General features: G+C 37.7%; 1 protein-coding gene across 6 annotated transcripts; it reads right to left on the reverse strand.

Moving 5' to 3' along the window:
• Positions 1-4,740: 4,740 nt before the first annotated feature.
• On the reverse strand, positions 4,741-72,846 carry SESN3 (sestrin 3). 6 transcript variants are annotated; one of them, XM_055283337.2, is made up of 10 exons: positions 72,745-72,846; positions 32,663-32,728; positions 30,625-30,822; positions 29,002-29,184; positions 24,469-24,705; positions 23,649-23,823; positions 17,936-18,054; positions 16,942-17,132; positions 14,722-14,866; positions 4,741-12,560 (listed from the first exon to the last, which is right to left on the reverse strand). In XM_055283337.2, the coding sequence occupies exons 3-10, from the start codon at positions 30,730-30,732 to the stop codon at positions 12,474-12,476; spliced, it is 1,245 nt and encodes a 414-aa protein (XP_055139312.1). In that variant the 5' UTR covers positions 30,733-30,822; positions 32,663-32,728; positions 72,745-72,846; the 3' UTR covers positions 4,741-12,473. The 6 variants fall into 6 exon arrangements, with proteins under 6 accessions (XP_055139312.1, XP_055139310.1, XP_055139313.1 ...); XM_055283335.2 differs by having other exon boundaries at positions 72,507-72,831; XM_055283338.2 differs by lacking the exon at positions 72,745-72,846 and adding an exon at positions 72,399-72,431.
• Positions 72,847-144,179: the final 71,333 nt, after the last annotated feature.

Here is a 144,179-nt window from a genome sequence, read left to right on the forward strand (position 1 = left end):
TAAGACTATCCAAGGCTATCCTTAATAGACTGTGATATAAGGAAGAAATTTTCCAATCTAGATTATCTATGGATAAAGCACTGGCCACCTCCAGCATTTACATTCTGTCAGTTATCTATTGCTACAACAATGCTGTACTGTGTAATATACAACCAGAAAACCTCAATGGTACACAACAGTAAATATCAAGTTTTGCTCATAAGTCAGTGGATTGACTGGGTGATTCTGCTGGTCTAACTGGGTTTGATGGGGGTACCTCCATGAGTTTCCAGTCAGTTCTAGGTAAGCTAGTTGACTTTACTGGTCTTGGATGGGTTTTTTCACGTGTGCTGAGCCTCAGCCAGAGCATCTGGGACAACTGAGCTTGCTCCAGGTGGCTCATTCTCCAGCAGACTAGCCCAGGCATGGCAGAATCCAGAAAGAGAGAAGCATGCAGTCTCTTAAAGCCTAGGTCTGCAGCGTGTACAATGTCACTTCTGCTGCATTCTATTGGCCAATTCAAGTCACAGGATGAGCCCAGATTCAAGAGTGCAGAAGTAGACTCTACCTCTTGATGAGAGAACTTGTAAAGTCACATTCCAAAATGTGTGAGTATAGATTTATGCAAACAATCAGCTACATCCACTGGGGCCAGTTATGTAAACAATCAGCTACATCTATTACCCAAGCTTTACCTGTTTACCTAACACTTAGTTACAAGGCATCAAGTTCTGAAGGTTATCATATTGCTCCCAGGCATCAAAAAAGTTTGTGTGCACATACCTGGGAAGGTAAGGCCTTGCATGTCAACAATTTGCTTTGAGTATCTTATACTTTATCAATGATGTACATCAAGGGGGATGTGCAATGTATTCAGGAAATTATTCAAGATATTCAGAAAATTCCCACATACTCAAAGAATGCCTTATGGTTACCTTGAAGATCCTGTTTTTATGCTGCCCTGAAATTCTAGACAGTCTCTGATTGCCAAGGAGATGCTGTTTTTTCAAAGTGGGACACATCACTGTGTTAAAAACTCATTGAAAATGGCTCCTTTTTAAATCTGCCTCAATCTGGCTTTCACTTCCTTTTCTAAGTGAAGAAATACAGATAGCTTAGCCTATAACCTTTAGACACTGCACTGTTTGACCAAACTATACTTTCCAAATTCATCTTGTAACGTGAAGTCCCACACATACGGCCTGAACACCACACTCTGGATTTTTGTTTCCTCTGTCTCTTTTACCTTCAACGTGATGTTCCTCAGTCTCTGCAAATCCAAATCTTAACAATCCTATGGTGTCTGCTTAAATATGGCCTTCTGCTTAAAAAACCCTTCACTGATAACCCCAAACAAAAGTGTGCTTGTTTCCTCTTTATGTTGCAAAGAGAGGGGAAAAATAGCAAGTAAATTCAGACAAATCTGAGAACAGTTCTACTGTTACTGGCCTAACACTTACTGTTAGACTTAGATATGGTGCTTAATTTTGCTAAGCCTATTTTTCTTAACTCTCTAAGATGGGGATAATATCCACCTCCAGGATGATTATAATAAAAATACTGTATTAAAAGTTCTAACATTTACAAGGTCCTTGATAAATGATGGCTTTTTTATGACCCCATGTACAAGCCATTATCTTCTTGTTTTCTATATTGTTTAATGCCCAGCCAATGCCTGTGTGACTGTTTTGCTCCCTGTGCTTCTCTCTTCTTAAGGACAAGGGTTATGTCTTCCTTATTGCTTTTCTCTGCATTTTACAGATGAGGAAACTGAGGAACCACAAGATTAAGTAACTTGTTCAAAGGCAGATAATTAGCAATACTGGAGTTGAGATTTGAATTTATTTTAGGAACTACTTTCTAAACCCCTACCCTGTGTGTACTGCCTTGTCTTAGCCTGGCTTCCCCCTGGAAATAAAGCCTGAGACCAAGGTTTATTTGCCACTGGGTTGAAGGAGGCGGGCAGGAGTGAAGGACAGGTGGGGTGAAATAGGAAAGGAGGGACAACTGATAGAGTTGGACTGGTGCTCGATCCCACCAAATCCTCTACATTTCAAAACTGTGGCTTGGGGAATGAAAGGAAGCACTGGTTATGGTTTAGCCAGAGTTAACTTCTTGCACTTTTGGTTGTGCATACTTAGCAGAAAGGCAGTACCCTCCGGCATCCTACCAAAAGCACTCAGGGAAGCCCCGAGGCAGGAGGCCAGAAGTAAGCAGTCCAGGACCACAAGAGCAGTATCTGTGAAAATTGGGCAAAAGTTTGCAGAGAATTGGTTGCCACCACACCAGCACTGAAGTTAGAGATGGGCTAGGTGACTGTGAAGGGGTGTACAAGAGGTGTGCACTACATGCCTCTTAGCAAGTAAAGGAGAGAGTCAATGTGTGCTGAAAAGTACTGTAACCAGGAGAGTTTTCCTGAATTTCACCTTGACGTGAGGATGATGGATTTGTTTATTTTAGGAGCATGCCTGTGTAGGAAGGAGTATTAAGAATTGTTGCCAAGGCCGGGTGCAGTGGCTTACGCCTGTAATCCCAGCACTTTGGGAGGCCAAGGCGAGCTAATCACTTGGGGTCAGAAGTTCGAGACCAGCCTGGCCAACATGGCCAAACTCTGTCTCCACTAAAAATACAAAAATTAGCTGGGTGTGGTGGCAGTGCCTATAGCCCCAGCTACTTGGGAGGCTGAGGTGGGAGAATCACTTGAACCCGCAAGGTGGAGGTCATAGAGAGCCAAGATCGGGCTACTGCACTCCAGTCTGGGCGACAGAGCAAGTCTCCATCTAAAAAAAAAAAAAAAATTCTTGCCTCAAATTCCTTTTTAAAGAGTTTTATGGGAAGGTTTTGGGCTCATTTGTGTTTTGAAACATGTCAAGTACGTGAGATTATGGGAGAAGAGACATTTTCTGAGATGTTGGTCTAAATCCACAGAAAGAGAAGCCTATATTAGAAAGTTACATGTATTAAAAACTATGACTTGAATTCATAATTCTTACCATACAGTAGAATGTTCCTAAAACAGAAATGCAACACAATTTTAAGTTTTCCTGAGTCTTCTTTAGGATCAGGCCCATTGTTCTCTTAGAATTTATAGCCTTTAAATTCACAGGTGCTGATTTTTATCTCTTGGTCTGTGAACCTTCCCCTCAGGGACCATCTTTTGAATCAAAAGTCCATTTAGGACCAGAGGGAAAAAAATCTATTTTTTAAAAGTAAAACTGTTGCAAGTAAGCCAGAAAGGAAAGTTATCTAACCTTGTCTGGAGCATGGATCATCCATTTACTTTTCAGTAAAATGTCATGCAGATAGCATGGTCATTTATATCATTCAACAAGAAACTTAAGCTGAATTAAGGTAGTGAAGTTCAGTAGAAAAAATGTCAGAAAGACCAGAATTTGAATCTCCACTGTGCCAATTCTAAAAACGGTACCAACTCTTAGACAAGTAAAGCTTTCTATGACTTAATTTCCTCATCTATAAAATGAAGATATCGTCATTGCAAAATTATTGTGAGGATTTGTTCTTCACAAAGTTGTGAGGATTACATGAAATTGTATACGTGAAAGAACAAAGTACACACATAAACATGAAGTATTATTTTACTTTAAAAAATGGCTCAAAGTTGTTAATAAATTCATGGGGAAACTAGTGTCAAAAGCCTGATTTTGAATTGGGGGAGAACTTATAGAAGGACTGGGTTGTTAGCTGAGTTTGGCCCAATGTACCCTGTCCTTTGTCTCCCCTGGGGCTGCATATTATTGAAAAAAAGATATTTTTTTTTTTTGAGAGACACGGTCTCACTATGTTGCCCAGGCTGGTCTTGAACTCCTAGGTGCAGATCCTCCTGCCTTGGCCTCTCAAAGTGCTAGGATTACAGGCATGAGCCACCACACCCATCCAAAAGATAGACTCTAATCAGCAAGCAGCTGGTTTCCACTGATCTCCCATTACAGCTAGACACATGGCACAAAGGAAGAAATCTTGTCTTTGGTATGAATTTTTACGTAATATGTGAATTTAAGATAAATGAAAAGTCAGGTCCTTCCTTAGAAAACTTGCACAAAAGACTGCACATCCCTTATAGCTTTCCAAAAGCCTATTTTACATTCCTACTTAGAAGTCTTATCACCACTTCACATTACACATATATCATCTTCCTCTCTCCATTAATTTTTTTCTACTTTATATCAAATAGTAACACTATTCTCTGGGCTTGTTTATCCATTCAAGCTCATTATTATGCTGTATATTTCAAATACATGAGTACACATCACCTAATTCTTAACCACCTCAAGAAGGTATTACTCCTGATAGAATGTAGTGCAGAAATCAAAGATTATAGAGATTAATTTACTTTCAAGGTCACAAAGCTAGTAGAATATGAAAAAAGCTAGGTTTTTTAATCCAGGCCTTTAATCCAGGCCTTTAATCCAACCTTACGTTCGATGCCTCTTTCCTCATTCTAATTACTGCTTTGGTTAACAAGAGACAATAATAAAGTTAATTTGCCTCTTGCTAAGATCACAATTGATATTTTAAAAGGTAACAATAACTATATATTTTGCACGACTTACACTATTGCAATATTCCACCAACAGAATATTGAGTGATAAGAAATATCACCAGGAAACTGGGTCAGGAAAAAAAATAGTGAAAATAATGACTCCTATAATTCTGATATCTTTAAGAATGCATGTCTTAATAATCAAGCAGAAATAAACCAAGCAAGAATGCTACTCCAATATAAACAAAGTAGGCAAATGATTGGTGTTCAGTTTTGCCAATTTTATTGAACCAATAAAATTCCTACTAATAACAATGAAATAAATTTCTGCAAGTATAAATGTGATACAGTTTAACAAAACCCATTGTTCTGTACCTATAAATATTTTCAAAATGTCATAAAAAGTGCAGTTATGAATTGTTAACATGTTAATACACAGTTCCTTTATTTCAAATGTGTTTGTCTTGACTCACTAACAGTTTCTTCTGCATCTGTCCAAATAATGTTACCCTCCCTCCAAAAAAAAAAAAGAGTCATTAAAGCACTAGATTACACATAAACTGATCCATTTAGGTCAGCTTTAGTCAGAACTGTAAAATCAGCAACATAAGAAAAACAAAACCTAGTAATACATACAAAAGCTTTCATGGATTCTAGAACCTTCTTAACTGCTGATTCATGTGGAGGGCATTAAGAGTTGAAAAGGCTTATATGGTTAACTACCTTAGACTATATCTACAGCAGGGTCTGGTTTGCCAGAACAAGTTTAAAGTGGCTGTTTATTAAGTTTGCTATTTTCAGAATTGAAACTATAAGACCGCCATTTGACACTGAAACTTGCGTGAATCCTAAATTGCATCAATTATCTATTTGATAAAAGCTTATTCTAATTTAAAACCTTATAGAGTAAGAGACTGATATATATAGCAGTCTTAAAGATCACGTCATCTGCCTTACATTAGTCCAGTCACGTGCTTCGTAAAAAAAAAAAAAAATTACAGTAACAAAGCACAGGACTACAAAGGCAAAACATCACAGCTTCTGATTACATTGAATAAAAAGTACCAAGAAACGCAAAAGATAATTCTGTATTAATACTGATGAATTAAAGAACTATAATAGACGTTTCACAGCATGCTACATATATCGCTCACAACTTATGGATAAATGTCTAAAGTTGAAAGTCAAGAAGTTGGCAATCTGATTTCATGTGCAATTCAGCTACAGTCTTAATATATACATTCATTATGTAGCTGTCCTGCAAAACCAGGATTTTTTAAAAAGAGTTTTCAAGTTCAACTTCTATTTCATAAGTTAAAAGATGCATCCAGTTCTTCCATGACCAGGAAAGTTATTTTCAGGCTTAATGGAGCTAATCCTAGTAGCAAGGCCATGTTCCAAGTGGACCTGACAGGGTTCTTTATAACCTTGCTGAGACTGTGTATGTGTATGTGCCTATACTAGTAGCACTGAGAAGATGCCAAACTGGCTGTGGTTTGCTTTCTATGTCTCTTATTTTGGGTTGAAAAGAGTAAATGTGAAGAGAAAGAAGAAGGGGAAACTGTATTTTCTCTCCAGAGAAGACTAAATAATGCAAAGGAAATATCTGCACTAGATATATAGTTTGGATCACTTTCCTTGGTGAACAAGGGTACCATTTAACTCTTTTACCTTACAGAACCAGCGAAATTCAGAAAGCAGAAGTCTCTCAACATTACAAAGGAAACTCCTTGGCCACCCAACTAATACATTTCTTTTTTCTACCTTTTAATCCTTCCTTATCAGACTTGGGGAGCCAGTTGAAAATGTGTAAAGATATTAATTTAAGAAAGAGATGTATAATAAGTTTTACTCTGTAAGTTTCATAATGTATGCACTTAACTAATCAGGATTTGTGAACAATATTTTAACACTATAGACCAGAGAGATTCTCTCTGATATTCTTTCGGTAGAAATTATACATTCATTTTTTTTAAGAGGTTAACTTGAGGGGTGCAAGAAAATAGACTGTTCTAGCAAAATTTACATAACAAAAATTCTATTCATCTTATTTAGACTTACCAATGTTTGATGTTGTCCTACGAACTGTAAAATTGGGTATTTGTTCTAAAGGCTATTTTGTGGTATGCCCTGCACTATTTCAAAGATTTCCACAAGCATTCAAAAGAATCAGATATTCATTCTCTGTTTCCCCCATATATATATATATATAAATATATTTTTCATTCTGTACTTCATGGTGGTACAGTCATAATTAGGTTAAAGCTAAAATGAATACTTCATGGCATATAATTTAATACAAACTGCCTCATTCAGTCTCCATTATTAAGTCTCATTTCTTAACTAGGACATCAATTCATTCCTGAGCCCTGAAAGGCATTTATTGGATACTACTATCAGGTTGAATTGTTCATGAATGGGATGGAAAACATCCAAATACTACAAGAAATAATAATCTATACTTTCAAATGGGATGGTTCATCAGGTCAGACAACTGTGTGCAGTGTCCCATGTTAGAAACCTGACATAATTTTACATTTATGAACAACCTCAAGTGCACCTAGCTGGAGAGGAAGAACTATTACATCTTCTTCCTCTTTGCATTTCCTCTTCCTTCTGGATATACCCAAAGTGCGGCTAGGAGAATAAAGACTACAAAGTCAATGCATTTTCCTTTCATCCCATGGAACATTTTTTTTCCTCCCGTAAGAACAGGATAGGAACAGAGGTTAGAGGCTTAGTCTAACCCAGGAAAGCCTGGTTAAACCCTTATGTACCCAATTTTGTGTTATCTATATTATAAATCAAATGGGCTTCTGTGATCCCATGGGACCATCTAAATACCCTTTGCCATATGTCATTCTATTAGAAATGTGTTTCAAGGCCCAAACACCACCAATAAAACAAATGCCTGGAACACCACCCTATTTGCATGCCACAAATGTCCCATTCCACTGAAGGGTTACAAGTCATTCTGGATTGCTGGAGAATTTTAACTTTATATTCAAATAGCTTGGACTAACAACAGTATTCATAACCTAATACAAATCCAAGTTAGGATGGCAATTCAATCACTTTAAAATCCTGTTATATGCTAAATTCTGAACGATAGAAATAGTTCAATTTCTGTATCATGTATAAATATAAAGTTTCCTACTTTGATAGAAGGCAAAAATCTTTTATGATTTATTTAAAATATGGAAGTTGTATTACTGAACAACAGTGAGTGAATCCATGAAAAGGTTGGATACTCTGAATTTATAGGCTCTTTGGGGATGAGGTAGAGGAGAGCAAGATATTTCGGCAGCTAGGAAAAGGGTAGAACAGAACAGGGTGACACAATTTACACTTGATACTGCATAACATCTGGTAGAGTGTCTAGGGCAAAGGTTAGCCAAAATATAGCTGGATGGTTGAGGGATTTAGAAGGAGTTGGGATGAATCCATAGTCTCAATGAATGGAGAAAAAGTAACTCAGGAAAGTAAATGCTGGTGACTTATCAGCGGGTGGCTGGTGATGTTTGGTTTGGATTGTGAAAGCTGCTTAGACCAAGATGGGCTGAGGGAAGGGGAGGAGAGTGAGCATGTAGAGGTTGAGGCACTTGGAGGAAGAAGCAGCAGGCAGGAAAGGGTGGACTGAATGCAGACAGGACCTCCCACATGGGAAATATTTTCTTTAGATTAGGTGTAGGATGCTGAAGGCAGCCACACTCTCAGCACTATGTTCCTCATATTCTTTGAAAACTCTTCTTCCTTCCTCATAGGGCTCTGCCTTGACATATACCTCTACCTCTCTTATCCATTTCACCCCAGCTATTTTTGTTCTAGGTCTCACCTGGGCAGATTCTAGGTCTGTTAACTAAGTCAAATTAGCACTGAAATAAGCTCCACATACAGTGCGCATATAAGTTCTGTTGACTGAGATAAATACATTCATGTTACAGTACTGCTTTGAAGAAAGACTATTTAATTTGATTCTCAGTCTCCAGAGGGATATAATAGGGAAACACAGTTTATGTTGACGGCCACCTAGAATAGGTTCTGATTACATAAATTAGGTAACTTAAAACTCAATCTGAGCAGAGGAGCCACGACTTTCAGTCTGCTGTTGAATTGTGCTGCTAAGCAACTGTGATATACTATTTACATAACATTATTGTTATGTACTGTTTACTCCATGTAAGACCATCTCTTTGCATAAAAGCAGTCCTATTAAAGAGAAGAATTTAAGGTCTTGCTTTCCAGAGAAATGATTTAGAATTGTCTTTAAAATACAACCTAAAACACCTTATTTTGCTAACACAGTGCAAATCATTTTTATAACATGCACTGAAATTTATTTTTTCCATGAGGAATTGTCCTTAGAGTTCAACAGAATCTTACCATCATATAGGCCTGCACCCTCCCTCCACTAAAAATGGTGAACTATTTTAAGTACAGATCTTTAATTGTTTGTTGATCATTTTATTTTGCTGTGGCATAGAAATCTAAGATTTTGGATTAAAAAAACTTTATAAGGGCGGAAAAGGAAAAAGTTGCTCTGGAATAATAATTAGCTTTTAGAAGCATTTAAAATCTTTAGGAGACATTGTAACAATTAAATAGGAGCTCTGGTTCAAATTTTATAGGATTCTTATATAAAACTTATATTGAGTTTTCTGTTATAAAAACAGCCCTGTGTTTCTCTGCCATTATTTGGGCTTACAACCATAATTAAAGGCCAAGGCTATGCCCCAGATTCCATGTTAGCCATCTTTTATTTTAAAAATACCCCAAATGGGACAAATTCATACGGGGACTGAGACAATGTACTTAGTTCAAAAAGGTGAAGGAGGTAATAAGCTGTCTCAAAAGCCTCTTTTCCCCTAATAGTCATATATCCACCTGAGGAAGCCTTGTCTGAAGAAGCCAGTGAGGCACCTGCCTGGCTACTCCCATAGTCAGGTGGGTTAAAGAACAGATTATTTTCAGGTGGGAGAGTATCTCAATATTTCTTAAGGTGATCTGAGAAATTATAAATTACCATTGAAGCTGGAAATCTTGAAATTCCAAAGTAAATAGACATTATTCAAGCATACACATCAGTGGACTATGAAGACTAATTTTAACATAATAAGCAAAGAATTAAAGAATTCACATTCACATGTGCTTTTCTCACGTACACTTGCACATTTAAGTTTGGCACAATGTGAGCGCAAGGTGTAGATCAGCATATTGCATAATCACATCACTATACCAATTGAACCAGATATCTCTTTTAAAAATATCACATTTTAATATAAAAAGCTATACTATAAATTACTAAATAGTAAATTCAATACTCTGAAAAAATATCACCCTGGAAAACCGCATCAGAATTTCAAGTTTGCATTGGATAAAGAAGTTAACAGCAAACTCGTTGTAAAATGGTATTCACAACCTGAAATGCTGTGCATGCTGCGTATTAGTAGGTGCTTTAGCACCTGCAGAAGTCAATTTTTCTAGGCTGGTTCACTGAGGTTCATAAATATATGGTTTTGTTTTTGTTTATAGTTCCAAGTCAACTTATTTTCCTGACTATTGATAAGATAGATCAATGCTGAGCTAAAAAGAAACTTTGCAAGGAAAGAGATCTATTAAAGGCACTAATATTTCCATAGCCTAAACTCCAACTACTTACATTTCCAGGGAAAAAAATAAACAAAAACTAAGTGGCCATTTTAGTTACTTAAACCTTGTTTCCCCTTTTGGTCTAAAGCTCATATGGTGTTCTGTGAGAATTTCTCCTCCTTTTCAATACATACAAATCATTTTTTATCCTGTTATACAGTTCACCTGCACAAAAATATAGGGCTATTAATTGAAAGCATCTAGTAAAAAAAAACAAATTCAAGAATAAATGACATCCTCAACTTGAAAGTTGTGAAGTTAGGTAAGTCAAATGGACATCTATGTTGCCATTTGTGTTTTGCCATTCTCCTAAATATTTTCTTTTATTACATATCTACATAATGTAATATTGAATGAAAGTTAACATATGGCATATGCAATAAAACAGACGAGATATGGCACAAGTTCTCTGAATAATCTCTTTAAATAAACCACCCTGTCTTTAAAAATATTAGTAATTTTTTCCTCACATGGAAGATTTCAAACAGGATCCTGGAATCCAAAAATGCAGAACTACCTTATGTTAATAAGTATACAGTCATAGTTGTTTTCCTATCTGGAACAAAATCTAAAAGAAAGCAACCCAATATATTGTACCAGAAGAGGATGATAAATGGAAGAGGAAAATGATTTAATGAAACACTAGTTCACGATTCTTTCACGAAAGAAAAGTTAAATTTTATATCACAAGTAAGTCTAAAATGAAGTATTTGCGGGAACTCTAACAGAAAATTTTATCTATATTATTTACTATGAAAAATGGATATGTTTTCAAAAATTAGCATGTATGTGTACAATTCAAGTCACCCTTAACTAACCAAAAAGTGTTTAAAAAGCAGTGCAGTTGTGTCCTACTGGATAGTTGTAAGCATCTCTTTAGGCACTTCACTGGTTCGTTGACATAATACAAATTAAAGCTATAAACACATAATGTTGTGCTCTCTGAAGATAGTCTAATCAAGCAACGTAAACCAATGCAAAAATGTGACTTTTTGGCCGCTTATTCCTCCCCTATGACTTAATAACTTTTTTAAACCAGTTGTCCAAGGAGATTTTTCTGGGGAAGGGAATGCTTTGGCATTATGAAAGGAACATTGTTCAATCCCAGTAAGGTAAAACTGAAAAAAGCCTGTGCAATAAAGAAATTTGAAAAAAATTTCTTTATGGCTCTGTTTAAAAGGACACTTTTGCAGTGATATGACAGGGGGAAAGTTTAGTTGAGTATTTTTTGAACATATTGCACTCTGTTTTTGTAGTTCAATCACATTAATGCATAGAAACACAATTTTTACCTTTGAATAATATACTGTCTAACCTATTATAAGAACAAAAGTCATGGAAAATAATTTCTAAAAGCCTAACAGGAAAAAGGCATATTAACCTTCCTTTGCTTAACGAAATATAGAAAAAAACTATGAGAAAGGAAAAATGTGCAAAGAAAATTTTTGGTCAGTCTTGTGTGGGTACAGGTTTATATGTGCCAACTAAATGAACTGTAAGCAGCACTGTGAGCACTGATTATTTAAGGTGACTGTGGATTACTGTCAGTGATAGGATTGTGTATAATTCCACTTATAATATATACATCTGATATGGAAAACTGAAACTTCCGTTTTAGAAGAGAAAGAAAATAGCTGAATTTGGCATTTCAGTAGCATGCTATAGAATTCATCATGATTAATTTCACATTAAATTATGGGCAATAGCTGTATCACATTTCATGTTATCGCCAATAGCAGTAAAACAACAATAAATGAACAAACAAACAAAAAACAGTGCCTGACAAATAATCTCCTGGGGACACAAATATGTGTCCAGTGAGCAGCTTGGTTCAACAACGCATGCTTTTTTCCTCCACCAGATTTAGGACACAACATTAAAATTTTAGAATGGCCAGAAAGGTCACTCTTTGCTGAATTCCAATATCTGAAAAACAATTGCTTGAGCAGATTGTAAGCACTTGTCCTTATTCTTAAAAAAAAAAAAGGGCAGGGTGGGGGGGAGAAAAAATACACATACACACAACCCAAAAGCACTTAAGTTAAGCATTAATAAGCCAGATTCATGATTTATGATCAGTATCTAAAACTCCAACTATAAACAATGCAAAGTAGTGCTCCTCAGTATTATTTTTGCAATTGTTAGTAATGTTAAGCATCAAGGAAAATAAAACACATCATTGCACATTACAGCCGCAAAAAACAAAAACAAAAACAAAAAACAAACGGCTAAACTTTGACACTAGAGAACTGAATAATTTTTGATGCTATATCACAAATAGCTTCGATGTTTATCTTATGTGAAAGGTCTTTACACATGTATGACATTTTCCTTGGGTGATACGTCAGGTCAAATGCCGAGTTATGGCACGAAGAGCATAAAGAAGTTCAGCTTGCATTCGTGCTTCCATTAAAAGTAGATTGACATGAACCTAGAAGTGAAAATGTTATCAGTTTAGTAACCATTACAAACACCTAAAAAATCTTATTAGACATTCGCAAAGGTTTTTTTATGTGTATATAAGCGATATACACACACACACCTAGGCATATTTATCCATGTTCATGATGCAACACTCAAACCTGTGTCTAATGGCTCTGCGAACAGTAAAAATAACCCATAAAATCTAAAAAATTCTGATAACTTTATTAAAGTTGTTATTTTTGTAAAGTCAATCTGTTGGGTTATAAAATAAAACTAATTTTTATAAATTATAATTTTCCTACAAATTATATTTCTTTCTAGTTATAAAATTTTACATGGCTAAGAATCAGCCCTCATTTTTTTTTAACAGTTTATGCTTATCCTGTGAAAAGCTTTAAAAAATTTTTCCCAGTATTTACTTAAAAGATACTAAAGTGAAAATCCAATGTTTAAAGTTTCTGATTATGTTTGATACTTGTTAGACATACATAACTTCCCTAGAGTCTTTCGGATAAAACTGTGAAGAACATTTCTTTTGGGGTTACATCTCAGCTGATAAGTTAAAATGGGTATCGATAAGTTTTCAAAATTTACTACAAAAATATGTTTTAATATTATATTCTTTTGATATATTTATACCAGTTGGATATGTGGTTGGATATATTCTCCTGAAGAGTAAAGAGAATTTCTAGATACAATCTAGAAAGGGAAGAAAATCTAGAGCAAACATATAAATATGGGATAAAGACCCATCAAGGGGAAATGCTGGGTGTAAAATGGGTATTTATTTGATGTGAGTGGCTCTAAGACTTCAAAAAATCTGTTAGATACTGAAGCCATAACATTCTCTGCTAAGATCATACAGTTTATTAGTGAATGTTTCCTAAAAAGATTTTCTTACTCTCAAGCTTTGAAACTGTTGTATAAAGGAGATTCTTGAACTCAAAGGTTAAAAGTCCTAGGACTTAAGGCCAGCTCTTATACTATGATGTTGATAAAGATCCTTAACATTTATTAGGTTTTCTAACTTAATGTTTCCTATATATTTCTTTCAAATAAATATTTTTATGTAACAGTATATTTGGCTCAAAGGTCCTGAATTATATTGTCAAAACACTAAATTACCAACTTTGGGTAAAAATCTATTGTCTTTTTTTTTTTTTTTGAGAAATGGAGTCTTGCTCTGTTGCCCAGGCTGGACTGCAGTGGAGTGATCTCAGCTCACTGCAACCTCCGCCTCCTGGGTTCAAGCGATTCTCCTGCCTCAGATTCCCAAGTAGGTGGGACTACAGGCATGTGCAACCATGCCCAGCTAATTTTTGTATTTTTTAGTAGAAATGGGGTTTCACTATATTTTGGCCTGGCTGGTTTTGAACTCCTGACCTCAGGTGATACCCCCACCTCGGCCTCCCAAAGTGCTAGGATTACAGGAGGGAGCCACTGCACCCAGCCACTATCTAGGTTTTTAAAATATTTTTTTAATTCAGATTTACTGAATAGTAACCCAATTTTGGTTATATGATTTTTTCAATATAGTGTATAAAAGTTTATCATAAGCCTTAGAAATACTAGATCTAAGTATTGATAACTTCAAAGCACATTTGGAAAACTGTCTACAGTTCTAACTATTAATAAAAATCAGACATACTGAAATGTTTTGTTAGGTGTAATTGTATTTTGGCCCAGAAGGCACATCCATTTTGAGATTCTTTAACCACTAGAGTTAACCTATTAAGACAACGGTTTCTGCTGGGCACAGTGGCTCCCACCTGTAATCCCAGCACTTTGGGAGGCCGAGGTGGGCAGATCACCTGAGGTCAGGAGTTTGAGACCAGTCTAACATGGTGAAACCCCACCTCTACTAAAAATACAAAAATTAGCCAGGCGTGGTGGTGGGCATCTGTAATCTCAGCTACTCGGGAGGGTGAGGCAGAAGAATCACTTGAACCTAGGAAGTGGAGGTTGCAGTGAGCCGAGATCACGCCACTGCACTCCAGCCTGGCAAACAAACAAACAAACAAACAAAAAAAACCCCAGATAGCTAGACGATGCCCCTTCCATGTCAATGGCAATAATTTATTAATACTTTCATGTGTCATTTTTCATAACCGTTACTTCTTGTACTGAAGAACTGTCTATGGTATAATGCTTAATACCGAAACACTTACCTTTTCTGAGTGTTTGAACTGCCGCCAGTAACTATCATACATGCGTTTTGTAGTTCTCTCAGGATAGCAGGTCACTGTCTTAATGTAAACCTTCAGGCTTCTTTCAAGTAATTGATTAACTTCTCCATAATCATAGTCATCATACCTACGAGCAATACAACAATAGCTTTATAATGACAAAATCAAAATATTTAATTTCCAAAGTTATACTAAGGACATTTATTGTCTAGTAATTAAATACTAAAAGCTCGTTAATTAATTGAATCAACAAATGTTTACTGAGTACCCATTACGTGCCATGAGTACTCAGTAGTAGTGATATACTAGTGAACAAAATAGACAAAAATCCTTGGTCTCATGGAGCTTAAATTTTGTTGAAGAAAAAAGGAAAAAAAATTAAAAAGATAAACACATTGTAGTCAGATGGTGATAACTGCCATGGAGAGGAAATGGAACTTGGTCTGGGAGGAGAGGAGTTGTTATTTTAAATAGGGTGGGCAGGAAGGCTTCTCTGAAAGCCTTGATATTTGAACAAATGCCAGATGGTGGTAAAGAAGCAAGTGTAAAGGACTTGAGGTAGGAGTCAAGTGTTTCAGGGAAGAGCAAGTAACCACTGAGTCCCATGCTGCCAAATAGTCAAATAAGATAACTGGGAACTGACCACTGGAAGTAGCTATACGGAGGTCACTAGCAACCTCGGTAAGAGCAGTTTTGTTGGTTGATACGGACAAAAGCCTGATACTGTGAATAGGTTCAAGAGAGAATGGGAGATAAGAAAATAGTGACAGTAAATATACACAATTTTGTCAGAGATTTGCTTCGCACGAAAGCAGAAAATGAAGCAGTAGCCAGACGGAAATGAAAGGTGAAACTGAAATTTTCTTTAAAGATGGGAGAAATTAAGTGTGTTTCAGTGCTGATGGGAAAGATCCAAAAAGGGAGTAAAGCTGATTATGCTGGAGACAGAAGGGAGCATTGCTAGAACTGAGATCTTTAGAAAATGAGAAATGGGATTTTGTGCATAAGTGTATAGGAACACAGACAGTAATGACAGCAGGGTAAATGGGCACAGATGCAGGCAGGTAGGTAAATGTGGTATTGGGAGCTTGTGGAATTTCTCTGTTATATTTTCAGTTAATTTTTAACCCACATAATGCTTAGTTTAATAAAAAGAGTATCTTGATGCATTTATGTAAGCTTTATTTTGTAGCATCCAACAGATGTATTCACTACATTTGTTGCCTTGTATCCAATACATATTTATTGCATTTAAATTGAGTTTTATTAGTGTTTATTTTTCTTAGGTAGGTAGATATGATATATATGTGTTTTAAAATGTATTGATTCTTTGATAACATTGTCTAGCATGGTAAATGGACAAATAGCTCAGTTATTACATACAACCATAATCTATTACATGGAATATTGTGTTATTAGTCGATTTATCAGTAAATTTTGGGGTTCTTTAGCTAAAATTATAGGAAATACTTTGCTTAACAGATTAAATTCTAATTATCATAAGGTCTTTCTGATATATATCTATATAGTCAAGTTGAATAATTTGTAACTGGAAACTTTTTCTGTCTGCTAATCTATTTCCATAAAAGCCTCAAAACCACAACTCAAAAAGGCACATTCTCCAAAAAGTGCTATCTTGATTAGACTATTCAATCTCATGTACTTACTGTCCTCTCAATGCTAATTTTCTAAATTTAGAGGTCATTAATTTGTATTGGCTGATATATTTAATTTCAGTGTTATCTGACCTTACGTAAGCTTATGAAGGCACAACCTAGTATAGTTTTGTTTATACCGTAATTACCATTCCTTAAAAAATAAGTTTTAAAAAGACCAAACTAACTAAACAAACCAGAATTTATTATAGTGATCTAAAGGGACACTACACCTGTTTTTTTAAAACTCACCTGTTCTTCCAGGAAGGATTCTCAAATTTGGTCTAATTCTATCCTATCGCCAATCATTACTGATGTTTTTTTCCCTCCTTAGTAAATTTTTACCACTATATTTATATGTGCATCAATGTTAAGATTCATAACAAAGAAAAATGCTTCTCCATAAAATGAAATTAATTTTTAAAATCAGAAGTCTACATGTAATATTTTCTTCCCAGAGTCATATACTCCCAAACAGGACAAAAATAAGACTCATGCTTGAATTTTCACTTGGAAATATAAAAAACTGTCTCTACAATAAACATACCTGATTCCAAACATACAGTGAACGTAGTTAAATAAAGCTCTGCGCAGCATGGTTGTGTCAACATCCTCATGGGTGGCCATAGTGTTATATGTGAGATTGTAGACCATCCGAAACTTTTCATCAAGAAGATGTCCAATATCAGAATAAAGTCTGTTCACCAGGGAGAACCCATGATTTTCCCAGGTATAGTCCTAAAAGAATAAAATGTATTTAATTGCAAAGTGGGCATTTTCCATCTAAATTCTATGTATTTATTAAATATAACTAATGAAGCAAGTAAGCGAGGCTATTTCTAATTTAGTTCTAGGTTTTCAGCTTTACTAAGGCTTTACCAATAACCCTTCACATCAGTTAGTAGATCAGAGTGTCTGGATGTTTCTTCATGGGGTGTGGGATTTGCCATGTTAGTGATGAACTCTGGTCATCTCCTACACTTGGGTACTACACACACTATCCTCTTATCTGGAAGGGCCCCAGGAGATCTTGGAATATTCCTATGTGTACAAACCTACCCAGTGACATGGACAGTTAGCAGATCATCTAAAATAACCATGAAGGAGTTTGTCATAATGCAATCTCATACTCTCTTTAGGAGTCATATCACTGCTGTGGCTATTTCCTAGGGGTGAATATTAGAGTAGCCCTTAAGCCCATGACTACTCGTATATGATTTTATTCCAAGAAAAAGTGATGTCACTTGTTTTCCTCTCTGTTCCCCCCACCCCAAAAAATGGTATAAACATTATGCAAATACCACGTAATAATAGAAGTAATGAATAAAGCAGACTGTTTCCTTTTGTCTTCTTAGGGAGAAAAATGTTGAAGTAATTATCCATCTATTGGGAACTCCAATTAGATTAGGCTGAAACTAGGTTAAATACAAAGATTTATAGATTCTATCAAAAATTCTTTAGTGCCAATTTTTAAAATTTCAACACTTAATGGTTAAAATGACAGTATTTTCTAGTTTCTCTGAATTAAAGACATATTATACCTGAGCTCGGAATGTTGGCAAATGCTCTTCTCCTCGTCTGGCAAAGTCTTCATACCCAAAACCAGGGTCTTCAATATATCGAGAGACATCAGATGTTATAATCATGTCATCCTCAAAATCTAAGGACAATAACGAACAATCTAGTGTTAAGGATACTGTACGTGGTTATGACAATAAAACGGAACTCCATTTTATTCCACTTTTTAGCTTTTCCATGGATTTCTAAAGTGAAAACATGGACTCTATGACTTAAATTTATATAAAATATCTACTGCTAAAGTTTTAAATATAATTTCATTACCAAGTACTGGCAATCTTACCATTTAACTACTTTTCCTAACTGTTAGTTTGACTAACTGAAATACCTAAACAGTAGTAGCAAAAGATCAATATGCTAGTTTTACTAATTTAGGAATGGAAGATAGCATAGGCCTGTAAGTATAAAGCTTAACCAATTTTTTTTTTTTTTTGAGACAGAGTCTCACTCTGTCGCCCAGGCTGGAGTGCAGTGGTGCGATCTTAGCTCACTGCAACCTCTGCCTCCTGGGTTCAAGCGATTCTTCTGCCTCAGCCTCCCAAGTAGCTGGGACTGCAGGTGTGTGCCACCATGCTCAGCTAATTTTTTGTATTTTTAATAGAGACAGGGTTTTGCCATATTGGCCAGGCTGGTCTCGAACTCCTGACCTCGTGATCCACCCACCTTGGCCTCCCAAAGTGCAGCTTAACCGTTTTTTTGGTTTTGTTTTTATCTCATCAGGGGATGAAGTGGGATGAGAGGAAGGAGAAGAGATGAAGGTGAAAGACCACTCTGAGTTTAAGATAAACCTTTTTAAAATTACATGGTGTTTCATCTGGATGTATTCACAGTAAAAATTAGTTCAACATAGTTTATTTTTAGCTTGCAAAAAAGCACATAGGGAGAAGGATCAGAAAGGACACTCAGTGGGGAGGAGAGCAGAGTTTTTGATGTCGTTATCATTATCTTAATACACTTGAGAGCTAAGTAGGGGGGCTCAGTTTGTGAACATTCACTGAGCTTTATGCCTAAGATATGTGCACTTTTCTATGCATATGAAAACAAAAAGTACACAACATATGGAGTAAACAATGTCCTAACGAGACTGTGACTAGAATATTACCAAAGTGGCATTCGGGAAGATAGCAAGGCAATGATAATATTTTAAGAAAACTGATTTCTGCATACTTGATGACATTAACAATTCACCACTGAAAAAGTTTAAATATCCAATGCATATTAATTTATGCAAAATAATTCTATCTCACTTTTTATTTTAGGTTGGTCTGTCTTTACTATTTTTTCTGATTTCAACCATTGAAAGTGAATGAACAAGCTTCATTTACTAGCTTCTAGTCTAGAAAATGAACATATATTTCTCAAAATAAAAGAACAAACTAGCTATTTCCCTGAAAGGAACAATATTTTTATTATAAGCATTTTAGTATTAAATGTCGTATTTCATAAACAATAAATCGTAAAACAGTATTATGGCATAATAAAAGACAAACTATAACTCTTAACTGAAAATTTTTGAGAGACTTAAAAAAACAGATGTAATTACTTTAATTCTTCCAAAAGAAAGACCTGGTAGTAATACTTCATTATCTTTAATCTTTGCTATTGCATGAACATTCTAACATTAAGTATTCTTTTCTCACAAGTTATCGGCTGTCTTTAGGTCACTGCTGTGGACTAACTGGGTGTTTGATAATGGCAGGAAAGAGTAAGTGCTCTGGTTACCCAATTTCAGATAAATCTTATTAAAATTCTTACCAAACTTCATTACATATAAAGAAAAGAGACAGTGTTTACTGAGTACTTACCATATACCAAGTACTATACTACACACTTACTATTTTTTGTTTCATTAATACAGGAAGAAATATCCATTTAAGAAATAAATTAACTGTATCTTACTAACACCATTGTCAGTACTGTGTCAGTAAGAAATACAATGTATAGATAAATTTAAGTATAAGATGATGTGAAAAACTTCTAAACATTAAATGCTTAAATTGATCTGAAGTTTTTAAGTGATTTTTCAGTCCTGTGAAGAGAATTTTCAGGTTTATTCCCAGCCTAATCCCATAACCACTTTATTTTCTCCTTGTCCTCCAGCACTCTATTCAGGTCAACGGAAATACTTTTAAAATGGCATTTTCAATGCATTATCTCTTAACATTTACAAACCAGCTTATGCTTTCCTTAATTCAGTTCATTACATAATAATATAAATGAAGCAAAAATTATAAAATGTAGTTGCAATCACTGAGGCTGCTATGAAAGGTAGTTTTATAGGTTGCAAAGTTTATGGGTTGCAAAGTAAAATAAAGCCAAAAACAGTAAGTAATAACTAAACTCTATAAAACAGTGTCTCTCTAGATGTGATTTTTCCTTTGACACTGCACAACCAAGTGGTTTCATTTGGCAAATATTGATACTGGAGTTGACTATTACATAGTTGGTTCTTTAGTTTTTGTTTTGCTCATATACATTTTCAAGTTGTATGACTTTTAGACATTTTAAAATAAACAGTAAAAAGAAGTAGTCAGCCAAATAAGAGAAGTGATCCTAGGAGAAATCTCTACGCATTAATTTTTAACTTAGAAGTCAATTAACACCTGTTTCCTAGACAATTTTTATTCACAGAAAGAAATGTACAAAGGTCCCTGAATCCACAAATACTTTTTTCCTAAATTTATCTTAAGAAGTTAAAATTAGCATTCTGATAATTAAATCTAAAACTCTAGTTTTAATTCTATCTAAACAAATATTTCAAAGTCTGTACTCAAAAGAAATAGTATTTTGTTCATTATCTGCATTATTCTGCCCCTAAGAAGTAGTTACTGACATAATACAGGAAACATTCTGTTGCAGTAATGGAATGCCTAACTGAAAAAACAAAAAACAGTAAAAGCTAGTTAACCCTGTTATCAAGCTACAGAATATGACCCCTGTAGAACACTTTAAACATTTTTCTTCAAAAGACTTGAAAAACTATTCTTAGAATCCTTACGTAGAATCTGGAATACTTTATAACGCTGGTCAAACCAAGACTTTTTTAATACCAAAAAAACCCCTTTTTATTTCTATTTTAAAACATGGTAAGTCTACACAAATGACTCAATTAGCTATTGTACTGAGTCTTTTTTCTATATTTTCTTTGTGCAGCCAGCAAATTTGGTACTGGCAATGATTAAGAGTGAAATATGTATTTATATATATGTGTGTATATATGTAAATATATATGTATGTGGAGGGGTATATGTACGTATACTGACATTATTTCCTTGAAATAGCCTCTTCTATTAAAATTAGAACATAATTTTTGGCTAAGGTCCAAGACTTGCTAGTCAAAATTCACTTTTGAAGGCTGTAGTCCCAGCTTAAAGTTCCAAGAAGGTAGAAACTGAAATCCAAAGTATATTTTTAATATTTCAAAAGACTTAAGAGAAATAAAACATTGATATTTTTCAAGCTTTAGTGATCTTAATGAAGCCCTTAAAATTAGTTTCTGAAAACACACAGATATTACTAACTTTAATATAAATGTTTACATTTTTAGACATTAGTTTACCTAGAAGGTTCATCATAGAGTCATTATTTTCCTTCACCCTCACCTGTTCCCTCTGGATGAATTTTATAATAAACTTTTAATTTCTGTTCCCAGTTATATGCTGATAACTTCTAAAATTTTACCTTGACCTTAAAGCCCTCTCCTGATTTCCCATCTCTTCTACCCTTTATATTCCAAGAGTGGTTTGCATACTAGCAGCACTGGCATTACTTGGAGGCTTGATAGAAATGTGGCCTCTCAGGCTCTACCCTAAACTGACTGATTCAACTTCTGCATCTCAACAAGATTCCCCAAGTGACTCATGAACACTGAAGTTTGAGAAGTGCTGTGCAAGACATTTCCAGACTGGTTGTTTTATAGACATCTCTACTCAAAATGTCCAAAATATGGTAGGTTACATATTTCTTAAGGTTAGCAAGATCCTTACAGTAGGGACTCTACCTACCTAGCCAGATTTCTCTTTACACTACCTTTTTCATGATGTACATCCTAATAACGCAGAACCACTTGTTCTTGAACCCAGCATCCTGTTTCCTTACCATCGTGCCTTTGCTTGGGCCTGAATGCTGTTTACCATGTCCTCCTGTGCCCCTCAGTCATTACCTGACTTCCTCACACTCAACTGGTTAAGATTTATCTTAGAGCCAACGGCTGCAGGCATTCTTCCTCTAGGTTCCTCTTCTGCCTACACCCTTTGCCTATCAAGACTGGGTTCAGTGCCCTCTTCTAGGCTCCTATCTTTCACATTCTGCTATGAGTTTCAATTATTTTTTTGCTACTAGAATGAGAGTGCCCTGAGAGCAGGAATCATGCCTTATTTAACCTTAAAACCTTAGTACCTAACACCATGCTGAAACTCTATCGGGTACTCAATAAGTGTTTGCAGAGTGAATATTAAACCAATAATCCAAATACTAGGTTTCTTTGTTTGGAATTTCCTGCTGACTAGAGGCTCTGATTTTAGTGACAGTAATCTTCAATGAATTAAATTAATTGAAAGGATTAAAATGGTTACTCAATTTGGTAGATAAAATTTTTCATAAAAAAGATCATCAGGAGAAATGATAAAAAGGGTTCTTGTTCTTCCTGGTAAAACTGAGAACTACTGATCAATGTTTTATGTTTAACATTAACAAGTTACGGCTGAAACAATTCTCAAAATTTATGAGACTGATGAGTTTTAAGACAGGCAGTAGTTTTGAAGGCCTCTTTTAGATCAACAGAACTCTATTTTTTAAAAATATGTTATGTGTGATCCCAGCTACTCAGCAGGCTGAGACAAGAGAACCGCTTGAACCTAGGAGACGGAGGTTGCAGTGAGCCAAGATCACGTCACTGAACTCCAGCCTGGGTGACAGAGCAAGACTCTGTCTCAAAAAAAAAAAAAAAAAAAAAAAAAATGTTATGCACATAGATTACTTTTAAAGAGTTCAAACTTTGTATTGAGTCTATGCTATTTTAATATCATTTACTATGTGGTGTTCAATATCTTTTTAGTTGTAACTGAAAAGTTTACTTCCTATTTCAGTCTCTTTGAGTATTAGAAAAACCATTTTCAAGACTACAGCAAAGAATCTCAGCTTTTAACACAGGATGAATTCCTCCAAATTCAATCTAAGAAAATGACCTAAATAATATATTTTTATAGAATTCCAAAGAAATGTAAATGCAAATGCAGTGTAATTTTAGAACTAATCTGGAAAAGCAGCAGTGTGAGAATAATCTTCCCACACACACCCCACCTACAAAAAAGGCAGTTTTTTAAAAATCTTATCTATTGAAACAATATTTCACTTATCATTTAAAAAAAATCACAAAAGTAGGATAAATTAAATATGCCTGTCTAACTTTATAAGCAACTGATCTGCTTTAAATAACATTTTATCCAGGATAGAGTATAAACTACAAAGCTGAAAGTTCTCTCGACGCAATCTGAAATACATTCAAGGATAAACCAGCCTGAGGGAAAGCAATAGCATGAGGGTAAGATAGAAGAGGAGAACTAAGTAAGAGAAAGATGGTAGCAGAATCATTTTTACATATCCATATGGAAAACACTGAAGTTGCCCTGTCAGGGTTCTAAGAACAACTAAAAGGCAAAAAGTGCAAAAAAACACCTGAATGAGGAAATGAATGAAAAGTATCTCCAGAGACCACAAAAAGACTTTCTTTCTTCTCCTTTTCAAAACGAGTGCTCATTTCTTCCTGAGATGCCTCTTCATCTTCCCTTTCTTCTTGAAGTCTTTTCATCCTTTCCATTAAGGCCTCTAGCTCACTTAGAGAATCCACAATCTGGAAACAGATAAGATAATGTTGGGTGCTATTCATACTAAAAGTGTTCCAGTAAATATCTCCATCTCCAAATGTCACCTTACTATGTACGGCGGAACAGGCACAGTTATGAAGTTCTTAAGTCAGTTTTTCACCAATTTCAAAGGAAATCATGACAGATTCCACCATTTTCAGAAGTATGATTTTTTTTCAGTTATAAATATAAAAGTTTATAAGTATATATGTGTGTATATAAAATCTACAATTCTAGCATTTGGTATATATTAAATATTATAGTTTAGTTTAAAAAATGAGGCAGCACAATTGTTTTACTTTTTGCTGTCATAAGATATGTTTTCCATTGGTTGTTACAGCATCTTACACATACAAGTATATTGTTTTGGGATCTACTGTCAAAAGGGTCTAACATTAAAAGCCTATGATCACTAGAATGCATCACTGTTTAGTCTTTATGATATTTGCTTTAAAAGCCTCTTTAAAATAAATCAGAACTTCAGGTACCAAATTTTTACAGTAATAAAAATTATGCAAACATATTTTAAGTATATAATATCCTATCTAATTGGAGAAAAATTCTCTCTAGATATTTTTAATATTAGAAGTTTAAAGCAAAAACAGTAAAGAAAAATAGCTAAGAAAACTAACCCCAAAGTTGCTGCCTGAAAGAGATGCATTCTCTATGTTGTTGTCATTAGCAAGATCACAAACGCAGAAATTGTTGACCGATATCAGCCTGAATCCATTGGAGATTTCTGGATCTCTCTCTGGATTGATACCACTACCAAAAACAAAGCTTGCCAAAGCATGATAATGTGCCAGGAGGACCACAGCATGTACCAGTTCAGGCAAAGACCAATTATTTTCTCCAGTTTTGACAAGTTTCTGAAATGAGAAAGCAAAGCAAATATAAAAATTCTAGAATGCTACAAAGCAATTTCAATGAAAATCTACCAATTTTCATATATCCACTTAGAGTAATAAAACTTAAAACTCTCTTTTAAAAGTGTTTCACATATTAAAGATATGATTTTGGCCAATGCGCCATTAAAACTATCATACTTAACAATATAATTACATTGTAGTGTCTTCTAAATCCCTTATTATACAATAAATCTTCTGCTTCCAAAGCATTTTTTATATAGTATGCTATTTTAATGAAATACTTTTAGAGAATCAAAGAACACTCGAGCTAGATAGGACTTTAAAGATCATCGAACAAAACCATTCATTTTAACTTGTATTGGAAACTTCATCTCACAAAATCACGAAAAACCCCAATTCAGCAAGTCAAGTTTCAGTTATCCTTTAGATACCTTCTAATGGAGAAAGACCCTGCAGCAGATGACAGAAATTGTAGAATACTACCTCGCATCTGAAGAAGAATTTAAAAAATTTCCAAGCACTTTTTCATATTCTGTATTTTACCTGACCCTCCAGCTAAATGATGGATCACAAATGAAGTCATTAAAAACAGTAATTCCTCCACTTTGTCCAAGAGTGAATTCCACCAATTAATCCATCAGGGATTCTTTCCCATCGGTGTTCATTTTCTCTCCCTTTCTCTCTATCTCTCACTGTGTGTGTGTGTGTGTGTGTGTGTGTGTGTGTGTGTGTGTGTGTGTGTGTGTGTGGTGTATGTGAGGGGGAATCTCATCCCTCTCCCTCCTTCCAAATCTAAAACTTTCATTTGGCTTACTTAATGGCTAAAACAAAACAAAAATAAAACTGCTTTCTTCTGCTTTACTACCCACTATTTAACTACACACCATATATAATTTAATATATTACCAAAAGCTCAGGGAAAAGAAAAGAAAATCAGTCAAATTCTATCATCCCATGGCCAGGAGAGATAGGAAAAGATCTGTTAAAGAACAAAATTATAGCTAGATAGAAGGAATAAATTCTAGTGTTCTATACCACTGTAGGATGACTATAGTTAACAATAACATACAGTTTCAAATAGCTAGAAGGAGGATATTGAACATTCCCAACACAAAGAAATAATAAATGTTTGAGATGATGGGTATCCTAATTAATCTGGTCATTGTACATTATATATTATCAAAATATCACTATGTACCCCATGGATATGTAGAATTATTTGTTAATTAAAAAATAAAATTTAAAAAGTGATCATAAGACAAAAACATCATTATTACCATCTGTAATAATGTAAATAAAGAGGGTCATTATTGAATAATAAAAGAACATACACCAGAAAAATATACTTGCTTTACATCTGTATGTACCAAACCTTGTAGCCACAAAATATACTAAATGGTTGCAATATTGACTGAAAAAAATTCTACCACTCTAACTTTTACATATTTTCTTTTATTTTTTATAAGCAATTATATAGTTATAACCACATATATGTATATTTTCAGATATATATCACATATATCTGACTTTCAAATTTGACATTTTGACATGTTCATTTTTCATGAGGCCACAGTGCCATATTAATTTTTAAGCAAGGCCTCTCCTGTATATCAATAGATGTATATAACTACTTCTCCTTTCCTATACCATTATTCATGTTCTAAATTTGTTTTGTTTATTTGCTTCTATAAATAGCATCTTCATACTATAATTTTGTTCTTATTTTAGAAACATTTCCTAATAGGATTTTTAGAACAAAGAGTATTAATATTTTTATGACTTTCGATAATACTGCCAAAGAGCTTTCCAAAAGGATTGTTAGAATTTACAATGCCTTCACCAATCTTTGCAGGATTATCATTAAACCTGAAAGGACAGCCAACACTCACCATCTCTAATTTCTTGCCTCACATTCATTTCTACTTTTAAAAATTCATTACAATCTGGTTTCATTTTCAAGCAAACTCCTGAAGCTACATTTACTAAGATTACACATGACCTTTCAAATGGCCAAATTTGACTATTTCTTTTTAGTCCTTATTTTATTTGATCTCTGCAGAATTTACATTGTTTACTTTCTCCCTTCTTGATGTTAATCTCTCTTGACTTCAACAATTCCACATTTTGGGAGGGAAGTACACTTGCTACCCTGAGAAAGATCTTTCTCTATTTCTGTATTCCATCCACAATCTTCCTTCCTTGTACAGTATCTCCCTGGATGGGCCATTCATTCCTTCAACCTGACCTTTGCTTATCTGTAAACAACTATCCAATTTTACTTTTAACTCACACTTTTTCTTGAGTTACAGACCTGTATTTCCTTTAGTAAGTGGACATCACTTTGTGGATGTCATTTTTAGTTGCTGTCAGCCTGTATATGCTCATGTCATGAAGAAGGACACCTTAATCACTCTCTTGTCCCACCCACTTTCTCCATCCTCACATCCTGCCAGTCACCAAAGTCCTACTTATTCTCATGCAGAATCATTACTAGAATCTTATCCTTCCTATGTATCTCCCATGGCTTTAAAAAAAAAAAAATCACCTCTCAGGTGTAGTACTATGACTGGTCTACTGCTTCCAGTCTGTACAATCTGTAATTTATCTTCTAAATCACCTAATATATTCATATTACAATTTGGCACAAAAACCTTTAATGATTCTTGATTCTCTATCATATTGATCTCCAAGCTCTTGTGATCAAATATACTTCCAAATGTAAAAATTGGGAATGGTCCAACCCCAGATATTATGTATATTTATTTGTAAATTTATACACATAAAATATATTTTATAAAGAATATTTATATATGTGTACTGTAATAAAAACATAAAATACACAAATACAAAAATTTAGAAGAATGAGATAAGAATATACACACATACACAAATATTCTGTTAATATTTTGGAAAATTTTCTTGTGTACCTCCTGAGTACCATAACATAACCCTGAAGACCATAACTTTCTGAGAATAAAATACAAATTATTTAATACAGTATTCACTGGGTCATACAATATGATCTCAATTCTTCCCAGTTCCCACCTTACATAAACATCACTACACTTCAATAATCTGAAACTGTTGGCTATTCTTCCAATATACCATAATATTAAATACTCTATTCTTTCTTTGAAATGCCCTGCTCTACTTGAAAACTCCCACTTACTCTTCAAGACCTAGCTCAAATGTTACCTCTTTCAGAAAATAAACTTTCTGGTCCCATTCTCTTTATTCATACATTCATACACTGTTGTGCTGTGATTATTGTCATTACTCTGTTCTTCTTCTCCCCTAGACTCCAAGCAAATCTATGGGCAGGGTCTTTATCTTTACCCACCAAAGTATCTGGCACAAAGTAATTAAGACATGACATTAAAAACAATGATTAATTCCCCTATCTAGCTAACATATTATCAAATCAGAACATAAATCTTAAGAGAGCATCGTGCTTCACAGTTTCCCAGATACATCATCAAAATCTGAGAGTATGCAGATTGATAAACGCTATGTTTGGTTGAAAGGGCAAATAACAAAAATGTAGTCTAACAAGAAGATCCAAAAACCAAGGACATTTCTATGCATTAGGAACAGAGATTTTAAATAACAAAGGTTTCCACTGATAATTTAGATGATAGGTCCCATCCATTGAATAGTTACCACGTGCCAAGCATAGTGCTAAGCATATTGAATAATGACCTCACCCTGTAGGCCTTTGATGGAAGTGCCTTCAGAAATACAAGTGCTCTTAGTCAATCAGGACAACTCTATTTCTCATCTAAGCTCTAGTTTTAAAAGGCATTTAAGCATTCACACACCAGCTGGCAAATCACTTTTTTATTTGCAAAATCATTTTTAAATGATTTTTAAAACATATTTTTAAAACTTACGAAATGTTAGAACTATAAAAAAGTTTAAAACTCATTTAATCTAGCTCCCTCATTCTGTAGAAGGGAGAATTGAGGCCCATAGAAGTTAATTTACTAAAAGGACACAAACTTGTAACAGAGTACAGACTAGATCCCAGGCATCCTATCATGCTAGTGTATTTTCTTTAGTCTATCTACTACTTAAAAATAGAAACCAAATTTTCTCATAGCGATTCACCAAAGTACTTGTAGAAGATAATGATTACTTAAAGAGGAGAAGTATTCATTTGTGCTTAAATTAAACCGACTTTCTAAACTTATCTTTTCTACACAGACACTATTACTTATGTTCCAAGTTCCTAATATACACATATTTAAAATCAAGTCCTAAGCAAATTCCTTTTTATTTCAAAGAAACATTCAGTACCTGAATGTGCTCTTTTGTGATCAGCCAAGGTCGATGTGCTAGCAGCTTATTAATTTCATTAAGATTTTTCAGTCTTTGTGGCACATATTCCAAACCATTCAACCACTCAGCAATACCTCCAGTCTTTAAAAATTCATCCACATGCATGTTTATTAAGTAAGAACACTGATGTCTAGCTGCAGCCTAAAGCACAAAGAAAAGAATTCATTGATAAAAGAATCACAGTAGAGTTTCTTTCCACTATTTCTAAACAAGTAATTCAGATGGAGCTAATGATTTTTATAGCCAGTACCTCTTTTCTTAAAGAATCCTTTTTCTAAAACATCCATCATAATGATGTAATAGATTCAATACATGAAGCTAATACTTGTATAAGCAAATAATTGCCACATGAAGCCAATTATTTCCTTGTCTGGAAGTTGGTATAGCTTAAGCCACAGCCCACTTTCTAGCTATGAATAGGAAATACAGGTCCATTTCAATATGACAAATATACCTATTACATTCTACTTAAAACATAATAAAATCTCATTAACTTATATTCTAACAACTCAGGATTCATCCTAATTTGATTACTTCTCTTATCCTCTTTAAGATAAGTGTGACTTCAGTCATATTTGTACACATCTTCCTACTCAGATGACATGGAAGCTCACTCACCCTTTTCTTCCTATGCAGTCAGAATCAGCCCTCAATTGACCTCTTTTTTCCTCAGGGCTGCTTCTCAGTAAAACAGTATTATTTTATTCTTTCTATTCTCTACATCTAATTTCTCCAATTTTACAAGCATTCTAAGTCTGCTTTCAGCCTTAGTGTCATCAAAACCTTAAGCTAAAATTACAGCCTCAGTGAAGTTCATCATTCAATAAAACACGGAATGTTGATTTTTGTTGTTGTTGTGTAAAAGTTCAGTGAGACTATAAAAAAGACAATCAAATCAAATGTGGTCAAACTTAATCTGCTAACTCCTGGCTAGTTATGCCAGCCCTGTCAGCCCAGTTTCTTCCCCAACTTCTCCAAATATGTAGCACTTTCATTATGTTCTTGTTCTTCTTTTTCTCCATTAAAGTCCAACACACACAAAACTTTATAATTCTCCTCCCCGACCTCTATTGCCTGTGAATAACTAGTTAACCAGTTTGTAATCAGAACTATACTTAGAAGTGTTACAATTCATTCAAGAATTATTCTCTCATTCAGATTCTCCATTAATGCTGACTGATACTTTCCTCTTACTTGGCCAAATTAGTGATATTCTTTATGTATAAAATTACTAAGAAAAATGTCACAAACAACTTGTGTTTGTATAAAAACAAGATATCAAGAGCAAAGAAAAATCTTGTGGGGTATTATTTTGCATGCTATAAGCATCTTTATTTGTAAGAGATTAAATATGAAAAATGATTTTACTGAAAATTAAATGAGAAACATTCAGTGCATTAAGTGGCTTAACATATTCCAAATGTACCCAAGACACTTGGTATCCAAAAGGCCATAGGCTTCTTCAGTTCTTATGTCCATAAATTATACTTAGCTCTATACACACACAAGGACACACACCTATTTTGGAAGGGAGAATAAGTGAGGAAGGTGTTATGTGAACATAGGAAAATAAGCACTCACCATTATTGCAATATAGTGCCTGTATGGTAGAGGAAGGGGACCATCCATGCGCAACATGTAAAACTGGCTCCTCAAGAAAGACTCCAGGTACTGAGTGTGTAAACTCATGACCTGTGTGATGTTGTCCAGACGACCGGATGTAGAGTATTCTTCCACGAGAAAGTTAGTACGTTCATCCACTGTGTTTGCTTGGGCAACCTGATAACCAAGAAACACAAAACAAAATGACCATTGATACATAAACACACCCTTGGTTTATATAAATTATGTCACTATTGAAGCAAATGAATATTCATTTGATATTAACAGACACTGAAATTATGCAGTTACTCATACTGGCAACGGAAATAAAAAAAGAAAGCACCATTCATTTTTGGCTCTGGTACCACAATTTATTAAACAACAAATGTTAAATTATCAAACATTATACACACAGCTATGAATGAAGAAAAGAAGCTTCCATCTGTTTTGCTAGGCATATTAGGTAGATTCTTCAGGGTCCATTTGCCTGGCCATTGTCACACCAATGTGTGGTAGCAGCATCTGATTACATACATTTACAATTTCATCTCATCAGCCTATGACGATAAACACATCATTTTTAGACTAATATTTTCAGTCTAATCCTTTGCTTGCTTTTGTGATTTAACATAAAAAAAGCTTTCTGAAGTCTTTTCAGGGACAAAGGCATATATAATAATTTGTAGAAAAGTGTTAATTGAAAAATTAATGAGGACACCAGAATACTGTCATTCCTATTTTGAGCCTAACAATAATAATTACTAAAAACAAGGCAAGTTATTAAAATGGACATTCTCCATCCTAGGAAATCAAAAGACTTTTCTCAAAAATAGATTATTTACATATAGCTTCATACACAATGACAGTTTGGGCATCACACCAAGAACTGGCTCTGAAGGTGTTAAGAGTTTATTAGCACCTTGTAAAAAGACTCAACCCTGTGGGAGTTAATGGACATGAGATGCATAATTCTAAGAGTGGTTCCTTGTTTATTTGTATTTCAGAATTGGAGTTCTAGACTTATTTTAGAGATAAGGAAACAGATTTAAGATTAAATTCAAGCTCATGCACTTTATTAATAGCAGTCTGGTCTAGAATCCAGATCCCCTAAAGACTAGACTAATGGTCTTTCCAAACATCCACACTGCTATTAAGAAACTGTTTACTCTTCAGAGCTGGCTTCGCAGTCTGAAAAATTAGTACACATTATACAAAGGCACTACTGACTTAGGGAAATTTAATCCCAAAGGAAACATAATGTTTGAAAAGTATAAATTGTGAGGAAATGTTAACTACGATGGTGTCACTCATTATGGAGCCAAGTATACTTTGATTTGCTCACTTCCCCACCATTTTGTCAACTACAGGGACCAAGATAGTTAAAAATATAATGGGATCCAGATGAACCACATATAATTAGAAATAGAATATTTGTTATTTTTGTTTTGCTTTCCCCAGCATAAGTTTCTTCTAACTGGATGCCTAAGATATATTAATAGATTCATATGATGCAATAGATCCTAAAAACCAGATTATCCTCAAATATATACTGTGAAAAATGACTATGCTTCAGGAAGTCTTTACATGTAGTAGGCAATTTAGAGCAGCCCCAAGCTATCTGAGGAAAACAGGCATAAGCAGGACAGCTTCACCAGTGCATGGTGCATCGTCCTCACCCAGATCAGCTATTGTCACTGAGCTCCCGAAATGTTACTGTCACTTTGGATTTGCACTTAGGTGGGAAGGTCACTAAAAAGGTGGTCTGATGATTAAAGAACTGTTGACTATGGCAATGATCTGGTATTATTCTATTTCTACTAGTCCCTTCTTTTAAGACAATAATCAGCGCTCTGTAAATATTTGTGAAGCTGAAAAGAAAGTATCTCCATGGTTTTCTGACATGTGAACAAGAAACTCAAGAGCAAAATTCATTCCTACTTTCATATTAGCAAGAGATATTCTTTGATACAGTTATTTTTAAATCTTACTTTTTATATTTTAAGACAGATAAACTTACTTCCTTCTCTGGAATAAAGGCACTTGGTCCTCTTGTCAAGGGTTGAGACACTCTGATTCTTTTATCCTATTTTTAAAAGAAAAGTTTTATGTATTAATGATGACTTTCTAAGAAATGTTAAATTTGTGCACATTTATTGCTAAGGTACTAAAATAAAGAGAATAAATAATTAAATTAAATTATGTGAGACCAGAATAAGTGTTGGGTCTCAGATCAAAGAAAACCCATAGGGCCACTGTATGGATAAGATAATGGGGCAAACACCTACCACAGTGCTAAGTGCAGCACAGCCTCCTCAAAATGTCATATCCCTTAGTCACAGTCTACACCATAAACTTTAAGCCCATATCTGACATGCCTGAAAACCATTAACCTCCATAATAAAATAGTGTTTTATAGTAGTATACTGTTAGACATCAATTTGAAAACTAAATAAAAGGTTAAATTCAAAGAGGATTACATAACAACCCTTCAAAGCAATTACCCAGTCTGCTTTTTTCCCCTAAAACAGCAATAAGCATATCTAATATGAAGTTTTGAAACTTTAAGAAAAATGTAAAAATTAGAGAAGGAGAGGTTAGTTCAATATAAAGAATGGGGAATATAGTAATTCTTATTGTTCCACTTGCTATTCTATTGGTGGTATTAATAAATGACAGATTGCCAATGGTATGTCTGAATGCTGATTTTTTTTAAGTTTTTAAAAATTTGTTAACTTTTTTAAATTGAAAAATATTTTAGTATCCTCATTTAAGTGCGATATAAGCCATAAAAATTCCAATCAGAGAATAGGGCCCTTCTTCTCACCCTCCCTTTCTCCCCCCATTACTAGGTAACCTGAGTCTTTTTTGGTCTTTACAATCAAACAGCCTATCAAACACAAAATAGTTATTTAAATCTCTTAAATCCTTTACTTCGTTAGGAACCAGTTACAAAACAAATTGGTGAAAGTAGGCAGTCAGGCATTTAACATGATTTTTTTGAGCGCCTAATCAGATACTGTGATAGACTTTGAGGATACAGGGTGAGGAAAACAGATATGCTCTCTGCCCTCATGAGCTTTGCACACAATCTTCATCAATTTTGGGAGTTTTATTGAAATAAATATATTAAACAATAATACTCTTAACCTGGTAAAGTTTCAGAAATAACTAGGCATCTAGGTTATATTTACAAAATGATGACAAAGGCCTCAATCTCCTGGTCAAGTACACTGGAGGACTGAATGTTAAGAGGATGAAGTCAGGATTCCAATATTGGTATTTCTTGTCTATGTCAACCAAATCTAGACTTACCCAGAAAGATAATTTAAAGGAAAATAACAGGTTTCTCCCTTTTGCTAGCCTCGATAAGATAGAAAAAAAAATTTCGAACACTCTCTGTATAACTCAATGAACTACAAGGTTAAAGTAAGCTATGATTGCACCACTGCACTCCAGCCCGGGTGACAGAGTGAGACCTCATCTCACAAAACCACCACAACAAAAAACTTAATGAAGTAGTATATGAAAAGCAATTTTCTGGACGACTATTCATTTCAAATGAACAAAGCAGCTGGAAAAACTGATTATGAGGAAAAATTATGATTATGAGGTTTGAGGAAAAAAATTTCAACAGGGAGATAAATCAAAATCTTTAAATAATAAAAAATACATAAAATTTAGAGAACATGTAGAGGGAGCAAAATATAAACTCTTTCACGTTAAGATGGACAATGGGATTTTGGAAACAAAAAATGATTTATTAAATTTGTTGATAAAAATCACAATTTGATACAGTTAGCAACTAAATTCACCTTTAAATGTTTGATATTATTACTTTAAATATTTTCCGAAACAGGAGAGATTTAAATCTGAAAAAACATTTTCATTATAAATGGAACTGAAAGGTACTGCACTTACATGAATATAACATCTCTTAGTGTTTAGCAATTGAAAAGAAGCAACTTGAACTCAATTTCATTTGTGTCAACACTGATTTCTTCATTTATTTAGCAAACATTAATTGAGCATCTACAATGTGTTAGGCAGTGAGGACACAAATAAGAACTAGATTGGCAGAATGCATACAACCAGCTATGGCATATGACATATAGCAGATGCATACAAAAAGTGATGAAAGAAGACATCATTTTAGCAATTATCATTTATTTAAGTCATTTGCCTACTGTTGAACATTTTAGTTATATACAGTTTTCACTATTATAAGTAATCCTGTGATGAACACCTTCATATAAAGAGACTTGGGACATATTTTGTTGTGTTTACGATAGTTTCTTTAGGAAGATTCCCAGAAGTGGACTTACTATGGTTTGGGTTATAAATATCTTTAAACTTCTTGTTGCTTACTGCCAATATGCTAACAAAAATGTCTTACCAATTTTATTTTCATCGGCTGAGAAAATGTCCACTTAACTCACTAATTTTAAAAGTAAAAAGCAGCATTCAAAAACGTGTTCGAAGCATTTTATTGTATGCTTATTTGTAGTAAAAAGCTCTTAAGCAGAGATGTGGATCAGATCTGTGTTTTTAATAGTGTTGAGGGTGATGTAGCCCCTGGGCCTGAGAGGGAAAAATCCCAGCTGGGAAGCTCTGGTAATAGTCCAGGAGAGATAAAATATGGCCTGACCTAAAATATTTGTTTATATACCGAACATAAAAGAAAACTAACACAATTTTTAAGTTTTAACATCATGTATTCTTCCTCAATTATATTTTTTAATGTTGCCATTTTTGAAATGATCAGCCTAGTTTCTGCTTCTGCATAAGGAGAATCTTTTCTGGCAAGGACTCTACTACTGTATTGTCTCAGTTGGCTGCTCTGTCTATTCATAGGAAGGTGAAATACAATTTTAAAAATGATCAAAGCAGTTCATAAATTCTACTCTAAACACATTTCATTCTGAAAATTTGTTTCCACCCACTTTTCTATCTCTGCATGCTTTTAAAGTCAGTAAGATCAAATACAAAAGAAATAGGATAGGACTATATCCAAAAGATTGATTTTTTTTTTAAGATAAGACCATAAGCTAGAGTTCTGGTCAAATTATAATGCCTTTCCTCCACCTTTCTTTCAAACCCCAAATGTCCAAGGACCAAGTTCCTACTTCACTCATACTAACTTTTCTAAAGTCCCTAGACCTACTTCCCCAACATGGTAAGCATCAGCCACATATGGCTAAATTTAAATGAATTAAAATTAAATAAAGTTAAAAAACACAGTTTCTCAGCCACATTAACCACATTTGAGGTGCTCAGCAGCCACATAGGACCACGTGTACTCTACAGGACAGTGCAGACATTTCCATCTTCCGCTGAAGACAGTTCTACTGGACAATGCTGCTCTGGACTCATTTGGTTTTGCTTTTTTAAAGTTGTATTTTCAGACATTTTTATAACTTTTTGAAATGTTAAATGACTGCTCTGCAGAGTTATTCATTTGATGGTCAAACCTACTCAATCCCAGAACCAAGCATTTTAGTGTAATTGCAGAAATTCTCTGAACCAATCAACCTATTTGTCCTTTTTGGGCAAATTAGGAAGACAAAAAACTATCAGCCAGTTCCAAGGACCCTTGTCTCAATTTCTGCTTACATTACAGTCCCCAGAAAAGTATCAAGGGCACACTCACTTTCCTTCCTTCTTTCTTTCTTGTGGTAATAAATAAATAAATAAATAAATAACACCCAAGGTTTACCCTTTTAAATTAAGTGTACAACCCCAGTATTGTTAACTATATGCACGCTGTTGTACAGAAGAGGTCTAGGACTTTTTCATCTTGCATAACTGAAATTTTATTCCCATTGAACAGCAACTCCCATTTCTCCCTACCCCTAGGTCTAGGAACCACCATTCTACCTTTTGCTTTTTATGTAAACACAGTCTTTAGATCACAGCTGAGATTCTCCCTATGTAATCCCCTGCTTTCTTACCTCTTTGCACAAGTCAAATCTATCTCCTTCTGGGCAACTCTCTCCTTTTTGGGCTTCCTTTTCTTTTCTTTTTTTTTTTTTTGAGACAGAGTTTCGCTCTTGTTGCCCAGGCTGCAGTGCAATGGCACAATCTCGGCTCACCGCAACCTCTACCTCCCGGGCTCAAGTGATTATCCTGCCTCAGCCTCCCGAGTTGCTGAGCTTCCATAACACTTTACCACCCAACCCAATAACTTCTTTGATCATTTACTTTTATGTTTCCTAGATGTTCTTTGCAACTCCTTCCTTACAAATATTGATTCTTTCAAGTCAGTGTTCTCTTCTATGGCTACCATATTCTTTACACAAAACAAAATTCTACTCAAATTCGTTATGGTGACTATATTGTAGGGAAGACAATGGAGCAGATGAATGATAAAATAAGGGCATATGATATGAAAATGAGCAACCCATGGAACTGCCTCCTGAATCTTTTTTATCTAGAGAACTCGCTAGCTCTTCTCTGCCCTCCAGTCTGGCTTTGGGTATTTCGTGACATAACGTGGATGCAACATTAGCACCTTAAAATCAACATGTTTAAGACGAATCTTCTATCTCAAACCAGCTGTTCCTCCTCACTTTCCTCTGTGGGTTATAAAATCACCATACATACCAGCAACTCTGGCTCAGATTCACAGTTATCTTTGACTCTTTATCCTAGGGGCCTGCATTCAAATGGTTGCTAAATCCTATAACTGTCTTTTACCAACTAAATCTTTAAGTCATCCTTTCCACACCCCCTACTCAGTTGTAAGATTTCTCTCATGCCAAGAAACCTTTTCCCCTCACAAGTGAGAATAATATCAATTCTAGACTGTAGCTTTCCCCATTATTGGGAAGCTTTGAGAATATACCACATAAAAATGTAAAACCCACAAAGCATAATATAAAATAAAATATTTTTATTTTTCTTCTGCTTATTTTCCTCAATGTCAAAAAAATGAACCCAAAACTAAAACAGCTATATTTTCTCAACAGATGCTACTTGATTAGAAAAATTCAAGGATTGCTCTATGCTATGAGTGAAAATATGCAGTGGCTGCACTAATTTTGAGGAATAATATTGCTATGTTTTTCTCTAAGTATTTAAGCTAAAGCTACTCTCTTATTTTTGGGAATAAATGAGTTTGATCAGTTAGTCAAAGATCTAGTGAATCTTATACAGTGGCTTTTAAATAATAAATCTTATTTCTTTCCATGAAAAACCAAAACAAGTCCTTGCATTTCTTTCACTTCACTAGTCACAAGTGCCTATTTAAATTTAAGCTGATTAACATTAAATAAAGTTAAGAATTTAGAGTTCAATTGCACTAGCTACATGTCAAGTGTTTAACAGCCACGTGTGGCTAGTGGATACCATTCAGGATAGTGCAAATCTAGGCTATTTCTACCATTGCCAAAAGTTCTATGTTATAGTGTTGCTTTGTAATATTGTTCAGCTGCTAGGATAATGCAAAGATATAAAATGGCTACAAAATCAGGAATAAACATAGCATAATAAACATGTACTAAAGTACTTTCATAGAAATAAAAGATTGATTTGAATGTTAAAACTGAAAAACCCAATAAAACCAACCAATTAATCTTAATAACAGAAAAGTTGAGAGATACCATTCTTCAGTCTTAATTTGATGACAACTTTGAAATCACTAACTAAAAAGAATGAAAGAAATTCTCTAAAATGTTTACTTGAGTTTTTAAAAAAGAATATAAAAGTACTTAAGAAATTTTAAACAGTAATAACTTTATCGTGATTTGTTTTCAGAATTAGCTATTTTTCATGAAATCCTATAATTTTAATCAAGAAAAAACTAGTTATAAAATAGGAACTCACACTTTCTATGTGTCACTTGTATGTGCTCTAAGAGATTATTTTGTAAGGTTTATAATCTCAAGAATGTTACCATTAGGAAAATTTATTTTTACAGATACCTCATTATAGCTGAAAAAAGTTACGCTTGAAATTCATCAGTTGAGATTATGCCTATTAAGTAATTATCTGCTGGAAAACAAAACACTGAAAGGATGAGGATGAATTATATTTAGAAAATCACTTATTTTGACACTTAACAGCTAAGCAATTTATTAGATCCCTTTAAAGGATATAAATTGATCCCAATAGAAAATTAAGATACTTGTATTTGGAAGTTAGAAACTCTTTAAATTGTGAGTCTTTAGGAGTAATCAGCAAATTACTTCCAAAAAGACTGGCTTCCAAAGAAAATTAATTGCTGCACTTTAAGCTATTAAATGCTTTAAAATAAATTATTAAAATTAATTTTCACTTATTTTTCAGTGTATTTTATTAAAAGTGGAAAAGCAAAATCATACATTTCCATCCACTAAAATGTAAATGTTGCTTATAATTTACCTCTGTAAGGGAGCAAAATGTGTAATTAATTTACATAGAAACACTTAAGGATCTTTTTTTAAGGAAAATCTGTTCAACATATAAAAAATTCTGGTAAAGTAAAATTTGACTCCATAGAGAACACTAACCCTACAATTTTTAAAGATATCCTTAGAAGATAATTTAATAATGCCAACATTCTTTAATACACTACAATGACAAAATGTCTTAAATGCAAAACACATGCCCCAAACAAAATTTTTAGGTACGAATGTAAGAAAGCCAATTGAAATGGTCTATACAAATGGTAAATTCAGTTTTTGATCCTCCTTTTATTGTTATAGATGTTCCATTTTGGCAGAAACACTGCAACAATGACAACGACAAAAAAGTAGGTATAAACAGGCAGCTCTATGCTACGAAATAATGCTGATGTAACCGTAGGTGAGAAAACAATGGGTTTTAAATGAATTATAACGGATTGGTACTTTTACAGTAAACTTAACTTTAAAGCCCAGTCACTAACTGGAACATAAATTCGGTTCTCACTATCTCTAAAAGAAAAATCCAAAAGATATTTTTAAAAAATGTGACTTCTATACCATATTAAAATATGTATTGATGTTCACCAGATTATAATAACTGAGATCCAAGATTATTCCATAAGAAAAGATCTAAAAGCAGAAAATGGCAATGGCACCAGGGGTAAGAATGTTTTAAATTACACCAGCATCTCTTCTCTTACTTGAAGCTAGAGTGGTTCAAGGAACCACTGAGGATCAGAAGCCCAGCAGATATTACCGGGGTGTCAGAAATTCACTGACACTCCAAAGAGCACTCAAAATTCTCCTTCATAATGGGGAACCTCATCTAATCCTAAGGGCCTGAGACTTTAACAGCGAACTCCTTTTAACTGAGCTATTAAAACCAAGGCTATCAAGTCCTTCCTGCAACAGTTTTACCTCTGGATAGAGTCATTTGAGGAACATAGGAAAGATCTTGTTACTAATAGTGTGAAATCTAGCCTTCTTCAACAACACATACGAAATTCGATTTTTAACTTGAACTCTCAAAACATTTCCACTCAAAAGTACTAGAGTTATCAACTGTATTATAGCAATTTCTTTACCTCCTCTCTCTCTACTGAATCATCAGTTCCTTGTAGGCCGGTCGGTCAGTACCTTGTTCATCTTTGACTACTTCAACCTTAGAATGGTGTACATGTGAGGTAAACTTCTGGTCTAGTTTTTACAGCTTTATGTAATAACGGTCATTTGCATAGCACTATGTTTTTCTATTTCACTTTTCCAAAAGAATGAGTTCTAAGAAATAATACGAGATATTATGATTAAGTAACTTTCATTTAAAAAAAAAAACTTGGTGTGCCATTTGGTAAGAACCATTACATAAATTTTACTTGTTTTACTAACTGTGAGCCCAAAGCTACACAAGCTCACCTAGTGAGTACTCTGGAAATGGCAGCCATGAGTACTGCTATTATTAGTGGAAACTGGCAGTAGTACTCATTGTAGTAGAAGCAGTTAGGTATTTAAAGATGAATGGATTCATTCCAGCACTGAAAGAATTAAAATGAATGAAGAATTAAAAATGTATATCCATATAGCAAAGGGCAGCTAATGAGTTTAATTTGCAGTGCAGTATAACTGAGTTTCCAAATAAGCTTTTGCTTGGCTAGTAACAAAATCGCTTAATTTTTACTCATCAGAACACGTAGTGAATTTGTTCAAAGTGCAAACAAGTTGTTATATTTATACACTGACTATGGAATGACAAGCTTCTAAAAACAAAAGGACCACTTCAAGGTAGCTCTAGAACCCTGTATGACCCCAGAATTATACAAATCTACAAAGGTAGAAATAATTAAGAACAAATGCTGTAGGACAGTCTTTAAGCTACACCATTAGCACTATACTACTAGTTAGTCCTTTAAACTGGAAATAAATCTAAAATCACATTCATGTCCAGTGTCACCCAGAGGCAAGTGACAAAGAATACACTTTTTCCACTTTCCATGTAATGCCACAGAGTGATGTAAATCAAAGCTACAGTTACCTGTAAATTTAAAAGGTAATTGGTAGTTTTAAAATGACTTGTCTTTTCTGTGCTGTGTGGAATTTAGATATATTTGAACCGGTGTATTCCTGAGGATCTGCCTTCCCTTTTTCTCTCTATTGAAATGCTATCCATACTTCCTTTAAGCCCTGTCTCAAATACCAACTCCTTTGGTCTTCCTTCTCTCCTGCCAACTCCTAAGCTTTCCTATGAAAGCTTTAAATTTATTTTTCTTAAGGTTCAGTTATATTGTTTCCCTCTCTTACAGCTATTAACATATATCATTATCTTATTGCTCCTTTCAGACTATAAGCTCCTTGAAGAGTATAATCAATTTCTAACACAATATCTGTAGTATTACAGCTCAGCAAAGTGAAAATAATAGATTCTCATATATTTTTTGAATTGAATTAAGGAGATAGGAGTCTGGCTGTAGGCTCTTTCATCCATTTCTCCTCCTTGAACAGAACAAGAACATCCTGTGGATTTAAGGAAATTAATGTTCTCTGTATTCTTATTAGAAATACCCATAAGTTAAACCAATATATAAAACACAGTCCTAAACATCAATCTACTTACTATCTTCCATGTGCCCTCTGGATGCCTATTTGTTTATTTTCTTAGTTATTAAAACAAATAGTATCTACAATTTCCCATAATTTGTACCACTTTCTTAAAAATCAGTAATATTCCATGCTGTGACACTAATCTTGGGCAACAAAGCCTCCTGTATAAGCTTTTAAGTGTTGAACACTTTTTATAGAGCTATAGAGCTACAAAATATAGCTGTTGAATATGCTAGTAAAATTTTGAGCTAAAGCACAAGAAAATGAGGAGAGAACTATAAATCTTAGTAGCTGAGATAATGCAAGTCCATAATAAGCACTTAACTCATTGCTTCCTTATTAACATAAAGCCAGCATGCTTTTCTACCACTAATTATAAGATCTGGTCCCAAAAAAGTATTAAGAAGGTCTTTCTATATGAATAATTTTTTAAAAGTTTCTGTATTGTGTAACAACAAAACTTCACCTTGAATTTTAGAAAGCTTTACCTATTAAAATAATGTCTCAATTAGATGAAAAGAAATTAAAATTGGAAGTTTTAGAAAGTAAAGTTCCCATTAGAGACAATTATAGTTATATAACATTCTAATATTACTCAGTAGATGGTTAATAGTTACTAGTACTTTTGGAGAAACAAAAATATGCTGTGAATGTAGTTATCTTGGTGTCTGAGGGAAAAGTGGAGTTTTAAATCAAGCTTCCATATTCAGCATCTACCAGCTTGACTACAGTATTATAAAATCAAAAGGCTTTAGGTTATTCCAATGGAACAGAATGACAGGATGGTTTTCAGATTTTTCAAAACACAATGATAAAATACAAGTCACTTGCTCAGCTTAGAGGAATCAGGGAAATATATTAAATGCATTTGATTTCTAGAGATTTACAAAACAAATTATAAGCATTTAGCCATATGGAAACCAGTACTTCTTTACGCACTGAGTCAGAAATAATAATAACTCATGTTCTCATTTAAACTGAGAAAGTACCTTTCACACAGCCTCCCAGGATCACAACTGTGTAAATTCAAGTATATTTGATTTTACTTTGAATTACATTAAACTTCAGTTTTAATAAAACTTAAAAGAACAGAAGTCTTTATTCCTAGTTTTAAAAGGAGCAGTCACATTTTCATTTTTACCTGGAATAGAATGAACAGATCTGATCTGTACAGTAAACGCACGAAGACATCATTTCTGCTTTATTTTGTCAATCCCCAAGTCTATAAGCAGAAAAGTACAAGATTGTGCTTTAAGATACACAGGTAAACTTAAAACCTACTGTAATCAGAATTAAAACCATTCCTATGCTCATTTAAGTAAACAGTTCACAAACGTCTTGATGTCAGGACCTCTTTATAGTCTTAAAAACTATTGACCCCTCTGCTTCTGGGCAAGGAGTGGTTTGCTCGTATGGACATCTGTGTCCATGTGAAGAGTAGCGGTCATGTGGCTCAGATTTGTGCTATCCAGCAGTATGTCTCCAAATCCCTGGTAGCCTATTGCCAGAAATATGTAAATGAGGCTTCCAAGAAGCAGATCAAAGACATCCTCATCCAGTACAACTGAATCCTGCTGATAGCTGACCCCCTTGCTGCAAATTCAAAAAGTTAGGAGGTACTGCAGTTATATAAGAATGTGTCCTTATATTTTAGAAATATATACTAAAGTATACAGCAGGTAGAAGAAAATGAGTTTTGAGATTTAATTATTTCAGCAGCAATAATAGCAACACAGGATTGATGAAGTTAAGAGTGACAAAATCTTCCCAATATTAAATTTGGTCATGGGTTTATGAAGCTTCATTACACTATTTTTTCTGCTTTTGCATTGCTTGAAATTTGTATAATTTTTTAAGTGACTAGCAAGGTACCTGAGATAAATAGGCATTTAAATAAATGACAATTATGACAACAAAGTTTTTATAATTTATAATACAAGTTAATGAAAAATAAATATTAATAAACCTTACTAAGATTGAAATTAAACACTGTAACTTTTAAAAAGAAGAATTATTAATTCATTTGACTATTTTCTTAAAACTCTGTTATGTACTGAATGTTCCTGTCTACCCCTCAAAATTCGTATGTTGAAATCCTAACCCCCAATGTGATTGTATTAGGAGGTGGGGCCTTTGGAAGGTAATTAGGTCATAAGAGTAGAATCTTCATGAATGGGATTAGTGCCCTTTATAAAAGAGACCCCAAGAGCTCCCTGGCCCTCTTCTGCCCTGTTGAGGACACAGTGCAGACAGCTGCCTATGAACTAGGAAGCAGACATTCATTAGACACAATTTGCTGGCACTCTGATCTGGGACTTCTCAGCTTGCGGAACCGTGAGAAATAAATATTCATTGTTTCTGCCACCCAATCTTTGGTTTTTGTTATAGCAGCCTGCATGGACTAAGACAAGCTCATTTTCTGGAAAGTCTTGAACTAAGTACTTGAAAATACAAAGATAAATGAAGCACAAGGGCTGACTTCAAGGAAATGCCTGGTAAATAAGTATGGATGCACAATTACAATGTATGTTAGGAGCTATAATGGGAGTAACCAAAACAGGAGAGCCTCACTCTGCCTGCAAGAGTATGGACTAAAACAGCCTTCCAGATGAGATTAATCTTGGGAAGGAGTAGAAATTTGTCGGGATACCTAGAAAAGGATAGTTAAGTCTATGTGGATACAACACCACCAGGAAAAAGAAATATAAAATACAAAGACATGACACATCGAGGGAACTATGTTGTTCTACATGATTCCTGAAACTTTTTCAGGGAATAAGGCTAGAGACATAGGCAAGAGTCACATCACGAATGTCAGAGTAAAGAGCTTTGATATTATATAAACAATGGGCAATAGTAAAATAATTATATTTGTCTTTTAAGAAAATATTTCTGACATCCATTAGAAAGTCGAGTGGGGTGGGGGAGGCTGGGGGAAATATGAGCTATTAGTAGGCTACTATATTATGTAGGAAAGAGACGATTTGGGTTAATTAAGCAGTATAGATTAAGGAAAAGGAATTATATTGACAGCTAGTTAGGAGACTAAATAGAATTGAGTGACTAATGGAATATCAGGGTAAAATAGTGAGAGAAGTCTAGGATTCCTCATAGAATTCTGAATTAGATGACTCGATGGATGAATAATGGTGACACCAACTGATATAAAAGAAATCCACACAATAAGGCAGCTTAGATTTAGGTTGATACTAGCAATCCAGGGATTATGCTTATAAGACAGTAATGTGGAAGGATATGGGTTTCAAGGAGATGAAAGCACTGTCAAGAATCAAGTGTTTCATTATTTTAATTTGCATTTAAAGACCCAAACTTTTATTATACATTACACTCTAATATTTAATAACAACTTTATACTAGGTTATCTCACCACCTGTTCACAAACTTCTCAGTGACTCTAATTTGCTTTCCATTTCTACTACTACTACCTCAGTTTAGCCTATCATTTTATCCTTAGCTTATTGAGGAGGTGGAGTTGGGGGAAGGACAGCAGAGGAAGAAAGGCAAGATCTCCAACGTTCTGGCCCCAACCTAACTTTTCAACTTTTGTTTTCCAAGTGTTCCCTTATATGAACACTTTACTTCACATAAGCCTCAACACAGTTCCTAAATTCTGTATATTTTGACTCATTCAAACCCACAGCGAGTTTTCCCGTCTTCCAGATTCCCATTTATATGATGCCTGGTATCATTTTGTGAAAGAGAAGATAAACCTCTTTTATATACCTTTTATATAAAAGTGTTTATCTTCTCTTTCACTAATTTAATTATAAAAGAAGTGTTCTATCTTAATGACTAATTCAAATCAGGTGCCCAATAAATGTTGCTTGATAACATACTATTTCTATATATTACTCAGCTTATTATACATTTAATGATATTAGAAACTATTTTTCTAATATCTAACAATAACCACCTTAAAAGGTTTTTTGGCATCCTGGATTTATGCCAGTACTAAAATACACACACACACACACACACACACACACACTCTTATAATTTAATAGAGTTACTTCACAACATCCAAAGTTTCTCAATTCCTGTTTTGGCAAGAAAATTCTCAGAGTGCAGTTTTTGATAGAAAGAAAAAGCTATAATTATGCTATAATTGAGATCTGTGAAAGTAATTATCTTCTAATAATCACAAAGACTTCCTTTAATTTGTCATTCTCCTGATATCTCCTCCCATTTTCCAGATTAGTTTGCATACAGATGCTATTCAGGCCCTTTTCTGTTCTTTATCTTTTTTTTTTTTTTTTTTTTTTTTTTTTTTTTTGAGATGGAGTCTGGCTCTGTCGCCCAGGCTGGAGTGCAGTGGTGCGATCTCGGCTCACTGCAAGCTCTGCCTCCCGGGTTCAGGCCATTCTCCTGCCTCAGCCTCCCGAGTAGCTGGGACTACAGGCGCCTGCCACCTCGCCCGGCTAATTTTTTGTATTTTTAGTAGAGACGGGGTTTCACTGAGTTAGCCAGGATGGTCTCGATCTCCCGACCTCATGATCCACCTGCCTCGGCCTCCCAAAGTGCTGGGATTACAGGCGTGAGCCACCGCGCCCAGCCTCTTTTTAAAGTAACTTAACTAAGGATAACAGGATTTGTTATCCTTAGCCTGTACTTAAGGTTTCAGTGTTAGTGTACTAAATCAGTAGTTTTTCAGTTAACTCAAAATAAACAGTCATTCATATCACCTAAACATTACTATTATTTTTTAGACGGAATCTTGCTCTGTTGCCCAGGCTGAAGTACAGTGGCATGATCTCAGCTCACTGTAACCTCCACCTCCCGGGTTCAAGCGTTTCTTCTGCCTCAGCCTCCTGAGTAGCTGGGACTACAGAGGCATTTTTTTGTATTTCTAGTAGAGACAGGGTTTCACCATCTTGGCCAGGCTAGTCTTGAACTCCTGACCTTGTGATCCACCTGCCTCAGCCTCCCAAAGTGTTGGGATTACAGGCATGAGCCACCACGCCCCGCCAACATTACTACTTTTTAAGCACTGAAAGGCCATCAGTAAACACCAGAGGCCTGCACTAGGCATTCTAAGTTTAAAACACTTTCAAATCAAAGAAATCAACCAACCAATCAGTATGTACCAACTAAATTCATTGTTAAGCAGCTCACGTAATAGCTCTTTTAAGAACAGAAAGTATAAAAACTGCCTAAACGGGTTTACAAACTACTTGGTAAAATTAGATATAGACACCCAAAGAGTAATAAACAAAGTAATATATAACTGAATGCTAGAGGTAAGGTGATAAAATGAAAAAGGTACTAAAACCTGAGTTATTTTCCCTTCTTAGCACTGAAAGGATCAGTGCTTTGTTCATCTTTCAAGGAATTAATTTTCACATTTAAAAAATGAGAGACATTCCATGAGGCCTTTTTGCATTAACATTCTATGGTTATACAGAATGCTGTGAAAGATTCTAAATGCTGGTAGAAAGTTTTCATAAAGAAAATGAGCTAAATGCTTTAAAATTACTTTCCCATTATTTTGCTAGTTTAAAAAATGTTTTCTTATTTTAAAAATAATTTTACTTAACCTATTAATAAACTGATACGTTCTGGATTTTTGGTAAAATGTTTTAAAACCAAGATTAGAAAAAGGTCTATTGTAGATATGTATCATATAATATAATATAATTTACATAATTTAATAGCAGAAGAACTGTAATTTTAAATATGTCTAAAATTCTCTTCAATGTTCTATACTATATGTTTTGTTTTGTTTTGTTTGTAGAGACTGGGTTTCATCATGTTGCCCAGGCTGGTCTCGAACTCAAGAGTTCAAGTGATCCGCCTGCCTGGGCCTCCCAAAGTGCTGGGATTATAGCCATGAGCCAACACGCCCAGCCAATTTATGTTCTTCATAAATGATCCAGTGAACAAAGCATACCATACTCTAAAATAATAATAATAATAATTATCTATTTATTGTCAGGATTTATGGTATTCAATGATTTTCTTCTTTCCTTAGTTTGTTAAAAAAAATGAATCAAGGTATTATGTTAAGGTATTTTATGTAAATGGTGAGAGTAGTCTTTTAAATAATCTTTATATGATTAATAACCTTTATAATCTAGTAGTATGAATAACTTTTGAAAGTCCTCACAAAATAACATATGGACTTGTCCTCACATATTTTTATTTTAAAAATATATTAAATAATTTTAGCTCCAGCATGAAGTATTACTGGGCCTGTATATATTAGTGAGGTTTAACTTTACGTAACTGTTTTGTAGAGAGTTCATATAATCATGACAGGACTTCAAATACAGCTGTTCCTTCCCAAGAATGTAATCTCCAAAAAATACATTTTTTTCTTCTAAAAGAAGAGCTGCATGATCATCAGTGTGCCAAATGTGTTTATAACACAGAGCATATGGGTTGGCTGGTAGGTAGTAATTCCTCACTTAAATGGCTACCACTGCCTTTCTTCACAGAATTGAAAAAAACTACTTTAAATTTCATATGGAACCAAGAAAAGCCCTCATATAGCCAAGACAATCCTAAGCAAAAAGAGCAAAGCTGGAGGCATCACGCTACCTGGCTTCAAACTATACAACAAGGCTACAGTAACCAAAACAGCATTGCACTGGTACTAAAACAGATATATAGACCAATGGAACAGAACAGAGGCCTCAGAAATAACGCCACACATCTACAATCACCTAATCTTTGACAAACCTGACAAAAACAAGCAATGAGGAAAGGATTCCCTATTTAATAAATGGCATTGGGAAAACTGGCTAGCCATATGCAGAAAACTGAAACTGGACCCCTTCCTTATACCTTATACAAAAATTAATTCAAGGTAGATTAAGGACTTAAACATAAGACATAAAACCATAAAAACCCTAGAAGAAAAGGTAGGCAATACCATTCAGGACATAGGCACGGGCAAAGACTTCATGACTAAAACACCAAAAGCAATGGCAACAAAAGCCAAAATAGACAAATGGGATCTAATTAAACTAAAGAGCTTCTGCACAGCAAAAGAAACGACCATCAGAGTGAACAGGCAATCTACAGAATGGGAGAAAATTTTTACAATCTATCCATCTGACAAAGGACTAATATCCAGAATCTACAAGGAACTTAAACAAATGTACAAGAAAAAAACAACCTCATCAAGAAGTGAGCAAAGGATATGAACAGACACTTCTCAAAAGAAGACATTTATGTGGTCAACAAACATACGAAAAAAAGGCTCATCATCACTGGTCATTACAGAAATGCAAATCAAAAACACAATGAGATACCACCTAACCCCAGTTAGAATGGCGATCCTTAAAAAGTCAGGAAACAACAGACGCTGGAAAGGATGTGGAGAAAATAGGAATGCTTTTACATTGTTGGTGGGAGTGTAAATTAGTTCAACTATTGTGGAAGACAGTGTGGCGATTCCTCAAGGATCTAGAACCAGAAATACCATTTGACCCAGCAATCCCATTACTGGATATATACCTAAAGGATTATAAATCATTCTACTCTAAAGACACATGCACATGTATGTTTACTGCAGCACTATTCACAATAGCAAAGACTTGGAAACAACCCAAATGCCTATCAATGATAGACTGGATAAATAAAATGTGGCACAGATACACCATGGAATACTATGCAGCCATAAAAAAGGATGTTTGGCCAGGCATGCTGGCTCACACCTGTAATCCCAGCACTTTGGGAGGCCGAGGCGGGTGGATCTCCTGAGGTTAGAAGTTTGAGACCAGCCTGGCTAACATGGTGAAACCCCGTCTCTACTAAAAATACAAAAATCGGCCAGGTGTGGTGGTGTGCACCTGTAGTCTCAGCTACTCAGGAGGCTGAGGCAGAAGAATCGCTTGATCCCAGGAGGTGAAAGTTGCAGTGAGCCAAGATCACACCATTGCACTCCAACCTGGGCAACAAGAGTGAAACTCCATCTCAAAAAAAAAAAACAAAAAAAAAAAAAGAAGGATGAGTTCATGCCCTTTGCAGGGACATGGATGAAGCTGGAAACCATCATTCTCAGCAAACTAACACAGAATCAGAAAACCAAATACCACATGTTCTTGCTCCTAAGTGGGAGTTGAACAATGAGAACACATGGACACAGGGAGGGGAACATCATACACCGGAGCCTGTTGCGGGGTAGGGGGTTAGGGGAGGGATAGCATTAGGAGAAATACCTAATGTAGACGACAGGTTGATGGGTGCACCAAACCACCATGGCACATATATACCTATGTAACAAACCTGCACGTTCTTCTTGCAAATGTGTCCCAGAACTTAAAGTATAATTAAAACATATATGTATATGGCACTCTACCTTGAAAAAGAAAATTGCTTATGAAGTGGTTACTGCAAGGCCTACAGCCTGTAAGTTATGAAGCAGCAGCAGAAGGATGATCTGAAATAAGACGGAACAATGTAACACCAGATATGAATGGATGGAGCTCATAACACACTGGTGAACTAAGGTGGAGGGTAGATGTTTGAAGTATGTATCCTAATACACAAAATTCACTGATATGCTCAAGTCATTCCCTAATACATCAATTAAAACAAATTTGCATTAAGTGTTATAGCAGAACCGTGAGCATTTTGCATTCTACCACTACATCACTTAAGCATAGCTCTTATTAAAACAGAAAGGAAGACTAAAGAAACTTATTATTCCAATATACTAGATTCAAGACTCTTTAATAAACAGTCTGTATTTTTAAAAAGTTAATTTGACAAAGTTCACAGGCAAGATAAAGGGAATGAGAAAAACCCAAACTTGGTAAATCTGCTTTTAATTAGGACATAGAGTTCATTATAAATAATACTCTATAAACATTCTTCTTCTTTATATCAAAGGTTTGGCCAGACTAAAAAAAAGGAAAAAACAAAAGCAGCTAGTTTACAATTACGCTTGCATTATGTGAAAAATTCAGAGAAAAAGATACCCAGCTTTATCAAGAGAAATGATAAGATGCTCTGACACAGTTATAGTGGAAAAGAATAATAAATATCCCAGATAATCATTAATTACTTCCTGGTGCATAGAAAAGTATGTGTTAAAACAATAATGACAAACCAAGTTTGCAAATTCTAAAGTTGTAATCAAGTAAACCAGCAAAATTTCTATTGACCAAAAAGTTTTTATACATTTTTAAGAAACATAGATAGTTAAAATTACTCACAGAAACACTGGTCTTTAGAAATGATGATCAGTAGACCATTCCCTCCAAACAGTAGCAAAATCCAAATTATCTTAATATTCATTCTGCTTTTAAGAGCTCTTAAAGAGGAAACCAAATCTCTTACCTCTCTCTATAAAGACTACGTCAATCAGCTCTCAATCAAGACATGCAAATGTATTTACCTGTATCAGAGTTTGTGGACAAATAAATGGAAATAGAATCATCAGGGGACTTGGATTAAAAACTTTGGCAATTAATAATAAAAATGTAAAGGTAGTTCATTTCTGAGTTAGAAATGGGGTAAAACATCACATTTCTATATGCTTTCCTTTTATTTCTGGACATCAAGAATTTCTATAATATCTGGGTTGAAGGAAAGCAAACATAGAAGAAAACAGTCGGGGGAATGGTTGTTAATAGTTTTAAACAAGTTACCTTGTGTACCTAATGATCTCATATATGAAATCAGGATAATAGCACATACCTCCCTCATAGGGTAAGTATGGTATAAGGCCTAAAATTGAGGTCCAATATTATATGATCCCTTGACATCTGGTAAAATTGGGAGGACCTTAAATGTTAATTGCAAGTTCCCCTCCCCTCCCCTCCCCACCTTGCTCATGGGCATAAGGTCCTCTGGTCAAACAGCTCACCTTCTCAAATGAACCAGGTGTAATTCCCACTTATTCCTAGGTGGCAGGTTTCAGTTCACTGCCAGTTCATGCAATTATGTAAACAAACCAATCATAGCTTCATGTAGAAACTTGGGGCATCTCACCCTCTTCATTCCAGAAAGCCTGTCTCTCACTGCCCCTGGTTGTTCATTCTGTTCCAGAATACAACTTCCAAGTGCACTGCATGGTGTACAGTGTCCTTTTCCCCTGGACTGTGAGTATATGTGACTAATAAACCACTGTTGATCTCATCTGTCCAGTGTTGGGTATTATATGTTCAGCCACCCCCATGACCCAAGAGTGGCAGTCCCTCCCACAGCAGTGGGTGAATAGAAGGCTATTAAAATAGGCAGTGAGAATATTATATGAATAAATATCTGTAAAGCTCTTAAGAGTGTGACATTATCTATACAACTATAAAAGGCTCACGCCTGTAATCCCAGCACTCTGGGAGGCCAAGACGGTTGGGTCACGAGGTCAGGAGTTTGAGACCAGCCTGGCCAATATGGTGAAACCCCATCTCTACTGGAAAAAAAAAAAAAAAAATTAGCTGGGCATGGTGGTGCACGCCTGTAGTCCCAGCTACTCAGGAGGCTGAGGCAGGAGAATCGCTTGAACCCGGGAGGCGGAGGTTGCAGTGAGCTGAGATCATGCCACTGCACTCCAGCTTGGGTGACAGAGCAAAACTCCATCTCAAAAAAAAAAAAAAGTAACTGCTGTTATTAGAATTATGCAATACTGAGTTCCTAAGTATAACACAACTAGACAACATGTTTAGAAATTGCCTTACAAGCTAAAGAAAAGATTTACACAATAGGCTGGGTTTAGAAAACTATCAACTGGCTCAAAGTAGGTCCTTAATTCGATATTTTGTTCAACAAATGACCCATCCTATTAGAAATGGAAAATAAAATTGGAAAGTAAAGCCACTTAAGTAAAAAACACCCATTTATAAAATAACTGGTTATAGATACTCTATAATGTTATCTATAACACATTTTGCATTTTTGAGAATTAAAATATATATTTTAAAAAATCATTAAAAATAGTCCAATGAAACCACATACCTAAGCCTTAAACATAAGAACAAGTATTTAATATTTAACTACACTTCTTTTCCATACAGTAATGTATTAAATTAATTGAAACATTATCCATGCTTTCACAAGTGAAGATACATAATAATCTATTAACCTCTACAAAAAGTCAAAAGGTATAGTTTTCCATTTTTAGCTATCTTTATAGTTATTTAGAAAACATCTTTCTCTCTAACCACACAGTAAGCTCTCTAAAACCTAGGACAGACCCCATACCTCTTTTTTAAGTCTTCCAAAATCCTAGTATACATATTAATTAAATAATCCTAAAATTACATTATTTTATAAAGTAGCTATCTTTTTCTATTTCAGTTCCTAATAGATAATATCTCTAGATTAACATACAGTGCTCAGATTATATATTTAAGTTCCTGAAATTTATACAGTTTTATTATCTACCATATGGTATAAAAGTAGAGCAATACAATTGCAGCTATCTCTTGAATTCATAATTAAGGAAAAGAACTAATATTCTGATGAAATATTAATAAGCACATCAGATTCCTAAAGAGAATGATTGATATGACAACATAAAGAAATATGCTATAGATAGGCACAGTACCTTCATTCATTTCCAGATTGTATTTATCTATGTCTATGCATCTGAGTCCTCATTAGCCTCCTACACACACATTATTATTCCCTTGGTGATTTACCCATAGCTACTTTGGATATCTATTAAACCTGTGAACATTTGTCTTTATCTCAATGCATCTTTAATTTGCCATCTCATTTGAATCTGCTCTCTGTACTATCCATCACTTAAATTATCTGTTCTTCTCTATTATTTCAAAACAGTAATAGCTTTTTAAATTTTTATAAAATATGTGTTTATTGTTAAAAACAAAGGACAATGAAGAGAAGTAGATGGTAAAAATAATCTCCTGTAACCCTACCACCCAGAAACTAATACTGTTAATTTTGGATTCCTTCCTTCTGTATTTATCTTTTTTTAAATGAAAACAAAAATCCTCATATTCCTAAAAAATATTTTAAAAAACTTGGTCTTTTCCAATCAATAACATATTATGGATGTCTGTCCACTTCCATACATAGATCAGTTGCCCAGTATTCCACTGTATTTATGTCACATAATTTGTTTAACCAATTCCCTCATTAACAGTAACCTCAGAGTATTAAGCATTTACTGATGATATTTTAAAGATGACAGCTGATTCAATTGAAAATGACCCCTATACTGAGATAAGATTTAGTCAAGGGGCAAACAACTATAGAAAGGAAAAAGACAAAGTAAGATTACCGATGACAATGTGGTCTTATTCTCTAGCTTCTAATATACAGCACTGTCACTGACCTTTACTGAAAGCTAGGTGAACAAGCAGCTAGAATCAAAGGGCTCTGCCTTTAAGTAAGTGTGGATGCAAAAAGGGAACAAGGGAGGCAGGCTGCCAGTGGAGTCTTTTAAATAGGATAAGTGATCTGTAGACCCCAAATCGTAGGATTTGGCTGAAAAAAAAACTGGCATAATTTGTTAAGCTTTTATTTTAATCTTGTTATTGCTTCCAGTGTTCCATGAGATAGTTCTGTTTAAATGTAATTATGAATGACCCATAATTTAGTCAGTATTTTTATTCTTTATGAGAGTAAAATTACAGCCAGAGCTAGGCAACTCTTTTTTTCTCAGGCACGGACCCAATCCTATATCTAAGCTTCTCAAGTTCTCTATCAATCTGAAGATAATAATTATCATTCATTAATTCAGAGAAGGAATTCGGTAACATTTCAAAATACTCAAATAAAAAGTCCTATGTAAAAAAGAAAAAAGAAAAAAAGATAAAGTTCTGCTACCTTAACCAGTCATGCAATAACTGACAGGAAATATTCTCATACCTTACTTTTGCCATATTGCTATTTTAGACCATGAAAATGCTTTTTAAATTTTCTTTTTTCATGAGATTCAAAGTCAAAAGCTGACTGTCCATTGCCATGGAGACAGTTCTATTTAAGGTACTATATTAGCCCTTTCCTCACAGAAGAATAGAAAAATGGTCACTAGAAAAGCATCACCTGGCCGGGCGCAGTGGTTCACGCTTGTAATCCCAGCACTTTGGGAGGCCGAGGTGGGCGGATCACGAGGTCAGGAGATCGAGAACACGGTGAAACTCCGTCTCTACTAAAAATACAAAAAATTAGCCGGGCGTGGTGGCGGGTGCCTGTAGTCCCAGCTACTCGGAGAGGCTGAGAATGGCGTGAACCCGGGAGGCGGAGCTTGCAGTGAGCCAAGATTGCGCCACTGCACTCCAGCCTGGGCGACAGAGCGAGACTCCGTCTCAAAAAAAAAAAAAAAAAAAAAGAAAAGCATCACCTACCATGGTTTAGAATTAAGTAATTACATATGCTTCTGGGGCAGCCCATGCATAAGGAACTTTGGAATTAAAGTGGGGTAATTTAATACGGCCCGCTATTCACATAAGTAACATCAATACAGGTTAAATTGTAGTACTAACTTAGAGGTAATAAGAGGAAAACACCCATTACCTCAAAATTAGATGCAACCAAAGAACAAAATAAAATTACTTATAGTTACTGTCCTAGACAGAACTGCAACTAACTGAAACAATCTTTGCTTTTCAAAGAGCAATCTTCTATTTACCTATGGTCCATATATAATATGCATGCCATGGATTTCTTTTGTTTTAATTTGTAGGCCTCCTGTCTCCAAATGGAGACTTTCTGACACTCCATTTTTAATTGAAGAGTAAGCTACTATACGTGAAAGAGAACATCCATAATTTATACATATATATGTATTTAATATTTTCCAAGAGATTCAAAAGAATTTTTAAAAAACAACATATCAATCCCAAATCTGTCATCAGGACAAATGTTATCATCTCTTCTTTGATTAAAAAAAGTTCTTTTCTTTATGAAAGCTTAAAATATCAATCTTCCTTGAAATAAAAATAATCTAAGATGGAAAGACCTACCAGAGTCTACCAATGTTAGTGCCAAAACGCTTATTTTTATTAAGCAAGCATGTCCAAGAGATATTTTCACTTGATTTCAGTCGTAAAAAAGCTTTCAAAACCCAATTCCTTTTTCCCCAAGCTAAATTTCAGAATGTAGCAACAATAAAATAAGACACATTTTTCTTACAGTGAGAGCATATTATATCTGAAGGTCTCAAATCTGCATTTTTTAAAATACGCAAAAGGAATCTTCCTGATTCTAGCACTGGCGCTGCCGATATCTATCTCAAACAACTGATAATGCATGTTGAAACTGAAGTGGATGTAAACAATTTTCATTTGTGGAAGCATTTGGTTAATAATACTAGACTGGTGGTACTAAATTCTTAGAGTATTAGAACCACCTGGAAGGCTTGTTACACTACAGATGGTTGGGTCCTATCCCCAGAATTTCAAAAGATTCAGCAGGTCTAGGGGTGGGGGGTGGGGTAGTAATCTAACAAACTCCCAGTTGATACTGATGCTGCTGGTTCTAGAACCACACTGCAGAACCATGGTCCTAGACATTAAACAAACTGATTCACCTAGGGAATTGTTATTCTTTGCTGGTTAATATTTCAACCTTTCTCAAAATGAAACATTTTAAATAAAACAATAGCTTCGGTCTGGGGGAGGGGAAGTAGGAACAGTCAATCATGGCAATTTGGGAAGGATATTAATTCAATGAAGACTGAGTTAATTCCTAAAAATTGTTATCTAGTTTGGTGAACTCCTGAATTACAATGACATTCAGGAAAATAAATACCTGACACGTAGTAAACAGTCTGTGTCCCCTATGAATTCAACTGGCCTTGACAAACAAATATCTATCATAAAATAATGAAGAGGAACTTAGTATGTGAATGTGAATTTTTCCTAGAAATAACTGTAAACCAATTATGTGTCATATGCTCTAGAAAAGGTATGTATCGTTTCTGTGAATCCAATCTAGCTTTTCCACTGATTTATGTCTTCATTTCAGAAATCCTTTATCTTAAATTGATTGATATACAATAGACAGCACACTGCATTTTAGTTTCTAAGTGCTCTACATCTTCTGTCAAATAGTTGATGATCCATAAACAATAAAATGTGTTAAGATGACTATAAAGGTAGAATAAAAAGAAATGGCCTTTTATAGTAACAATGGACTCCTCTTTGACAGTCAGGTAATGTATACCTATCACTGAAAAGGCAATGGACAGGTTAGGACTGCTAGAGGACATGTTACTTCATTTTTGTGACATCACGACACTTTTTATGAATGATAACACAGTAGTTTATTAAATGCAAAATTTACTAAATATACACTGTCACAATGAGTTCAAATTTTAGTAGCACTCTAAAATGAAAAATGAAATGCTTCAGCACATTGATGGCAACATCCTAGGTAATTTCTTATTCAGTGTTTTTAAAAATCCAATTGTTTCTATAAATAATCTATATCTAACTACAAATGGAGTTATCATTGAGGTACTTATTATCAATTCATTCCATTTTCCATTGTGACAAATATGTTCTCCACAACAGCTCTAATAAAAATCTAATAATTAGTAAAGGAAGTAAGATAAAATCACATAGATATTAGCAATAATTAGTAAAGGAGGCAAGATAAAAAAAAAAAAAACCACACAGATGTCTTGTAGTTTAAAAGTTTAACATCGATTAAGAGTAAAATACCGGCCAGGCACAGTGGCTCACACCTGTAATCCCAGCACTTTGGGAGGCTGAGGCAGGTGGATTAAAAGGTCAGGAGTTCGAGACCAGCCTGATCAATATGGTGAAACCCTGTCTCTACTAAAAATACAAAAACTAGCTGGGTGTGGTGGTGCGTGCCTGTACTCCCAGCTACTCAGGAGGCTGAGGCAGGAGAATTGCTTGAACCCTGGAGGAGGGGTTTGCAGTGAGCCATGATCATGCCACTGCACTCCAGCCTGGACAACAGAGCAAGATGCTGTCTCAAAAAAAAAAAAAAAAAAAAAAGTAAAACATTTTCCACTACTATGTGCCTATATATCATGTGAATTTGTTTTTTAAAACTACATGTGTTTAGTGATTACTTCACAAGATAAAAGACAGTAAGATAAGAAAGGTCACCCATATCAATGTATGCATTTTGTGCGTTTAATTCTCCCATATGTAATCATAAAACGGCACAACCGTAACAAGGGTTAGTCAGGTGACTCCCTGTCAAATCTAATTTGAAGCATACATTATTAAACTGCTTAACTGTCAGCCACTGTGGCTCATGCCAGTAATCCCAGCACTTTGGGAGGCCAAGGTGGGTGGATCACTTGAGGTCAGGAGTTCAAGACCAGCCTGGCCAACATGGTGAAACCCCCGTCTCTACTAAAAATACAAAAAGTAGCCGGGCATGGTGGTGGGCACCTGTAATCCCAGCTACTTGGGAGGCTGAGGCAGGAGAATTGCTTGAACCCGGGAGGTGGAGGTTGCAGTGAGCTGAGATGGCGTTGCTGCACTCCAGCCTGGGCGACAAGAGCCAGACTCCGTCTAAAAAAAAAAAAAAAAAGCTTCATTGTCAATCCTCATTTCAAAGGAAGAATTCTGACTGAATAGGGCTTGAATCTTGCACACTGCACTAGTTATGTCATGGCTTGATCTAGGTATTATCAGATCCCAACCATGGAACGCATCATATACTGATGCTTTCACAAATGTGCAACCTAGATAATGGTGCCATATTAATTACATTGATTAAATGCTCAGTGTGCAATTTTAAAAGCTTATCCTTATAAAAAGTATTCTGAATGACTTGATTTTCCATTTTTTAATTACTGACATCCACCACTTCTGCTCATCAGAGGGTTTGTTTCTGCTGAATAATCTTCCTCTCACAACACTCTCTAACACCAACACTCACATATTCCTGCATCAGGTACCACCTTTGTCCCCTCTGGAGTAAGTGTAGGTTCATTTATTACATGACACATTTCTTGAGCACCACTATGCTAATGTTGGTTGGGGAAGGTAGGTAGAGAATTAGGATTTTATGACAATAAGACAATTAGTTCAAAGCTTTACAATTACTTACTATAGAAGAACTACTGTGCTTATGTGTATGGCCTGTAAGCCCAAAATATTATTACCCAGCCCTTTACAGAAAGTTTACCAAATCCTGCTCTTGACTGTAGTGCCAACTGGGAGGCATAACCTTGAAGATCTCCATGAGACCCAGGCATATGTTGCAAGTCATCATGCTATGTAGGTGAAAACTCTCATGTTCTCATTCTAAGTTTGTTCAGTGCCTAACAGGTGAGAGCACTTAATGTTTTCTAAATAAATTAATTAATTAAAGATATTTATATAGTATTCAGTGATTTATAAATGTTAATAGCCTTAACATTTCTTGCCTAAGAATCTGAAGGCCAGTAAAAGGTAATAGCATTTGACATAGAATTCTGATAAGCATAAAATAGCAATCTGTATAATTTTACAAAAAAAACTGTTTCTACATTCCCATCTACCTACACATATTTTTACCCTCTTTTTTTTTTTGAGACAGAGTCTCGCTCTGTCGCCCAGGCTGGAGTGCAATGGCGCAATCTCAGCTCAGTGCAAGCTCCGCCTCCTGGGTTCACGCCATTCTCCTGACTTGGCCTCCCGAGTAGCTGGGACTACAGGCGCCCGCCAAGCCCGCTAATTTTTTGCATTTTGTTTAGTAGAGATGGGGTTCACCGTGTTGGCCAGGATGGTCTCGTTCTCCGTTCTCGTGATCCGCCCGCCTCGGCCTCCCAAAGTGCTGGGATTACAGGCGTGAGCCACCGCATCCGGCCATATTTACCCTCATTTTTAAGAGCACCAAATACTAAATAGGTTTCTTGTATAATCAAAAGAATACTTACTAGTTTATGCAAATTTTGAGTGTTCAATAATGCACTTTGCCTAAAGACTATTAGAAACTAGAGCTTTAGTTATTTTTAATAGCTACACAATTAATTATATAGGTCATACTCTATTAAAACAATAAAACTACAACACAAATAGGTATTCCACACCCCAACTGAGAATTCACTAATTTCAAGTAACCTACAAAACGGTTTTGATAAAATAATTTGAACATTACATGGAATTTAGTGCTAAGGTATCTTACTTTAGCTTAAATGCCATTTATTTTGTAGTTTTAAGTTTTTATTTACTGGAGCACATTTGCTGGACTGACTTATTTTACTTTACTAATTTACACCAAAAAATTAAGATATACATATTAAATGTCTAATTTTATATCAAAGAGGAACTTTCTGGGTAGGTAAAATATGATTTTTCATTTGTGTTGCCTTAAAGACAAAAATAAATAATAACAAACATGCCACCCAACTTAAAATTCACCATGCTGGGCCCAAACCTGGGTCAATACAAAGTGAACAAGGATAAGCCAGCTTGATATTGGCCATCAGTTGTCCCAACACCCTGCTTATTATTACCCAACTTTATCTCTTTCTTCAACTCCTACCTAAATATTGGATGGAACTTCATTAACACAGTTTTCCTATTAGACACTGCACAAGTGACAAGCACATCCTTGGAGTAAACATATTGAAAAAGTTTTTTTTTGCCAAAATCATTACCTTTTTAATGTTGAGTAAACAAGTTAGGAAAGACAGTTTCTAGTGAAGCAGTTACTTGAATTTCAGGATATATGTTCCTCTGGAAACAATGTTATACCCAGTGGTTAGGTTTCTAGGCTAATTAACAAATGCCTGAACATACCTGTAATATTAACAGTACTCTGGAACTTAACCACATATCTTACTGTGTTTCTATGGAAAACTCTCAGAATCAGAGTTCTAACTTAAATAGCAGAACCACATCTCGCCATAAATCCCTCTCCCCAGCACAAACCCTTTGTAAGACTGGAAACTCTTCTAGAGATGTAGATTCTGTAGACTATAGGGGATGTAGGTAGGGGAATGACAACAGTCCAAGGGTTTCTTTGCTTCCTTTAATCAAAATTTTTGTCTCAACATATAATGAAAGCCAAATGAGTGGTGGAAATGAGCATTCATGTTATTATTTATCTTCATAAATAATAGTTTTACTGAAAAAAATTTACCAAAAAGTGAGAATATTTCTTAGAGGTCCAATTCGCGAGACACATACTTAAAATGTTTCCAGATAATATCTTTTGTCACAGACACTAGAGCAGTATTAAATGATTCAATGTTATTGAACTAATTAAAATGACTGGTTGGCAGGAGGAGGAGGGCAAAGTATGCTGCTAAGTTAGGAAAAAAAATTCTGAGGTTAAGAAAGAATGGCCACACAATTAGGATTTACACAGATAAAAAAGATAACTATATAGGTTAAAACTATTCAATAAGAACTTTAATGTGCTTCTCAATAGATTTAATCTTGTGAAATGATTTTTTGCATTTCTAATGTAAAAATAAGATACAATACATATGAATTTGAAATCACTCCTATAAACTCTTGAATAATCACATCCTATTAAGTTTCATTAGTTTTACATTTTATAACAGACTTTTACACAAAGAAAAACATGAAATATAAGACAAGGCAGTGTTTATACCTGCATAATGAGCCAGGCTTTGGAGTTCAACCTGGTTGCAAATCCTAAGTCTGTCACTTACTGGTACTATAACCTTTAAGAAGTTAAGAATGCCCTGTGAGCCCTAGTTTCTTTATCCATAAACTGTGAATAATAATTCATCGCAGGTTAATTGTGATGCTTGAATGTGATAACATATGTAGAATTTAAATGCTTAGCACATAAGTAGTATTCAGTAGAAGCTGTTGTCATTATAGATATTATAAAATGTGTTTTGAAAGTAACAGTCACGGCCGGGCCGGGTGGCTCGTGCCTTTAATCCTAGCACTTTGGGAGGCCAAGGCAGGCAGATCACTTGAGGTCAGGACTTCGAAGCCAGCGTGCCCAACATGGTGAAACCCCGTCCCTACAAAAAATACAAAAAATTAGCCGGGCATGGTGGTGGGTGCCTGTAATCCCAGCTACTTAGGAGGCTGAGGCAGGAGAATCGCTTGAACCTGGGAGGCGGAGGTTTCAGTGAGCCAAGATAGCGCCACTGCACTCCAGCCTGGGTGACAGAGACTCCAAAAAAAAAAAAAAAAAAAAGGGAAGTAAGAGTCAGTCTCAGATAATTACAATGATCTTCTACAAAACCCAGCTTTAGTTACCCATGAGGTAAATGTGATCTTTCTAATATTCGGCATATATATTGATAACTGAAAAGACAAATTTAATTTCTTCAACTGACTAGTTCCATCTTTTCAGTATAGGAAGATGTAAAAATAAAATATGTATCTAGAAAGAAGAACATATCCTTCCACTACAAGTAGCTATTAATTAGCAGAGAATAAAAAGAAAATAAGTCTTACTAAAATACATATTTTATACTTGTTAAGAAGTCTCTGATGGTGCAAGAAATAATACGGCCCTAAATCAGCCATTTTAATTTTTGGTCATATTTATTCACATACAATACTTTCAATACATTCTTTGTAAAACATAAGGTTAAATGTCTGTCATACCTTATTAGAAGTTTTGGGCAGCATAATGCAAGATATTTCAACCAGCCTAAATAGGAATAAAATATCTCATAATATTCATGTGTCCCTCAAGGGGCAGTCAATATACTGGCCCATAGACCAATAAATGACTCACTTCTGCGTGGATCTAAAAAGTAAAGGCTAGTTATGGGGTAGTCTGGGCCTATGAACAATTCTATTTCACATTTACCAAGGGAGTGCCTGCTGGCCAAGGGGTTCACAGCTGGTTTGGGAGACTTTCAAAGTAAAGGGCTTGTGCAGAAGTGGAAGACTGAAAGGCTAAGCCAGAATTCTAGAGTCAAATTGGAACCCTAGGCTCACCTAGAATCTTGGAAGTTTGAAGGTATACCCTTAACTACTCAAAAACAGCTATCCCTTATAAAACACTAACAGATTCCAAGAAGTGGAGCATGTGTCAATTTAAAAGCAATGGCCACTTTACATTTCTGAGAAGGACCAGCAGCTAAGGCTGGTGTCTTGACCCTATCTCTTGGTGGGACATTCTTGCTCCCTATTAGAATTTCCTTCAAAAGTGATGATATTTAATTGAAACATTTTCATGGCCACAAGGATAATGAAATGTTTGAAAGCAAAAACAAAGAAACAAAGAAGTCCAGGTACCAATGCACTAAAAGATTATTTTCTCAAATAATCTTTGCTATTGCACTTCTGAAAGTGTTTCTTATAAAGAGAACAAAATAAAGCCATAGAAGAACAGACATATTTTGGAAAATGAGAAAAGTTTTCATATTACTGGCTATATTGTATTGTATCTAATATAAATATACTACTGATATTTTTAAAATAAATGCCTTTAAATCAAAATCCTATTTTGCTAACAATAAACTCTCCATTAACTAGATCCCAAATAAGAGGCAACCTAGTAGGAGAAAGGTTTATGTAATTGTTAATTATAATTCAGTATGCTAAGTGCAATAAATGCAGTGCAATTGAATATCATGGCAGTCCAGAGGATAGAAGGGGAAGGAAGAGTTCGAAGATTAGAAAAGGCTTTTTGGAAATGTCATCGGACTTTTGAAGAACAGTCTTTCTTCAGATTTTTGAAAGACAAATAGGAATTCTATATGGTAACTACAGGTTTAGATTGTATAGGATATATATTTTAAATTGTTTAAATCACACAGGTTTAAGGAAACTGTTATGGGGACACATGACTAAACGTTTTGACTTGGTATTTACTTTATATAGTGAATTCCACTTCCTCCCCACCATCTCTACTGCTGTCACAGTGATGTCTAAGGGACAAGTTAGATACAGCTAGTCACTTATAGGTCTCAGCGGATCTAATCAGACAGAGTAAATAGACCCTTATGCTTATGCCTTCAAGACCACACTGAATGCAGGTAGTTGCTGGCTGTCATAGCTTTTGTGTATAGTGTAACACAACCCCCCCACACCCACCCCCGCAAACCCACCACACATACATAATAGAAAGTCCACTATACCTTTGTGATTTAGGAACTCCCACATTCAGAGCTGTCCTATCTCCTGTTTACAGCAGTGGTTTTGTTTTCCTTTGTCTTAATCTTAACAATGCTTGTTATCAGTACCCTGCATTAATAGTTCTGTCTCTTCTCTCTCTTTTCTTGTTCCTTCTGCTGCTGCTTCTCCCACACTTCTCAGCTTTCAAGCCAAACAGGCTAACCTTGCTACTCAGGGTCTTTCTTTCCGTTGCAGCCAAGAACCAATCAATTAGGTATAATGGACATAATTTTTGGATTTGACCTTTCTTCAGCTGTTGCACAGTACTAAAGGAGAATATTCCTTCAAAGTGAAAGAACTTTGTTTTTTTCCCTCCTTGGTTTATATCAGAAAAAAGATGCTCATGAAAATTAGGGAAAGATCATTTCTAGTTAGCCAGTTACTGTGGTAGTAGAGAAGCTTCTAGGATGTCACTGAAAAGGTGGTAGGCAGCATTTGCAAATGATACACACACCAAACAGAGGTAGCTGAGTTGACTTTATCAATATTTTCTGTCAGTGGTATTAAGCTTTTTATTTTCCCCATAGAATTACACCATATACTGGCATCAGTAGTAACTCTGGCTCAGTAGTTCATAAATGTCTTGGTCCTGGAACCCCTTCACACTCTTAAAAATTATTGAGGACCCCAAAGAGCCTTTGTTTATGTGTGGGTTATAACTGCCCATATTTATTGTATTAGAAATTAAACCCGAGAAAACTTTGAAATGTTTAATTCATTTAAAATAGTAATAAAATCTATTACATATTAATATAAATCACATATTTTTAGGAATAATTGTATTTTCCAAAACATAAAAAGTGAGAAGAGTAACATTTACATTTTGAAAATCTCTTTAATGTCTATTTAATACAAGACAGCTGAATTTTCCCCAATCTGTTGTGATGTGTTTTGATTGAACTATGTGTGAAAAATCGAACCTGACATAGCTATATAGTTGGAAAAAGAAGATAAGTGTGAATATTTTTCTTTGATACCACACTAAAACTCAACAAGTATAGCTTCTTAAAGGTTAATTGCAGTGTGGTATCTGAAATCATATCCATGACCTCAACCGTTTATATCAGATTGAAATCCACTTGTACATTTTGCGGTTTAAATGGATTTCACCCATATATGATTTTGATAAACATTTCCTCAAAAATAAGCAAAATGATCCTGAAAACTAGAGGAAAACAACTGACAATAATCATTGTCAGTGATAAAAAGAATGGTCAGATCCAAAGATTACTTTGTCCATTATGCTGTAATTGGCTGCTCTTGGCTGAAAAGGAAAGAAAGACCCCAATTAATAATGTCTTTCTTTGTTGGTCATTTGAAAAATATTGGCTCAATGAGTTATGTAAATCTTTCAAATACTGACACATTTTATTATACATTATCAAAAAATTACATCCACTAATATCATACTTGATCTCAAGGGGACAGCCTTTAAGAACCAGGAAGCTTTAAGGCTACTGGTGACAGATACATATTTTCAAAAATTCTAATTTTTCCCTGAAAGCTTGAATTTTATCACTGGCAGCAAATAGTGTCAATTAGTTTCCTTGAGTTTTCAGGGTCATATTACTCATTTATAAGATAATGTTTATCAAATACCCAGGTCTGAGTAACCAAAGTTTGACAGGTGTTATTTCAAGTAAAAATGGGGTTACATGAAAAAACTGGCTAGTTCAGCTTGCAACTAAAACAATTGCACAAGTTTTCTCCTTGAGCCAACCAGTTTGCTATGCAATGGATGCACTTTACACACTTTCCATTTTGTCATACGGGTATTAAAAAGATGGACACAAAAAGGTCAAGCTTTAACAAAATTTAAATTTTCACTGCTTCTTCAAGGACATTAGTGATATTGAAATTTTTTCCCCATTGTTGAATGTGCAGTGGTAAAGAATACAGTGATAAATGTTTGGTGCTACTAACCTGATTAATACTAAGCGGCTAGCATAGTTTTACCCCCACTGCTTTTGCTCTCAGTGAAGAAGGCAAATAAAGTCTTTGTATAATTATGAACACAGTTTTGACCTCTCAGGCATTCTGAAAGGGTTTTGGACCCACAGGGATCCAAGGACCATACTTTGAGAACTGCTGCTTTATCTTATTAAGGAATTAGCCAAACAACTGTTAGAGAGATAAAAGTAACCAGCTTACTCTTCTCCTACTCCTTCAGTTAATCTACAATAGTATTTAAAGTGTGGCTAACTTCAATGTTTCCAACCAATATTACCTGGAGAATCTTTGGTATCTTTGGGCATTCCACAGATGCTGAAGCTGGGAGTAGGGATATTCCCTAACAGCCTCAATATTGCAGAGGACAATTAGAAACAGCTTATTACAAAGGCAGTATTAAGAATTAAATGGATTTCTTTGTTATTAGTTGTATGACTGAGACCAGGCCACTTAAATCTTCTCAGTTTGTGAGAATCAACTGAAATAATGTGAAAGCACCCTAAAAACTGCGAAGGTCAATATACACAAGTTATTATAATCCAAATCTTTCAAAGGAAGAAAATGAAAAGGCTGAAGAGATGGGGAGAAAAGGTGAAAAGACTTTTACTTCCATCTCTTCTCCTAAACTAAAATAATTAAAAATTTTTGCTTTACCCTAGATTTACCCACCCCCTTTTATTAAGCACAATTTTCCTTAACTCTTAGTCTTTTCAAACTAAATGCAATTCCCCTTATCTGCTGAAGTGTCAAGGAGGCAATTTAATTATTTGAGAATCAAAAGTCAATGCCTTGCTATTTAAGTGCAGAGGTGGGAAAGGGGCGGGGAATACAGATAGAAATATGGAAATCAAAAATTAGTAAAAAAAAAAAAAAGTCATTCTGACTAAAAGCATAATCTTTACCTCTCATTTACAGGCAATAATTAAACAGGACAGAAAAGTGAGTATTAACCAAATTACTCAGTATGTATTGAAATATATTCCCATAACACAGAAAGAACTAACATAGTCTGGGAAAATGGAAAAATATATAGACTTGTCCTTTTCTTTCTTACACGGTTTACAAAGTTCATTAGCACACATCTCTCTCCAACTATACAGCAATCTGTAAGGCAAGTAAAAATTACCAACATTTTACAGAGAAAACTCTGCTTCGAAATCAAAAGATCTGTTAAAGACCTAACTGCAACCGCATCTGTGACTTCCAGTATCACTACATTAGTGTTATGTTTTGTATTTATTTAGGGTGGGGAGTTGGGGGAAGCAGCAGAACACTTTTTACAAATTAAATCTTCTATTGAACCTGAACTATAAAGCATATAAATATACCAAGCAACTTTCAAGTATTTTAGTAATAAAGTAACAACTACTGATAACAATAAATTTGTGTTCTCACAAGTAAACATTTAACTTAAGTAAATATGGAAGGAATTCTTTTTAAAAAGCCAGTGCCTTCACAATCAATGACAATCTTTCTCATACATGACACAGTAACCAAAAAAAATGCAAATATCTGTACAAAGATAGCAGAACAAATTGTAATTCAAGACCTGCACAAGAATAATTTTGTAATGAAAGATAATGGTGTTAGACTCCAGTTATTAAAATTATGTATACATATTTGGGGGTACCTATATTTTTAAATTACAATTTTAAAATAAGTTAAAATATACTTAAAAATTTAATGCAACTCAAGCATTTTAAAACCCCAAAGAATCTTAAGAGTCCATATAAAGCAGTTTGAAAACCACTGCATAAAGGTTTGCCATCACGAATTAACTACTTGATCTCTGCTTAGGATATTTAAGATAATCAAGTTAAAAACTGCCTTTGACAATCAAAAATATGTAACACAAGAAAACTGATTAACCAAGGCATAATGTAACTAGTGGTCCACAGATAGAACCAAATACATTTTATTGGCTAAACCATATAAAGTTGCTATTACTTAACAATTTTGACTATAAAAATGAGGCTCATATAGTTCAATCTAGTATTTTTCTTTTTTCTTTTTTTTTGTCTTTTTTTGTGAGACAGAGTTTTGCTCTTGTTGCTCAGGCTGGAGTGCAGTGGTGCGACCTTGGCTCACCACAACCTCTGCCTCCCAGGTTCAAGTGATTCTCCTGCCTCAGCCTCCTGAGTAACTGGGACTACAGGCACACGGTATCACGCCCAGCTAATCTTTGTATTTTTAGTAGAGATGGAGTTTCACCATGTTGGCCAGGATGGTCTCGATCTTTTGACGTCGTGATCTGCCCACCTTGGCCTCCCAAAGTGCTGGGATTACAGGCGTAAGCCACCATGCCCGGTCCTCAATCTAGTATTTTTCATTTTGACAGTATCTTTGTTTATAAAAACAAAGATCAAAAAGCTGTCAAAATATATGATCATATAACAAAGTGAAAAGTGCAACAACAATACAAAGATATATCACTATAACTATCTTAACATTAAAAAAGTTTAAATGTTAGATCCTCTAAACTTAAGAGCACAAAACTATTCATTTAAGTAGCACTAACTGCTCAATACCCAAAGTACATTGTAATATGCCACTTTTTTTTTACTGGAAGATGAGTGGACTGATAATTACCTACCTTCCTCAATGCAGTTTGACACATGACTTTTCAAATTAAAGGATTATGTTCTTCTAGTTATCACTAGAATTTCTTCAAGTAAAAGATTAAACTTAAAAACTCGTTAACTTTACAAAATAAATAGAAGCATTTTCTCTTTTATTAAAAACTTTACTGAACTACCTCATTGACAATAGAGCAAGTTAGACTTAAGAGTTAGGGATTTCAGGATAGTTTTGATGGTTCATTTATTTATGGATATGGTTTACCTCTCCATTCTTTTTACTGACCTAAGGTTACCAAATTAGGTACATTCAATATTTTAATAAGTCTCTTTATTTTGGAGGATACTAAATCAAAACCGTAAATGGACTTCTAAGAATAAATGTAATTCTCATACAACATTCAATTCAATATTGGGTTAAACCAAATTATTTCATTTGAAGATGAATTCCATTCCTTGTGAAGTTCCCCTAAAATTCAACACACTGCAACAAATTAAGCCAGCTACTGAGAGAATAACACTTTCTGCCCCATATAAAGGTGACCCTTCTTCCATCATTATATAGAAATATAAAAACAAAAGTAATTCACACTGGATGAGCATGAGTTTCATTCTTCCATTATGAATTAGACTGAACAAACATTCAAAATGCTATGACTCACTTGGCTACATTACTGAACACTTTATTAAATGGAAAACAAGATAAATTCTAAGAATCACATTTTGAGAGTTATAGATGACTTTTAACTTAGAGTTATATCAACAAGAAAAACATGTGTTTATTAGAAATAAACTTTTCATTGTTATTTTAAGAATGATGAAACATTTAAAATGCTACATACTGATTCTCTTAAGAGCACTTCAAAGTGGCACTCTTTAAAAAGCTGCAAATGTTGCCAAGTCATGTTATAACTGGCTGGAAGAATCCTATTTCCATTAAGTTATTTCATGCCACTGCATGAATCAATATTAAATACCTTGGAGTTACTAAAAACTGGAATACTGGCAGAGATGTGCACAGCAATTATAAAATATGAAAATGTGAATACTCTTTTTCCACGTTTCTTTTAATAATGGCTAGAAATGAGGATGTTCTTTCTAGGTAAACAGAAATAGTTTCTTAAAAGCTAAAGGAAAGATGTAATATCTTAAATGCTAGCAAAGTGTCATGGATCCATAGCCATAGCTCTCTCAAAAGAAAAATGAAATACATTTTGAAGCCTAATATTACCTCCAAACATTTTATTAGCCTAACAAATTGCCAGAGCCATTAAAAAAATTTTTTTATCAAAGTCAATACGGTGCTCTTTTTCCTTATTCAATTAAAAAACATAACTTGGTGTCATTTTAATCAGGCTGCACTTTAATCAAACGTGTCTTAAACGACACAATTTTTCATGTCAGACATAACAAATTCAAAAATTAAGAAATAAATTTTTTTGAAAGCTAAGTTCAGATGACATCTGGCCCTGCAGTGAAAGAGTTAACATTCAACTAAGCTGATCTCCACTTCTGATCCATTACATTTCTCACAAGCTACCCTACAATGAGCTGAGCAAGTATCAACTGTAATTTGATCCTAGAGTTTATGGAAAAAAATAACTGCACATACTCAACATGCACATTTAATAAAAATCTGTTTCAAGAGAAACATCCAATAAACACAATTTAAGGCATATTTAACTGTTCAATTAACCTCAAATCTGCAATCCCTTTGCTCTCACGCTCTCAAATAAAATAGGAAGAAAAAAAAAAAAGCAGCAGCCCTACTGCAGGGAAAAGAGGCTTGAAAAACAACTTTGATTGGCACTTGGCCTGACCCACAGAGGAAGAAAAACAGTTTTTGGACAAAGAGCGCAAATATTTGAGCTTGCTTACTTATGTGCTTTTTTCTTTCTTCCTTTTTTTTAAAAAAAAATGTAGAAAGAACAATCCCAAAATGAACTGTATTTAGAGATGTTGACTAAAAACGGTACCATATTCATCTCCGCTTTCAGTCCCGATGCATTTGCACAGCTCAGCAATTTTAATTCATTTGTAGTGAACAAACAGAAGCATCTCACCTAACGTTTCCACTTAATAAAATGTAAAAATAGAGTTTGAATACGAATAAACTGATTATAATATTACTTTGGGGCAGACGTTAAAGTCTGATCAAAAACTCTAGAGACCTTTTTTTCATTCCCTTCCCCATTCTTCTCGCCCTTCCCTACGGGGCGATTAAGCCAAGTAAGCTAAACAATACTGGAGTAAACTTTCTATCAGTCACTCTAGGAAGCAGCAATAAACTGATGGTGCGCCTCATTTTTCTGGATCAACACGGGGGGAGGGGGGTGCTAAGGAGGAATAACCCACATCCACCTCAGTCTCCTCCTCCCCCAACCCCTGCCTCAGGAACTGGCCAGGTCGAATTGCATTTCCCATGGGCATAAAGTTCAAGATGCTTTACTGGTTCCTTTCGAGACTGAACTACAGACACAGGACGACCATCCAAACAATTTGAAAACGGGGGGCATTGAGCAAGTCACGCAAGGCAGAAGCAACCGAATAAACAAAAACAACACTCGCAAGAGTTGGCCACAGCAAAGAGGGGCCAGGTTCCTCGGGATCCGACCCAGCTGCTCTGATTTCACACCGACCTCCATCAACAGCTAAACTGCACAGGGAGGAGGATCGAACGGATCCCTCCCGCCCTCCGCCCAAGGAGCCGACCCGGGGTAGCAACGTAGGGAAATGAGCCGTAAAGGAGAGCAAAGGCACCAAATAAAAGGAACAAGGGAAGAAAAAATATCCCAACCCCTCCAGACTTGGGTCTGTCCCGGCGGAAATAAAAAGCTGCAGCAGTCCAAACCCTCAACGCCCTCAACCCACGCCCCCTTTCTCAGTCCCTGCGGAGGGACGGTGCCCGGGGATCCCTCTCAACCTCCCCCAGTGCGCGCCCCGGGACGAGCCGCCCGAGCCCCGGCCGGCAGGAAGCGACCCTAGCCGGCAGGACCCCGGGCCGAACCCGTACCTTCCGCAGCACTTTCCGGCAGTTGGTACAGAGCAGGTAGTTGGCGGCGGCCGACGGGCTGCTGCCGCCCCGGTTCATCGTGGCTGCGGGCGCCGAGGCGAGAGCGGGCGGAGGGCCGAGTCCGGGCTGTCACTGCGGCCACTGCAGGGCCGGTCCGTCCCCCCGCCGCCAGCCGCGATTCCGCCTCAGCCTCCTCAAGGCGGGATGTCGGGAGGAGAGGCGACTGCCCGAAAGCTAGCGGTACTGCCAGAGGCGACCACCGCGGCAGCTGCCCCAGCGACGGCGGAGACGGCGGCGGCTGCTTCTCACCGGCCCGTTGTTCCACCCACCCCCATCCTCCAGACCCCCGCCCCCGCCAGGCTAGGACGAGCAGCCGCCACCGCTGCCACCGCCACCGCCACCGCCGCCGCCGCCGCAGCGCCTCAGTGCAGCCCCGCCTCCGCCGCCCCACCACCTTCACCACCTCCAAGCTCCGGTACCGCCCCTCCCGCCAATCGGACAGCTCCGGCTACGCCCCCAGGGCTCTAGCCCGCAGCCAATGAGCAACGAGAGCCCGGCTGGGAGTCGCGCCGGCCAATCGCAGGGGCCGAGGAAGCCTTGAATCTCCGGGCAAGTTAAGTTTATCTCCGAGGCTCGGAACTGAAGGGATATGGCGGTTAGCTAAGTAGTAGGGTAGCAGGGAACAGTTTGCTCTCCTCTGCCAATAAGAGGACGAGGGTGTGTCATATGCAAATACACTGCCCTCCAAGCCCCACCCCCAAGATAAGCTACGCCCCCTTCTCTAGGTCCCTGCAAAAGTGGTGAGGAGAATGAGATAGTTGGGAGCTAGAGCTCGCTAGAGAGTCTAAGATTGAGCTAAATATTTCCTGATCTCTCGAGAAAGGGGGAGGGGAGTGGGAGTATTAAATGTTCCTTCCTTCAGGGCAGTAGTTAGGCTTTCTCTCCACCAAAATCTAACTTTAGCTGTAAAGAAGACTGCAGTTATGTAGCACTTTGTATCCAGGGATCTCAAAGAACTTTATGCATCATTTATTGTTAACCTTGTTTTGCAAAGACTTCAGTTACTTGAGGGTTGGGAGGCGGATAGGGGATAAATGTCTGAGTTATATATACATTTACGCAAGTAATCGAGTTTGAGGGGAGAGACACAAAACCTCTGGTTTAGCGGTTTCCTCCTGTTTCTGAAGCACCTTCTAGCAGTTATCTTAGAGATGTAAGTTTATTTACTTGTCCAGCACTAAAAGGCCAAAGGGGCTTGTTTTCTCACCCAAAAGACCTTCCTGAGGCAGCTGTTCGGATACATGCAGAGCACAGCGCCCTCCTCAGAAAGGAAGGTTCAGAGAACAAATTGCCGTTTAAAACTATTGGGACAAACCTGCCTCTTCTAAAGCTTAAAATGGTGAGTCAGGGTTTTAGCGTCCACGTTCTGCGGAGAGAAGGCAGACTTGACTGGGGAAAGCGCAGGCTGACCGAGTGTGGGGGGACAGAAGGGTAGGGGAGGCAGGTCTCCCGAAGGGGCTAGCAATGCGCGTCCGAGTCGAATGCGGGTTCCCGATGCTAGACGCCCGCAACCTGCTCCCGAGTGAGAACAAAGGCAGGCGCAGAGCGAGAACCTGATTGATGCCCGGTCCTCACTCGTGTCCTCCGGGCCCCAGAGATAACTTGCATCGCCTACTGGCAAGAAGCTCTGTGCTCACTGGAGCGCAGCTCCCCACCCGGCCATGGCCGTGGCCACAGGACTATGCATTATGACATCACCTGTTTTCGATTTTTAGAACCTAATCAGTATTCTCGGCCTCTCCTTTTTTAAAGGGCTCCAGCGTACCAGGATTTGTGAAGGCCTGCAGTTCGTAGAATGAAATCTATGTGGAGATGATTTAAAAGAACGGTTTCACTGGTTTGCATTTCTTTCTTTTCTTTTTAATTAAAAAAAAAAACCCTAGTTTCCTTAGGGATTCAGGGTGGTGTTATGCAAAATCGGAAAGGTACACTTGGAGGAGCTAGCAAGTTTAGCATATCAAAGCTATTAGACCAATTTGTGCGGTTAAAACTGCCAATCTCATTTCTCAACAGCTGTCTCTTTTCTGTCCCTTTTTAGAGACCAACACATATAAACCAAGTCTACGCAAGGAACAAAGGTAATGGAAATCTGCTAGTATCAGGTTTAAATAGATTAAAATAGAGTAGAAAACCCCAAAAGGGTCTAAGTTACGTAGTTAGGTAAAGGTGTTGATCCATTTAGCCAGTGTTAGCTAAAGGTCGCTTGATGCTGTGTAGACATATATAACTAAAGAGCAATGGTGTGGGGAAGGTGCTTAAGATTCAGTTAGAAGAAACTGTAAAAGCAAGTAAATTCGGAAAAGGAAGGAATTACCACATGCCCTTCGATGCAGAGAACCAAGAAATGCAGGGAGAAAGTCAGCAAGGCACAGTTTTTCTAAGAAACACATATGTGTCCCCATTTAGTGGTAAATTTCTTGGGCTATATTCCTGGCTGGTTCTGGCTTTTAAAGCAGATTTTATGTGAGTACATTTTAAAGGAAAGGAGAAATTGAAGGATGAAGTGAATTTTTGTGCAGATTGAATTTTCTCAAATAGTATTTTAAATTCATATTGTTTTCTAGCACATTCTTCTTATAACCTTTTCTTTTCTTTTTTTCACTTGACAGCTAAAATCCTTTTGAAATGAGTTCCTTTAAGTTCTTCAGTAACTAAATCCCCCAGAAAGGAAAGCCGAGAGAATCTAGCCCTATACAATAACACTCTCTAACAAAGATTGCTAAAGGAAGATTTTAGTAGATGAATATCTTCAATAATACATGGTCACATACATGTATCTGACCATATGATGGCTCTCTGCACCAAATTCCTCCAAACTATTATAATATGTATTGTCTGTAGTGCTATTTATTTGGCAGTTAATCATGTATTGCCTTGTGACATTTCTTATACTGAACCATTATGTATGTGTTTATGTTCTGCCCTCAACTACTCAATGCCAGTACCTTATTCTTAACACAGCAACCACCCTTTCTGGTCTGTTCTCACACCCTCATTCCCATCATAGTTGTTCTCCTCTCTCATGGAAATGTTCAGTTTCTAGACATCTCCTTTCTCTTCCATTCTTCACCTGACCTTCCTTCCTTTCTTGGCCAGCCTGAATACCATAAAGGGAATTTTATTTCAAACCCAGGATCACACTTAAGAGGAAAAGAAACAAAAGCCAGTTCTTTTTATTGCACATAGAACAAGGAGAAACTCCACCCCTTTTGTTGTCTGGTATGTTTAAAACAAGAAAGAAGTTTAGAAAAGTAGGATATGAGTGAAAATTACAACCAATGTTGAGAACTACTTTTTAATTTTTTATTATAAAATTAGGATGATACTTCATTAAACATTGTACATCATTTCAAAACTGTTATAATCATTTTGCTTGTTTTAAATTACTCTTTTAAAATGTAATTTTTTTAAGCAAGGAATCCATAAAAATCACACGGCTTGGATGTACCATAACTTACTTAATCCTTATGCTATTGTTTAATATGTGGGTTGTTTCTGATTTTTCATGATTGTAAATAACAAAATAAACTTCCTCATACTTAAGTTTCTGGTAGCATTTCTGATTCCTAGGCCTGGAATTTCTGAGTAAAAGGGTATACATATGTCTTAAGGCTCATGGTGCAACTTGCTAAAATATTTTGTGGAAAGATTTGAATAAGAACACAGGTGAGAGCAATCATTTGAAAGCTATCATTCTGCATAAGGCCCATCAGTATTCCACCTACCTCTACCTTAATCCCTTTCCCTTCTTCCTTCTGCCTGGTGAATATCTTCTGTTGAAACACTTCCTGAATCAAGCACTTGTCCAAGCATCCATAGTGCCCCTCTATACCTCTTCTTTACCAAAAAGCTCACTACGGAAATGATAGGTTTAACTCCTGTTTTCTCATTAGACTTCAAACCCCTTGAAGGCAGGGATAGAGTAACATTTACTTTGTATCCTTGGCTCCTAGCTCAACCGATAGGGAAGTGCTCAAAAAAATTTTGAAGAAAGTAATGAGTTTCACTCTTTATAAAAGCACCCCAATAAATGTGAATTGAATTGTTCAGAAAAATCCACTGCTTTGAAGCAGAGAGATTAGGTTCATGTTCTTACCTGTCACCAATCCTTCTCTGACATTGAACGTATTAACCATTATGGGTTGGGCATCATTCTCTCTTTTATAAAATGAAAAACCAGAGGTGTAGGAAGGGTTGAATGAAAATTTTTGTGTTTAGCACGTTTGATTGAAGTTACCCTGTTAATAATATGCTGTGACTTTTGACTTGAAATTGTTTACTTCTTTAAATATTCTCATTCTATTGACCAAAGAACTGAGTTTCTGTATAGTTTCAAAATAAGGAGTTAATTGAGAAAAATCAATTACCAAAGATTTGTTTAAAACTCCGTTTCTTGAGACAATAGGTCATTTTCTAACATTTTGCCTCTTCAGGCTTCTTTTTCTTTCTCAAGGGGACACCCAAAGCATTTGGATTGCTGGGAAAGTGCTGCATTATTTACACATTTGCAAATACTGTAATTTGTTTCTTGCACAAAGGAATTTACACTTCACACAATTGTAAATTGATTGCTCCCTCAGAGCTGTTAATTAGATTCCTGCTATTTTTTCCTAAGGCCCAAGACCAATACTACTCCAAAGGAGAAATAAGAGGATGTGTTCTCAAAAAGGCCACTACTTTAGTTCCCACCCCATTCCACCTCTTCAATCACTCACCTCCACTAAGATTATTCTTATCAAAGCTCGTTTTTCAAAAAACAGATATTCCACCAGGACCCAAATTCCTGTCAGCTTGCTCTTCTAACATTTCAGATCAGAGTTTTCTGTATTTAACCCCACTATAAAGCAGACTACAAAAGGCCTACAGATGTGAAGGGTGTGGTTTATTTGTTTGGCGTGCACAAAGTCAGCCAGCATGATGCTTTTTAAAAAATTTTTGAATTGCTTTCAAATATTCACAATTCAGGATTTTTTTTTTAAACCAAAAATGTAGATTTCCATTTTCTTTAGAAAAATTGTCAGATCTGGTTACACTGGGCTTATATTCCCACAGGGCAACCATCTGTCAAGCTCACTACCTGCTATTTGGTTTGGACATGCACTCTTCTGTTTACTAAGGTCCCTACCACTCCCTAGGGGTTATATTTTTGCCATTTTATTTACATTATCTTCTTGCCTTTTGTAGGGATTTGAATTTGCAACCTCTGTAAACCTTCTCCAGCATCTAAATTACTGATCTGTTAGTTATCACTGTTAACTTTATCAGAGAACATTAATTAAAAATAAATTTGTCATCTCTTTACTATAACAAAAGCTAAGGAAAGGGGTCACATGCAAGCAATATTGTGACGTATGATGATGTCAGGTACCCTGAAAAAAAAATATGTATATTGATATGGTTTGGCTGTGTCCCCACCCAAATCTCAACTTGAATTGTATCTCCCAGAATTCCCACATGTTGTGGTAGGGACCCAGGGGGAGGTAATTGAATCATGGGGGCTGGTCTTCCCCATGCTATTCTCGTGATAGTGAGTAAGTCTCATGAGATCTGATGGGTTTATCAGGGGTTTCCACTTTTGCTTTTTCCCCCTCTTTCTCTTGCCACCACCATGTAAGAAGTGCCTTTTGCCTCCCATTGTGTCCAGAATTGGTGGGTTCTTGGTCTCACTGACTTCAAGAATGAAGCCGCGGACCCTCGCGGTAAGTGTTACAGTTCTAAAGGTGGCATGTCCGGAGTTTGTTCCTTCTGATGTTCGGATGTGTTTGGAGTTTCTTCTTTCTGGTACGTTCGTGGTCTCGCTGGCTCAGGAGTGAAGCTGCAGACCTTCGCGGTGAGTGTTACAGCTCATAAAAGCTCGCAGTGAGTGTTACAGCTCATAAAAGCAGTGTGGATCCAAGGAGTGAGCAGTAGCAAGATTTATTGCAAAGAGAGAAAGAACAAAGCCTCCACTGTGTGGAAGGGGACCCAAGCGGGTTGCCACTGCTGGCTCAGGCAGCCTGCTTTTATTCTCTTATCTGGCCCCACCCACGTCCTGTTGATTGGTAGAGTCCAGTGGTCTGTTTTGACAGGGCACTGATTGGTGCGTTTACCATCCCTGAGCTAGACAGAAAAGTTCTCCATGTCCCCGTCAGATCAGTTAGATACAGAGTATCGACACAAAGGTTCTCCAAGGCCCCACCAGAGCAGGCAGACACAGAGTGTCGATTGGTGCATCCACAAACCTCGAGCTAGACACAGGGTGCTGATTGGTGTGTTTACAATCCCTGAGCTAGACATAAAGGTTCTCCACATCTCCACCAGACTCAGGAGCCCAGCTGGCTTCACCCAGTGGATCCTGCACCGGGGCTGCAGGTGGAGCTGCCCGCCAGTCCCGCGCCATGCGCTCGCACTCCTCAGCCCTTGGGTGGTCAATGGGACTGGGCGCCGTGGAGCAGGGGGCGGTGCTCGTCAGGGAGGCTCGGGCCGCACAGGAGCCCACGGAGGGAGTGGGAGGCTCAGGCATGGCGGGCTGCAGGTCCCGAGCCCTGCCCCGCGGGAAGGCAGCTAAGGTCCGGTGAGAAATCGAGCGCAGTGCCAGTGGGTTGGCACTGCTGGGGGACCCAGTACACCCTCCGCAGCTGCTGGCCTGGGTGCTAAGCCCCTCATTGCCCGGGGCGGCAGGGCCGGCCGGCTGCTCTGAGTAGGGGGGGGGGGCCCGCCAAGCCCACACCCACCCGGAACTCCAGCCAGCCCACAAGCGCCGCGCGCAGCCCCAGTTCCCGCTCGCGCCTCTCCCTCCACACCTCCCTGCAAGCTGAGGGAGCTGGCTTCTGCCTTGGCCAGTCCAGAAAGGGGCTCCCACAGTGCAGTGGTAGGCTGAATGGCTCCTCAAGTGCCGCCAAAATGGGAGCCCAGGCAGAGGAGGTGCTGAGAGCAAGCAAGGGCTGTGAGGACTGCCAGCATGCTGTCACCTCTCACCACCATGATTATGAGGCCTCCCCAGCCATGTGGAACTGTAAGTCCAATTAAACCTTTTTATTCCCAGTTTCAGGAATGTCTTTATCAGCAGTGTGAAAATGAACTTATATATATATATATATATATACACTGTATGTAGTATGTGTATATATCTCACAATGGGGAGGACAATTATCTAAGAAGGGACTACTATGTCCTTTATGCTGCTAATTCCACTTCTTATCCTCATTCTGCTCAAATCCCTATTCTAATTGTTGCTTTAGGATAAAGGAGCCACAGGGAATATTGCAATATTGGAAGAGCAAGGAAGCCAGGCCTGATGCATTGAGAGTGTTTTATTTGGTGGGCAGTATCACACAGAGGCTGGAAGCCCTGGTTCTGGAGTTAGACATAAATTTGAGTATTGACTTTGCCTCTTATTAAATGTATGACCTTGGGCAAATTACTAAATTTCTCTCTGCTTTCAATCTCCTCATCTGTAAGATGGAGTAATAATGCTACCTAACTCAAAGGGCAATTGTAAAGATGGACTGAAATAATGCATTATAGTGCTCAGCAAAGTGACTGAAACATTGTAAGCCCTAAATAAATGCTTACTGTGAGCTGACACAATATAAAGGATGTTATATTTTCCACATACTGTGTGACCTGGGTCTAGTTACTTAACTTTCCTGCATCTCAATGTTTGTCATCTGCAGAAATGAAGATATTAAGATTAGCTTTGTCATAGAGTTTTTTGAAGATTAAATGAATTCTATATAAAACACTTTAAAACAATGCCTAGCTTATAAGAAATGCCATGTAAGTTCTATTATTATATACTGTTGTTACGAGATTTTTTTTATTTGTCTTTTTTTTTTTCAGTGAAGATCTTTTATTTTGAGATACTTGTCTCAAAAGTAAGACAATATAGGGTAATAGAAACAGCACTGGACAGAAAGTCAAGAGACCTAGGGTGTAGTTCATTGAACTATATATGAACTATATGATATATGCAAGCTTGGAATCACAGCTTATCTATCACTTGGAATCACTTCCTTATCTATTAAATATGGAAGGGTGATTAAATTGGGTCCAAGCAGATCCAGGTTTTGTGGGGGCCAAAACTTATATGCTGTAGGAACCTTCTTTGAAAAAAGGAATGTAAAATTGTGGATGCAAAATTATAAATAGTTATGAAAATGAATACTTATTTAAAATCAGCAATAAAATCACAATAAATTTTTAAAAGATGAAAAATACTATAAAATCACAGAAGCCAGAAAAAAAAACAAATTTTTATTAACTGCTTGACACAACCCTGTATGACTTTTTCCCTACATCTTTGGGGCTGTATATTCCACTTTCTTTTTCATATGTTAATGACTTTTTTTTTTTTTTTGAGACAAGGTCTTGCTCTGTCACTCAGGCTGGAGTGCAGTGGTGTGACCTTGGCTCACAGCAACCTCTGTCTCCTAGGATCAAGCAATTTTCCTGCCTCAGCCTCCAGAGTAGCTAAGACTACAGGTGCATGCCACCACACCTGGGTAATTTTCGTATTTTTTTAGTAGAGACAAGATTTCGCCATGTTGGCCAGGCTGGTCTTGAACTCCTGAACTCAGGTGATCCACCCACCTTGGCATCCCGAAGTGCTGGATTACAGGCATGAGCCACCATGTCTGTCCTGTTAATGATTTTTGTAATACTATCTTTTTTAGAGGGAATGGGAAGATAATTCAATCTTTCCCCTAGCACACATTCCCAGTTCTGAGTGTCCTAGGACACGTGTGTCATGAAATAGCCTGTGACCTTACATCTTTGTGATATTATGGCTGGCAAATTGGGCCAGTGGGCAGTGGGAGTATTCCTAGAATGTATTCTTTTATTGAGACCACTGGAAATAACAACTGTACACTGAAATGACTGTGAGCCCCATAAATTTAACTCATAAACTCAAGCTAAAGGTATGTCCATCTCAACTTCCCCTTAGCCAGATCAACAAAGATACCCACAGCTTCTCCAATGCCTCCAGCATGAGGGAGATTGTGAAGGATGGAAATTGGAATACAAAGAAACTGTGGTTTTTACCAATGGTGGTTGTAATAGCTTACTTTTGAAATGTATTTAAAAGTATGACCACGTGGGTAAATTGCTTGGACCTCTCTCAGGACCTCAGAAGGGGCCAATGCTAGTGATGGACCCTAAAGTTCAAACATTTTTAAATTCACGATTAATCAATGTCTGAGTAGAGAATTTCAAAGTCCTCTTTAAACTCTATAATTTTGTGATTTGTTTTGTCTCAGTATATTTCAATGAGAATCTAGTGGAAACAGCATATAGGAGAAGCAGGAGAATTTCTTCAAGTAGGTGGGGAAAAAGTAAAAGAAGCTCTATTCTCAGATATCACTAGAGTTGTATTGGTTTTTGTTTGTTCTCTGAGGGATATTTTGTTGTTATTAGTCACAGTCTTCTTGATATTCCAGATCCACTGTCCCAAATATTCAACCCTTCTTTCAGAAATGAGGAAATTAAGACAGAAATATTATATATATATATATAATATTACTTTAAAATATACTGGCTGTCTGGGTGTTAAAAATGAGAATAGATTAATAAAATAGAAAAAGTCACACAAGCATAAGGCAGTTTGGGAGTAGGATATAGTTAATGGGAGTAAAGAGGAGTTATAATTTGTTGACTTAGAAGTCTTAGATAATGTAGTATTCTACTGTAAGGAATTTACAGGAAATCAACACAGGACTGAGGTGAGATTGAAGGGGACCTCTGAAGAGAATAATTTATACTTCTAGTTTCATATCTTCTGGATGTGACTATGGCACATCTAGACTTTGAGCATCTCTAGGGACAAGACCGATTCATCTGAATATTTCTAGTACTTGGAATCTAAGAGGTGCTCAAAAGAAACTCACTGGATGACATGATTAGATATATTAGAGTTTGTTAGCTAGAAATCAAGTGAACAGATTATTTTAACCAAAATTTCCCAATGTCTTAAAATTATAAATATATTTTTATACAAAGGTAAAATTTGCCTTATGAGCAAGAAGACACATTCACAAAGTGTATGTGAATGATAGCAACAAAGACAGCAATTTCAAAGATGAAATGTCTTGAGATGATGCATTCTGACATGAACTGCAAGCTTGGAATCACAGCAGCAACTTTTGAGATTCTGGAAGGCTGCAAAATTGGAAAATTATGCTTTGAAATATATGCTGTCCAGATAATCCTTTATTTAGTCATTTATTTATGGAACTCTTACCAAGTAATAAGTCCTGGTGATAAAAGAAACAAAGGACAGGCTTATAATCTAATAGTGAGACTGAAGTATAATCTCTGCATTGTTACAGAAGATAAATAGAAAATGGAGAATAGAATGTAAAAAGGGTTATCAGCAGAGTCTGGAAAGATCTTTTGAGCATTTATGCCTATAACTGGATACATCTCAGTGGTAGTGTTGAAGACATATGAGAACTCTTGCTGTGTTTCAATGCAATGTACAATGTCAACAGGAAGACAGGATTAACCCCTATAAATACCAGAGAACAATACAAAACAGTGTATGATGAAATCACCTCCTAATTCCATGTTCGTCAATTCACTCATTCATGCATTCAAGCACTCCATGTTTGTGGAGTGCTTACTATGTGCCAGCCACTTGACTAGTCTTGGAGATAGAGTGATGAGCATAAGAGTCAGAATTTATAACCTAGCAGAGAAGATGGACTTTAAACAAATAATCCCAGTGTGTAATGAGTGTTATAGTAGGGAAAAACATAGGAAGGGAACACAAAGCAGGGTGATCAAACCTGGTCTAGGTCTCCCCTGGTCTAGGCCTTCCCCGAGGAAGTGAAATGTTAACCCAAGAAGTGGGCTGCCTCCTGGTTTCCAACAGTAACTCCCAGAGACTCCACCTAGTAGGTCCTTTCCCAGTGTTTCAGTTCCCCATTTTAATACAGTTCATGCTCCAATTGCAAAACTCCTATGAATCCTGACTTTTTACATTGCAGTAGACAAACTTTCATGAGGGGTACAAATCTTTCTTTCTTTTCTGAGGGGCACTATCCCTATTAAAAATTCACCAAAGTTTTAATCTATTTTTCCGAATTAAATAATATCACTTTATTATCTAACATTTAGCATTTCACACTTAGCCCCCACCCTGTTGATTTCCATTGGTGTATATGCAAGTGATATGTGTGCACCATTTCTAACAAGTACATCGATATTATCTGTCTTAAGACAGTAAAGTACTTGAAGATAACCATCATATTTCTAATCCGTATTCTGTAATCCCCATAACCTTCATGGTAGTGATGATAATCATCATAGATATAGTAATAGAAGCAACCACTATCATTTACTGAGTACTTAGTATGTGGCAATAATTATTCAATAACCTACATACATTATTTTGCCTAATACTTATACAACACCTATGAAGTAGCTATTATTACCTCCATTTAAATGTGATTTATAGGGACTGAAAGTTTGGTCAGGGTCACACAAGGTAGAGCTCTGATTTGAACCCAGATCTGCTTGATGCCACCAGCATTTACAGTGTTATAAAATCATGCTTTGGCATTATTCAGTTAGTCATTTTTATAAATATTCTTTGAACTAATGATCTGTGTTAGGTTACCAAACTATAAGGTCCGCTAGATTAAATCTCTCATACATTTACCAAATACAGGTCACTGGACACCTATTGAAATAAATGCTATGATAATAGCCAAAGACATATCCATTATTCTCTATTTTAGTATTTTATTACCCACTGGCATATTACGTGAAAAATATTTGGGTGATCTTTGGATAAGAAAACTACCTTTGTTGGCACCCAAGTCAAAATTCCAAATGTTCTGAGATTTAAGTCTGAAGATTCCTAGGCACTTGGCTAGTCACAAAGATAAAGTGATGGACATGCTGAAGATAAAGTTGATAAAATTAACAATTAAGGGTAGAGGAAGGAGGTGCTGTTGGTACTTTCACATGCTATATCAAGGCAAGTACAGGTCTATTGCAGTAAGCTGGGATTAGATTCTCTAGAAATAAGATGAATAAACTGGTTTCCACATAACCTGCCAGCAAATTCAAGATGTTCATATCAACCTATCCTATCCACAGCCTTCTCTAAGTAAATCTTTCTGCTGGTGGCCTTATTCTAAATAATCATGCTCTGTACTATGTGAGTCAACCGAGGAATAGACACTTGACTCAAAGACAGTCATTCTGTAACCTAGCCATCCATCTGTATGGACTAGCTCAAAATGATAATCTGAGCCAATCAGATTCCTTTCTTGGAAATTTGGCATCAGGAAACTATGATACTAAGCCAGTTGGCAGCAAAGTCAGATTGTAAGAGGATGTCATGAACCATATGCAAACTAAAACGAAGAAGGAACAGAACGGATAGGAAGTAAAGGGTGAGGAAGCTGGGAGGGGTAGGAGGAGGGGGCAAAGCACAGAAAGAAAGCAAAGAAGCTAAGACACTGGTATTAGAGTTCTTTAAATCCTGGTGTGTTTCCACTTCCAGCCCTTGTGTATCTTTGTAATAATTTCCTTCACTGATCTAATCTCCTCCCACTGCTGATTTTGTGAGGTAACTTAATTCTGTTTCTTTCATCCAAAAGAGACTGACAGAAATAATCTTCCTTCATTTCCACGTCAAGCACTTATACATATGAAATATTACCCTTAGTTCTCATTAATAAATGGATGTGAAAGTCAGGACATTCCAAAAGAAAGAACTAGAACTCACTGGGCCAGAAAACCCCCATTTCAGCTTTTACACAGAAAAATTCTTACAGTCTATGTTTCACTAAGAATGTCTGCTGTGCAAAAACCTCAAAGTTTTTAGAACGTTTTTTTGTTCCAAGTTAGAGGACGGCAATCAGTAATCTATTACCCAAAGTGCTTCTCCTCTCCAGGTTTCATGTTAAAGTGATTCTAATATGTGTGTGCTATCAACTGCCTACACAGAAAACTGAGAGACAAAGGTTTTCTCCCTTTCCACACATTATCCTTCATTCAGACTTAATGCCTGCAGGTCCGGTTTAATGATTTCCCAGAGTTTATGAACGAAAAAGAAAAACAAAGCAATAAAAACAAAAATCAAAGTTAAATTTCCTCAAAAGTTTTCAAGAAGGAAGTAGTCAGGACAAAAACAAAGGGAATGAGGGCACTTTGTCTCAGGATACAAATTAAAGATCACTGTGGTGGCCTCTGTGGGGTGGTTATAAAGGGGACCAGGTGTATACTAGGAAGTCATTTAGTTTTGGAAATGTAAATATGTGTAAATGTTTTAATTTTACTCAACTTGCCAGAGGTAGAATATCCCTGGACAACTAACTGATACGTTTTTTTAAGGCCAATCGCTAGCTTTAGAGGAGCCTCATCTAATCACAGTAGAGCTGGACTGTTCTGGTTTTCCATTCCTTTGCATCGTGTTCCTCATCTCTGTGGAAGGCACTGCTCCTTCCTTTCCTTTCTAAATCAATCTTTCTCTCTCTCTCTCTCTTGCTCGCTCTCTCCCCACCTTGTTTATCCTGGACTCATGCTGAGCTCAGCAACCCTTGAACTAATTTTCTATCTGATATGTGAAATAGTTCTTAGGTTTCACTAAACATTTGGAAAATAAACGATGTACTTTGCTCTGCCATCTTTCAGGTATGGTGAAGAAAATAAAATGGCCTCCCTGGGCAGTACTAGATGGGTTGTGGTTGTGCTGGCCTTGCTCTTGATGAGATAGCACTACTGTTATTTCTGTATATACCAGACCTGTCACTTTGCATTTTCTATTTCTCAGTGAAGACATGAACATCTAGACATTCCACATGTCTATGGGGAACTAGAGTGTCCAGGAATGGAAGCAAATGGAAACATTCTCATTATGCAAGTGTAACTTTAGCTGTGACCTAAAATGTATTTCCTAAGACTTCTATAAGGGTGAAATTGAAAATTTTATGTTTTTTTTTTTTTTACCTCAATATTGTATAATCTAGTCACTGTCCAAAAACTCCTCAAACTTCATTTTTCATTACTTCATAGGGTTTTTTGGTGAGGATTAAATTAAAAGACATATGTAAAGCACTGAGAACAGTGTCTCCCCTATCATGAGTACTCAGTAAATGTTAGCTATGTGTGTTATTTTTAAAAGATTTCATACAAAAATATATTTTTAAACAGCAATCGAAATTTACTTGAATTTTAGTGTTTTGGGTTCCCTAGTACCATTTACCAAGACAGTTTGTTTTGATTTAAAAGGGCCTCAAGTGCTTGATAACATTCAGGGTTTATCATTAAACATCTTTATTGCACTTGTGTTTGCAAAGTACATTTTTGTCTTCTGTTAGCTAGTCTATCCAGTCAGATTCTAAGAGAACTCAGTGTCAGTGATACTGTTGAATAATGAAGAAGCTAAGGTCATGGAGAAATTAAATGACACGAATGTATTCTTCATTCTAACCTCTCCTTAGATGAAGAAAGATGATTTCTAAAATTTGGCTTTACATGTGTATGCAGATGAGTGTATGTGTACACACACAAACACACACACATGTATATGTACCCTTATGTGTCCTGCTCCCAACAAATTGTCTTTTTTCTAAGCTAAAGATCATTCTTTAAGTTTTTAACTGAAAAATTACAGTTTGCCAGTTAATGAAAAGGAAATATTGTTCCTATTTAGGAGCTGGAACTCTAAGATCGAGTGCTTTGGAATACTTCTAGAGCTTTGTCTACTAGCCATAGGTAATGATTCCTACTTTCACTCTTCAGGAAGCAACTACCTTTTGTGATATGAACAAAATATAGAAGATAATATGTCCAATGTATTCTGTATGACTCAAGGAAGAACCCAAACATAAATAGGTCTGGTTTTTATAAATATGGGGCCGGGCTGAGAGGGTCCCCTTGGTGGTAAATGGGTAAGAGTATTTAAGTGTGTACCAAGCACCACAGTTCTTCTAAAAGGTCTTCTTTGCCTTTTATGATTGCCTTCTGTCTGTAGAAGCCTCTTTCTTTGTAAGTCTGGTTTAGTCATCAGGCAAAATGCCTTATTTATTTCTGGTTATTTACAAAACCAAAGACCCTATAGGATATTTATACTGTTGTCTATGAAAGCAGTCACCGGGAGAAGAGATAAGCAATTCCTCTGCTAAAAAATATTGCGGCCTATGAATTATGAGTGCACATGAAAAAGTCCCTGCTTTACCAGGTCATAAGTAAATGATTTTGTTCTCTTGAGCTAATGATGCAACTCATTTAGGTTGATTTCACCTTCCTCAGATGTCATAAACCTAATTTCCATCTTTCACCTATAGTGCTTAGCTCATTGTGCAGTGGCATCTCAGGTAAGAGGGGCTGGAGCAAAGTCTGAGTTCAGTCCTCCTAAGAACATTGGGAAGAATTTCTCCCCTTTTTCAAAGAACCAGAGGGTATATTTAGCCAAACAAGAATAAGTTTCTAGATATGGAGGGTAACCAAGTAGGGTAACATTTTTCTGAGTGGAAAAAGCAAAGAGAAGGTGGATGCCTTCATGTGTTGGTATCATAGTTTCCATAGCCCTGGTGCTTCCCATAGTAGCTTTGAAATGAAGACCAGCAGTCCGTTCCCCTAGATGAGGCAACAACCCAGGGTGAGTAGAGGCTGGAGCCACACCCTACCAGCTCTGAGCCAGCTCAGCTTTTTGTTCTCTTTGCCTTTTGTCTTCAGGGCTCCAGCAACATCATTTAACCCCATTCAGGAATGAGATCAGGTGAATTCCTTAGAGCCTATGAATCACCACTGGTGATGCAAAGTTAGAAGAGCTAACATGTCACTGGGATCCATGGGCTCTGAGGAATAACCAGTTTCAACAATGTTACATGATTTCAAGGCGTTTTCATGTCTCTTGCTTTTGGCCCTGTCACGTACATCTGATATACTTCCAATTTTTCATGTCCCAGTCTCCTATCCCTTTTATTAATCTGCTTCTTTTCACATCATCTGCCCTACTTCCTGCGACCTTCTAACTATAGCAAACTGCTAAACCCTAGAACCTTTGCTCTATTGTTAAAATTCTCCTCAAAAGTCACCCAAATTATCCTGGTAGCAAAGTAGAAGAGCTTAAAAATATTTTTGCAGTGAAAAGTCTAGAGATGACTTACCTAAATATGTCCTATTTGCTACCTGTAGTTCATGCTCCTGCCAGGGGGAAGTTATGGGATTTTGCCTAGACATACTTTGGTCATTCTGTGTTTCGTGCTGCCCATGATGAATCAGGCATTGTTTAAGCAAATGAAAGCAAGTGTCCTTGTGGAGTGGTAATGGAGACATTGGTGGCGTTCACATGGCTGAAAATTTGCAGCTTATCTCTGGCCCCATCCATGAACTGAATTCTAACCCCAGAGTGTTCTTCTGAAAGAAAGACCATTTTCATTGCTAGACTGTAAGCTCCATGAGGGCACACACTGTGTCTGGATTCTGTTCATTTATGTATTCCAGGTGACATAGAATGAAGCTTCTCCCATTGTAGGTGTTCAATAAGTCTTTGTTAATTTAAATTCCTACCTGATGAAGTTATTACTCTAGCACAGCACAAGGTTCTTTTCCATTAAATACCACAATATCAACTGGATATGGCAGGGCAGAGTTTAATGTGCGAATTTAAAAACACAGAAATGAAAAGATTGTTATATCCATCATGGACCTTGGAAAAAAACATGAATTTCTGAGGGCTGTAAATGTATCTCAGAGAACAGGATTAGGAACAAAGTAGAAATAAGTAAAATTTAAGGAAGATCTCAAACATGAAGGGTAGTGGATAAAGAAAATGCATTTAATTTTTGATTATAGAAATGCAAAATTGATAAAGAGTTCTCAGCTTAACTGAAATACCAAGTATTTTCTCAGGACCTTAGTACCATTACTCCTAAATAAAATAAAATAAATAAAATATGGAATTTAGACTAGATAAGATCCCTTCCAAATTTGAAAAGGAGATTATGATTACAAATGATCAAAAATATATAAAATATAAATTAAACTGAGGACCTTATTCTTTCTTTTGGGAATGGGTCTTGGCCTAGAACAAAGGATCTTAACCTAAAATCTATCACTGTACTGCTTTGGATCTTTGAATTTCCTAAAACTGTGCAAAAAATTTGTATGTATATATATATATATATATATTTTCCTGAGGAGCAAGAATCTACAGTTTTCATCAAATTCCCAAAGTGAACCCCACAAACCTTATAAACCACTAGAGTATAATATTTTAGGTTGTCTCTTTATAGGATTTGGCTGAACACTTTCAGTGCGTCAGGCATCATGCTAACATTTATATGTATTAGCTTATTTAACCCTAACTATACCACTGCTTTTCTGAGAAGTAAGTTAACATTTTCAAATTCATACAGCTGATACATGGTGGTGCTGGGATACCAACTCAGGCTGAATAAAAATGCCCTGCCTTTTTATTACATAGAATTATCTTCCTTTTGAGTAGACGGAAGATTTGCCAACAACCAGAGCCTTTTCAGTCTTAGCCATCATTTTCCATTTAAATCATCCTTTATGTAGTAACGACCTCCTAAGGATCCTAAAGTCTTACTACATTCAAGCAGCATTCCTCTATGGAACAAGCCTTCTAAAGCACAGAGGCAACCCTCTCCAGACTGTTCCCTTCAGTTTTTTCATTGTAAAACTAGCCTGCAGTAAGCATAATTTTGTGTTAACTGTCTATTCTAGACTCCAGTCTGGACACATGGCACAAATGGACAACCCATACATTTGGGGAGACTCCAAAAAATCCATCTCAAGCACTGAATGGTCCTGGCCCTGTTTCAAAATTTTACTAACCTTCCACAAATTGTGATTCCAGACGCGTTTATACCTTGGTCCCCAGGATAATGGAAGGCACAAAAGAGGCAGAAATTAAAATGTCAGTCCATCTAGGTACACAATGTGGGCCAGCAATGATAGTGGAACCTATTGCCTCCTAGGTCACCTGAGGGTAGTATATCTGTGCTTTCTGTGAAAGGGTTGACAAAGTAATCCAGAGCAGTTTTCTTGATGTTCCTTAACTCACTGTAAATACAGTGTGTTACTTAACAATAGCAACTAAGATTTAACAAGCAACAGGAAGCATTTTTAAAAACAAGTGAAAAGCTGAGGTCAGAATTCCAGTGAACTTTCTAATTCAGCTACCACTGCCGTTATTCAGAAGCAAAATAACTTGAAATATACAATGGAAGCTGGAGAGGCAAGTAAGGTAAAGCTTTGCTATTCTCTGCCCAAGAGGAGAGTGGGGATCATCCAAACCTTTTCATTAACTTCAAATTCTGAAGGTTGAGTCATATGCCATGTCACTGCAGATGGAAAAAAGAACATCCACAGCAAAGGTGACACCTGAGAGGTCATACAGCCTGTTAGAAAAGCTGAAAGCATCAATCTGAGAAAAATAAGTGAAATTCAAGACTCACGTCAGAACTATGGATGACATAAGGGATTGAGGGTTGTGGGATTCGAGACATTGCCAGTCTTCTCACTTTTCTCCCTTTTTATTCTTTACAACCCAACCACTGATAGAAGCCACTTGTTTGACCTGAACTAATCTGTTATGTTTTCTGTGCCTCTGAAGGTACTGGTTTCAGTGTCTGCTGTGTTACAGTAGTGCCTTTGCTGAGTTTGAAACTGGATACGCCAAGCAAGTAGATGCCTTTTCTTCAGACATGCCAGGGAAAAACTTAAATTACTTTAGCAAAAATAACCTTTCTGCCATCTTCATCAAGTTAACACAGAAAACATATTTAGTCATGAAGGAGCTTGATTAAACTGTTTCACTTTATCATTTTACATCTTGATACAGCAATTTTTTTTTTTTTTGCTTGGCTGCCTTCTGCACAAGATTATATGCTTCATGAGGACGCTTTTTCTCATCATTATATCGTAATACAATAATGTTTTAGAAGAAAATAAATAAAGCCCATGCAGAAAAGTCGTCTGATCTATGTTACAAGAATAGTGAATTCTTATCAGGTTAATATGAGTTGCATTACTCAAGAGTTTTTAATAACCAGTGGTTGTAAACTGAATTTATATCATGTATCATGTGTAAATGTAATATTGAATATAGTTGTAAGTTTCAGGATAGGAATTAGTGTTCAGGCTGCAGTTAGTAATTGCTACTTTTGCCATCCTTTGGGTAACTCTTAGCCAGCTTGGGTCTGCGAAATTGCCCCCTTCTTTGCATTCAGCCCTGTCCTTGTTCTAGGAGTCTCCTCCCTCAACATGCAGTGGGTCTAGCATTGGTATGTGATTCTCTGTTCCTCCAGGGAACAGCCCTCCCTGCAGTCATGAGGCTTTGTTCATCCATACTCCCAGCTGTCCTTTCTTTGCTTTGGGGAGAAATGTGCTGGACCTGTTGGGCCCCTACACTGAAGCTACACAGGGAAAGTTGGGAGAGGGAGAGAGAGAAAGAGAGAGAGGGGGAGGTTAAAAAGACAAGCAGCGGTGAAGCAGATTAAACAGGTGGAAAGTATGTGTGCATGTGCATGTGTGTGAGTGTGAGAGGCTGGGGAGGAGTGTTCCATGAAAAGAGACTGGCACTTGTTCAGACTGAAAGGAACTGAAAGAGTGGGAGCAGTATGTGAGCCAGGAAGAGAGCAGTGGGAAGTGGGGCTTTAGGTCAAATGGGGAAGAGGTCCTGCCTTCTAAATCATGCAAAAGATTTTGACTTTTATCTTAAGAAGAAAATGGGAGGAGAAAGCTTAGAGCACTGTCAGAAAGACTGTACATGAGGGGAGAACTGAAACAGGCTTCTCTGGTGGTTCTGACCACAGCCTATTCATTAGTGGAGCCTATTCCTTTGGGCATTCTTAGTTTTGACTCCGTTTCAGAAATATATATTGAGCACATACTCTGTTTTAGGCCCTATGCTAGACAAGGGAGAGAGATTAAAATATTTAAGATGTGACTCCTGCCCTTAAGGATATGTCAGTTTAGTAATGACATTTTGTTTCATTAAAGAAGCTAATAGTCCAACCAAGAACTTCCAGCTAATCATTCTGTGTCTTCTCACAAGGAGTGCTTCTGAACCAGTTTTTTCACCTCCTGTTCTTATACATTTGATTTTTTTTTAATACAAATTTTTACATTTTTCTTGGTTTCAGGCCATCCTCCCTGCCTGCTATATCTTTTTGAATCTTGCTACTAGCTCTCTCTTCCAACTTTATGCTACATGCAGATCTGATGAACATGTCTTCTTTTTGTTAACTCAAGATTTTACTTAAAAAATTGGTCCAGCACTTTGGGAGGCCAAAGCCGGCGGATCACTTGAGGTCAGGAGTTCGAGACCAGCCTGCCCAATATGGTGAAACCCCTGTCTCTACTAAAAACACAAAAATTAGCCAGGCGTGGTGGTGCATGCCTTTAATCCCAGCTACTCGGGAGGCAGAGGCAGGAGAATCACTCGAACCCAGGAGGCAGAGGTTACAGTGAGCCAAGATTGTGCCACTGCACTCCAGCCTGGGCCATAAAGTGAGACTGTCTCCAAAAAAAAAAAAAAATTGGTGACAGGTCTCAGAGGGTCCTTAAGCCATTTAGCATGGCACAAGTAGAGATTTCTTTCCAGATGGTTCTTAATTGATTGGTCAGTACATGTAGGGTACCATACAGTGTTTTTTCCTGGGAAGCCTCTCCCTGTTTTATAGCTAGAAATAAGTGCCCTATTTATGGGCACCCACAGCACCTGTGAATACCTATGCCACACTACTTGTGACATTACATTTTAATTTTGTTATACATCTATCAGTATGGGGCTGTCATTTTATTCATCACCATAGTCTGAAAATTGAGCACGGTGTATTTGTATTACATGTGATGGACACTCAATAAACATTGTTCGGTGACCTAACCTGCATGATTTTTTATGGACTTTATTTTATTTATTTATTTATGTATTTATTTATTTTTTGAGACAGAGTATCACTCTGTTGCCAGGCTGGAGTGCAGTGGCGTGGTCTTGGCTCACGGCAATCTCTGCCTTCTGGGTTCAAGCAATTCTCCTGCCTCAGCCTCCTGAGTAGCTGGGATCACAGGTGCCCGCCACCACGCCGGGCTAATTTTTTGTATTTTTAATAGAGACAGGGTTTCACCGTGTTAGCCAGGATGGTTTCAATCTCCTGACCTCATGATCCGCCTGCCTTGGCTTCCCAAAGTGCTGGGATTACAGGTGTGAGCCACTGTGCCCGGCTTTGCATGGACTTTCAAAACAGCCAGGCTATTTGATAAATTTTGAGGGTTGAAATATAAAATTTAGCCCTCCTGGCAGTTCCCAGTTTAGCTCTATGTGGTTAAGAACTGGGTCCCACATTCATGCCTTGGTGCTGGCTCCACAGAATCATACACTTTGGTCTCTGGAGCACTTCCTGATATGTCATAGGAGTTTTTAGTGTCTTCAGATTATCTCAGAGATTTTACAAATAATGCAGGAGAAAAGAGATGTGTAACCCCCTTATCACTGACCTCCAATTTCATGGGCAGGACATGTAGAAAGAGCCTGCAATTTGACAACAGAACTCTGGTGAACAGGTATACTAAACATAATAAATCTAATAAAAACTACAGCTTAATTTGAGAAAGCTCATTGAAAGAGAAATACAAATTCTTCTTTTTGATGTAAACCATCTTGAGATATTTATAGTTTTTCGTTCTGTCCCCATGTGTTTTGCCTTTATCTTTGATTACCTAAAATAAACTATGAGGACCACAGATTCTCATTTTTGATATTTGCTTTCATTAATTCCTCTCCATCTATTTTTTTTTCTTAATGTATCTGAGTTTCTATCAGTTTGGCAAAAATACTTGGCAACATTTACTGGGATTTTTGAACACCCCACATGCACTTCTGTGTTAGGGATTTCACAGGTATTATCCTATTTAATCCTCTTCTATAAGAGGCAGGTATGTTACTGTGCTTGATTTATTTAAAAAAAAAAAGGAAAGAAATAGACAGCGGGAGGTTAAATCATCCCTACTCTTACCTTCGTTTCCATCTCTCCCTGTAGTCTGCTGGTGTGTTGCAGAGCTGAGGTTTGAATAGGACCTGATTCCAGAGCCTGAACTCTTAACCACACACACCATTTTGCAAAGGGCTCAAAGTCACAGAATGTCATACTGGAAGTATCCTTAGAGATCATCTAGCTTAGAACATAATGTCTAGCTGTGAACCTAATTTGCTCTTACTTTCTGGGCAAAATGAATCTCCCAAAGAGAAAAACAGGCAGGGGAAATGGATGAAGTGGGAGTGGGCTGGGTGGGTTGATTCCAAGTTCCAGACTCCCAGCAGAGACTTTCATGTCTGGAATTTTGTTTTTTGTTTGTTTGTTTGTTTGTTTTTGACTCAGAGTCTTGCTCTGTCACCCAGGCTGCAGTGCAGTGGCACCATCTCGGCTCACCGCAACCTCCACCTCCCGAGTTCAAGCAATTCTCGAGCCTCAGTCTGCTGAGTAGCTGGGATTACAGGCTCCTGCCACACGCCTGGCTAATTTCTTTATATTTTTAATAGAGACAGGGTTTCATCATGTTGGCCAGGCTGGTCTTGAATTCCTGACCTCAAGTGATCCACCTGCCTTGGCCTCCCAAAGTGCTAGGATTCCAGGTGTGAGTCATTGTGCCTGTCTGGGGTTTTGGAATTGGATGGTGCATACATTTTTTTTTTAGCCTACATTAATGTCTTTCTTTATCATTAAAATGTTCGTTTAATAATCATGTGAGGTTGGGGTCTAATTTCAGTTTCAACTGCCACTAACTATGAGACCATAAGATTTTGTTGTTGTTTTTGCTCAGCATCTACTGTGCCATATTTTAAGGCACACATTTCAGGCAAAACAGACAGCAGGAACAAAGATGTGGTAGGTCCACTGAACAGGGAGGCAGAGAGCTGGATGTGGGAACTGCCCATCACTCTGGGGAGTCTATGAGACAACAATTCTGTTTTTCAGCACAACAAATTGTTTGTTACCTTCAAATAACACAGAAAGACAAAAATCAGTAAGTTTGTATTTCCACAGGCAGTGAAAATGTGAAGATCTGAGTGGTGTAAAATGAAGTCACTTTCAGAGAGAACATTTTGCTGAAATTTAGAGTGAGCTACATGTGCCTAAGTCATACACAGGAAGTAGGAGACCTGGGGGTCAAGGGGACAAAAAGCCCCACAGTGAAAAAAGGCAATTACTGGGAAAATGAGAGAAGAATGCAAAGTATACGGAATCAGCTATGTATGTTGTGAAATATAAGTCACCACACTGTGTGTTTTGGGGCTGCAGTCACAAAGATCAAGATAGAAAATACAAATATTCACCTCCATGTCTGAGTAATCTTTGCCCCCCATTCTTTCATTCCTTTCCTCCAACATTTTAGTCTCCTAAGCCTTTTTTGAAGGATTCTTTGTCTCATTTAAAAATAAAGATGGGTAAGGGAGTATTGTTTTCACCTGAGCAAACCAGATGTGGCAGGCTCCGTGAAGTATATCCATGTTTTCCTGCTCTGCTTATGTAAAAATAACTTAGGGAAGCTGAAATATTTTGTATGTGTATTAAAAGTTAAAGAGAAGAAGGGTTTGGAGCAATGAATGAGATGAAAGACAAAGCTGTGCCAGGAAAGATGAAAGCCAAGCAAAGGGTGGTTAATCATCCCAGCCAGAGATAAACAAGAGAAATCCAGTGTCTCCTGAGAGCTAAGGAGCCCCGCTATCCACCATGGAAATGTCTCTGACATCTAAGTTACCGAGCTGGTTACTAAGCCTGCTATTTCTGATCTGTCAAAATCATTCCATTAAAACTTAAAATAAGCCTGCAACTGGATAATCTTATCCCTTACAGAAGCCTTATGTAATAAATGCAAATATGCATCTGAATTATTAGGCTTCTATTTTTTTTCCCTCAAAGCTGCACTTAATCAGTAAAAGCTTGTGAAAGCCTAAAGATTTCTAAAATAAATGTGTATCTAACAGCATCTCTAACGTTGTCTTGAGAGCTACCAAGAGGTTTAGAAGAAAAGGCTTCGTGTGGAAAACAAGAATTGCTGGGTTCTGGCACTGGTTTAGCTACTTAATTTGCACTGGTTCTTGCACATCACTTAGCCTCCCAAGGTTGAAAGATTCTATGTCTAAGTGAAAAGAGTTCAGAAACTAGAATTAAAAACCATGGGTTTGAGTCCCAGCTTCATTGTGTGCAAGCTTTGTGGCTGGCAACGGATTTAATATTTAGGGGTTTGTTTTCTTTTCTATAGAGTGGGGAAAGTAATAGTACATCATTCATAGGACTGCTGTGAAGAACATATGAGACATTGTATATAAAAAAGTTCTTTGCACACTGTAAAGGGCAACAGACAAGTTGGCCTTTGCCATTACTTCCCCAGTTTACCTAAGGCTTACAGAATGCTGGGAAAATAAATGAGCGGTAATAAGGCATTTTGTACAGGAAGTCCTAAATATTACTTCGCAATTCTTTGTAGCAAGTGAAGACATAGTTTAATACTGATGATAAAGGCAAATGAACTAATCAGAAGGCCAGCTCCATCTAGGAGATGTGTAAGACATCTTCCATCTACAGTCGAAGGCAAACGATAAGGTTTTTTGCTTTTTCTCTTGTATTCTAGAGGCTGTTGGGGGTTGGGTGGCTTGGAACAGAAAGTGCCTCACAATAGCATTTGCTAAATTACGGCATGGGGGTTGGGAGGGCACTATAATTTAAGAGGCATAAGATGACTGAAGTGATCACACAAAAAAGGTATCTTCCAATTCCATTTGAGCTACAATCTGATTTCGCTGTTGAGTACAATGTTCCCTTCACAAGAATCAGAAGTCAGCATCAGGGCTGTGCTGCATAAGTTTTCCACCCAGCAACAGGATGATGTCAGCAGCCAGGGAGAACGACCAATCAGCAGGCAGAATGAATCAGAGCGTGCTGGGATTTTGCTCAACTGTCTCTTAGCAAAGCAAGCTGTGCTCTGAAGTGCAGGGGTTATTTGCACTTCCTCTGCACTTGAAGCTGAGGCTGAATGGCTCTTTAGCTGAAAAGGTACCAAGGAGTGTGCAAGCAGTTAAGATGATTTGCATCCAAGCAGCCAGTCTGATAAGTCATGAGTCATATTTGTTTTCCTGAAAGTATTTTTTTTTGCAATAAAAAAATTCAGCATTAATAAAGATTCTAAAGTCTTGATTTATATGTTGTGTCTTATAATTGCTTGAAACTTGTTTTGTTTCATGCACTGTGATGCTGGGCAGCTCTTGGCACGTGAGCTACAAGTAAAGTTCAATACTGCCTCCTAGAGAGTTTGAACTTGCCTCTGATGTTTCAAGTCTTCTCTCTAATGACAAGCAGCCTGGAAATCAACAGCTGTTTCATTTCTGGGGCACAAGCGCTAATTCTCCAATTACACTAAAATGTGTTTTGCGTGGGCCTTTAAAAATAAGCCTAAGCTGGAAGGATATGATGTGACTTGTAGACATTGTCTCATGGGTGGGAGTGGAGAGGGCTTTGTAGCATTTCTGAAAACATGAAGTTATTTCCCAATATTTTGCCAGTTTTTCTGATCTTAGTAGGCAGTGACAGCAGTATTGGAAAAGGGTGCAATCGAACGGTTAAACCTACCTACTTGGCATTACCTATGACATATCCCAGGTCGATTAGACCTCCCAGGCAGGTTCCTCGCTGGCATTATCTGAGGACAATTTCTATGCTATCTAAGGCCAGAAAGCAGTTTTTCCTGTGAGTGGTGAAAACACATCTTTCCAAAAGAAAATATATATCTAAGAGAGGGAGTGATTTTTCATCTTGTCTTCTTTCAGAGTCCTTGGTAGGTCTCAGAAAGCACCATGTACTGCAATTTATTAGCCCAGACCTGCGGCAACCTATCCTTCTACAGTTTGCTTCTTGGCTGAATGCCTCGTTTTCCTCATTACTGAAATGAAAAAGGGTTTACAAAGCTAGCTAATTTGAGCTAATTAGGGACGGGCTATTCTGAAATATTAAGAAGGCTGGATTTGAGAATATTCCCTTAAAGAAAAGCCGACATTACATTCAAAGGTTGGTAATATGCTGGAGGAGAGAGCACAGCCTCCAGAGTTTAGGCTTCCCAGCGTTTGAATCCCAGCTCCATCAATTACCAGCTCTGTACTTCCAGCCACCTCTCCATTCCACAGGTGCAAACTGGGGCAATGCTTAGCTCCAAGGACGGTTGTGAAGATAAACAGTCTCTCACCACCAAGCACAGGCAAAACACATAGTAGCTACTCAATAATTCATAGACCCTCCACCCCCTTTAAACTGGAAATAAACAACTTGTTGGATGATAGAAATCCCAGAGGGACCTGCTTTCACAAATGCTGTAGGATTTGTAATTAGCATGTAAAAAGACTGCTTCCAGCCCTTGAAAGCATGTTGTCCTTTAAAGGCTCTTAGGCAGACTCAAGAAGCCTTGTTTGCCCTCTAGCATTAATTTGCTTAGCAAATTCTCACTGCTAGGGCAAAATTAAATTTCAGTTTAGGCTCTGTTTGATTGACCACAAACTCTAAATGAAGGTGGCTTTAGTGTGATCTAACTTTCACTTGTTTGGGAGCCTTGAGATTAATGCAATGGGCCTTCAAGTGATTCTATAAGGCCCTGGCACTCTTTACAAGAAAGACATAAATGTGAAGTATCTGAAGCAATGCTGTTATCACCATTCCCTTTCCTTAGCTTAACATCCCTCAAGGGGTGCTTCTGGTGCCCAGAGAAGTTTAGAAAAGCTTTTGACAGAGCAGAGCAGACTAGGAGTCTGTACAGAGGTGAAAGCCCTGGGAAGGTATGAGGTTATAGCAGCTGTAGAACCCAGAGGCTTCTGGAGGAAGTCGGGTAGGGGATGTATTTCCTGGGTGACGGCAAATCAGCTATTTTGGACTCTTTGGTTCCTCATTAGTCAGAAATCAAGAAGACTACAGAAATGGTAACATTCTGCTATTGCTACTGGTCCTTTCTCCTGAGAAATGCATTTGCTGACTAAGACATAACTTCGTAGATTCGCTGTCCACTCACAGCTTAGTTTACTGCAACACAGAGAAGGTCTCTTTCTTCCCGGTGTGCAGAAAGATAAACTGACAGCCTGTGGGTAAGCTCAGGGACTTGCGAAAGATCACGTTAGGACATCAGGATGGAGATACTGAATGCGGAAACAATGAAACCAGAAGTTGAGATCTCCAGACAGTATCTCCATTATTCCAATCACTTCAAGTCCAAATGGAGAAGTTTAAAATGAGCACTTTTAACCAAGAGTGCAAGACCTGCCTGGTTTTGAGTAATTGGATCTCTATATATGGGCTCTAAGAGATCTTTACCTATATTTAGGCAAAGGGAAGCCAATTCGTTCCAAGAGAGTGTCCTTTTTCTTTTTTGACAGAACAATTTGATGTGGTATCATGGGTTAAATAAATTTCTTACTTGGAAGGATCACATTATTTGGGAATAGGTTCACTGCAGATATAATTAGTTAAGATGAGGTATATAGGAGTAGGGTGGGCTCCTTATCCAACATGACAGATGTTCTTATAAGATGACAGTGTGAAGGCAGGTGCACATAGGAAGAAAGTCGCGTGACACAGAGGATTAGACTGGTACATCTACAAGCCAAGAAACACCGAAGGTTGTTGGCAAACTGCCAGAAGCCAGGAAGAGGCAAGGCAGGATTCCCTAGAGGTTTCAGAGGGAGCTTGGCCCTGCTGATACCTTGATTTTGGAGTTCTCCAGAAGTAGGAGACAATAAATTTCTATTATTTTAAGCCACCCAATTTGTAGTACTTTGTTACAGCAGCCCTAGCAAACTAATATATATGGCAATAACCAAAATGACCAAACTGGGAAAAGCTGCCAGCTATGTGTGATTTTGAGCAAATAACTTGACCCCTCTGGAAGAAAGTTTTCTTACTTGTGAAATAGGAGCAGAGTAGATGACTTAAAAGGACTCTAAACTCCTTTGAGAGTATGTAGTATCTCCCAGTATTTTGATCTACCCCTTGACTCCTATCCATCTCTCTGTTTCTACTTGCCTATATCTTAGTTCAGGGCCCAGTTATTTCTTGCCTGGAAAACTGTAAAACTTTTCTTGCTTTCATTCTCTCACTGTACAAAATAAGTGCCTGTGGAATCTTTGTAGACAGAGATCTGATAATATAATTCCCCTACACACCCCCTGTACAGCTGATGTGCTTACAGAATCCTGTTGAAACTCTTTAGCTTGACACCTGGCTCTTCACATCTGGACCAACATCTCTCTTCAGGTTTGTCTCCCACGAACTCCCTCCCAGTTCCTCTCATGTCCACATTTGATGCGTTCTAGCCATACTAAAATATTAAGTCATCAACTTCTCTTTTCTTTTTTTTTTTTTTTTGAGATGGAGTCTCGCTCTGTCACCCAGGCTGGAGTGCAGTGGCGCGGTCTCTGCTCACTGCAAGCTCCACCTCCTGGTTTCACTCCATTCTCCTGCCTCGGCCTACAGCTGGGACTACAGGCGCCTGCCACTACGCCCGGCTAATTTTTTTTTTTTTTTTTTGTATTTTTAGTAGAGATAGGGTTTCTCCGTGTTAGCCAGGATGGTCTCCATCTCCTGACCTCATGATCCTCCCACCTCAGCCTCCCAAAGTGCTGGGATTACAGCCGCGAGCCACCACACCCAGCCTATGAACTTCTCTTTTCTTAAATCCTGCACCCACTTGCTCTCTAGGGACTTCCCACCTGCCCTTTTATTCTCCACAAAACAAGGAGCAATTTGAGGAAAGAAACTGTGTTTCTTTCACTGTTTTTGTTTTTGTTTTGAAACAGGGTCTCCTCTGTCACCCGGGCTGGAATGCAGTGGCACAGTCACAACTCACTGCAGCCTCGATTTTCCAGGCTTAGGCGATCCTCCCACTTCAGCTTCCCAAGTAGCTGGGACTTGGGCATACACCACCACGTACATCACTATGCCCAGCTAATTTTTGTATTTTTTGTAGAGACTGAGTTTTGCCATGTTGCCCAGGTTAGTCTCGAACTGGGCTCAAGTGATCTACTCACCTTGGTCTCCCAATGTGCTGGTATTACAGGCATGAGCCACTGTGCTTGGCCTGCTTTTGGTTTTTTGAGACAGTCTTGCTCTGTTGTCCAGGATGGAGTGCAGTGGCATGAACATGGCTCACTGCAACCTCAACTTCCTGGGCTCCAGTGATCCTCTTGCCTCAGCCTCCCGTGTAGCTGGGATTACAGGTATGGGCCACCACACCCGGCTAATTTTTTGGTTTCTGTTTTTTGTAGAAATGGTGTCTCACCTTGGTGTCCAGGTTGGTCTTGAACTCCTGGGCTCAAATGATCCTCCCACCTCAGCCTCTCAAAGAGCTGGGATTACAGGCATGAGCTACTACTACACCTGACCTCAATTCACTGTTTTTTTTTCTATTACCTAGTACTTTCCTTAGCATATAGTAAAAACTTGGTAAGTATGAGTTGAAGAAAGGAATCATTTATTCTTCAAGATCCATTTCAAAGATTTTTTTAAAAATAAGAATACCCGAGTTAGGTGTTCCCTCCTAGATCCCACTGCATTCTGTCACAATTTTCTTAAATCAGTACTCCCATCTGTGAATCTTGCCAGATCAATGCATGGTGCTTTGCCCTAAGCTAAATAAATGTGGTGTGGATACACAAATAAATAATAAACAAGTTCTAACTATTATAAATGTTTGTATGTACTGTTGTTTACTGTGAAAATCTTCAACTCATCTGAGGTGAGCGAAAAAGTTTAACCCCTACTCAACCAACTTGACTTGTTCAATCAGACTGTGGCCATAGTTGTTTAGTTCAGTTGGTCAGAGTGTGTGCAGAAGGTTGGTTTCCTCAGTTCTGCTCTTATTTGGGGTTAGTTAGCTGGGAACTAACTAGATGGTACTGGGAAACTCTGAAGGGCAAGGCCTGCCTTTCCATTTGAATAGGGATGGAGTGAAAGAGTGCAGAGGGTTCAGCACAAACTCAGCAGGGTGGTCAGCGGCTCAGCCTGAGGGCAGTGGCCAGGAGCTGGGTGGTGACTGGAAATGGGCTCCTCGCAATGTGGATCTCTGCTTTGGTAACCCCTCTTTCTCTTCCTCCATGGATAAGTTTGGCCAAACAATGCCCCAGGTGGGTGGGGAAGAAGTGAAGCCTCCTGGGGAATGATGCACACACTTCTCACCAGCAGATCTTCAATGCAAATTGGTCCCAGTGTGAGGCTGACCTTCTGGGCTTAGTCTTACACACAGATCAGAACCATCATTTGAATTATAAGGATAATGACTATGTATTGGACACTTACTATGCGCCAAGTTCTCTCTCTCTCTGTCTCTGACTTATGTCAAGGTCAAGTTAAATCTGCAAGTCAACCAACTGCAACATGGGAATTGAGATAGAAAATTGTTGGGTGATGTGCCCAAGGTCACACAGCTGGTGAGTGGCAAATACAAGAATGTAACTCAAGTCTGTTTGACTCAACAGATCTTCTTGACCAATAAACATGCTTTCCAAGTCCATTGTATTCCATCAGATTCATCAGTTGATTAATCAACTAAACAATATTTATTTAATACCTGCTATATGCCAGATACAGTTAAGGTTCTGGGGATAATGTGGCAAACAAGACAGATAAAGTCCCTGCCCTCATGGAGCTTACATTCTAGAGAAGGGAAATAGACGATAAAAATATAAGCAAACAAATAATTTTAGTGAATACTAAGTGCTATGAAGAACATAAAATATGGCAAAGGATAGAAAGTGTAATTGGCAGTTTCTGAAATGGTCCCCAACAATCTTTGCCTTCTTGTATTCATGCCCTTTTATAATGACTTGATGTGTATGGACTTAGTGACTCACTTCTAATGAATAGAATATGGCAAAGATGAAAGGATGCTATTTCTAAGAACAGGTTACAAAGAGACTTTGTATTTTGAAACACTTTTTGCATATAGGATTCAGTGAGATGCACATGTTACATTCAGTAACATTATTACATTATTTTAAGTTACATTAAATAACAATTTGCCGTCCAGAAAAACCTGAGTCTTTTAAAATATTTTGTAGAAAGAACTTTTCTAACTATTGATATGCCTGCTAAACTTCCTTGAGCTGAGGCCAACAACAGATTTTATGCCTTCTACCCAATTTGGTTTAATGTCCCCGCCCAGGTCATTCTAAGCTCTCAATGCAGACAGTGAGCCCATTTTGATGTTCTCCAATAACCCAGATTTCTGAGAGCTGGAAGTATTAAAAGTCTGACCTTGACTTTTATGGGTATTAAAAGGCAACATTAAGGCTTTCTGCGGGTATTTTTGATATGCATTTTCTCAAGCTATAAAGAAATATGGAATGGGATTTTTTTCAATTAGACTAGGCCCTGAACAAGAGTTTAAAAATTAAACATTTATGAATAATAAATATACAAAAAAAGGTATAACCTCACAAGAAGTAAAAGAAATATAAAGGCAATGATGAGATACAATTTTTCACCTTTCAAATTGGGGACTATAATGCTTAATGCATATAGGATTTAGCGAGATGCAAAATCTTAGGCAGCTCATGTAGCATAAATTACTGGAACAACTTTTCAAGTGAAGTAGTTACTCATACGTGTCAAGATTCTTAACCATATTCATCCCTTTTGACCCAGTGACACCACAGTGTCCTTAGCCCCTCAACTGCAGCTGGTGCTTTATAGATATTTAGTATATATTTATGGAATTAATTAAATCAGATATAAACCTAACAAAGCTTAAGAAAGTAATATTCAGTTATGAAAGTGTTCAGGGACATTTATTGAAACATTTAACAAGAAAAGTGGAAACCAGAATGCCTAAAATAGAGGTTTTATTAAATATATTATAGGATGTTCATTTGATGGAATATTTTTCTGCCCTTAAAATGAGGACTAAAAAAAAATTTTTTTTTTTTTTGAGATGGAGTCTCACTCTGTTGCCCAGGCTGGAGTGCAGTGGTGCGATCTCCACTCACTGCAAGCTCCACCTCCCAGTTTCACGCCATTCTCCTGCCTCAGCGTCTCGAGTAGCTGGGACTACAGCTGTCCACTACCATGCTCAGCTAATTTTTTGTACAGACGGGTTTCACCGTGTTAGCCAGGATGGTCTCAATCTCCTGACCTCATGATCTGCCCACTTCGGCCTCCCAAAGTGCTGGGTTTACGGGTGTGAGCCACTGACCCTGGCCAAAAATTTTCAATAAGATGTGACAACATGGACAAAGATCAATATATTAAACTGGGTATATCATGGTCCCCAATATGTGCATAGAGAAGGCAAATACATAGCTATACATATAAAAAAAATTTTTATGAGGAAACTCTCCAAAAATGTAAGTAGCACTCACTTAAGTGATTTTGTTGTCTTTTTTATACTATACTGTGTATGACATTTTTCTACAATGATCTTGATTTACATTCAATATTACAAAAATAGCAATATATACATTTTAACAATAATTTAAAAAATCTAAGCCTATAAAATTCAGACCATTAAAACTATGAATCATACATTGAGCCAAAAGTTTACAGTAAAACACACACACACAAACACACACACACACACAGACATACATACACATGCACTTTTGGTTTTCTTCAAATGTTAGAATCATGATAGTTTTTCTCCTTTTATTGATTTTTAAACCAGATGAGTCAATTTGTGTACACACAGGAGGAGGCCATGTGGAACAGTGGTGAATAACACATTTTCAAGGACAAGGCTTTGTTAGATTAAACCTGGGCTCTGACAATTACTTGCTGAGTGATCCTTGGCAAATTATTTAACCTCTTGGTGTCTCAGCTTTTTCAGCTGTAAAATGGGAATATTAATAGTATCTATCTTATAGGATAATTGTGCATATTAAATGAGAATAGTACATGTGAAGCACTTAGAACCATGCCCGGCACATGGTGAGTGCAACCTGTGTCTTCCCTTGTCTTGTATGATTTCTAAGCAAGCAGAGCTCTGTTTACTGTCCAAGGTTTGAAATCCAAACCCTCTACCCACCCACCTTGAACCAAGAGGAGATGCTTGACAGTAAGCCTTCTGAATTATTTAGATATCCATGTGTGCATGATTTATAGAAGAAATGACAATAATGATGAAGTGGAAGGATTTAGATGAACTGAACCTTAAATAGCATAGTCTTTTAAAGCAAGCATTTTGAAATATGCCTTATTATGGGCACTAGGAATTCTCTTGCCTTTAAATTGTCCAAAATAATATCATGCTCTCAGTTCACAGAGGGGTTCTCTCAACCTAAATGGAGAAGCAGAAAAAGTACAGAAGTCTTGGTGCCTATGAAATAGAAGTATCTTTCTTTGAACACTGAGTGGACATTTGAGAGGTCTAGATCATATTCTTCCTCCTCCTCCCGGAAGTCTCCTTTGTCCCGCTCAATTGCAAGACCCAATTCCTCACTTTTCTGAAGTCCTTCAGCCCTTTTTCTAGTGCTTCTTGATGACTGTTCCCACTTCAGTCTTGTATTATGATTATTGTGTGCGTGTGTCAATATAGATTTCACATTTTATTCTTCCTGATATCTCCTAACTACACCTAGCATAGGAAAACCTCAGTAGTAGAACTTCAATTTTTTATTAAATTGCATAATAAAAATGTAGATATTTAGAACTGGGGAAGATTTTTCTAGATGACATTTCAGAGGTGAAGATCTAAAAGTACAGTGAAAACTGCAATTTGCAGTCAAAGGGATCTAAGGTTTTAGCCACTCACAGGCTGTGAGACCTTGGGACGCTTTCTAACATTTTTGACGTTGTCTTTATTTTTAAGAATGAGGATAAAAATATCTGTCTCACAGAACTGATAATAGGGTAGAAAGAGATAATTGACTCGAGTGGTTGTCACTTGATGACACTAGTGAAAAACCTTGTTCAAGGCCACATTGCCTGGTGGCTGCTAAAGCCACTGCACTATACTTTCTTAGTTTCTTTGGGATCAGGTTTGAGGTTTTGCCTAAATACTGTGGCTGTGATATGAGGATTTCTTCTAGGAGGAGAGGAAGTGGCATTTGTTGATGGTTTGCTGTATGCCAACAGCTTTACCTGTAGCTTTTGAAGCTACTCTTGGTGGCATAGCCTATGGAAATGGGTGAAAAAATCAAATGTGCTGACATAACCTTCTCATGCTTCAGTATTCTTGAGTGCTTTCTGAAGCTCGTGCTCACTTTACTCCCTTTCATTCAGAACTCAACAACCAAGATATCTGGAGATAGCAGATCAGATCCTGGACAGAAAACCTCTGGGAAATTAGAGGAGCATTCACCTGTTTGGGATAATTGGAACTTCTGGTGCCTTGAAACTCCTTTCATTAGGAAGCTCTCAGACAAGAGGGCTAAATGGACTTACAGCCTTCCTGTGAATATTGCGGGAGATACTTCAAGTGGCACTTTAATGTCCCTTGTGTGCTACTGTACCACTGCCAACTCCTGGCAAGGACAGTAACTCAGGACCTGCCACTGGCCTATCAATGTTTTTTTAAAATTATGGACAACTCCTATTTCCAAATAACAAGACTTTTCAAATGAGGATAATAAGGGTGCACTCCAGACCTAATCTGACTCTTTTGATCTATGTTTTACGAAAAAGTGCAAACCAATCGAGCAAATTTGCTTTCCAGAGGAAAGAAACTTTCGTGAGGACCTACTGTGTGCTGACACCGTTGGGCACTCCATTGTTATCCCGTTTTTTCTTCACAACAGTCAGGTGTCAACATTATGCTCATTTTACAGATGAAAAAATGTTAACGCAGTTTACTTATTTGCATCATGCCACGCATAAATATCAAGTACTGGAGCTAGGAATCAAACTCTTTTTTTTTTTTTTTAACTGCAAGGTCAATATTCTTTTGGCCACACTATACATTTCATTTTAAATTATTTTCAGCCAGGTGCGATGGGTCATGCCTGTAATCCCAGTACTTTGGGAGGCTGAGATGGTGGATTACTTGAGCCCAGGAGTTCCAGACCAGCCTGAGCAACACGGCAAAACCCTGTCTCTACAAAAACAAAAAAAAAAAACAAAAGAACAAAAAAATAGCTGGGATGATGGCAGTCATCTGTGGTGCCAGCTAGTTGGGAGGCTGAGGTGGGAGGATCAGTTGAGCATGAGAGGTCCAGGCTGCAGTGAGCCATTAATAACTAATAATTAATAATTATATTATTAACCGAGACAGGGTCTTGCTCTGTCACCCAGGCTGGAGTGTGGTGGTATGATAATAATAATAATAACAAATTATTTCCAGAGTGATGTTAAAAAAGAAATCATTTATGTATTCATTTTATTTAACAAACACCTATTGAGTGAGGAGTGTGTCGCAGAGATAGTGGAGATAGAATTCCAAGACAGTTTTTCCTTTCAGGAAGCTCATTCTGCAGAGCCTTCCCTATTTTAAGGACTGTGTGACTTTGCCTCGAAGGTCAACTGATTCTATTCAAATCTGGTTTCCCCAGGGGTGACCTTGAACAAAATCACAGCCGTCACCAGAGCCATCATATATTGAAATTGTTAGTTTTTAGAAGATGATTTACGAGTTAGTTATTGGTTGGGTATGTGGAATATAGAAATGTTGTCAGTGGTTGGATCTATTAGGTGTGTGGGGTGTGGCAATCCCTTCAAGAAGTCGGGCTGTCACTGCGTGTGACATGGCAAAACCCAAATTAATGATGACTACTCTCCTAACCTACACTCTCTGGACGAAGGAACTGCTGGCAACACAGTTTTCTAAATGTAGAAATTGAATTTGTTAAAATTTATGAAGAAAATGTTTTCAGCTAATAATGTATATCAGAAGCGGTGTGTAAAGTTGTGGCAATGAAGGCTGGTACAGGGAAACTATGCCGAGGGGAAAACCAATGCACACTGTGGGTCAGGCTGTTTCCTCTGTTGGCACTGAGGCTCTTGTCCCAAAGTCTACGGTGGTATGACACAGTTGTTGATCGCTAGCGTCTTTGGAGTTAGGTAGAGTGGGATTCAAATCTCAGCCTTCTCATTCACTTGCACTCTCATGCTTGGATATGTTATTTAGCCTGCAAGAGCTGTTGTCTCCTCAACTGTAATAATAGCTCCTACTTCTTACCTTGGTTGTAAGGATCAAATGAAATGATACCTGTTAAAGTGGCTAGCTCTCAGCAAATAGTAAACAACATATAGAGCCAGGTGCAGTGGTTCATGCCTGTATTCCCAGCACTGTAATCCCTGGAAGCTGAGGAGGGTGGATGACTTAAGTCCAGGGGTTCGAGACCAGCCTGGGTAACATGGTGAAACCTCATCTTTAAAAAAAAAAAAATTAGCCAAGCATGGCAGCGTGCACCTGTAGTCCCAGCTACTCAGAAGGCTGAGGTGGGAGGATCACTGGAGCCTGGGAAGTGAGGATTGCAGTGAGCCAAGGTTTTGCCACTGTACTCCAGCCTGGGTGACAGAGTGAGACCCTGTCTCAAAAAACAAACAAAAAAAGATAATTATTAGTTGATGGGAAAAATCAGCATAGGAATAACAAAGATGTTAAATATTTGCAATACTTTCTTGTTTCGTAGTAACATCAGTTTTTTTCTTTTTAACATCCTGCATGTCTACTATTAGAACCATTTTGCAATTAACTCACATAGAATGTGAGCTCCCCAGGGACAGGAACTTTATCTAATCATCTGTATGTCTCCTGCTTCTACAAACGTGCTTGGTCCACAGTGGGCAGGTAGTCAATATATATGTTGAATGAATGAATTCATTCAATCAGTCACTCAAACTTTCGTATCCACTGCGAAGTTCTGTAAGTGTTGTGGGAGACCCACAGGGGAATAACAGATGTCTCTCTTTAGTATATTATCCTGAATTAGGGAAGAGAAATGTGTAAATAGAAAATGACACTCCAAAATGACAATTTGAATAAGATAAGGACTCTAAGATGAGACTTTGGAGGAGAAAGAGGGATATGGGAAAGCAGAAGAAAAGCTGCAAGGAGGTATTTGAATTGAGCTAAAATAGATAAGAAGAATATTGACAAGTAGAGATGATGTGAGTAGGGAGGGAGGGTAGGGAATGGAGCTGGTATTCCTGGAAGTAAATATTATGAGCAAAAGTATAGAAGCAGGAAGGAGCCAGGTATGTTTGGAGACAAGGAGAAGTACCATTTTACTAATAAACAGAATACTGAAGGGAACTTAAGGACAAGGACTGTGTTTCCAGAACACTTTGTACAGAGCCCAGAACCTCATCCAAGGTTCAGTAAATTAGCTATGAGTCACTGAAATGGAGTGCTCTTGAAATGAGCATCCAGAAGCCCAGGGAGAAGATTGCTTAGCCACAGAAAAGAAAGGTCTCCGGCATGGGGATCGCTACAGACAAAAGATGAAGCATGGGACTGATTATCACGTTGCTTCCAAACCCACCCACCAGTAGTGTCTGGGAGGATTTCACCACATTCTAGGAAATTAGGACTTTGGAACCCTGGGTTTATTGGCTTGAGACCCGCCTGTCTCTGCATTTTGACTCTAAATAAAAAGTATTGGCACTTCCATTACAGAATTCATTTGTTTATAAGAGCGTGCAGTTCTAAAGAACATCTGTATAACACAGAGCTGTGTCTAGCAGGTGACATTCAGCCTCTTAATCTTGGTAGTTAGAGCATAGAACAAAATACAGTCTAAATTTTGCAAAGAATACTCAACTGAACTGCAGTGGAGAAACTTTGGATTGTCTTCAAGTGTCTAAGATTTCTATATGACAAGATCAACCCCCACATGATTTCCTCCTGCCTGGGTTAGTGGGAACAATAATAACAGCAAACTTTTATTGAACACAAACAATGTGCCAGACACTGTGCATTATCTCATTTAACTTTCCCAACACCAATGAGGTGGCTTCCCACTATTGTATAATTGAGAAAATAAGGTTCTGTGAGATTAGACTGCTTAAGAAGTAAAACACAGCTTATACTCAAAACCAGTTTTATTTGATGAGCTATTTGCGTTGCATTGCAATCACAGAGATTTGAAAAAATTAAATAAGATTGTATGTGTTAGGTACAAAGAACTGAGGGACAACGCAAAACTTCCTTAAATTGGGGCTGATTTAATGGGATGGAACAGGGAGGCTCAGTATGCATAAAGGGTAGAAGTCAAAGGTCAGCAAATGAAGTAGAGATAACTACAAAATAACAAGTTCCTTCTTTTTCTTGTAAGGCAAAAATAGCTTCCCACCCTCATTGTCAGATAGGGGTGGGTGGCATATTTCAGACGGGGTTTATAGTCTCTTTAGTAAAGGGCAGATATTTTCAATAAAATCCACAAGGTGCATTGGCTCCATGGCCCATGCCACAAGGACAAGTCTACCAGGCCTCCCTATGCCTGTGATGCAGCCATACTTGAATCCTGGGCATCCACCTTGAGCAGGCCTCTATTGTCATTCTAATTAATCATTCAGCCTGGGGATTCACACTTCCCAGACACAAGCCAAGTGATATAGTTTGGGTATTTGTCTCTGCTCAAATCTCATGTTGAATTGTAATCCCCAATACTGGAGATGGGTCCTGGTGGGAGATGTTTGACTCATGGGGGTGGATCCCTCATGGCTTGGTACTGTCTTTGTGATGATGAGTTCTCGTGAGATCTGGTCATTTAAAAGTGTGTGGCACACCACCATCTCCCACCCTCTTTCTCTCTTTCTCTCTCTGTCTCCTGCTGTTGGTTTCACCATGTGATGCGCTTGCTCCCAACTTCACCTTCCACGGTGATTGAAAACTCCCTGAGGCTTCACCAGACACTGAGCAGATGACAGCATCATGCTTCCCACAAAGCCTGCAGAACTGTGAGCCAATTAAACTTCTTTTCTTTATAAATTACCCAGTCTCAAGTATTTCTTTATAGCAATGCAAGAATGGCCTAACACACCAAGTTGCCAGACGCTTGCATGACATAAGGAGCTTATGCTTCTCCTGTCACACCCAGCATGGTGCACTTCATGGAGTCAGCTCTGTCTACCAGCCCGGATCTACAGCCACCTCTGGAATGCAGGGAAAAGAAGGGAGGTGGTCACGTGGATCTTGAGGCTTCCAGGCAACAGGCAATCAAGAAGGAAACTGAGAAGGCAAAATAGAGTTAGCAGTTGTAAGATTTCCAATTTGGAATTAAGTCAGCAGAGTGGAGTAGAATAGAGGCAAAACCCTCTACTCTAACAAAGAGAAATGTTTTCGTACTGTTTTATGTGTTGATATTGAAATTTAAACTCCCTTAAACTGTTCTGAGTGCTGGTGGCTTTAGTTCTGTCAATCCCAGGCTCTTATAGTATGGATTTTAGATTTCTGTTACCATTTGGCTTGAAGTTTGGAGTGGGATAGAAGCAGAAACGGCCCCAGACAATTAAAGTGAATTGTGAAGGTGGAAGGGAAATGGCTCAAAATGCAGACCCTGCTCAGCAATATTTGTGTTTGGGGCAAGAGCAAACAAAGCCAAACGGAAACCAGAACTTTGAGTAATCTGCCAGCTGAGAGATGCCTCAGTAGGATAAACAATTGGCTAAGTATTCAGACTCCGAGGTGCATCCAGGAATGGCAATCTGTTCATCATTCTCCTGTCTAAATGGCTTCCCTTTGCTCTTAGAAGAGAAATGAATATCTTTAACGCGACACAAGGCCCTGCACAATCTGGACCCTGTCCTCTCCATCACTGGGCTGAAGCCACATTGGTTTTCTCTCAGCTTCTGGGACATGACGGCACCATGCTTCATGTTGTACCCATCCTCAAGTTTGCACATGGTTTTCTCTCTTCCTGCATGTTTATTGTTCTCCTCTCCTCACCCCACCAAAAAAGAAAACAAAACAAAACAAAATCATCTCCGTTCCTCCCTGAAAAAAGGATGTTAGCAATGTTGAGTGCAGGCACCATGTTGTTCTTGTTCGTACTCTGTCTCCACACCTAGAATAGTACCTGGCTTGTAGTCAGTGCTCAATCAATATTTGTTGAATGAATGAATGGAGCCAGATTGTTTCAAACAGTCACAGTTTCATTGTATAACATGGTTGGACAATTGCTTAATCTGTTGGACAAACTGTATAAACACAAAGGCTGGTTACATAGCATACTTCTACAATACATTGCAAACTAGATGTCAATCAATCGATGACTTGTACCTATAGAATGCCAAGTGCCATGCTTGGTGCTGTCAACTTGACAGTTGAACAGTTCTCTGAGTTCAAATTCTCCAAAGGAAAGCCTTAATGGTGTAGGGGTTGGGGAAGACAGTCTAATGAAAGTGCCCTATGCCTTTCCCACACAAGGGAGATATAGAGAGGAACTGAAATGACAGTAGTATAGTTTCAAATTCAGGCAGCGAACCAGCTCACAGGGATGGAATATCTTGGATTCAACATTCATTCAGTAGCTAAGTATTGAGAGTTTACTAGATTCTCTGTATAAGAGTATCAAAGAAGACTGACAAACCTGGTGGAACTGGGAGTCTGATCTGCAGAACAATCTGGGCTGGTGCTATAATAAGTAATTGATTTCTGGCTTCAATGGGTCCTCAGTGCTGCTAGCTTCAGTGCAGTGTAGCCTTTTCCTTGTTTTTGCTCCGTGTCCTCTTCAATTTCCTCAGTGACCTTTCCAATTCATCATCATTTTCATTTGACCCTCTACCTTGACTCCATTCTACTCATATTTAACACATGACCTCAAGTCCTACTTCAAGAAATGTGAGGTCATCAGACATGAAATGCCTCAATTTTCTCCCTGTAAGTGTATATTTAGCCTCATCTCTACCCATCTTTATTTCTTCTGCTCTGTTTTAGAGATTGAATAGTCTTTCTCTCATTCCAGTGTTCTTTAAAATTGTAAGCCTTAATTGGTTAGTGGAGCATGAAATCAACTTAGTGGGTTGTGACTAGCATGCTTTAATGAAATAAAATAGAACAGAAAAGGAAATGTCAGCGTACAAAATATGTAGTAAGGGAAAATATTATCTTTGTAAACTTGTCTTTATGTATATGAAGATGTGTATATCTTTGTGAATATACTGGGTATTTAGTGAGATATATTCCTTACAGTGGGATACAGCCAAAATTATTAAGAGCACCATTCTACTTAAGGTCATTCTCCCCACCTATCACGTTTCAACAGAATTCTCTTTGATTATCTTCTATCTTCTTTACATATTTGATATATTACTTTCTAGTGATTCTTTTCATTCATCTTATAATGCTCTCTAATTTCTTTCTGCTTAAATCTGTCCTCTCTCAACTTAGATTTTCTTCAACTCCTGTTCTTGGTCAAGAAGTGCAATCTAAGCAATAGCTTTTCTTCCTTCCTTCTGTGACCCCCATGCCATTAAAATTGCTTCTTAAGAGGTTACAAATGCTCTTCACATTGCTCAATGGAATGCGTATTATTTTAGCCCTATATTAGTTGTATTTTTGTGTTTCCTTGTCATTGTTGGCCATCTGCTTGAAATTTTCAACATTTTGGATTTCTTTCCTGGTTCTTCTTCTACCACTCTGATCATTTCTCTGCTGCCCCTTCATGAATTCTTTATCTTTTTCCTGCTCCTTAAGCCTGGGTGCTCCCCAGGGTCTCAGTCTTACCCTCTGATCTTTTCCCTTGATCTGTTTCTCTGGCTTCATCTTTTCTTCATCAGTTGATGACTCCTAAATCTATATCCCCATCCCTTAACTCTTCCTTGAGCTTTGATTTTTTTATAATATCAAAATGCCTGCTAGATTTATTTAATTATCCCACAACACATCTCAAACTGAGCTCATCCTTGTCTCCAAATACACAGTACCTATATTTCTTTGACCAGGCTGTTACCTGCATCTAAAATGCCCTTCCATGCCTTTATTCACCTGGCTAACCCTCATGTGTCTTTAAAATTCATCTCAGCTATCTCCTCTTTAAGGAAGCCAAGATGTGCTAAAAGTTCCACATTATCTGTGAGTCTCTTTAAACATTTACCATATTGTGTCAATGTGGTTTGTTTTCCTGTCTTTCTCGTTAGACTGTAAGCATCTTAAGGGCTGAGAAATTTAAACAATTTTTGTGCTCCTAGTGCTGAACATAAGTGTCCAGCATATTATAAGTACTCAATAAATATTTCTTAAAACCATTGTCATAGTGGAGAACCAGAAACCATCCTGTGAATTCATATTCCACAAACAGGCCTTCAGATAATTTTGAATTAGCTTACTCCAGGAGGATCTACAGTCTGATGTGCCCTATTGGTTTGCTTCCTTAGATTTACTGTATAATTGTTCTGCTTAATTGCGTTGTGCTGTGTAGACCTGGATATAGATACAAGGAGGAAACTTGATATCAAAAGTCAGGACTCAATTAGCTGTTAACTAAAACTAATGACTTAGAGAATAGACATGACATGTCTTATCTAAGTTACTGAATATCCCAAAGGAAAATAATCAAGATATGGTCAGATTTGTTTAAAACCTCATTAAAGAAACTCTTTAAAATTGTATCACACCCATTACTGGATTTAATTACACTCTCAAATTATTGCCAAGACTGGTTTATTTTGTTTTCTATGGCAGGTCTGTAATAGAGTTGTAGTATGTCTGTCTAACCTTATAAGTAAAATGCTACTGTGTATTTGCTGTAGCATTAAGCTGAAAGGTCACTCAGAGATTCTTTTTGGTGGTCTCCCCTACTTCCTTCACTATCTTTGTATGTTTGATGCTCAGCTGTCATGCTCTTATTCCATTGTTAAAATCTAGGGAATTGAGAAATTGATTTTGGGAGCTAGGTTCAGAAACATTTTTTCTATCAGCTTCTTAGAGGTCGGGTTTCTTTGGGGTGGGGAGAATGCAGCTTAGTCTATGTAATTATTACCATAAACTGCTTAACAAATACTTGAATTAATGAGAGCATGCTCTGCTGATTTCATTAGTTCTAATAATGCTCATAGTGAATAGTGATTTAATTTTCTCCCTCATGAGTTGATATGTAGGATCAGAGGGCCAGTGATATATTGAAAATGCCATTGTATTGTGATTTGAATTTATAATAATTTAGACTTCTCATCATGCCTCTGCAGCCTCATCACGATTATACATGAGCTCAAAAATAAAAGAGAAGCCCCTATAGTTGTAGTTCACTCTTCTTTTTTTTTTTTTGATGGAGTCTTGCTCTGTCACCCAGGCTGAAGTTCAGTGGCACAACCTCAACTCACTGCAACCTCCGCCTCCCGGGTTCATGCCATTCTCCTGCCTCAGCTTCCTGAGTAGCTGAGACTACAGGTGCCTGCCACCATGCCTGGCTAATGTTTTATATTTTTAGTAGAGACAGGGTTTCACCATGTTAGCCAGGATGGTCTCAATCTCCTGACCTCATGATCCACCCGCCTTGGCCTCCCAAAGTGCTGAGATTATAGACAATGAGCCACCACACTTGGCCAGTTCACTCTTTAAAACTATAAATATTTCCACATGTTAGACTAGCACTGCGTGGGTTACCAAGAGTTTTATACTATATTTAATTCTCAAAACAACCCTCTTAATCACTCCTGATTTATAAATGACTAAACGAAGACTCAGAGAGGATAGAGTGGCTTGTCCAAAGTCACACAATTAGCGTCAGAGCCAACATACTGTTTGAAAGGCAGGGATTATTCAACAAAAGGCTTTTAAAATTTCCATTTAATCTAGTTCAGTGAAATACTAGCTTTATGGTAATGTATTTTGAACACCTAAATCTATCAACAGCTATTATCCAAGAATAATTATTTCTTTCTTATTTCTGGTTATTGCAAAACATTTATTGAAGTGGACTTCTTAAATGCTCATCATCACTGGCCATCAGAGAAATGCAAATCAAAAGAGATACCATCTCACACTAGTTAGAATGGTGATCATTAAAAAGTCAGGAAACAACAGGTCCTGGAGAGGATGTGGAGAAATAGGAACACTTTTACACTGTTGGTGGGACTGTAAACTAGTTCAACCATTGTGGAAGACAGTGTGGCAATTCCTCAAGGATCTAGAACTAGAAATACCATTTGACCCAGCCATTCCATTACTGGGTATATACCCAAAGGACTATAAATCATGCTTCTATAAAGACACATGCACATGTATGTTTATTGCGGCACTGTTCACAATAGCAAAGACTTGGAAGCAACTCAAATGTCCATCAGTGATAGACTGGATTAAGAAAATGTGGCACATATACACCATGGAATACTATGCAGCCATAAAAAAGGATGATTTCGTGTCCTTTGTAGGGACATGGATGAAGCTGGAAACCATCATTCTAAGCAAACTATTGCAAGGACAGAAAACCAAACACCACATGTTCTCACTCATAGGTGGGAACTGAACAATGAGAACACTTGGACACAGGGTGGGGAACATCACACACCAGGGCCTGTCATGGGGTGGAGGGAGGGGGGAGGGATAGCATTAGGAGATATACCTAATGTAAATGACACGTTAATGTGTGCAGCACACCAACATGGCACATGTATACATATGTAACAAACCTGTACATTGTGCACATGTACCCTAGAACTTAAAGTATAATTAAAAAAAAAAGAAAAAAAAAAAGAAGTGGACTTCTTCTAATGCTTATTTCCTGACTTTCTCCGTAGTTAGTGATGATGTAGAAATGTTCTTAATTTTATCTTTCAGAAATTTATTTATGTTCACTTCATCCAAATCCATTAATTTAATGATTAAAAAAAATCTCCATCCATTTGGTCCTCACTGGGCCCGTTATGGAATCAGACTGTTAAAGCTAGAAGATGCAAGAGACCATTGATATGGTTAGGATTTCTGTCCCCGCCCAAATCTCATCTTGAATTGTAATCCCTATAATTTTCATGTGTCAAGGGAGAGACCAGGTGGAGATAACTGAATGGTGGTGGCAGTTTCCCGCATGCTATTCTAGTGATAGTGAGTGAGTTCTCATGAGCTCTGATAGTTTTATAAGGGGCTCTTCCTCCTTTGCTTGGCACTTCTCCTTCCTGCTGCCTTGTGAAGAAGGTGCCTTCCTTCTTCTCCTGCCATGATTCTAAGTTTCCTGAGACCTCCCCAGCCATGCTGAACTGTGAGTCAATTAAACCTCTTTCCTTTATAAATTACCCAGTGTCGGTCAATTCTTTATAGCAGTATGAAAATGGACTAATACAACCATACAATTGCAGGTATGGCAGGTCATATTGTTTATATTTTCTTCTCACTCTAGTTCATTTCTATAGCATTGCTTTAACAAGGATTGTGAGGCTGTGTTGAGCTCAGTGGGAGCAAGAGCTATAATTGATTAACCATGCCAGCCATTGCTAATCACAGAGCTCATTATTGTTCTGTGGTCATCCTTGATTCTTCTTCCTTTTGCTATTTATCTCCAATCTGTCTCAAAGTCCAATCAGTTAAATTTCTGAACTATATCCCGACTCTGATTAATTTTCACAATTTCTATATCTGTTAGGATATGCTAGGTTATTCTGTGGGAACAAATCCCCACATCTCTGTAGTTTAAAAGACAAATGTTTCCTTCTCACTCATGTCCATTGCATATCAAGACGAAGCTCTGCTCCACTTCTTTCTCACTCCAGGCCCCTCACTGGAAAGGCTCCATGATCTGGAATGTCCCCATTGACAGTTGCAGGAGTAAGTAAGCACAGGAAAATCTCTCCTAGCAATCAGGTCCTTTAGTCTGGAAGTGATACGCATCATTTCTGCCCCCAAACTATTGGCCAGAACCAGCTACATGGCACCACTTAACTGTAAAGGGAATAAAAAAGAATTCTTTGATGTGCCTGGAAGGTGAGGAAAACAGACCTAGGTGAATGTTACATTTCCAGTTCACTACCATCTCTCACCTGGATTTCTAAAACATCTTAACTAGTTTTTCTGCTTCTACTCTGGCCTCCCTGAAGTACATTCTCCATAGGGCAACTAGAAAATTCATTGAAAGTATGAATCAAAACATCTCTCTCCATCTAGTCACTTGATACATAAGAATTCTCCTTTGCAGGAGGAAACTTCTATTGTGTCCACAGTATCTTCTGTGTTGCCATGTATTCCTATGATGCCCATTTTCTTTTTTTATATATATATATGCATATATATATTTTTTGATCTCTTTTTAATTTTATTTTATTATGATTATGCTTTAAGTTCTAGGGTACATGTGCACAAAGTGCAGGTTTGTTACATATGTATACATGTGCCATGTTGGTGTGCTGCACCCATTAACTCGTCATTTAGCATTAGGTATATCTCCTAATGCTATCCCTCCTCTCTCCCCCCACTCCACAACAGTCCCCGGAGGGTGATGTTCCCCTTCCTGTGTCCATGATGCCCATTTTCTTAAATCTTTCTTTTTGAATGAGGAATGGGTCAGAGCATCTTCACACAGAACCAGATGGAAGTAGAAAAGAGGGAATCCTTATAGAGGGTGGCCTTCTACACTGTTGTGAAGATGTGTCAGCTATTGTGTGGAGTCCTTCATATGAGTGAGGATTGTGGCCATGCTTTCATTACCCAGACCACATTCCCCGTGCTAGCTCTGCTAGTTCAGATTGGTATGAGAATATAAGGGAAGTAAGGAGTGGCTTGTTTTCTCTCCATACAGTGCAAGGGCAAAATAAGTGATGAAGAAACACAAGCACGCACTGCTTTCTTCTTTCTTATCTCATCTCTTGCCTCTAGTAACTAAAAAATTATCTGAATCTTCCAGTGCTTTGTGATGGAAAGCAATCCTCCAAAATCCGTCAGTATCTTACTTGATAATTGAGGCAGTATCTTACTTCATCCATATTACTTCTCATATTATTCGGATTAAAATGAGCCTTATGGGCACAGCTAGCTATACCAAGAGGGAAATATTAGCAGCATAGAGAGGAAAATAAGCTATACTCTAAAATCTGGCCTCTCCGTGATGTTTTCTCTCTTTCAGTACTATTATTCTCTATTCTCTGATCCCAGACTTCGGACTTTGTTTGCTTCAACTTACAGTACTTGCTCTACCCTTCCTGCACTGGATGATTCATTCGGACCTGACTTCTGACTATTGTAAATTTATATTGTCTGTCCAACCTTTTCAGTCTTGAATACTTCTCCAGAGTCACTACTCAGACTTTTTCTTCTATATAATTTCATTTCACTTCATCCATTCTATTTTCCTTGAGCGTGTATGTGTCCTCAACATGCTTTCAATAATAATACCAGTACATTTTATGTATGCAGGTCTTAACATGACATACATTTCTGGAGAGAACACTATGTTCCATTATATCACCATACCCCAGACAGAAATATTCTGAGAAATATAATTTACTTAATTCCAAAAAGGTATTACAGTGGTTCTGAGGTTCTTCACCACAGAACTTTAATTTCATAAATGTGAATTCACATAAATACAGACCTGGAAGAAACCCTAGGGATTCTCCAGCTTTATTCTCTCAATGTACAATTTTGAAGAAACTGAAGCCAAGAAATAATAAGCCAAATGTCCAATATTACAAAGTTAACTTGTATTGTGCTAGAAGCCAGGCCCCTAGGCCCAGGGCACTGGTGTGTCCACTTTGTGATGTTGTCTTTGGGTTTCACATTATCATCATTACTCAAGATGTTGATATCCAAATGTTCATTTTTTACAGTGCAAATATGTGTTTGGAAATCTTTGGTTCGGGAGATTTAGCTTTAGAGCATGGAGTTGTTCAAAATAAGAAAAGAGTATATCCCTGTGCAGAAGGTAGTTATAAATTTTATCTTTTATATATTGGAGATCACCTTGCAATTCTCCTTTTTATATTAGAGATCTATCTGAAATCTCCTTTTTTTGTATTTTATTTTGTGATGCAAAGTCTATTGTTGCCAAATGGAAATCAAATCGAGATAGGGCCTGACAATATGGAGCATTGCTTTGATAAAAACAAATAATACCAGTGATAGAAAAAATATAGAAATTCATAATCTAACATATGTTTCTTTCTATTAATTCCATTGAAAGAACCAGAGGCATCTATGAGCCACAATCTCACTATAATTTCCCATTCTATAAGCATTATGTTTGTTTTTTATCATTCTAACCCACATTTGGTCTCTGATACATCTACCTACAATTTCTCCTTGCTTACTCAGGCTAGGCAAGAAATTTTAAAAGTATTTACATGTTCAAAATCTCCTTTATGAAAATACAATATATTTCCAAAAGACACAGGCCATGGAAGCAAAAGCAGTCCAAGTATCCCAAGTAGAAAACTAGTATCTGAATTGTCCATTTCTCTTGATATTAAATTCTTTTAGATTTTAATTAAACATATTATTTATTCCAAATTCCATTTTAATCTTGTCTATGAGGCTGCAAAGGCTACCCTGGAAAGCTGATCCCTCTTCACATATACATGATTCTACCATATTCTTGACTAGTGCATTCAGACAAAGCTAGTAAGAGACAGGAGTCAAAACAGGTTTCCATCAGTGGCTCATTGCTCTCAGTGAGAGTGAAAGCTGTGGATTCGAACAAGATAACAATTCCAAAGTCTGAAGCATGGGGAAGGAATCTGAAATGCTTGTGTCTGATGAAGATGTGCTATGTGGCCTTGGGGAATATCACTCAACGTCTAGATGTCTTCATCAATCAACAGAAAAGGTCGACAGATATCCGCTTCCCCACAGTGCTGAGAATTTACTTAAAGGTCTGATGGCAGTGAAAAGTACTGAAAGACTCCCTAATACATGAACTCCTAAGTCAGACTTTCACCAGAATGTGAAGGGAGAGAGCCAGTTTGGGAAAGGTGAGACTACTTGATTACCTTGAATTTTAGGGATGGGGCAGTTGTGATTAATTGCATATTCTGGTTAACTGAGGATCAGCCATAAAACCTCTTTTACTTCTCTTATTGTCATTCAAAATGTTTCTGAGATATATAAATGGACTTTTGCGCTAATGAAGAATAACATGAGGAATTGAGATTCTGGAGTTATGAAGACTGATGTTTAGATCCTACCTTGATCATGTAGAATGTATTAAGCAATTGATTTAGCCTCTGTGAGCTTGAGTAAATCCAGGGTGATAATTGTCATGCAAATTGGTTATGAAGGTTAGAGTAAATTAAATTTCCAACTGAATATAAAGTCTTAAAAATGGCACATGGCACATAATAGATAATAGATAAATCCAAGTGTCTTACGTTGGGTTCTCAAGACACAGAGCCTGAGACAGGGATTTTTATGTGAGCGATTTATTGAGAGAGTGCTCTCAGGAAAACTTGTCACGGAGGGAATGAGAGAAGCAGAATGAGGAGGGACCAAATAAAGATGTGCACTCTCTTTGATCCCTTGAGGAACTCTAGATGGTGAATGACGTTGCAAAACTTTCCCACACTTGAGAGGTACTGTCGGCGAGTGGTGTGGAGGCAACATTTTGGAGCCCTTTATCAACCAGTCGTTGGCTACTGGCCACCTCTGGAGATAATGTGCAACCTCCCATGCCTTTCTGGGAAAGATGTTTCCAGCCACTGACGGCAATTCTCCAGAGTAGTGGGCAGCTGTGAGCTGTTAGCAGACAACCCCTATAGCAGCTGGGTGACGAGGCATTGGTCTGGTGAAGAATATGGGCAGGGCAGAGTCTTCTATACTAAAGACAGCTGGATGCTTAATGAGGACAGAGGCTATAGCTCATGTGTTTTTATATTTCCTACTCATTCGTCATTCAGTCATTCATTCAGCAATTATTTATTGTGTGCCACTTCTATTCCAGTCATTCTTTAGGCACACGGGCTACATCACTGGATGAAACAAAGATCACTTCCACATGGAGCTCACATTTCAGTAGGTTCAGTAGGAGAGAAATCATAAGCAAATAGGTATATAAATAATTACATATCATATTATATAATGATAAGTACTATGGTAAATGGATAAAAGGATTGTGTTTTCATCACTAAAAATGTGCACCATCTCAATACTTGATTCCTAAACTCTGGTCTCCCTGTGGAGTACTGTAGATGTTTGCTGTGTAGAATAACGTAGGCGTGGATTTTTATTTTATTTTATAGTGGAAGAAGTCTTAGAGATTAAGTTCAAGGTTTGCTTGAATTTGCACTGATCTCACTATATTCTTTAATTTGTTTTTTGCCTATAGGTTTGATAGGATCTAATTTCTCGATTTGTTTTTATTTCCTCCAAAATTGGAGTTTTGACACTTTTCAATTCATTATGCTTTCTGGCATTTTGAATTCATTCATTTATTCACTAATTTTGTAAAGGGAATTTAGTGTCTACTACATGCAAAACACCGATAAAGTTTGTAAAGGGTAAGGCAAAAATCTCTGCCCCTAGGAGCTTATAATATACTAGGAAAGGTAAGTTGGGTATACTAATAGCTCTACTATAAGGAAGAAAACACTAGAATCAAGAGACCTACATATGAAGCCCTGCGGAATAGTGAGAGATTACTTGTGGCCAGCAAGGTTCAGAGAAGCCATATGGAGGTAATTTCCCCTGGGGCTCAAAGCCTGGCTGACATACAGATACTTGGACATAAAGGTAACAGGCCTTTGGAGCAGAGAAAACCTATAACCCAGAAATAGAGGCAACAAAAGGCTAAATGCATTTGCAAGATAATGAATAGCTCTGGCTGGGTCTCACTCCTGAGGCAAAATATTGGGTTAAAAAGATAAATGTATGACTCAAAAGAGAAGAATTTGAATGTGTTCTAGTCAATTTTTTTTTTTTTTTTTTTGGTAGGAAGAAACAGAAACCCACTTGAGTTAACACATTTAAAAGGATTTAGTAAAATAAAATAGAGAGATTGCACAAAATTCAAGATGGGGAAAGTACAGCTAGGCTCATTGAACCTTGTAGGAAATTAGGAAGTTTCAAAAGCTCTGTGTGTCTCCTGTGAGATGTTTTGTCTCTGGTTCTTGTCTTCACTTCTCCTTATTTGTCTGTTTCACCCTTCTCTTTCCCTTACTGGTTTCCTGTATTTACTTATTTTTCTGATACAGATACTCATTTCTAATGTCTGGCGATGAGCAAAGGCAATCATTTCCAGGTCTTGTGGTACAAAGTTTCTGGGAGATACCTGAGCCAAGTCACCTGGCACTGGAAGGCAGGCATCGGGAATTTGCTGCCCACTCAGCAGATTCTGGGCTGGGTGCCTTTGGAGGGGAATTCTGGCAGGGCAGGCAGGACTGAGGACTTGTCATGCAGATGGCCTGGCTGAGTAGCTCCAGGGAAGTGGAGAGCCTAGGAAACTTTCTGAGTAGGAGTTTCCAGTTCACTTATTATTAGTAGTATTACTTTTTGCTATTTTTGCTTTGTTTCTCAGTTTTATGAACTGCTGGCAAAATTGGTTCCCTCCAGAATTGTGTTAACTGTGCAAACTTGAACATCTGAAAACAACGAGTAGATGGCACCAAGGTCTCTCAGAGGCACAATTACATTAGATGCCCCTGATCTGGGAGTGTATATGACAGCCCCTCATTAGACTCACCACCTTCTGTTGAAAGTACATGTCTTAAGAATTTATCTCCCTGTAAGATTGAGGGTTCTTTAAAGGCAGGGATCACATCTTGGTGCCTAACATAGTGCCTGGCATATAACAGAACCTCAATAAATGCTGGCTTCTGTTTTTTCTGAGGAGTGTATCTCTCCCAGTGTACTTATACTGTATGTTAAATACATGAATCTGTACATACATTAGGAATGAAGTGCTGGCACTCACACACGGATAAATTAGAAAACGATCAAACAATGATTCTCTGCTTGGGCTCTTTCCCTAAGAAAACAATGAGGAAAAAATGAAACAGGCTCTGAGAAGATTTTGGACATTGAAATCAGCAGCTTTGTATTTGAACTCCAACTTGCCATTCACTGGTCAGTTGGAATGAGCTGGGGCAAGTTACTTAAAACATCTTAGCTTCTGTTTTCTCATTTTTAAAGTGGGAATAGCATGCATTATTATTTATAAATAGGCAAGTTTGTGTGAGATCAAGCACAGTGTCTAATAGGTAAAAGTTTTAATATTTATAGTTATTGTCATTATCCTTGTTTGTCTCAGGATTTTGTGCCATTAAAAAAACAGTGATATGATTTTCTTATAAAACAAAATTCTGAGAAAGATGGGAGTGGGCTAGGCATTATAACATCATAATTAAGAGTAAATTTTGTATCAAAATTGTGTCTCTAGCAAGTTAGGCCTCAAATTTCTTCTCTGTAAAATGGGGATAGTAACATCATCTGCCTTTATAAGCTTAGAGAGAATTTAACTAAAGAATACATGTATAGTACTTAGCAGTGTGGTGCCTGGTGCACAGAAAGTTCTCAATAAACAGTTACTATTAATAGTAGCCTCTCTCTCTCACATTTCTACACACCACCACCACTAAATGTATCAAATACCTTGTCTTTGCTTCAGCTGATTTTTATTCCATATGGACCAGTATGATTCCACGGTGATTAATAAACGATACAGGGCAGGTGGACAGAGAGAGAGAAAGAAGTGTTTATGTATGTATATAAGGGAGAAACATCTAAGACTATCTCAAGATTCAAAATAACTGTTCCAGAGACCCTGGGCAAAAGCAGTGAAAAATCAAAGCAGCTAAATCCCCCTCAATCCCAAACCAAGTGTTTACTCCTTAGCAAAACAAAGCTGCTGAAAGAGAATCAGCAGAACAAAAGCAGAGACTTGGAAAGTAACTTTGAGAGATATTGCAGAGAATTGTAAAGAAACTGTCCTTTCTAATCCCAGAGTTGCTGAAACTACAGAAAAGCTAGTAGAAATTAACCGTTCATGTCACAGGCGGAGCACCATATGCTGCTCCCCTTCCCTGGAGAAAGAACAGCAAGCAATTGCTTCCCCCTCCCCAGCAAGGCTGCTGAGCTCAGCCTGCACTCACTTGGGCTCTCTAATGAAATGCAATTTAACAAGCCAGGCCCCAGCATACTTAACCTTTGGACCACGGATGCCTACGTTTCTCTGGAGAAAGAGCCAGTTGTGCTTGTCTTAGTGACTGTGATGCAACCACTGAAGGGAAAAAAAAGGCTTATACCCACTACGATTTTGCAATGACTCCAACAAAGAGCTTAAAGGATTTCAGATGCATTCGGAAATTAAACTCTGCTGGTCCTCCTGAGCCAGCATCTCTTCTGAATGCCAGAGGGACTGACAATGACAAAACCCAGACTCAACTGCTGATGCAGGCGTGGTGGTATTTGGGTTGTCTAGTCATGACAAGGCATAAACAAATCTCTTTGCCACTGTTTGCATGTGAAAAAATGGCATCTCATCAGGCCACTTTCTACCCAGCTCCATTGGCAAGCTACCCCAGTACCAACCCCCGCACCCCCTGAGTGGATCTTTGGGAAACTGGCCTTGAATATAGAACATGGAATTTTTTAAGAGAATAAATGTGCTCATTCCCTCTCTGGTTATATAAATATTTCTAGTCAAAGGTAGACTGACAGTAAGGGATTCAGGACAGTTGGACAAGAGGTTGGCTCCTGCTGACATCAATGTAAAGGGGCAGATCTCAGAGATGGGGTCTGACTTCGAAGGAAATGAAAAATGAGAGCTTGCTACAAAGACAGAATTTTTGTTTTAAGTAAGGTGCTTATAATGCTTGCTTGTGGTGTGTACAGTGGGCCCCCACTTATTTATGGGGGATAAATTTGTGGATGCTTCAAACTGCAGATGGTACTGAATCCTATATATACTGTGTCAGTCACTCTGATAACTGAGATAGCTACTAAGTAACCAGAAGGTGAATAGTGTGCACAGTATGGATACACTGGACAAAGGGATGATCGTGTCTGGAATGGGAAGGTGTGAGATTTCACTGTGCTGCTCAGAAGGGCATGCAATTTAAAACTTGTAAATCGTTTCATTTCTGAAATTTTTTTGTTTAATATTTTCTGAATGAAGTTGACTGCAGGTAACTGAAACCACAGATAAGGGGGAACTACTCTACTCTATAGATGATAAGAAAGGAACTGGATTTCTCTAACCTGGACAAGAGAAACCAAAGGGAAGAGCATGTGGCAGAGGGGCCGGAAAGAAGCAGTGGTGGAATTTTGTGACCATTTGTAAGGGAATGGAGGCTTACACCTGGAGGATACTGGCCTCCACTTTGATTTGCTTTACTTCAAGTTCTGGGGTATGAGTTATAAAGAAATGGGTTCTCTGTGTAATTAAAAATGCCTAAGATTTTGCACCAGTGAGTCTGATTGTGCACAGTAAGAAAGTATTGCTCAATAAATATTTGTTGAATTGAATGTTGCAATGGTTTGAATGAGTCCCTCAAAGTTCATGTGTTGGAAACTTAATCCCAAATGCAACAGTGTTGAAAGGTGGAACCTTTAAGAAGTGATGTGGTCATGAGGCTCTGCCGTCATGAATGGATTAAAGCAGGAGTGGGTTAGTTATCTTGGGAATGGATTCCTGATAAAAGAATGAGCTTGGCCCTCTTGCCCTCTCTCGCATGTGCTCTCTAGCCTCTCATGTTCTACCATATGATGATACAACACAGAGGCCCTCACAAGATGGCAGCCCCTTGATCTTGGACTTCTCAGCCTCCAGAACTGTAAGAAATACATTTCTTTTCTTTATAAATGACCTAGTCTGTGGTATTTTGTTCTTGTAACACAAATTGGACTGAGATAAATGCTCACATTTCCAGCCTCACATTTTTGTCACTGTGACTGTGTAATGTGAGTCTCATTGTAACATGACTCACTGACAAACAAAATTATACACTGCTGCACCACCCACCTCAACACAATATTGCACACTGACAAAGCCTCTGATGAGGGAGTTCAGGCTGCTTGCAAACCCTACCTGTGCAGGGGCCACCTTCACATCTGGTGGGTGGTAAAACAAATGAAATGATGACTGCATGACACAAAAACCTAGGTGGTCAGTCCCCAGTAGACCCCAAATAACCAGAAGATGATAACAAATTATCCTGAAAAGTGATGGATTACCTTTACTCTTGCCTTCCTGTCTTTAATAAAAATGTACTTACTTGCTTTCTCTCTCACTATGTAAATTTGGCTTAGTCAGGATTTTACCACAGAGCTTTGTGATATGAGTAAAAAAGAAAAACATGAAAGGAGAAAAGAGAACAGAGTGAGGACGAGGAGAAGAAGGAGTGGGGTAAGAACAACATAATTTAAATCAGAAAGCAAACAGCCTTAAGGAAGTCAGAACTACAATGAAGTTGGCTACTCACAAGCCAGAAGCCAGATTCTAGCCGTAAACAAATAAAAAGGGGATTGTGGGTATGTGTACGTGTGTGTGTATGCATATGTCAGAGACAGACACAGTCGTATCAGATAGCTTCAGCACAGGCCAGTTCCATCACCTGCAATGGAAACTCAGCCATCTTAGAAGTTTCTTCTTTCCTTCCCCCAACGTGGTATAATTTACCAGGTTCTCTGATTATCTGCCTTAGCCTAGGTTCCACCAAAACAAAGCCTGAGACAAGTCTTGTATACGGTGGTTTAATATGAGAGTGGACCCAGGGAGCAGTGAAAGGTATAGCAGAATGAACAGACAAGGAGCAAAAAGCCGAATCAAGTTTGTATTACTGAGTTGGACACCGCTGCAAATCTTTGATCCTGTGGGATCTTTTAAAGAGTCTTGTGAAATGCTAGCAGTGGTGCGGGGGTTGGTACTGGGGTAGCTTGCCAATGGAGCTGGGTAGAAAGTGGCCTGATGAGATGCCATTTTTTCACATGCAAACAGTGGCAAAGAGATTTGTTTATGCCTTGTCATGACTAGACAACCCAAATACCACCACGCCTGCATCAGCAGTTGAGTCCGGGTTTTGTCATTGTCCATGCAGAGAACTCCTCTGTACCGTAACTCAACCATGGCCCCACAGGGATTAGAACCATCATATTTCTGGCTTGTGCATGTGAGACTGCAGAGTGGGTTCCTGGGGCATTCCATGCAGTAACATCAGGTCAAGCATGGAGTACATGGTCTTGGCTCTATGATCTGTTTGTACCTGCTCAGAGCTAGTTGAAGTCTGTGTAGAAATGGTGATGGCCACAGTGGTCAGAGTAAATGGTAGGGCAGGAAGAATTTGAAATAGCACAAAAGAGGTATATAACTTTTTCCCAACTGTCACTACCCTAGTTTAGGGCATCTCTTGCCTGAATAATTACAGTAACCTCCTAACTGAGCTCCCTGTGAATCTCTTTTCTTTCAAGCCCACTATGAATATACTACCAGAATCATGTTTCTAAAATTCAGATCTGATTATATTCTTTCTTTCTTAAAAGGCTTCTCCTCCCTTACTCCTTTCTTATTTGTATATTTTGTGTCTTTATATGTTTCTTGACTTCCTTTTGAAGTTCTGGTGTAACACAAGAGGTAGTTTTCAAAATCTGTCCATTATACCTCTCTGGCCTCATTTCTCACCTCCTCCAAACAAGCATCCTTCCAACTATCCCTGATGTGTGAAACTGCAAGATGCCCTGTGATAAGAGAGCCTGCCTGCTCTTGAGTGTCTCCATGTCAACCTGCCCCAGGACCATGCCTCAGCAAACTCTTCAGGAGGAGCAGGCAGTTCTTTTACTCAAGGGTTCAGTTAATCAGCCTTAAAGGGCACAGAGCCTAATAATTGGGAGTTGTGGTGGTGATGGTGGTTGTGGTGGTGGTGGTGGTGGTTGTGGTAGTGGTGGTGGTGATGGTGGTGGTTTTCCTAACCTGTTCCCCCACACCAAACAAAGGTCCCCCTATTTCTAGTCCCTCATGGCAGCTCTCTCATTCTCTGCCTTGATCTCCCCTATGTCATCTCTTTCCTGAAACTTCCTCTTTAAAATCCTTCACATGGGTGGTCCACCCCAACCTCTCCTTGGGAAAAGGAAAATATCTTGGGAAGATCTCTTCTTGGCATGGAGTGTTGTAGGGAAGGGGGTTGGGAGATGATGGGTTCCACCCAAATTGACCTAACATTAAATTATAATTTCACAATTGTGAAATATTTAACTTTTTTCTTCTGAATATCATATGGTCTATTCTCACCTGAAAAATACTCCTCAGTTAAAACGACATTGAGCCTATTAATTGCAAAGTAATAACTCTGGCTTTATGTGCTAAGGGAAGAAGGTAAGCTCTGTAAGGGCAGGATTTTTGTTGTTTATTAACTGTTTTATCCAGAGCACCTGGAAAAGCCCCTGACACACAGCAGGATATGCTCTTCTTTCTGGGATTTCTTTTGTTACAAAAGACCCCTTGTTTGGCAGAGAATAGATTGATTTTTGCCTTCCTTAGGTAATTCTCATGGGTGGTGAGGATTTGGAGAATGTGGAAATGGTGTCTCAATTCTTTCAATGGGTTATAATTTCTAAGGATAACTTTATGAAAAACATTGAAATAAATGTAATGTGGTATTTTTTTCCCCAAAGAAAATATGAGTCCATAGAATGAACTCTTTCATCGCAAAGACAGCTTTCCAGTTTCATGTCCTGAAAGCAGTCACTATTGACAGGCTATGTTTTTAATTTTACTGGTAACCACTCAACTTTAGAAAATATACTTGCCCTTCTGTTTCTTGTTATCATCAGCTGGAGAGAATTATTGACTATGAAAGATCAGAAAGTAACACTACATCATTGCCCACTCGTATTCCTCTTTCTGCTTGTCTACTATTTTTTCTTTCATATTTTACTTTTTAAAACACTTTTTTGATCCACATTTTGGGAGCTTTTTTTCGCTTTATTTTTTTGAGTATCTAAATTATTTTGAGGTATTTTTTGGGGTTCGCTGCATTCAGCATATTCCTGTCCACTTATTAAACTTCTTAGAACTTCTAATTTCCTATTTTGGACTGGTTGCTCCTTTTTACATAGCATTCCGTTCTTGTTTAATTGATGCAACATCTTGAATATCTGAGGATTTTAATTAAAATGTTTTGAAAAGGTTCTTTCTGTTCCCTGGATTATCTCTGTTTCCTTTGTGATTTTGGTCCTTTTCTTTATAGGCTGTTGGTTTTCTTCCAGTATCTGTTGATAATTTTCAGTTTATCTTTATGAGCGAGGGTTATGCCATCAGCTATACTTTTTCTGCAACTGTATAGATCCTTGGATTAAAGAGCTACTTCTAGGCTCTTTATAAGTAGGTTTTCCTCCAGAAGGCTGTTTGGGGTTTCCTACCTACACTTGCAAAGGAGGATGGCTCTTTTTTTTGGTGGTAGAGAACTTAGGAAGACAGTATTTCACTTAAGGGCAGAGTTGCCTTTCTTCGTAATTTCTCAACTTGCTCCTCCTCTTCCCCCTAAACACACTATTGTATGTCCGTGTGGGAGGTTCAAGAACCACCTAAAGCCCTAGTTTTCTTTTCTGATACTCTCACAGGGTGAATTTTCCAGGAAGATTTTCCTTAGACAACCATTTCCTTAGACATATTTATTTATATTCATATAAATTTATATATTATATATTATATCTAATTCTATATTTATATGTAAAATATACCTTATATATAAATACATTATTTATAATATATATTTATATATTATATTTATCTATAAATTTATATTTATATATTTATCTATAAATTTATATTTATATATTTATATATAAATTTGTATTTATATAAATTTATTTATTAAATTTATGTAAATTATCTATATATTATATTTATATATAAATACATAATATATAAATATATATAATTTTATATATTATATGTTTTTTCCTTAGACAACCATTCCCTTAGAAATATTTTTCTTAGACAACCATTATTCATTTTTGTTTCAATGAAACATTTAAAGGATTGAAATAGATGTGAACATTAAGTCTGACATTATACCACATTTTTCTTTTACTGTATGTAGGTGTTAGAGTGATTAATAAAACACACATTTGTTCAAAAACTGTACTAAACATGTAGTAAATTTTGCTGTTATGTACATTCTCAATTGGTGGACGCTAAAGCTACAACTGTTTTCATGTAGAGGTTAAAAAAACCTCTTTGTTGTTAAGATTTCTCAACAAGGAACCTCTATCTTAGTTACACTGTCAACCATCTGGGGGTGACTCCTGGAATATGATGCATGCTTGATGCCTTCGTGATGCCTTCTCCATTTCAAATGCCCATCTAACCTCTTCTACTTGCAAAATCCTACTGTTTTGAAGGTCTAGCTCAATGATCAATTTCTTTGTAAAGTTTCTCCCCATGCTCTGAGACAGAATTAATTGCACTATCTTCATTATTCTCTGAGCACTCTGTCCATCCCTCTAGCATAGCAATTACCACATTATGTAATTGTTGTTTACATTCTCTCTCATTCACTGCACTCTATTCTTACTTTTCACTTTTTAAATTTCAAATGCCCAATGCAGAATTACTACTTGTTGGCTTATATTGAATTGCAGATTTTTCTCTTATTATTATTAATTGTCTCTGACTGTACGTAATCAAAACAAGACCATAAACTGAATGGCTTGTCTTTAACCTTACCTCTGTGAAGCCTTCTAGGGGAGAGCAGTCATTCCAACCACCATTCCTGGTGTTTTCTAAAGTTGTGCAGGACTTCTTCCTGCTTTTGTGTTTCTGCTGAGATTATTATTTCACCTTACAAGGACTTCCTATAAAAAGAATAAAGACTCCATTTTCAAAGATCTTTAAGAAGAAATGAGGGAGAAAATGTAAATAATGTTCAATGAAGGTAAGAGTTACGGAGGAGAGAGGAGAATATGTCTATTGCTATTGTCTAGAGTTTTCCTTAGGGCAGAGCTTGTGTTCACCATTGGCTTTGTATTATTTGTTCATTCATCCATTTACTGAATACATATTTAGGGAGTGTGTATGGTGTTTCAGACGTTGCTTCGGTCCTAAGGAAAATGCCGAATATGGTAGACAAGGTCTCTGTCTTTATGTAGTTTACAATCTCCTGGGTATTTCACCAGGTTGCTAAGTGACTCATGTGGAAGTCGAGCCAATGGCATGTCAATAGATAACTAGTCAATGGTGTTTGTCAGGTATTTCTTATGTGTTCATATCAGTGCTAAGCTTTGTAGGTAGATCCTTTCTGTAAAGAATTTAGAATGTAAAAATTAGTAGAGTCCTGTACAAAATGGCATAAAGGGTCATCAAATCAGATGGTTCATAATACAAGGACATTAGCAGTTTAGAGAGTCTTAGGAATCAGTTTGTCTGGAAGTACCATAGATGGGCATACCAGAGGCCTTTGGATGATCCCCTGAAGCCATTTTCCCCTGCTCCCTCTACCTCCAGTGCCTAGCATGCAGACTTGCCTGATGAAAGAGTTTTAAAATGTTTGCTGTGGTTGAAAGCCTATGCAACTGTATGTGGATCCAGGTCCACAGCCAAGTTTCACAGGAAGTGGTAACGAACTTGAGGCCTGAAGAATAAGGAGTAAATAGATTGTGATGGGGCACAAGAGGATTCCAGATAGACCAAGAACGTGTGTGGAGGCCTAGAGGAGGCAGACAGCAGGGATTTCAAGGGCTTTATTCTGTCAGTATGGCAGGAGCATAGAGAAGGCAGTATGGAAGTGTCAGGAGATGAAGCTGGAAACACAGAAGTGAAATCATGTAGGATTTTGTTACCCTGCTGGCGTTATATAATAGAGGTCCTCTGCCTGCATAATGCCCAATCATGGTGTGACACTGTCTCTGACTTTGATGTGTTATAAATTCATTTCTGATTTTAGTTTTTGCTAACATACACATTTACAGACATCCACGCAAATACACATACAAAGTTTTATGAAAGAGCACTTGACATGATCCCTTTTGTGCAAACTATGAAGTCCTCCAATGACAAAAGTTGACAGTTCAAGGGTGAATGACTACTTTGTAATGTCGACAAAAGAGTAAAGCCACAAGGTCTTAAGACAAAATGAATCTGTTGAAGGAGAGGGAAAATGGTTAAGCATGAAGACAAAGCTCAAGAAAAGATTATTATGGAAGATAAGAAATAGTACCCAGTATAAAAATTACCCTTGATGTGTGACTCACCTCCAGCGTATAGTGAGTTCTATTCTTGTGTCTGTCACAGAAGGAATCTAGATAGGACCTCATCCTTGTCTTCTACTAAGATTGCAAAAGGGAGATGAGCTATCCTAGTTCTTCTAGCAAAATAACAGAGCTTGCCTGGGAAGAGTATATTAGTGGGCCAATTACAGCTGCCTACTTAAATATGCAGACAGCTTTCAATTACTGGAATGGAGAGAGATGAGAATGTTAAAAAAAAAAAAAAAAGCCTAACAACAGACAATCCAAAAGTCACTGAATCTTGGCTTTTGAATGAATTGCATTGTTTTCTTGCAGCAGCAGATTTGTGTTCCTAATTATGCCTTGCTTAAGCTAATATTAAAATGAGTTTGCGTTCCCAGAGAAAGCACACACCAGCTGGGCAAAGAAAAGAGAGGGTCCAAAAACTTGGTGAGTGATGGGGTAGGGGTAGTTATAAAGGAAGGAGTCTAGAGCTAAATATTTGCTACAATAATAAAAGATAGCCCTCCCAGCTCTTCCCAAATCACATCAATATGTTGTAGCACACAAATACACACACGCACACGTGAACATTTATTATTGCTAAATCAAGAAACCAAATAAAAGCAAGCAAACGTTACATATAATGTAGAAAATAATTTCTTATTTAAGATTATCTTGCATTTCAAAAACAAAATTGTCTTTGTTATAATATAGTGGTGGGGGGAATCACACTTGAAAGCTGTGTGACCTCTGTGAAATTTAAACTTTAATTATCACTTAACCTATGAAAACTCTGCCAATATTATAATAGTAAGTCCCTTCAGAACCATAATTCAATTTCTGCCTCTGGGTTATATGGATAAATACTGTAAGAGGGGCAAATCAATTATGTGAACATTTAAGTGAGCCATAAAATCCAGGATTCCTTCTGGAAATGAGAGTTCCTAAATGTTATTCGAGAATTCCAGGATTATGTCAAAAGAATAATTATACCACCTTACTCTAGAGATAACTAAGGTTGATTACCATGCCTGGTAAGTGAGAGTCTGAGAAAGTACAATCATAGTCATGGAATTTATACTGAGAGTCAGAGAATATTAGAGAGCAAAGAGGCTGATAGAAGTAGGCGCTAAGATTTACCGAGTATTTACTATGGGGTATGCATGGCTTCAGTCCAACCCTTTCTGTTAGAAGTAAGGAAACTGAGGTCTGTGGAGGTTAAAAGACGTAGCCAAGCTGCCCGATTAGGAATGGCCAGAGGCAGAACTAGAACCCAAGATTTCTGACTCTTACTCCAGGGCTTTCCTTCTACTCCAGACTCTTTCTGTGAGCTAGAAGATCCTATCAATCAATCACACCCACAGACTTTTTTTTTTTTTTTTCCATCATGTAAATGTGCTGGGTACAGTGGAAAAAGCATGGACTTTAGACTCCAACCTCGATTTGATCACTTGCCTCTTACTAGAAAGTCTGACCTCCTGAAGGACTGCTGTGTTTCTCTGCCGCTTCCTGGAATAAAGTCCAACATCCTTGCTTGGTCTGCAAGGCTGGCGCTGGTGGCTGAGGCTGTACTAATCTCACCAGCTTCACCTTATGATGATTCCACCTCTGGCCTCTGCTCTACCTGTCCTGCCATGTTTTCCCTTCTTTGAAAGGCCACGCTTCCTTCTGCTGTTGGGGATCCATGGTGCTGGTGTGGGGAGTGCTCATTTGCCCCCTTCCTGAGTAATTCCTCGGGTCTCAACTTCAATCTCGCTTCCTCTGGGAGGTCCTCTTGGATCTCCAGATTGGGTTGGCTCCCTCTGCTACTTGTTCTCACAGCATTTTCTCTTGCCCTACCATAATTAATTAATTACTTGTGTGGTTGTTGAATTGACACTCCCTATGCAAGCTCTGTGAGGCAGTGACAGGGTCTTTATTGTTCATTTTGGTGTCCCCAGTGCTGAGGTCCCTAGGAGGCACTTAAATATCATATGAATGAATGAGCCCACCTCGAACCTCAGTTTTTTTCTTCTATGAAGTAGATATAACAAGCACTGGGGATTGTCAGTGTTAAAAGGCATATTTATTTAAGGTATCCTGTTCAGCATTAGCAGCAGCATAGAACTTGATAAATGTGATTTCCATTTTATGCACCTTCTTCCTTCCAGGACAGTGCCCTGAGGCACCATGACTGCTGAAACATCTAAAAAAAAAAAAAAAAAAGATGGAATTACCTTCTGCATAGTTTAGGTACAAAGTGTATTTTATGAATTCTGTGTCCTTGCATCCTGGTTGCCCACTGATGGTATATGTGGCAGCTTTCCATGAAACAGTGTATTTGATAAAACAGGGCACCTCACTTCCAGCTGGACAGGATAACACAGCGCTTACTGTAGGCATCATTCTATCATTCTTTTGGGGTCAGAGCATGAAGCTAATCACCCTGCTGAACATGGAACAGACGAAAGGGGCACAGCTGCTTTTCTCAGCTGGTGAGCTGCTGGAGCCTGAACCAGTGTGGCTTTCAGGTGTCTTTTTCCCCCAAAACCCAGACAGAGTGACAAGGAGGTGGCTCGGATTTGTGCTTACTGAAAGCCCCTGGCCATGCTTTCCTTTGGAAGGAAACCCTTAGTTCTCTTCCTTCCCCCACAGCTAGAATCCAGACTGCCTGAAGACAATGAACTTTGTTTCCTTCTCAGCAGGCTCTCCTGTGGATTGTAACTCTCCTGGAAGCCCTTGACCCTCTGCTGCTTTGGAAACTCTGTGAGGAGTATGGGAGAGGAAACTGATAGACAGTTGGGGCCAGTGTTTTGGTTTTTGTTTGTTTGTTTGTTTTTTTGAGACAGAGTTTTGCTCTTGTTGCCCAGGCTGGAGTGCAATGGTGCCATCTCAGCTCACTGCAACCTCCGCCTCCCGGGTTCAAGCGATTCTCTCACCTCAGCCTCCTTAGTAGCTTGGATTACAGGTATGCGCCACCACGCCCGGCTAATTTTGTAATTTTAGTAGAGATGGGGTTTCTCCATGTTGGTCAGGTTGGTCTCGAACTCTCGACCTCAGGTGATCTGCCCACCTTGACCTCTTAAAGTGCTGGGATTACAGGCGTGAGCCACCGTGCCCTGCCTGTTCTTTGTTTTTAACATAAGGAGAGGTGAGATGCAGCATGTTCAGGGATGTTGGCAACAGAGAAGTCATGTCACAAACTCTTTAGGAACAAGCTATGGATGGGTCAAGTTCGGGTTTACATTAAAGGGAAAGGAAACATTTTACTGTAATTTAAGGCAATAAAGCTGGTGTTTAAGGCCATGGGTATGAGATTAGATTTGGAACCAAGACTTGCCACTTATCTGTCTGGCCTTGGGTAATTACTTTACCTTTCTAAAACTCAGTTTACTCATTTGCAAAGTGGACACACTTTTAGTACCTATCTTATAGGGTAGGGATTGGCAAATTTTTTTCTGAAAAGGGCCAGAGGGTAAATATTTTAGGCTTTACAATACAGATAGTCTTCGTATCAAATTCTTTTTGTTGCTATAAACCTTCAAAAATATACAATTAGCTTGGGGGCCATGCAAAGCAGGCCCAGGGCCGTACTTGGCATCCCCTGTGCAGGGTTAGATGAGTAAGTGCGATAAAATATATAACATTGGACCTAATGTTTTATCTATATATGTTATGTATTGGTCCATTACATTGGACCTAAAACATAGTGAATTCTCAATAAGCAGTCAATGTGATTATTCATACCTGGTGATTGTGTGGAAGGCTAACTAAGAGCAACAGCCAGAGCTTCAGGCTTATAAACTCAGCAACCCTGCCACAAACACATCTAACAAAACAGACATTTACAAAGGAAGATGTAACTCATACAAATCAGAACTATTAATATGATCCTCATTATTTGACTTAAAGCACTTGAAAATTAAATATTAAATGCCCCTTTATGGGGGACAGCTGGGTGCCAAGCCTTTGCCATGCACCCCTTGTGTGTTATTTCACCACATTCCTGTTAGGTCGTTTTTATTGTCGCTGTTACAGAAGAGGAGCAGAGGCTTGAGGAAGGGAACTACCCCCAAAAACCAGTTCTGTCTGCCCAGGGCCTTTTAGTCTCTATTCTCTTTTTAATATACATGCATTTGCATCATCTTTTGCTCCCTGACTCTGAAATAGATGGCTGCCTGCTGAATGGAATTTAATGAGTGGTATACTAATTGAATACCTCCTGTGTACCAAGCCCCGTGCTACACACTGGAATTTTTTTTGAAGAGATAAAACTGTCTCTCTTGTTAAAGAGTTCAGCGTCTAGCAGGAAAGACACTACTTGTGTAGCAAATCATAACATATTATGAAAGTATTCTATTAGTCATGCTTGGCAGAAACTTCCCAAGTCAAGTCTTTGTCTTTTGAAGGCCATTGTGACAATGCCTAGATTTGTATTAAAAATATCCAACTTGGATCCTATCACAATCTCCTACTCCAATATAAAATCTTCATCAGCTCCCTGTTACCCACAGAATGAAGCTCACACTTCTTGGATTCTATTCAAGGCTTTATAGCAAAACTTCCCAGTGGGTGTGCCAGATACGCTGAGATGTTGATCCACCACAGCAGCCTTCTCCTTTTCCCCTGATGTACGCTACAGATATGATCGTTATTCTACACATGCCTTAATCTGAAGTGGTTTGGGAAGAACTGTTTTTTACGACCTGTCCCTGACTTACCTTTCCTGCCTAATTGCCCTCAGCTGTCGCAGTGCACATGGTGTCTGCTCACTGATCCTTATACATTGTCCATGTTTTTCAACCTCCGCACCTTTGCTTGTGTTGTTGTCTCTGCCTGCAAGTCCTGCCCTACCATTTGACTACTTCTGCATAGCCTGCAAATTATTTACAACAGTAACCCCTAAGTTAGGTCTTTCATGAAGAATTCTCCAAGTTCATTGTCTCTTGAACTTTAATAGTGTCTTATCTTTTTTTATGGCACATGTCCTCTGTTATATCCTTAGTAGTAAAAGGACCTAGTGCTGCTGAGTCTGGCATGTAGTGGGGCTCAGCTGGCCAGCCCGCCTGTCTTTCCTGCTCTATTTGTGGAATCTTAGGAAAATTACTTATATCAGTGGCTCTTAAACATGGCTGCACATTAGAATTGCCTGAAAATGTGTTTTGTTTTGTTCTTTAATATCTGGATGACCAGGAAATACCCCAGACCTATTAAATAAAAAACTCTAGAGGGTCGGCTCCAGCGTCAAAGCCCCCAGGTGACTCCACTATGCAGTCAGGGTCAAGAGCCACTGTTTTAAACAATCTGAGCTTTGTTTCCAGGGTTTTTCTGAATATTAAATGCAATGTTTGTGAAAGCTTGGCCCAGTGCCTGGTGCATAGTAAGTGTGCAGCAACTGTTAATTGTTGTATTATGTTTTATCCTGGTTTTTCAGTTCATTGCTAATAATGTCTTGCACATAGTAGGTACTGAATAAACACTGATTGAATGAACAAATGCTACTTAGGGAGACCTAAGAGGAAGCCCTAGAAGGTTGTTGCTGAGAAATGGCTTCAATGAGGAACTAAAGGTTGTGTCTAGAGAAGAGGCATGGGGTTGGCAGAGGGGCAAGTGGTCTATCCTGGGTGCAGCCAGTGGGGTGGAGGGGAGTATTAGCATTTACAGGTTTTGAAAGCAATAATAAAACTAAATAAAAGTCAGTCTACTTTCTGTTATCACCATGCACTGGAAATTCCTAGCAACACCAGTGATAAAGTGTTTCTTGCAGGAGCAGACTTCTCCCAACATCCCTGCCCCCCTTCCCCTTACCTTGGTAACCACTGGCCTGTAGCCCAGCAGGAAAGGACTGAAGAGCTCTTATAGTCAGCACTATTAATGAGCTAAATGGCTTGAGAAAGAAACAAGGGAACTGTAAATTATATTTATAAATTAAGTCATATAAAGCTGGACTAAGTAATTAAACTGTGCACCCATAATTAAATACTTGTATAGCATTTGGGCTCTGAGACTTCTTTCTGCTGTAATAAACTAGCTTTGACCTCTAAATGGTTGGCGGTCTGTGTGGTAAGCTAATGACTCATACAGAGGTGCTGGGCGGAGTGATGCCAAGGTCACTGTCTAAACAGAAGGATCCTTGAGGGATGTCCATAGAGGTGGTCAAAGCGATGGGTAAGTGATACCCATGGCAAGCGGTAAGTAGAGAGAAAGCCTCACACTCCCGCAAACCTATGAGAAGCAATATTAGCATCCTAGATTAGTGAAGGAAGGCCAAGAAGCAGGCTGAACAGAAAGGGAAGGTCTTCCTATTTTCGGCCCCAGACAACCCTCGCACTTTCACTTCCTATTCTCCCCTTCTGCTGCCCCACCTAGAGCCCCAGAAGTCAATATGCATTCTTTTAACACAATCTACTTCTAATGTCTCTCTGTGCCTTTGCCCTTGTCATTCCCTGCATGTCCTTCCCTTCTCCTTTCCTCATTTAGCCATTTAGTCCTTCAAGATTTAGCTCCAGGGTGCCTCAGGGAGCATATTTCTGGCTCATTTTGGCAGGTGGTAAGTATTCCTCTGGTTCCCACAGTTACATTGAGGTATAATCCTCTACAGAACCTCTCCCCCTATAAGGTCCTAGGGACCAAAGCTCCTCTTACTAGTTCCTAAAAGTTGCTTGGCACAGAGGAAGACGCTTAATACTCATCTGCTAAGTGAGTAAATGAATGAAGGATAGTTCTGTGAAGAAGGAGGTGGTATTCTTAGTTTTCAGGTAGAAGAGCTAGACTATAAGCTCTTGAGGCTAGGAGCTATATTTTACTCAGAGCTAGACTATAAGCTCTTGAGGCTAGGAGCTATATTTTACTCAATTCTATATGGGCAGCAGCAAGGTGCTCAGCAGACAGAAATTGTTCCATGAATATTTGCTAGGTGAACAGGAGACATCAAAAAGAGACAGGCTTTGGCACAAATTCCTCTTATCCCAGCTCCTGGCCTCCAAATAGAGTAAGAATACTGCTAGCACAAGTGTCAGTGTAAACTGGTGTTTACAAAGCATTACTGTCTGAATAGTAAAAAGATGAAAAGAGAGCCAGAGCAGCCTTAAAAGAGAGATCACACAAGAAATGAGGAGTCAAGAGGGCACAGTTAGGTTTCAGGGGAGAGTGATCAGCTGTCAGATAAGCTATGCAAATGGCAAGGGAATGTTTTCAGGATGAAAGAAGGATGGGGAGAGAACTGGGAGTTGGGGGTACTGAACCAGGAGGTGCTGGGAGGAGTGCAGTTGAGAGGGCCAGCTGACTGTGTTGCTCACAAGCACCCAAGTGGTTCAGAGATGCACCAGGATTTGAAATCTGCTGGCAGTGGTTAAAGAACTCAGACTCTGGGCTCACATAGAACTGCCTAGGGTAAAGGTCTGCATCGCCATTCCTTACGTGTGACCTTGGGGAAGTTGCGTCATATCTCTAAATCTCAGATTCCTTATATGTATAATGGGAATAAATGTATCTACCTCTTAGTGTGGTTGGGAGAAGTCAATGAGTTAATATATATATAAGCAGTGCCTGGTACAGAGTAAATGCTCAATAAATATCAGCAGTAATAGTTACATGTAAAATCTAATTTGACATCTGACTCACAGATTACATGTTTTTCTGTGCCCTTTACCCCAAGAATGAGGAAAGCCCAAAGGGCCTCTGAGCACCCCTTATTTCTATAGGTAGCAGATATAGGAAGCTGGAGGGAAGAGCATTACACACTTCTTAGGCATTGTTTTTATTAGGGCTTCACTATGTTCATTCTGTTATGAAGTTTTGTGTTCCCCAGTAGGGTGCACAAGAGCCAACTGTGTATCCCTGGGAAAGTGAAGTGCCCTCTCTGAGCCTTAGATCACCCATTTGTAAGTTTAGAAGGATTGTTTTTCTGATTCCCTAATAGCCTTCCTCATCTAACATTTCATGATGCCACTAAGTCTAAATCAGTCAAGGCCTGAGGTGGGAGTGTGGGGAGAGGTGGGCACTGGCTGGGGACATCTTAGTTGCTTGTAAGGTCAGGGAGCTGCCATGGTTGCGGTCTTCAGTCTCAGGGTTCCAGAGAGTACTCACAATGGCTGTATATCCTGCACTGGGAGAAGGGCAGAGGGATGAATGTCCCAGCGGGCCTCTGTTCCGGTCAGGCAGTAGCCATGAAACATCTACTGGGGAACAGGGCAAGTATAAAGAAATATTGCAGGGGGTCCCTGCAGCCATTTGTCTCTCTGCAGCCCTGAAGTTACAGGATTGCCAGGTAAGAATTAGATTAGCTGCTGCAATGTTTGATCAGACCAGATGTCCTATCTTGTAAATCCCCTCAATATCATCCCTTACGGGGTTAATGAAATTGCAAGAAAACGCCTGCACTCTCTACTTGAGCCCTCATATTTATTTAGGTCATCTATAATTTGAGAAAATATCCTTTTCCATACCCAAAGGCTCCTTTCTGTGCTTCTCTCTTTTTCTCTCTCTCTTTCCCTGCAGACATGTTTTTCTGTAAATACTGCAGCTCAGCTCTGAATCACACATCAAAGCATTTCTTCTTCATTCATCTTTTGAGGCCAAATTGCAATTTATAATGTCTGTGGTTTTCACTAATCTGTTTCCATGTCATCTCACTTTAAATCAGCAGAAAGCAGCTCACAATAACACACTGAAGCTGCCCCATGGAAGCGAAGAGTGTAATTTGAGAACGGCATTATTGAGTCTCAGTACCCACAGGTAGAACTGTCTGGGGCCTTTATTATACCCAACATTAATCTCGGTAAACAACTTGTTTTGATGAAAGCTGAAAGCCAGATGAAACAACGAAAATTCATGGTTATCAGAAAACAAAACGTGATCCCTTTCTCCTCCCACCTCTTCCTGCACTTTTTTGTGACATCTAAGGCTTTGATAATTTGGGCCCCATAAAGGGAGGGCGGAAGTCAGGCTGTTTGCCTCAAAGAACATGCCGATAGACCGTTCCAGAACCTTTTGAGAAGTGGACATTTGCAGAGCCAGGTCAGAGTCTAGGGCCTGGGAGGAGTCCTGGAGAGCTACAGGTTTTGTGCTTTTTTTTTTTTTTTCCCCCTCTGAAGAAAGCATTCCTGAAGGCAATTATTATGCCTTGTTATTTAACCCCAGCTGGTTGTCTCCTGGGAACAGAGCTGACATCCATTGTGATCATCCTCAGCTTTTCGGGTGAAACATGGTTCCTTAGAGGCTCCAGGATCTAAGGCGGTATGATAAACCAAGAACACATACACTAATGGAAAACATTTGCATGGATAAGCTAGGGTTAAACACACCATTGAATAAAAAACGTATTGTTAAGCACATCAGTTTTTCACAAGTACTGGATGAAAATAATAGTATGAATAGTCTTTATTCTTGCTGAATTTCTCTAGGGGACTTTAAGGAGCTTAGTTGTCACTCAGGCCAACCAATGGAAGGTTGATGATTTAGCATCTCCAAGTCCTAGGAGTGCCTCAGGGTTTAATTTCAGGCCCAACTCCCTCCAGGCTAATAGAATCTGCCCTACTTTCCCAGAGAAGAGCCAGTAAAGATCTCCTTGTTTGATCTTCTGGGAAGTACACTAGCCACAGAAAGGTAGCGAGTCGGAGGAGACCTGGGGGTGCAGGTAGTGGGGAGTGTTGAGGGTCTGGGAGATAGGGAAGGAGGGGAGTTTGGTTAAAATTCCTAGTTCAGTCTTCCCTGGGAAGGAGATGCACCATCATAACACTATACAATGTGCTTTAGTTTACAAAGCAAATTCAGATTAAAGTATTCTGTATAATGGAAGCCAGGAAGGAGACATTATCTTCATTTTATGGATGAGGAAATCAAATCTCTGAGAGACTGCAGTAATTAATTGCCCACAATTACACAGCTATTAATACTAAGGGGCAAAAGGAAATCTTCAAAGCCAGTGTTTCTGTCATACTCCAGTCTGCTCACAGAAACTAACCAGGCTAAGGTTAAACCCATCACTGAATAAGCACAGAGCTGGTACTTGCAGGTCATCCAATCCTCACTGTAACTGAGTGAAGTAGATGTTATTGTCTCCATTTTACAGAAGGGTAAACTGAACTTTGGAGCATTTAAACCTCCTTCCCAATGTCACACAGCTAGTAAGTGGCAGAGCTTGGATTTGAACCTAAGTCTTCTCATCCTAAATGCAGCATTCTTTCTAAGTCACCTTGTTGGATATTGGAAAGTCAATCTGGAAATAAAGAACATCAGCCCTTTGCTATCCTGAATTATCTGGATCCATTGTCTACAGTAGGAAACTAATGAAAATTTCATCTACTTTTCTTTAGAAATATAGGATTGTAATGAATAGTCTTTTGCCCTAATTATGTGCAGCACAATTATGTCCCTTCCTACTGAAGACAAAGGTAGCTTTATGGATGTGCTATGCAAATGTGGTTGGGGGGTGATGGTTTTATAATGAACTTGAAGTGGGTTGTCAGGATCAGACAATAAATGGATAAGGACAGGGCAGGGTAAGGCAAGGTGGGAAGGGGTGTGCTGCACTCAAAAGTCTCATTCGGTTTAAAAAAAAAGTTTGGTGAGAAGGCTAACTAAAAGCAAAGATTGGAGACACAATACTTGGTAAAAAGCACAGGAGTGGATAGATCTCCTCCCAGAAGGGGAGATCTAAAGCAGAAAGAGGTGTTGAGAATCTAACGAAATCAAGGCCTATCTATCTAAATAACTTTGCATGCACACATCACTCTTTTCCTAACCTGAAGCCGTGGAATAGTGCCCTTTTCCAAGAGGTAAGACAAAAGGAGACTTAAGCAATTATTTATTAAACTCAGTCTGTCAGTGAGGCATCAGAATTGGGACTTGTTAGGGGAAGGATGGAATGGAATCCAGGAAAGCAAGGAACTGTTATGGATTCTGTAGTTTGGGTCTAAAAAGGAGATTTGCATTTGGAACCCTGTCAGAAAGAACCCGAAGCTCAAAAAGCCAAGCCAAGCAGCTAAGCCAAGGCATATGGCATCCATCAAGTAACCAGCCAGCCGGGGGTGAAGCTGGCTGGGCCAGGAGCTGGTCTGCTGAGTGGAACCGTGCCAGGTGGGAATCGGTGACTAACCTGGGGAAAATATTTATAATTTACTTATCAGTAAACATCATGTACTCTGAAACGTGGCATGTTGAGGTCAAGTAGATTTTCTCTTAATGGCTTCCTGAGTGCATTCTGCCCACGCATTCACAGAAGAATGAGGAGCAGGGAGGGGAGGGTGCCAAGCTACAACCCCAACACAGCACCTCCAAAGACAGAAGCAGATTGTACCTGCAGTCAGAAGGGGAGTTGAGGCTCATGGCCTGATCAGCAATTTGGTCCCCGGAGTCCAAAGTTGCTTTGTTAAGGGTAATCTTGTTCAGTGTCATCTAGGGGAAATTATTGGGATGTCAGGTTTTAACTTCATATTTGTTAGCTGGACTTTACAGAAAACTAGAGGTTATGACTTTGATTAGTTTAAAGGTAAGTGGCTCTGTTAGAAACATTCTGCTCTTGAAGACTTGATATTCTGTCCATCTGGCCCAGCAAAAGTAGGAAGTCAGGGAAATGGGTGTGTTAATTCTGAAGTAGGACTCACCTGAAATAGGAGTGAAACTAGCTGGATTATCCTACATTCTTTTCTTTGAAATAAAAAAAGGGCACCCAAGAAATTATTCAATCCTTTCCATGTTAAAATATAACTGACAGGTTGATTTAGACAAAAGAAAAGGTATGAACAAAAGCTACTCAGTCAGAACATCTTCTGCAGAAGCTGCAATCAGACCACACAGTCAAGATTTTTTCAATGACAATTAACATTCACTACACATCGATCAAACGCCTCTCTTTGGGCAGGCACTGTGCTTGGTGCGTGGGGTGAGGGATGGACAGTCCTTTCCTTGTGTAGAGACAAACTTGTTAACTGCTAGCATGAAGCAGAATCAAATAAATGGAAATAATGGGTTTGGAGAGGGAAATTGGAGTTATAATGAATTCTGACCCATTACAATAAAGACTGTTTTGTCTGGTTGTGATTTGATGTGAGTAAATTTG

The sequence above is a fragment of the Symphalangus syndactylus genome, chromosome 6 (genome assembly GCF_028878055.3).
Source record: "Symphalangus syndactylus isolate Jambi chromosome 6, NHGRI_mSymSyn1-v2.1_pri, whole genome shotgun sequence".
In the NCBI taxonomy this organism is placed as follows: Eukaryota; Metazoa; Chordata; class Mammalia; order Primates; family Hylobatidae; genus Symphalangus; species Symphalangus syndactylus.

Coding starts and splice junctions, on each gene's coding strand:
- SESN3 (XM_055283334.2), bottom strand. CDS start 71,209: ATGAACCGGGGCGGCAGCAGCCCGTCGGCCGCCGCCAACTACCTGCTC. Junction 32,729..71,131: donor GCCGGAAAGTGCTGCGGAAG/GTACGGGTTCGG, acceptor TTTTAAAAATAG/GATAAAAGAATCAGAGTGTC. Junction 17,133..17,935: donor TGCCAACATTCCGAGCTCAG/GTATAATATGTC, acceptor TTATTCTTTTAG/GACTATACCTGGGAAAATCA.